Source organism: Pinus tabuliformis, chromosome 3_2 (genome assembly GCF_031772625.1).
Source record: "Pinus tabuliformis cultivar Carrire ecotype Pingquan chromosome 3_2, CPIR1, whole genome shotgun sequence".
In the NCBI taxonomy this organism is placed as follows: Eukaryota; Viridiplantae; Streptophyta; class Pinopsida; order Pinales; family Pinaceae; genus Pinus; species Pinus tabuliformis.
This window is the reverse complement of record NC_142302.1, coordinates 121,023,183-121,167,361: the sequence shown is the minus strand read 5'-3', so window position 1 is coordinate 121,167,361 and position 144,179 is coordinate 121,023,183. Positions and strand designations below refer to the sequence as shown.

The 144,179-nt window shown below is 38.6% G+C and overlaps 3 protein-coding genes across 6 annotated transcripts; 2 read left to right on the top strand and 1 right to left on the bottom strand.

Moving 5' to 3' along the window:
• Positions 1-48,321: 48,321 nt before the first annotated feature.
• On the bottom strand, positions 48,322-141,989 carry LOC149180107 (Sphingomyelin synthetase family protein). Of its 4 annotated transcripts, XM_089415900.1 has the most exons (6): positions 141,860-141,989; positions 141,653-141,756; positions 141,203-141,562; positions 101,734-102,128; positions 48,911-49,113; positions 48,322-48,819 (listed from the first exon to the last, which is right to left on the bottom strand). In XM_089415900.1, the coding sequence occupies exons 3-6, from the start codon at positions 141,505-141,507 to the stop codon at positions 48,427-48,429; spliced, it is 1,296 nt and encodes a 431-aa protein (XP_089272026.1). In that variant the 5' UTR covers positions 141,508-141,562; positions 141,653-141,756; positions 141,860-141,989; the 3' UTR covers positions 48,322-48,426. The 4 variants fall into 4 exon arrangements, with proteins under 4 accessions (XP_089272026.1, XP_089272024.1, XP_089272025.1 ...); XM_089415898.1 differs by having other exon boundaries at positions 141,203-141,756; XM_089415899.1 differs by having other exon boundaries at positions 141,653-141,946.
• On the top strand, positions 63,572-78,237 carry LOC149180109 (uncharacterized). The gene is made up of 5 exons (XM_089417954.1): positions 63,572-63,608; positions 63,942-64,036; positions 76,307-77,186; positions 77,301-77,442; positions 77,567-78,237. Exons 1-5 carry the CDS (start codon positions 63,572-63,574, stop codon positions 78,045-78,047), a joined length of 1,635 nt encoding a protein of 544 aa, XP_089274080.1. The 3' UTR covers positions 78,048-78,237.
• Positions 78,477-79,739, top strand: LOC149180108 (uncharacterized). Its single transcript, XM_089415901.1, has 2 exons — positions 78,477-78,777; positions 78,909-79,739. Exons 1-2 carry the CDS (start codon positions 78,650-78,652, stop codon positions 79,393-79,395), a joined length of 615 nt encoding a protein of 204 aa, XP_089272027.1. The 5' UTR covers positions 78,477-78,649; the 3' UTR covers positions 79,396-79,739.
• Positions 141,990-144,179: the final 2,190 nt, after the last annotated feature.

Genomic DNA, 144,179 nt, shown 5'->3' with positions numbered 1-144,179 from the left:
ATGATAATATTTATGAAATACGGTTGATAAAGAATAAGGGAAATGTTATTGTAGTCATGAATATGTCTAACTTTGATTCTAAAATGCATTTCCTCCTTGCCACTTCCTCTTATAAGTCCTTAGCTAACTCTCTCAATTCTATTACTAATTTTGTTACCAAAGTTATTAAATCATCTACTCTAGACTATGCCATTAAAAAACAACTCCTCCTTCACAAACCTCGAACCACTAGAATCTAAGATCAAACTTATAGTTAGAGCCATTAGTTAAAACCATTAGTTAGAGCCATTGGTGCGCCTACCCACACCGTATCTTGATTTCTTGCCCAAAATATTAGGCCCTTTCCTAGCCACATCTCATCCTTTATGAAAGATGCTTTTCAGTTTATCCAAAAAACGAGACACTTTCACCTTGATGAACAAGATATCAAGGTGAGTTTTGGCGTGGTCTCTTTGTTTACCAAAATCAAGGTCCCTCATGTTTTCAATCTTATCTCTAGTTTAGTTGACTTATATATCCGCAATCTCATCAACCTTTGCCTTTCCTGTAACTTCTTTTACTTCAAAAGGGATTTGTTACGAACAAATAGAGGGTACAATTATGGGGTCAGATCTATTCCGTATTGTCACGATTATATGCATGGAATATTTTAAAACTAAGGATTTAAACAACTACAATATAAAACCTAAATGTTGGTTTAGGTTTGTTGATGACAGCTCACTAATATGGCCCTATGGACTTCCAACATTAGAATCCTTCTTGGTCTACCTTAACTACAATCGCCCCCTAAGTCTAATTTACCATGGAAATTCAACTTGTTAATTCTATTCATTTTCTAGATGTTCTCGTCTCGTTCCAACCTAATGGAACCCTCTCTCACTAAGTCTCTAGCAAAAATATTCACACAGATAGGTAATTGTAGGTCAATTCTCACCATCACCCAGATGGAAAATATATTGTTCAACACTTTAGCCACTCGAGCCCTTCGAAAATCGCCCCCAAAATTCCTTGAAAAAGAGAAAGGCCACCTTACAAAATCCCTCCTAACCAATGGTCACTCCCTTCCACGGATCTAGAAATTTTTCTAAATTGCGAGCCATCCCAAGCCAAGAAACCAATCTTATACATCCATAGCCAAGATTTCCCTCCTCTACATCCAAGGTATCATCGTTCACATTTTTAATGTTTTATCAAAGAAGAATATAAAAGTGTTATTCGAGCCCCACATTACCCTTAAAAATTTGTTTAGATCCACCAAAGGCTAGGGGATTATCAAATTCCCTGTTTGTATGGAAAAAATTACATAGGTCAAACAAGAACATCTTTTAAAGCTCGACATAAAGAGCATATAACTAACAATTAACATAATTGAATCTCTAAATCAACAATCATAGAGATTCTCATAATTTGAAACACCTTATCAATTTTGATGATTTCAAAATTCTTGCCTCATCAAATCATAAGGGAAGCCCTTGAAATAGATAAATGCCCCAACAATTTTAATCATGAAGACAACTGCGAGTTAAGTCAATGCTGGAAACCTACCATCCAACATATTTCTTCATATCATATTACCTCTAATGCCTCTCATTAATGTTGAAATGTGGCAACAAGAATATTCCAATTTAATTTGTCCTTGAATTAAAATGTGAATTAAAATCAAATTTAGTCTTAACGGCTACTTGGAAATAACCAATTAAGTTATTTTGACTTAATTAGTTGGAGAAATTCAAGTTAGAAGTCTTTCTGAAGTCACACAAGATTTATCCCTTAAATTAAGGAGATAAGATTGAGTTATATTTGAGTTGTAATTACTGAGTTAAGTCCAGTTAAATTAGTTCCAAATTGTTTAAGGAACTAATAGAGAGTTAACAGTCAGTTGATGCATGCATGCACTCAACTAGTGTACTCTAGTTAACTAAATATTCTCTCATTAGAAACTCATGCATGTCTATTCTGAGAAAGGCCCAAATGAGATTAAAGAAAAGGACAATGTACTATCAGTTGCATGTGTTTTCTTATAAAGAAAACTCATGCATGCAGAAGGAATCATTCCTTGAGGATTGCGTAGTTCTGACAGGGTGTGAGATCAATTTTCCACTTGGTAAGAGGAAATCATCTCAGAGGAACAACGCAAGGAAATAGGAGCTTGGAGGGCAGAGAGGAAGGATGGAGAGAAGCCAGGATTGGATGTGAGCATCTGTGAGGATTGTATTGAGAGCTGGCGAGTTGTGAGAGCTAAGGCTTTGTATAATCTATATGTCTTTCCACCCTGTATGATAATACAGATGATGAGCCCCAATTTTGGTACAATTTGGGCTCATTTTTGGCCTATTTTGCTTGCTCAAACCATTCATTTTTATTGTTTGTGCATACACTTCTTAGTTTATTCATGTTTTTTGTAGGAGAAAGGATAGGCACTTTATCTACGTAGCTAATGCATTGTGATTCCAGGTTTTGGCATTAAAAGGGAGCAAAAGACAAAGAAAAGGTGGCAAGGAGACAACGAGTTGGCATTGCTGACGTAAGGAGAGGTTGTCCACGGTCTTGGGGGACATTCCTCGTGATCCTCACCAAGAACTCCGAGCCCCACTCCATCCTCCCTCCGAGCTTAATACACGGCCAGCTGTTCTACAGGAACAGCAGTTCAAAACTGCTCTACAGGAAACAGCATTTATGATCATCCTACAGGATCAGCAGTTAAACTATAGATTGAACAGCCGAGCTCCTAGAATCATGGATACTTGTTGGAGCATCGTTTTGTATAAGTATAGAGGCCTTAGCCTTGGTTAGGTTTTTGAAACTCTCGTATTACTATTGTAATTTTGGAGCACAGCTCAAGTTTCGTTCTCTTTTGTAAGCCAATTTGGCATGTTATCAGATTATGAATAAAGAAGGCCACTTTTGAGTTAGTTCTGAGTTTTCTCAAGGAGCTATAGCTCTCAGGTTAGGGCCCAACCTGAGAGCCATAGACCTCCTCAGTGTTGTAATGCATTTACCATTAGTTCCAGCACTTGAGTTTGTTTAGTTTCCTATGCAATTCGGATTTCCAGCTTGTTAGTTTAATTGTTTTCATTAGCATAGATAGGACTGGTATGATGCTTTGCTTTCAGTATTCAAGTTTGATAGGTTGGTAGAATAAATCTCTTGGAGCTCCAACAAAAACAGGTTGTAAAGGTTCACTGCCATCTCACTGTTTGGGATTGGGGTGTAGACCATGATCAGCCACCAAAAAGAACAGCAGTCGTTTCATCTCCACGCAAGCTGCCACATGAACGTTTGTATTGAAGATCCATTCATACATTCTCGACATTGATCCATACTGCACTCTCACGCATTAGTTTCATTTCTTGTTTTCCATTTCGGATTTATAGGTTTCATGGCATAATAGGTTAATGAATTTCTTGTTTTGATGCACAGGTCATTTGTTTCATTTACACTGCTCTTTCTCAAGCCACTTCCTTCGTCGTTTTCTCCATCCACCTGCAAGTTCTATTCACCTTCTATCTCACTCACTTCCCCTCCAGCTCTCTCATTTCACGTACAGCTCCATCTCCTTCACTCTCGTTGATTCCACCTTTCCAAAACATCAACCCATTGCATGCACCCTTCCTTCGTCTGACTTTCCATTCCCTGAGACATCATCAGGTCCATCTCCATCTCCCTTAGCCTCCCACACCACTCCAACACTCCATCAACTCCTAAAAACCTCCACGGCCAATCATCCTGTAGATGTGCACAGCCATCCTGTAGAAAACAGAGTATCCTGTAGGATCCCCTGCAGCCTCCCTGTAGGAGGCCACTCACTTCGTTTCCGAGCTTCTGAATGTGAGGGACCTCTGTGGATGGGTGCTAAGGATCCCTAGGGACCTTTCCTAGCCTCCCCAACCTGTCCCACACTTTCCTTCCTTCTACATCCCACCTGCACAATCAAACCCTAATTAGGCCAAGTTCACACTCATTCCACACACCTAAAGGAAAAACACAAAAACACATTTCTCATGATGCAAGTAGCTTAGACCCATGCATTTACACTTGTTAGAGGTAATGACAGCATTCATAAGAGTTGCATCCACATTCTTTGCATTATAGAGGATAGACTAGTTAAATTAGGGTTTCATAGATTCACATGCTTTAAATTGCTTTTGATTCAGTTTGTCAAGTAGAGTAGCCTTCCTTTGAGTTAGCTTTCGTCCATCATTGATAACGCTTCTTCTGTGAGCCTATAGAAGTTGGCTTAAGCCCTAGCGGACTTGTGCCAGCTGACCAAGTGACAGCTGCGACAAGGGCTAGTACTTGTGCATACAGCACCGTCGCTTCCAAGTTTGTACGAACTACCGGGTTGATAAAATTAAGAGACAGGAAGCCCCAGGAGTTGTAGCATTATTGCTACAATACTAGAGCTCACCATCTTTTTGGCACCGTTGCCGGGGAAGCGGCAGAGTATTGGTGATTGTTGCTATTCTTCTATTTTCTACTACAACCTTCTTCTAAGTAGTTTATTTCATTTCCATTATGCAATTTCATTTATGCAAAAGTAGATTAGCCTTTCTTGCTTTCCTAGATTAGTATTTCCCGCTTTCATAGATTAGCATTTCCTGCTTTCCTAGAATAGCCTTTCAATTCCGCATTTCAATTCTGCAAGCGTAGATTAGTGTTTCAATTTCGCAAGCGTAGCCTAGCATTTCATTCTTGCAATTTCATTTGAGCAAAATAGATTAGTCCTTTCCTGCTTTCATTTCAATTTCGCAAGATAGTTAGTTGCAGTTCAATCTATTTCATGCCTTGTAGGAGTAGAGATAAGTTAGAAAAATGATTGCACAACACCCCCACTGCTTCACACAGCCAACGTTCTTCTTCGATGGCTGTGATGAAAGAGCCCCTGGGTGGACATCAAGACATATCTGAAGAACCTATAGGGGAGAAGAAGAAGAAAACATTCCTCTGAAGCAAATGGCTACAAGTAGAGATGTTGGGAGCAACATCTTGTCCAAAGATGAATTTGAAAATCAGATCAAAGATTTCAAGAGTGATATGAGGCAGTTTCTTGCCATGCAACTGGATACCTTGCGGATCCAAAAGAAGCAAGAGGAAGCCAAGAGGGCTTTGGTCATTTTTTGTCCTAGATGCCCTAGAAAGCATCCTAGGAACAAATGTCCAATGCACCCTCTAGAAGTGTGTTTCATCTGTGAAGAATACCATCCTACAGATCAGTGCCCTTCCTTGCCCAGAATCAAAGCTACATATCAAAGAGCCAAGGGAGCCACTGAATCACTCTGTTATATGAATCCAAGGAGGCCACATGGACCCGTACCCTACCAGCAGGAACTACAAGGGACACCCGAGACCTATTATGACCCTTACCAAGCCACCTTCATGCCTTCTTGGGGTCCCCCTGCTCATCCTTCCTGGTCTACACCTCCTCCTTGGTCATATCCTCCTTGTTCCTTCACAGATCCATATTATGCCCAACCAGTTGCTCATTCGTTTCACTCTTATGCTCAGCCACAGCCTCAGTGGGATGCACCTTATCAGGAGTGGAGGCCCCAGTACAACTCTCATCCCGCTCATTTTCCTCCACCACCTGCTCATCCACAACCATCGCCTCCTCCTCCACCAAGGCAACCCCAAATGCCTACCCAACCACAATGCCATCCATCTCCATCTCAATTTCACACCTCCACTCAGCTACCCGTACCTCCATTTCCAAAACCATGCAATGGAGCAGCTCAACCCCATTGCAAATCTGAGGCACAACATGTGCAAATGATTCCTCGTGAGCTCAATGATGTTCACCAAAGCTCAGGAAAAGTAATGCAAAAAAGAGATCATCTTGAAAGCATTGAAGGACCAAAAGCAAAAGAAGATTCAAAAGAGGAGATCAAAGAACCATGGGCTGCACTTGATGAAGAAAAGAGATCAGAATCAGAGATCGAGAAAGCTTCCTCATGGTCACCATCAAATCCTCCATGTACTCAAGAGAAAGATCAGCAAAAAGAGGAAGATCAGAAGGTCATGATAGAAGGTGACATGAAGAATGATCCAAATCAGCAAGATGACCAAGGATATCAAAGCTATATTGAGATATGGTTTCAGAAGGTCACTAAGTTGCAGCAGCACTCTCCTCCTCAGCTATGTTTTGTACTCTCAAAGTCAGATCATTTTGTCTTTGAAAGTTGGATAGTTGTCCAAGCATGCATTTCGAGCCTTCACATCATTTTTTCTCTAATCTCGATGTGCACATGGCTCCATTGGAAGTATTCTTATACTTGAAAGGAATTTTGTTTTTCAAGTAGGGTAGGGTAGGAAAAAAAAAAACAAAAATGAAAAAAGAGAAAAATAAAAATCTAAGGTGAAAACCCCCTCGGAGGCGCCTTAGATTGGCTCATTGATTGAAAACCTCCATGAGGCGGTCAATGGGTTGGAAAGAAAAGAAAATAAAAGAGAAAAAGATCTTTGGGTGAAAACCTCCCTTGGAGGTGCCCAAGGCAGGCAATTAGGGTGAAAACCTCCATGAGGCGCCCTAGTTGTTTTTCAAAAAAAAAGAAAAAAGAAAGAAAAAAGGAAAAAGCAATCAGCACCATAAAAGCTTTGCACGCAGATGTTCTATGGAGGAGAAGAAGCCTCTCCACTCCAAGCCAGGGGCCTTCATCATGCTAGCAAAGGATGTCATCAGCACCTCCTCCAAGAACAGCAATGTTTTTTAAGGTATGTGCAATTATTATCATGCTTTGGATCTTCTACAGGAGGATACAGTTTTTCTACAGGAACAGACAGTCTTCCTACAGGAAGACGCGGATCTTCTACAGGAAAGTGCCAATTTTCTACAGGAAGCTCTGTGCTCTACAGGAAACTTCCTGTAGAAGGTTACGATGGCCGAAATGTGTTTCAAATGAAGATCTAGCGACTGAGGAGTGGATTGAATGCATGCATGCCAATGATGGCACCCCTGAACATTGCCATTATCATCCTCCACCATCCTCGTCGCCATGCAACCAAGATCCCTGCAGCAGCACAACAAAGTAATCAGTTCTCGTGAGAAAGCATCTGTCAAAGAAAAACTAGGCACCGAGAACCATACCACATCCACATTGATACATCAGAAGCACTGGGATCATGATCGAGAAGCCAGAACCGCCAGCATGCAGCATACACCCGAGGAGAAAGAACGGTGACAAGACCCCTCGCGGGGATCCTGTAACAGTTCAACCTGCTCAAGTGAAGACCGTTCACAGCACCGCCATCTGAGATCAAACACGGACGCATGAACGCAGAAGCATTCACTCCATCGCCAGCATCCTGTAACCACGAGCCTACAGGAATGTGCAGCCACATGCGGCAGGTAGATCCATCGCTCAAAAAACTGGAAATCATGTGCAGCCGCGCGCAGGTAAGTGTTCTAATCCTTCTCTCCATCAAACTGCATGATTATTACTTCGATTTGTTTTGCATGGCATAAAGGTGAATGGTTGAGCGGCCTAAAGGCCAGTGATTGGCCACGTCGGTTAGTAAAGGGATAGTCAGAGGACGAGGTGGCAGCCACGACGAAAGAAACACGCAGCAAGCACGTGAAGATCAGTCCCGTCAACCGAGAAGTGAAGTTTAACCGAAAAAGGCGGCGGCAGATCTGTGGGAATGAATGCGGCAACAAACGAATGTGCAGGCGGATGATGGGTGACGTCACCCAACGGTCCGGCGGGGACAGCTCACCCCCGCGCCACGAGCTGCGCCGATTCAAAATCTAATCGGCTCGATTAAGCGTGTATCTCCATCAACCTCACTTCAAAACTCGAGTAGATCCTCTGCTTACCTCTGCATGTTGATACGCCGAGCTCTCGGCTACCTGAACGCTGGTAAAGCACCTCTCGACCGCCAGCCAACTAAAGCTCTTCCCGAAGCCTGCGCACTGCTCCTACAGGAACAGTTTCTACAGGAACGCCGTCCTACAGGAAGCAGTTTCTACAGGAACGCGGCTCTACAGGAAGGTGAAGTCTTCACGTAAAAAAAAGGTGGCAGAAAAGAGGTAACCCTGCAACTCCTTCCGCAATTGTTTTTTAAAGGTGGCAAGGCCATTAGTCACAGTGTGGTCATAAAAAAATTGGATTGCCGTGCCTATACTATCGCTCCTACAGGATAGCTGTATAATCAACTGTGGTCTGAAAATTCATTGCATGTTTTGTCTTTAAGACCGAATTTCCTGTGTATCCACCACCTCTGGTATAAACCACTGTGTTCATCATGCCTGGCGGGTTTATCAGGCGAGAGCCCACTAATTCAAATGCATTAAGGAGAAACCCGGCAGTGGTTGAGCTCTTCACTAGAGCGCAATGGATGCCTTTCTGTGATAAACTACAGGGCTACGATGATGAAGTAGCCGAGGAATTTTTGCAGGCTCTGCAGCCTAAATCACAGACATTGGCCACGGTAACCTTCAAAGGTCTCAGCCTCGAACTCACCCCAGAGCATATCAGTCGGATTACAGAGCTGCCCATGGGTCTGTCGTGGGACAAAGAAGAGCGGAAGATGAGCCAGCAAGCAAAGAAGGATTTCTTCCCACCTGAGGAAGAATTCTCAGAGGATAAAAATGGGGTAAGAAGGACGAGCCTAACACCACCGTGGAATGAAGTCAGTTTGCAAATAATGAAGTATATTACGTGTGAAGGCTGGTTCAGTATAGTATATGCATATCATTTTCGGCTCCTCACTGAGTTAAGGCACGGAATTGACGATCCTGTAGACCAAAAACTAAGCATCCCTTATTATCTTCTACAGTCCCTCATGGAGTGTGCTACCAAACTAAGACAGGGCATCCCTGATCAGATAGCCCATCATGGGTTAATAAAATTGCTTGTGGAAGATGCCTTGCACTCATATAAAGTTCCCCTCTCCTGGGATTCGTTTAGGAATCTGACACGAGATGGAGACATTAAAATGCTGATCGAAGAGAGTGGCTCCTCCAGCACTGAAGACAAGGAAGAGGTGGCTGAGGAAGAAGAGGCTAAAGAAAAAGCTGACTCCCCCATCCTGTCAGCAAGAGAAATAAGGTCAAAAAGCAGAAGAGACAGAGTCGGGGAAAGCCACGTCAGCCCAATTACCTCTCCAGCACTCGCAAGCAAACAAAAGGATCAAACCACCGTAGAAAAAAAAGAAAAAGGGAAGACACCTACCGCTACAGGAAAGGAAAAGCAGGCTTCTACAGGAAGCCCAAAAGCAAAGACCAAGGCTTCTACAGGAAGCCCAAAAGCAAAGACCAAGGCTTCTACAGGAAGCCCGACACCAGCGTCTACAGGAAGCACAAGGGTGCAGGAACAGGCTTCTACAGGAAGCCATGCACAACCAAAATCTGAGAAGCAGAAGGTGGACGTTTTAGCCAGAGAGGCAGCGGCCGTATTAGCTGGCCTCAGTACGCCACCTAAGCCAAAGAGAAAAAGGAAGAGGGACCCTCCTCTCTACTTCAAAGCACGGAGGAGTGTTCGGATAAAAACAGGGAAACCACAGCAGCAGTCCAGCAGCCCAATTGTCATTGAGGACACCCCTGTTTCTCCCAAAGACAAATCCCCCTCAAAGGTCACAGTTACCTATGAAAAGGGCAGCCCGAAGAAGAGCACATGGCAAGACCGAGTGGACCTGTTGGACGAGAAAACCAGGCTACAGGAAGCTGAGAACGTCCTACAGGATACCTTAGCTCGACTACAGGAAACCAAACAGAAAGAAGAAGGAGGACCTTCATCACCCAGGGTGGATGAGGCAGAACCCCCTCAAGAAACAGCAAGAGAGCATATACCTGAACCTAGTCCTTCACCCAATCTGAATTCATATTACACTTTCTTGGAGGCAGGCAAGATCATCCCACAAAAATTCACCGTACCTCTATTCTTCGAATTGGAGAAAGAAAGAGTCCGCTCCCATACCTGGATGCAAATTGCCAAATCAAAGGGGGTGGGGGACATAGGCCCTCTACAAGATCAGCTCAGGGAGGTCAGAAGTGAGTTCACTATGGCTAAACATGTGGCTAGCTGCCAGCAGGCACTTCTACAGGAAGAAAACCAAAAGCTACGGTTGCAGCTGCAAGAACTCCAGGCAAAGGTAGGAATATCCTCCAAGGGCATCACATCTGAACAAGAAGGCAAGAAGGAGCTGACCACCAATATTGACGGACCAAAAACAGTTCTACAGGAAGAAGAACAGCAGTTAAGAATTGAGGTGCAAGCCTTAGAGGAGCAGCTGCAACAAAAGGGGACGCAATTGGCTTGCATGGCTAGTTGGGCCATGGAAGCCTTGCAGTGCAGACATCCTGCAAAGTCCTATGGGCTGTACTTAAAGGATCAGTGGCTACAATTCCAGATCAACACCCTAGCACAAAGAGGTATTGAGCAAATTCATGACCCACAGCAGTTTACTGAAGTATGCAACACTAGCTCAGCAGAGGATAAAGCTAAGCTAGCAGAATTTTATATCCACAATCTAATTCTGCCCAATGAGGTCTCTTGGGATCCCAATATCACCTTGGGCGATATGCAACTAATGGCTTTTGCATCATGGCTGAATCATGACGATCAGAGAGCCACTGAAGAGAAATCGGTCATGAACCGGGAAGTGAGTGAACCACTGTATATTCGGGCAGAACTAGAAGATCCGGTTGCCCTCACCTCAGCCCGCCAACAGTTATCCAATGATCCTGCAGCTTCCTTGAGATTTATAGACCAGCAAGCCCAAGCAATAGCCCATTTTGAAGACATGGACAGACTCTTGGGAGAAACTGCTGGCCATGCTTGTGCACGTAGATGGCATGCTTTAGCACATAGCTTGAAAATCAGGGAATACCATACCCCGACCAGAATGAGGGAAGCATTTGCAAGGGTGGACCTGTACAAGAAATCAGTGCAAAGACTTCAGGCCAGCTGGATTGGCCTCAAACTCAGCCCTCCATTGTTGCTAGGATTGGCTGAAGGAGGTACAGGAAAGGAAGAAAGGGCACAATGGGAAAAAGTGGAAAATACAGCAGGGTTTCATATCAACCATGAAGACATCACCACAGAAGCTTGGGATGTAAGGGGAGAAGTAAAGGCCATGAAGGATGAGGATCTTGACTAAGTTGCTCAAGGATGAGCAAATGGTTCAGCTGGGGGGTGATGATGAGCCCCAATTTTGGTACAATTTGGGCTCATTTTTGGCCTATTTTGCTTGCTCAAACCATTCATTTTTATTGTTTGTGCATACACTTCTTAGTTTATTCATGTTGTTTGTAGGAGAAAGGATAGGCACTTTATCTACGTAGCTAATGCATTGTGATTCCAGGTTTTGGCATTAAAAGGGAGCAAAAGACAACGAAAAGGTGGCAAGGAGACAACGAGTTGGCATTGCTGACGTAAGGAGAGGTTGTCCACGGTCTTGGGGGACATTCCTCGTGATCCTCACCAAGAACTCCGAGCCCCACTCCATCCTCCCTCCGAGCTTAATACACGGCCAGCTGTTCTACAGGAACAGCAGTTCAAAACTGCTCTACAGGAAACAGCATTTATGATCATCCTACAGGATCAGCAGTTAAACTATAGATTGAACAGCCGAGCTCCTAGAATCATGGATACTTGTTGGAGCATCGTTTTGTATAAGTATAGAGGCCTTAGCCTTGGTTAGGTTGTTGAAACTCTCGTATTACTATTGTAATTTTGGAGCACAGCTCAAGTTTCGTTCTCTTTTGTAAGCCAATTTGGCATGTTATCAGATTATGAATAAAGAAGGCCACTTTTGAGTTAGTTCTGAGTTTTCTCAAGGAGCTATAGCTCTCAGGTTAGGGCCCAACCTGAGAGCCATAGACCTCCTCAGTGTTGTAATGCATTTACCATTAGTTCCAGCACTTGAGTTTGTTTAGTTTCCTATGCAATTCGGATTTCCAGCTTGTTAGTTTAATTGTTTTCATTAGCATAGATAGGACTGGTATGATGCTTTGCTTTCAGTATTCAAGTTTGATAGGTTGGTAGAATAAATCTCTTGGAGCTCCAACAAAAACAGGTTGTAAAGGTTCACTGCCATCTCACTGTTTGGGATTGGGGTGTAGACCATGATCAGCCACCAAAAAGAACAGCAGTCGTTTCATCTCCACGCAAGCTGCCACATGAACGTTTGTATTGAAGATCCATTCATACATTCTCGACATTGATCCATACTGCACTCTCACGCATTAGTTTCATTTCTTGTTTTCCATTTCGGATTTATAGGTTTCATGGCATAATAGGTTAATGAATTTCTTGTTTTGATGCACAGGTCATTTGTTTCATTTACACTGCTCTTTCTCAAGCCACTTCCTTCGTCGTTTTCTCCATCCACCTGCAAGTTCTATTCACCTTCTATCTCACTCACTTCCCCTCCAACTCTCTCATTTCACGTACAACTCCATCTCCTTCACTCTCGTTGATTCCACCTTTCCAAAACATCAACCCATTGCATGCACCCTTCCTTCGTCTGACTTTCCATTCCCTGAGACATCATCAGGTCCATCTCCATCTCCCTTAGCCTCCCACACCACTCCAACACTCCATCAACTCCTAAAAACCTCCACGGCCAATCATCTTGTAGATGTGCACAGCCATCCTGTAGAAAAAAGAGTATCCTGTAGGATCCCCTGCAGCCTCCCTGTAGGAGGCCACTCACTTCGTTTCCGAGCTTCTGAATGTGAGGGACCTCTGTGGATGGGTGCTAAGGATCCCTAGGGACCTTTCCTAGCCTCCCCAACCTGTCCCACACTTTCCTTCCTTCTACATCCCACCTGCACAATCAAACCCTAATTAGGCCAAGTTCACACTCATTCCACACACCTAAAGGAAAAACACAAAAACAAATTTCTCATGATGCAAGTAGCTTAGACCCATGCATTTACACTTGTTAGAGGTAATGACAGCATTCATAAGAGTTGCATCCACATTCTTTGCATTATAGAGGATAGACTAGTTAAATTAGGGTTTCATAGATTCACATGCTTTAAATTGCTTTTGATTCAGTTTGTCAAGTAGAGTAGCCTTCCTTTGAGTTAGCTTTCGTCCATCATTGATAACACTTCTTCTGTGAGCCTATAGAAGTTGGCTTAAGCCCTAGCGGACTTGTGCCAGCTGACCAAGTGACAGCTGCGACAAGGGCTAGTACTTGTGCATACAGCACCGTCGCTTCCAAGTTTGTACGAACTACCGGGTTGATAAAATTAAGAGACAGGAAGCCCCAGGAGTGGTAGCATTATTGCTACAATACTGGAGCTCACCAACAGATAGTGGGGTTTTTAGCTGAGGCTTTCCCCAAAGTATTTTCATGTGTATTGTGCATTGATTCTTCTTCTTCTGGTTATATTGTTCAGCCCGATCTTTAAGCTGTTGAAAATTGATAGTAGAAGTAGGTTATAGTATTCTGCTTTGATTTATATTTCATTATCAGGTTAACCTACAAAAGATTTTCTACATGGTGTTAGATCTCAGACTTTTGTGATCCATACCGATAATTAGTATGTCTTCTAGATTAATCACATGTTATAGAATGGGTCAAAGTTTCGAACCAACTAATGTGGTTCATCTTTAGGACAAATGGTGAGAAAAACAGCGTTAACAAAATAATTTATTATTATAAACTAAAATTAAGATATAATTTAAAAATTTAACTAATTTTTTAATACTTTTTCCCTTAACTATTTCTTTACCCCCTAACAGCTAGTTTCAACGGCTAGTTCCTAATGGCTATCTCAAGACCTGGATGTTCTTTGCTATTTAATCTTTTGTTAAGACTATTTTTCTCACCATTTGTCCTTAAGATGAACCACATTAGTTGGTTCGAAACATCGACCCATTCTATAACATGTGATTAATCCGGAAGACATAATAATTTCTACATGGTATCAGAGCTGGATTTGTAGAAATTTTCTACATGGTATCTGTTATCACAAAATCTGACCCTCATAGGCTGCTAATCAAGTAGACTCTGAGTAACTCTTTCAAACCAATCTTTTGGTTGAGGCTTAGCCTCCTCAACCTGAGAGGGCTATCTCAATAGGTTTAAGATTTTTGATTAATGATTAGATGGCTAACTCTAGGAACAAACATGGACAATTGTATGACTAGTTGACTGGTTGAATCAAAGACTAACAAACATCTATTGGGCTATGGAGTCAAGATAGTCTTCAACAAAATAACATGATCAGAAAAACATGGAAGTCAAGGAACTTAGAGTTTAGGTTTATAAGTAAAACAATAACACAGTGAATCAACACAGTTTACAAGCATGTGAAGGAAGTTAGAGCATTTCCCAATGAATTATAAGTATCACAAGCTCATACCACTGCAAATAAGTAATTGAAAAAGGCCATAAGAACATCAAACACATAAACTCCTTGTGAATCTTGAGTAGTCAAATTGATCTGTATTAAGTTTGAAAAAACCACAGTTTCTTACAATAACACAACTTTCTTTTGTTAATAAAATTACTGACCATGAGGAATTTGATTCTCATGCTTTATATAGAGCTTTTACAACCTTGGATACTCTTATCCATCTTCAGGGGAATTCGAATTCCTAACATTGACACCTATCTGTTCATAAAACAAACTACTTAATTACAACTTGACAACTACCTGTCTTTAAGAGTTCTAATACAAATAGGAGTGAAAATCCTAGAACATGCTTTCAACAACCTTATCTATGACTTAAATAAATTATTTAATCAGTTGTTAATCCATGTCTTCGAGCTTTATGATGTTTCCAGTATTGTTGCAAACCTTGCTGAGTCATGACCTAATTGTCCTGAAAACAAGGAGACAGAGTTTCTCCCTTTAAAACCCTAAATCCTCTATGCTTATCTTCGAACAGTTTCATATAAGTGGCATGTGTTAGTAATCCATTTAAACTTCATTTGTCCACCTATGAAAGAAATGGAATCTCGAATAGATGAAAAAGAGAATGAAACATGTCTGTGCTACAAAATAGCATGTTTTCGTAACACAACTTTTATATCACTTATGGAATACTTCTTTGAACCATTTTGCATCACTGCCATCTGAAACTTCATCAATGATCCTCATATGTCTACCAGCAATCATCAAACTTGGAATTTGTCATAACTTACCTTCGAAATACATCTATAAGGCGCTAAATGGTCACCTTCAACAGTTTCGTAGCGCACTACGAAACTGCTGTGTATGCTCTCTTTTCAACACGGCCTTCAAAAATCTGCAGTTTGGGAATTTTCAAAATTTCATAAAGACTGATATGATCACCAAAAATAAAAACAGCTTACCCTTATAAGATGTTCTTCTTCACAGATGTTCTTCTTTTTTATGCCAAAACTGTTTTAAGATATATCCTTCACTGCCCTTTTTCATCACCTTGTTTCATTATTGTTGTAGCCTTTTTTCCAGATTTTGTTAACTGTATTTCTAGGTCTTCAATTTGTCTCTTCAATATCCTGTTAGTAGCTCTCAGCTGAGCATTAATCCTCCTTACAAATCTGGCTTCTTTGATTGCAGGAATAATCCAGGTAAAGTACTGAGTTTCACTGCTGACTATTTCTGGTTTGGAAACTTTTTCAACTTCCTAGAGAGCCTTTATCCTTTTGAAATCTATCTTCTCAGTAGCATGCCTTCTTTCTCTCACCCTTAGTCTAGCAATTTCATTATTAGCTTCTCTTAACCTTTCTTCCATTTCTTCGTAACTGGATTTTTCTGTTTGAGTGGAAAAAACTCTGTTTTTGTCACCTTCAGGTCTTGGTGATGAAAAGTCTATCAACTCTTCCTGAACAGTGGAGGCTTCTTCTGTTTTCCCTAACTCAATATTGGACTCTTGCATCTTTTTGGATTGCCTGGTTAAGGGATTTCTGGGCTTGAACACAAATGCTGTAACATCATCCTCAAATTCCAGTTTCTTAGAGGATTTCATCTTCTTCGACTTTCCTTTATCAAACTCTATGACATCTGCCTGCACCAAAGGGGATTCTGCAATATCAATGGCTTTTAAAATATCATTTAAATTACCCTTCAAGCTTGGACTTTCTCCCGAGATCACTAATTTACCCTTCTCCTTAGCAATTTGACTTCTAGTCAATCTCCTTTGAATTGGTTTGGTAGCTGACTGTTCTTGTGTCATTCCTTTAACCTCAGCTATCTTTTCCTTTGTAGATTTAGGAGTTTCAAGAATAACTACTGGTGTTTTGCTTACTTGCTCTTTCACCTGCTTCCTAGGTTTCAACTTAACAAATATTTTTGCCCTGGACATTACAGACTTGCTGGTTTCTGCTGATGGAGTTTCTTTAACCTTAGGGCTAATGCTTGAATCTTGATTTTCCACTCCAAAATCACATAAAAACAGAAATTAAGACCATTCTTTCTTGATCATTTTGAGTTCATGTAAAACCATCAGTTTAATTAGACCATGATCAAAAAGGGAAGTTTCATATCCTTGAGATTTCAATTGTACTTTATCTGCCATCTTAGCTACACTTCGATACAGGAAGTAAAGCAAATCTAAAGAAATCATACCAGTAAAATGCATCAGGAGTTTAAAATGATATGCATCAGGAGTTTAAAGCTATAAAGCTATTGGCCTTAATGTTTCTAACCTGTTTTATGACAATCTCTGAATGACCAAACACTTTCAAATATTGAACATTAAGGCCAATAGCTTTATATAGTCCTTGAACTAAGGCCTCATACTCAGCTATATTATTCGTGCATTCAAATTCAAACCTACATGATAACATAGTTTTTTCTCCCTAAGGGCTAACCAAAATACATCCTGCTCCCGAGCCTTCACTAGACTTAGACCCATCAAAATATAATGACCAAAATAAAGAATTATCAACAATTTTATTTACAGTTTCCTCAGTAACATTAAAACATCTTGACCTATCTGTTTGTGAAAAAATTTCGATCTGAGATGTGAAATTATTAACTGGGAAAGGAGATGGTTGGGCGGTGAAGTTGCCAAAGAATGATTCAGATAAACAATTCCCCAAGATATTATTATTAAATGATATTGGTTGATTCTCCTGTTCAAATTCTGTAACAGTATGGGTCATATGTTTCTCCCGATTGATTTTTATTTGATTTGGCTTTCCCTTGTAGGGTAGCCACATATGGGACCAATCGGTCGAAATATACCCATGGAGCTTCTCAGACCAATCCCTACTCAAGATTAAACCATAAAACTCAGGTATATCAGCGATTAAGATATCAATTCTTTGAACTACTCGTGGATCAGTCGATAACCTGATAGTCACAGAGTTAATTTCCCCTCAAACCTGGACTTTGGTTCTATCTAACTGCATAATGTGAATTGCGGACTTTTGGGGCTCAATGTTCAGTTTGGAACAAACTGAAGCTGGCATTATATTAGAGGATGCCCTTGAGTCAATCAAACAATTGTGTAGATTTCGATTATAGATCTCATAGGTTAAGAGGAAAGGAGGATTATGGGAATTTGATCTGTCTCCAATTAGAATCGTATCAGTAGCTTCAACCCTACCAGAAGGTGGTTGACCTGAATCATTTGCAGCTTTAGCACTAGGAAGAGGCGAAGAAGGAACTGCATTCAATTCCTTAAGAAGCAATTTCTGCTGATGTTTTAGTTTGCTAAGTTCAAACATGGTAATGTTTGCCTTAGTCTTCTTCATATCATCAACAATATTGTAATCCATTGAATCCGATACTACCAACGTTTTAGATGTGGAAGGTATATTTGAGGATGATGGTTGGTTTTGAGGTACTGTTGCAGCCGGCTTCTTTGTGGGTACCTTTTCCTTTGTAGTAGTAGCACCTGCACTCCTTTTCTTTGAACTTGCCTGGACAGGCTCAGGGGCACCTTTACTCCTAGTAGTCACAGGAAAAGCTTCTTGTTCATTTTCTGTATCGGAGTTAGGTAATATGAAGTCCCACATTCCATGGCATTCAACAACTTCCTCTTCTTCGAATTCATTAGATGGTGAAATTGTTTCATCTTCTTCTTCTTCTTCAGGATCTGAATCTGCATTAGATATAACATTAGGTGGTTTTGACTCAGTTTTCTTGAAATTTCTAAATGGCCTTTTTGTTGAGGTTTCCGCTACTTGCTTTTTGATTTCGACCATTTCATTTGACAAAGTCTTGAGGACCTTTTGTAGACCCTCCATATCATATGGATCTTTAGGAGTTTTCTTCTTTGAATCATCTTTAAAAGAAACTTTTTTGGATTTTCTATCTTCAAGAGCAGCTTTCTTTTCTAGAGCATTAATACGTTTCTCTACAGCAAGTGCTTCTTTCATGTTTTCAGCTAAAGTCGGTTTTTCGGCCCTGTCTACGAAGATAGCTATATTGGCAGGTAGGGCAGTTATATACCATTCGCTTCGGATCTGCTGACTTGGTTTGGAGGCCGTTGGAATCTTATTCAAGAGTTTATTAAATCACGAGTTGAATTCTTTAATCGGTTCCTTATGCTCTATCCTAAGATTGGAGAGATCATTGATTAATGTGGCTAAAGATCTATCATCGCCATACTTAGTAAGAAATTGTTCATGGCAAATGTTCCAACTGGTAATGGATCTAGAGGGTAGGGAAAAATACCAAGATCCCACTGATCCTTGCAAAGTATAAGGGAAAAGCCTAACGAAAACATCTTCCTCTGTTACTCCTTTCAGATTAACTGATATCATGAAGTTATTAATATGTTCTTCAGCTTGTGTTCCAGCATCTGGATTAAACTTGGGTAACCATTTTTTAGGAGAATCAGGCAATGAATGTAATGGTGCAGGCATATTGACCGCACCAGGACTATTCCATGGATCTTCCATTGAAACACCAGTAGTGGATGAGATTGCTGATTAAATTCCAGATGTTTGGGAAGGAATTGATATTGACGATTGAGCAGGTTGGGATGTTGAAGTTCCTAATCCCTGATGAACAACAATATGTAATGAGGGAGTGGATGGCTGACTTCGCACTGGGGAAGATGAGATGGAGGATGTGGATGAAAATGCTTCACTGTCAGATCCTTCAGTGTTCTTCTTTGCCCTTTTCCTTTTAGGCAAGGGCAATTCAGTAGGTTCGATACCAAGCTTTCCGCTCTGAAGTCTGGTGAGAGGATGAGGTAGATTGAATTGTGAAGTCTCACTGCCTTGAGATACTTCAGATTTCTGTGGTGATATCGAGAAGCCTTGAAGTTTATGGATAAGTAACTGAACTTCAAGAGACTCAGGACTTAATCGTTCTAGAGTATTGTGGGTTTGAGCAGTGGTAGTTGATTCCTCTTCTTCTCGCTTGGATACTGGAGAACCAGCATGCAATTGGGAAGTACAAGGTGATGTGGAGGGAGATTTACTCTCAGAATGGATTGCAGATTTTTGTTTGCTCGCCATTCATAGTTCATGCCCTCCTTCTAGTGCCAAAAATGTTGATGCCTCGAAAATCGTTGCATCAACATCGGGGGATAACCACCCGGTCCAGACCTTAATACAGCTCCTTTTCCATTTGGGATGGTGGCTCCGACTGGATATAATGGGACCAGTTTCCCAGTAATGAATAAAAAGGGGATGGATGAGTGATTGGTTTTCTAATAAGTGATAATGAATGGATGACTTAATCTAAAAGCGAAAATACAAATGACTATTCTATCCTGGGAAGCTTCTATTCTTAAGTGCAACGTTTGATGATCTCTGTTCATCAATAGGCATATAGATGACTCTATTCAATAAACATAGACATTCATTCATATAATAATTGCTTTGTTCAAATAGTTGAACAAAGTAATTAATAAAACATTGTTACACTTATCTTTTTATATTATTGATACATGTATGATTATAAGAAAAGCATGCTGTAAACATCCAATAGTGGAAAGTATAAAGAATGTTGTTAAAACACATGCATATATTCAATAATAGCAAGAATGATCAAATAAAAATTCACATAAAAAGAATGAATTCAGACATAGATAGTAGTACCATATGAGTTGCAAATCATTTCCAACATCAATCGCAATTCGAATTCCTTCTTCCGACTCAGAAATACTTTTAAATAAAGACAGCAGTGCACATCCACATAAAAGCTTCGTTATCAAAATTGGAATAATTGGCCCAGTCTTTATAAAAAATATATACCTGAAGTACAGTAGTGCAACTTCAGGTTTAAGTCATATACAAAAACTTACGACCCTTTCCAATGCATTGAAAGGGTCTATAAATACTTAATTAAACTAACTAACTACAAAATTAAAATGCTACTAAATTGGTACAACTTGATCTTGAATATCTCCCCCATAGCAATCTGGCAATCGGCAGCATGATTCATCACTCTGGTTGTTTTCCTTTCGACCTGAGTTGGCATATCGCTAGCATCGGTTCCACTTCTTGAGGGCGGCTGAGACGAGAATTGAGTTGAGCAGCATAGGTGGCATCATGTATATCGGGAATGATACACTCGATTGCATCTGTTAGGAACTTGAGGGCGGCTCTCTGGCTGTATGGTTTTACTAGGAACAACCAATAGGTGTCCCAAGTTAAACTGTTAATTCCTGTGATCAATCTCCCATTCTTTTCCAGCTCTTGATAACATGATTGCTCCAATGTTTTGGCCGATAGTAATTTCCCTGGTGTACACTGAGAGATCATATTAGATAAATAGAGAGTATCATTAATTAATTCAATCAAATTACTAGTGGATAATTTGCATCTAGAAACTGCTCTCTCTGACTTCATCAATTGGACTGCCACTCCATAAATAAAATTTCTTTATGGGATTCTAGGATTTTAGGAAAAGTTGTTGCCTGTCCCTCATTAGTGTCCTGCCAATTAAGAAAATTTGTCATGGTCTCATCGACCTGCTCGAAGTCTTGTCTAGCATCGACTAATTTATCGATTATTGATGTTGTTATGTCACACAGGGGTTCAACTTGAGTAATTTTATGACATAATAATTTTATTTTTGTTACCAGTGCCTTATTAATTTGTAGTGCTTCTGCTTTGAACTCGGCAGGCTGTGGAAGATTCTTGAACTTCTCTATTTGACCTGATAATTGAGCAATTTGCTCATCTTTTTTCTTTTTCATTTGTTCATTCATTGTTTTCAATTTTGCTAATGCCTCCGATAGTTCTTTCTGCTTTTGAATCACACTCGAATTGATCCTCTGTTTCTCTTCATGCAACTGCTTGTTCAATTGGTTATTTAACTGTTGCTGCGTGGACAATTGTTGTTCTAATTGTTCTGCTTTCTGTTGTGCCTCCGATAGCTGTGCTTGTAGCGAAGCGATTGCCTGGTCTTTTTCTTTTAACAAATTACTCACTTCCGATGCCTTGTCCATGGTGGCCGCCGAATAGGCTCCAGCATATTGGGACAATTTTGTTAGGTCATCAGAAGGATCAAACTCCTCCTTCCAAACTACGTTGGCTGTCACTGTTTGTTCAGGGAACAGGGAAGGTTGATCAATCCTTCTCCTTTTCTGTTGTCGCTTTACTACGGCCCTGTGCTTTGGGATGTAAAAGACATCCAATGGAGGTATATCCTCCACTTGCAAAATGATTTGATCCGAAGGATCTTTGGGAATTATTTCTATGTCTGTAGTAGGGGGTAGACCGCTAGTTCCTTCGCTTGGAACCTCTTTTGATGTTGTATCCTGTGTATGGGCCACTTTGGATGTATCGACTTCTCTTGAGCTTTCTAGATTGCTTATGATTGAATCGAATTGCTGCCATTCGTGGAGCAACCTTGGGTCAATCTGGGTATCGACATTCACATCCTTGCTGCTCTGCTCCTGCTACCTTTTCTGTTCCTCTTCACATATTCTTTCTTGTTCTTTCCTCTACGCTTCCTCTTGTTCTTTCCTCTGCGCTTCCTCCTGTTCTTTTATTTGGAGTTCCTCCTGCTCTCTTGTTTGGACTTCTCCAAAAATTTCTGATGTAGCAGGAGGTTCGTTGGTAAGTCGTTGTTCAGGCTCGCTTGACTATGTCATCGGGGCAGTGGCTAACAAATCTAGAGGCAGAGTTTGCAACCTCTGCTCTCTAAGTTTGTTAAATTCGACTAACCTGTCGTCGTGATATCTCATTTTAGCTATCGCTTGGATCTGAAATAATGACTCGGCCCAGGAGAATAGGTCCTCAAACTCATCTTCTTGATGTTCAAATTTAGTGAGTTTTGCATGTTCTAGTGCATTATAGACGACTTTGTTTGGATCAAATCGTCTATTAGGAAGGGTGGCGAGATTCAGTGTATTTATCTTTTCTGCTTCTTTCTCTGCATACTTGTAGTCATGCAGAGTGTAAACGCCACACCTTAGAGGAAACGGAGGCCAGACTTGCTTCTTTTTATTCCTCAGAGTCTTTGTAACTCCTTCGGATGTAAGCTGATATGCTATTTCTCGAGCCAATAGTTCATCGAGTATATACAACGGGAGGACGTGAGGCCTGGCATGACTGCCGAAAACTCTTACATATGTAAATTTCTCTTCCCCAAACCGGGTTCCTACGACTATCAAGTCAATCTGTGCTTGTGAGGAAATCTTAGGAGCAGGTTTGTCAAAAATTGCATAGTAAATGGGCAACATAAATCCATTGCAAACTTGATATAGGTGGTGTTTATAGTGGGCTTTCCACAACTTCTGGTGATAGATATGAATGGGCATGGGGTCTTGTGGAGTCCATCTCCACCCCAACATAGGAAATTCAGAGTTAAAACAGAGACTATCTAAGATATAGGCACTAAAGTAAAATGGAGGAATGAACCTTTCAGTAACACAGGATTTGTTTCTGAACTCAAGAATAGTTGTTGCTAACTTATCAGATAATATATTCCCCCAATCCATTATTTCGCTATTGCATGTTGCTTCCATTAAAGGTACCATCTCTATGGTGAAGTTTGAGGAATCATGCAACCCCCAAATCCTACACATCATCACTCCAGCATAACAATAAGGAGAACACAAGGAATCGACAGAGTACTTACCCGAGGACTCACGCTTGTGTTTCGTTGGGTTTTGTCTCCATTCCCGTATAGGTGCTGATTCAATCTCATTTTCATATCTGAACTTCTCCAGAAACACTTTGTTATACTTCTTCTCTGGCTTGGGCAAATGGTACATTTGTCTCAAATCATTGGGTCGAAATGAATCGAATATTCTCCCATCAATAGTGCAAAATGTTTTGTTTGTAATTGGAATTTCCTCAACTGCCCATCTTACCACATATTTGTATGGAAGAATTTGCTCTCGAGCCGCTATCCGGTGTAGGTAAGAATCGGCCAAATCCTTTAGGGTTGCCTCGGACTTCTGGGTCGAGTCTGCTGTAGCTTGTACTAATGTTTCCTGAGGCTCTTCGGCCTCAACCAGATTATAGATGCTCTGCCAAGTAGTATTACCGAGCCCAAGACATGTGGTGTCTGAGATTAATCCTTTTTTACTTGGTCCCGGATCGGCAGTGCGTTGTCTTGTTACTGCGGAAGCTGAAGCTGTTCCAGATTTCTTAGACTTCTTCCCCATTTGGCCTAAATTTGCTGCTTCGGAGGAGCTCTGCACAGGAGATAAAATGAACGTAATGCGGAGAATAGGTGGCGCAAACCAAATATGAAAGAGTTATATCAATCAATGAATAATGGAGGATTAACATAAGGTGGCCGCGGATACAATCTCTGAAGAGATTTTGGCATTACTGCTCCATTAATTGGCCGTTTAAACCTGCCAATCATTTAAATGCTCATCATATCATTTATTGGCCGAATAATTCGTTTAAGCGTGGCTTTTATGTTTTGGCAGTTAGGCATAAGTGAATCACTATCGGGAAGAGAAAGGCTTTTAATAATAATTAAACATAATATACCCAAGCCTTATCAATCCTTTTTGAAAGTCGCGCTTAGCTTTATCGCAATCGGAGATCGGAGGAATGCTTAAGCAGTTATATTGGTGTCCTTTCGGAATCCCCGATCGCCGATAGCGATATCGCCAATTCGCATCGAGAGTTTTAGAAGAGGGCTTTTAATTGCATGCATGTTACATTCCCCGATCGCCGATAGCGATATCGCATCGAAGCAAAGAGAGGGGCCTTTTGTTATGATTGCTTACCTTCCCGATATCCGATAGTTATTCGCGCTTGTCGCATCGGGGAAAACCAATGGGTCTTTTGTTATGCATCCTTTTTTATTGCGATATGCGATCTTGCGATCGCTTTATCGCAATAATAAAGAATTATTCATTTTTTATTATAAGACCGATTATATATTGTCTCAAAAGGTTTATAATGTTTTATTTCTTTTCGGACCTTTTGGGGAATATAAGTTGATACCAATTTAATCTAAAAGGGACCCATTTCATATTATAGTTTTGAAAGTAAAATTTTATGAAATGGGGGTTTGTTGTACAGCACAACAGAAGGATGAGTTAGCACTAGAGTGAGCCTTTGTTAACATGTGAACCACCAATTCGACTTACCTAATATAGAACTCACTAATTTTAACCATTTCAATTTCCTTTAAAAGGAGGAATGAAGGAACAATTTATTTATTGTTTTGGTGAGCATGAGATGGTGAGACCAAGTAATAAGAAGCATGAGTTTGTGTGTGTAGATTGTGAGAGGAAGAGTGTGCAAGAGAAGCTTTTGCGCATGTTGGTAGACGGCAGAAAAGATCAACAGTCTTGCAAGGGTTTCAATCTTAGAACAAGCAGGAAATCCATGTGTGCCTTTCACATTGAAACAGTTGTATTTTGTAAGAGATCAATTGCTCAGTTTCTCTATCAATAAAATTCTCAAACAAGAAGAGGGTTTTCCCAGATGGGTTCCCTAGAAATTTTTTTGTTTTTGAATTGTGTGATTGTGCTTTTATTTTTGTTCCTATTCCACTGAAAATATTAAGTAGAGAAATTTTGTGTTTTAGTGAAAAGAAACAAGTTTTCAAATTGTTTACTGTAGCATATTATAATTTCATGGATTTTCTACATGGTATCAAAGCATAATGGAAATCTTTGAAGTCCTCATGTACAATGACCATTGAAGGACTAATGAGTTGTAAGGATGCAGAGTTGTGGAACCCTAGTTCATAGGGTTGCAGATGGTCAAACCACTGATAAGAGGGTAGATCCATAAGACCAATGAGCAGTCTTCTTAGTGGAGCTAGAGGCCTACTAGTGGGGTAGATCAGTAAGCCAAAGATCAATGACACAAAAGGAGTTGTGATCATTGATAGTGGAAGATTGTGTAGCTAGAGATGTGTGCTTTATGAGGGAGCAGAAGTTGCAGTGATCAGCGAAGAGGAGGCAAAGTACCTGCCATATGTATTTCAAGAGCATCCTTCCACGTGACCGGGAACAACAAGAGTATCATCCACCTAAAGGAGAAGGACATGCATCTTCATATTGAGCTAGGAGATGATGGTCACTATGCAACTAGAGGAGTTAGTGTTTTCAGTTTTAAGAGGGAGTTGGGTAATCCTCGTCATCTCAAAGATGTTCTTTATGTTCAATGATTGAGGCATAATCATGTATCTACCCTTGAGGACAAGGGATGTGAAATCATCTTCAGTTGAGGTAAGGCATACTTTTTGCACTTAGATTCTGGATGTAAGAAGCATATAGGTGTGAGGGCGAAGAATATCTACCAGTTACAGGTAAAGACAGGTGCAATCTTGAGCAGCAAGGAGGGGAGAGCTCAGAGTAGAGAAGTGATGGTTGAGCAATGGTAGGATAGATATCTCAAGATGAAGCGTCAGCCAAAATCTCAATTTTAATCTAATCTAGTTGGCAGTTGGGTTGACCAACAAGATGACAAGGAGCATAGCCCAGGGCAAGTGGAGGCATTCACTTAGTCAAAGACTTCTAGTATAGGGAAATTTCAAGAAGTGGGTAGAGGATTTGGTTAAGGAACATGGCACATGGCACTTATGACTAAAGTGGTGGAATCATAGAGCATGGTGGGAAAGAATAAGTCTTAAAAGTAGGTTTCACATAAGAAAGCAGGGAACTCTTCTAGTGCAGAGGGAGCAGTTGTAGTAGCGAAAAAATTGGTAGTGTTGGGGACAGATCCAAGTGGACGAGGTTCTTCCAAGAACCCCTTCCTCACTAAGAGGGAGTGTTTAAAATAGTAGAGAGAATTTGATTCTTTGTTCTATGCCTTAATTCAAGGAGTCAAATTCGAGTTCCTGCTTATGCATGATTGAGTTCTTAAAATTTAGGAGTGTCCCTAAAAATTAGCACGAGTTAGGTTGTAGTTAACGGATGTGTTAAAATAGAAGGTCAAGTTATTTGTCTTCTAGTGTGAGTTGTATTGGGAATAGGACAAAGAGTTTGAGTTAGCCTCCTAAAATTTAGGAAGGATGTGTTAACGCTAGAAATGAGCCTTTGTTAGCTTATGAACCACCAGTTCGACTTACCTAATATAGAACTCACTAATTTGAACCGTTTGAATTTTCTTTAAAAGGAGGAAAAAATAAACAATTTATTCATTTTTTTGGTGAGCACGAGTTGGTGAGACTAAGCAATAGGAAGCACGAGTTTTTGTGTGGACCTTGTGAGAGGAAGAGTGTGCAAGAGAAGCTAATGCACAGGTTGTTACAGGGCAATAGAGATCAACACTCTTGCAAGGGTTTCAAGCTTAGAACAAGCAGGAAAGACAAGTGTGTCTTTTAGATTGAAACAATTGTATTTTGTAAGAGATCAATTGCTCAGTTTCTCTTTTCAATAAAATTCTCAACCAAGCTGAGGGTTTTTCCAGTTGGGTTCCCTAGACAATTTTGTGTTTTTAAATTGTGTGATTATGCCTTTAGTTTTGTTCCTATTATGTTCCATCTAATAGAGAAATTCAGTGTTTATGTGAGAAGAAATTTTATTTCAGATTTCTCATATTATCATATCATAATTTTGAGGTTTTTCTACATGATATGTCAACTAGCCCTTAAGGTCATCTCCCTACTCTAGGCCAACTTGTCACTTTTAATTGCAACTCCACACTTTGACACATAAAATTTATTTTCTCAACTTGTAGACCTCCTCTCTTGGTGCTTGAATTTGCCCCTTGCTCCTCTAAGGGTGATCTTCCATCTCCAAGGGTCAAGTCAACAAAATCATCTTTGGTTTCACACCCACAAGCTTGGGTGCAAAGCCCACATGTTGGGTTCTTAGCCCACAAAGCACTTTTGTGGTGCCAATTCCTCCACAACCTTAAACCCTAGGGTTTGGAGTACCTCCCAAGCTACTGATATCAACATGCTATCACCAATAAAGCACTGCCCAAATCCTCAGACACTACCACCCATTGAATTTATTCTCAACACATCGTGGAAACCCAAAGCTTCCAGCAATTATCATGTCACATTTTAATACACACACACACATAGAGAGATAGAGAGAGAGATCATATATCATTGTTATCTATGAGAAAACATCTCATTTTGAGATTATCTCAAACAGTTATTGTACAATATGTATTCTTTCACATTATATATTCTGGTATGCTATAATTTCAAAGGGGTTTTCCTTATCTGATAGAGATACCACATAGAAATGCAAACGGAAGAATTAAAACCTGTAATTCTTAATTTCAAGCAAATTAATGGGAATTTTACTTAACACCTCTAAATACTATTATTGCACGGATTTAACCTTCTGTGGCTAAATTCCACCCAAAAACTGCCAAATTCTAGCCTGTGATTATCTTTAAGCTCTACTAGGTATCCTTCCTGTGGTACTTTCTCTCAAATTTAGGGAATTTTTTTGTCATTCCACCATCATGCCTTTCATCAAACAAATGGTGGGTAACTAGTAACCTATAAAAAAATTCCTTCAAACCTGGCCCAATCAAGCCCAGTGTTGGAAACTAGGATCTGATACCACTTTGTAACGCCCCCAACCACCTGTCAAAAAACGCTACATGCTCAAAACCAACACTCATCAATATTTTATGGAAGCAAAAAAGATATAATTTCCATTATTAAGCCCTAACATTGAATTTATTAAGGGAAACAATTGTAAGATGGTATTATAATACACAACAAAATTAACCAGAGGTTGGCATTATTTACGCATAATAATACAAAACCGTGACTAGAATCCATTAAACCATGTATAATTAATGAGTAATTTATGTAGTGCTTCACCCATTATTATTTACATAGAATTAGGGTTTAAATGCATCATATTGAACTTATGCTTACATAATAATATATACACATAACTACCAGCCCCTGATTTAGGGTTTATTGCAAAACTAGCATATAAATTGTAGCATGGCACATACAATTCCATACACATGAACGCATAGTGGAAATACAAATAATTAGCCATATCAAGCACATACGTTGAAACTAGGGCTTCACCCATTATTATTTACACAGAATTAGAGTTTAAATGTAGCATATTGAACTTATGCTTACATATTAATATATACACATAACTACCAACACCTAATTTAGGGTTTATTTGAAAACTAGCATATAAATTGTAGCATAGCACATACAATTTCATACACATGAACACAGAGTGGAAATACAAATGATTAACCTTATCAAGCACATATGATGAAACTAGGGCTTCGAACATAAAACAAACATTCAACACAAATGAACATTATATGTATAAAAATAATGTCTAGCTACATGCTCTCCATATTCTGCCCGGCCATAGTCTGTGTGGTTCATGGATTTCAACCATGGGTCACCCCTGAGCTAAGGCTACAACTCCACAAGCAATGGTAAACCAACAATAATTGTACTTCCACGGCCAAGGTGTCAACCCAACAATCATGCTGCTCCATAGCTTGAGGCAGCCTCTAGGCCAACTGCCATGGTGCCAACTCAACAATAATGCTACTTCAGGGCTCTAGGAACCCTCCAAGCCATAAATCGATACAACTCCTAGCTAGTCTAGAACCCAAGCACACAGCTCCCTAGTTGGTTGCTCAAGACCAAAGTCCAAAACCATCATCCTCCTCCGAGTAATGATCATCAGATAATGAATATATCCCCCGATAATGATGCCTCCAAGAATATGTGTATATATATAGATATAGCTTCTCTCAACCAAGTGGCACACCCTGAAGCCACGTGGGCCCCAGGTGTTTTCATCACCAGCACCCATCATCCAACATCATTGCCCCATGTCACCATGGAGTTCCATGCCCCCCATACTCTTATCATGGAGTGGGCTCTGCAACCAACCAATTTTATATTATTTGTATTATAAATATGTACATTAGTTATGTCATATTACAATCCTATCACTCTGACCACATAACCAAAACCGGCATATATGACAACGCACATTGGCCCCAAAATATACAACATATCTATATGTGCACGCAAGCCACATAACATAACTGGCTCACTAGCCCAATACCTTGCACATATAATTACAACATTATAAGTAGGCAAGGTATTACAAAAATTTGGAGGGAATCTTAATAATTCCCTAGGAGGTTGACTCTTGACCCTAACAGGAAAAGAGACCAACACCCTCTTAGAGGGACACCTCATTTTAGTTGTGTATAAATACAAAACTCAAGCTCTCATCGATGTATTATCTCACCTTGTTATCTCCTTGATCTCTATTATGAATTGTTTTATCCCTAAGGACACATGTATCTTTGGCATTATCTTGTGTTTAACATTTCTTTCTTTTGTGTACTCATGCATTCCTTGCATAGCACACATGTACTTTAGAATATTTATTTCTAGTGCACTTATGTTTAAGTTACTACAAAATTCCAGTTCACTTTTAGTTCCATTTTATACCTTGATTTATTTGTGAATCTCAACATGGTATCAAAGAGAGTGTGAGCCTTACTCTCTAAAATATATTTGCTAGTGACATCATGATTTCTTACAATGTGGAACAAGGGTTTTTTAGATCATCATTTTCTAGGGTTTTAATGGATTATAATTTTCAATGGTTTTCTCTAAGGATTCTAGGAGAATAAAACCTAGTTCAAAGGTTTTATAGCTTCTAACAAATCCTTCTTGCAATACACATCTAGAAATTCATTATGCATATTTATCCTCTACTTCATAAGGATGCACTATCAATTCCAATGCTACCAAAGATATAACAAAACACCAACACCTTATCTCTGACTATCGACATCAACACAATAGCGAGAAAGTGGGTGATAACTCTGTTGGAAAATGTAATTAGTTTAGGTCTTCATTTAATGTATTTAAGTCATCTTGTAATGTACTTGTCAAAAGAATAAAGAAAATAATTTTTGTTATTATCATTAACTTATTAAAGCATGGGTTTCATGCTTGGGTCATCATGTTTTAGGTCAAAGTCCCCATTGAGGACTTCTAAGATTTATTCTGAGTCAATAGAGGCATTGTAATTTTAAAGAGACCCTTCTTGGGCTTTTGAATCATGTAAAAAGGTTAAGTATTAAGTCAAATATGGATTATGTTTTCTTCACACCAGGTCGGCCTTAAGATGATCAAGTCGGCCTCAAGGAGGGCTATTTGACCTCACCAAAGGACTATGAATGAAGCAGTTTGAATTTCATTTGAAACACTCACTCACAAGCAAGTTCAATATCTCTTGAAGCTGGAAAAAGTGTGAAATAGAAGGAGGAAAAGGAAGTGTGAGTTTGGTATAGGAGAAGGAAAAAGGGAAAATCGAAATTTTGGTTCTTCTATCCCTCTCTCTCGTGCCCTAGTTTGGAAGATTGAAGTTCACTTGTTGATGTTGTAGCCAGTTATCGTATGTTAATGTTGCCAGATCAAAGTATAGGTTGAAGTTGTTGTTGTTGGATGTTGTTGCCTCTAGAAGTTGTATTGGGCCTAGATCGAAGTTTCTAAGAGAAGATCGAAGTCTCCAAGGCAAGATAGAATTTGTTGGGTCGAAGAAAGTGTTGCCACTGTTGTTGTTGCTACTAGGTCAAGTAGGATCATTTGTAAGAAAAGAGGAAGGTTGACTTGGTGTGGAGAAAAGTTTGTGTCAAAGTCAAGAGTCTTGGAATATCTCCAGAAAACCATTGAAGGAATAATTACTGACTTGGTTTTCCCCTAGAGAGGGGTTTTTCCCTGGCTATGAGCCTATATCTGGTGTCCATTTTTTTATGTGCTATTGCTTTGGTAATTTCTTGATGAACTAAAAGCAAGAAGATATAAAGAAACCTAATAAGAAGTCAAGAACATCACAAGTAATTATCAAGTATAAGAAGATATTTCTTCCTTTCCGATTTTCTAACAAACTCAACCCTATTCGTCTAAAGAAGTGTTGAAGTTCTCATTAACACTACCAAATTTGGGGAAGTTGTTCATGTTCCAAGAGTGGGGCCCAATATTATCTCTATTTACCACATCAATCGCACCAATTCAAAGGTGGATTTCTCTCTAGATCAGTGGGTAATAAAAGGCAATGATAATGGTTTTTATGTGGTTTCCTTTGGGCATTGTGATGAATCCAACCATATGTACAAGATTGGGAAGCATATTTCTCTTTCAACATGAAGGCCTCTTTCTCCTTCAACACCCAAAAAAAAAAATTGTATGGTGACTTATGCTAACAACACTAGCAAGTTGTGACATCAACATTTGGGTTATCAATCTTTGGGTCCTTACAGCATTATTTGTTTGTATGTCATTGAATACCTTCCACATATTGAACCACCTAATGGTGTCTATGAAGGGTGTATACTAGGGGATCATTATCAAGAGACATTTCTTAATGAGAAACATAAGTATCAAACTCTTGTCGTGGATTATAGTGAAATAGGTGGACTCCTTACCACTATTTCTCTTGAGTGATGGGCTAAATACTTACTTTTACTAATTGTTTTTCCCATATACTTGGATATATATTAGACAATCAAATGATGGTGCTTTTTAAAAAATTAAGGATTCTAAACTATTAGTGAAAAATCAAGTCTCAACACTAGTCATGGAGAAATTTACACCAACAATACTTTCCAAACATTTATCAAAGATCACAAGATCCCTTGGCATGATACTATCTCACAAGCAGAGAAGGTACTTGTTCAAAAGGATAAATATAGTCTAGAAATAACTTCATTTATGCTTTAAGGCAAGAAAATGGAGCCAAAATTCTGGGGAGAAATAGAGATATATGCAACTCCCATCATCAATAGGATTTACATTCATGTAGTTTGAAGCTATGGCTCCATGTGACAAATGGTATGGCTCCATACCTTCAATTTTGCATTATAAATTTTTTAGGTAAGTGTGTGGACTTGCATTCCCAAGGAAAAGAAAAAAAATTGAAACTTAATAATCATTGTTGTATCATGATCAGTTATAGTGAAATTTCAAAGGCGTGTCATTTGTATGATCCTTCCACTCATTAGTAAATAGAACAAAAGGATGTGGCATTTGATAAATATTTCTCATAGTCCACAAGGATCTTTCCCATTGCATCTACAAATGTTTTGTAAACAATCACTATCCTTCCACTCATTAGTTAATAGAACAAAGGGATGTGGCATTTCATAAATATTTCTCGTAGTCCACAAGGATCCTTCCCACTGTATCTACAAATGTTTTGTAAACAATAACTATGGATCTCTCTGCTCCACACTCTATAGGTGTTTCCTCAGACACTTCTTTTATAGTAACAAGTTAAAGAGACATTGATGGTTAGAGTCTTGAAAACTCACCCAAATTTTATTCTTCTATAATGATTCTACTAGTGTTCTTTCAGTTCAATTCAAAAAAATGGGCAGCGTTAGTTTTTTAGTTTGTTTGTTTGTTTTTTTTTTTTTAGACATTAATGGTTAATCTTATTAACATTGATGGTTAAACTCTTCTATATAATTATTACATCTCTTAGTGTTCTCTAAGTGCAATTCAAAGTGGGGAGCTTTGGTTTGTTTTTTAATGTTTTAAATTTTTATATTATTATTTTGTTTGAGTAGTTTTTTTCCTTTTTAGTTCTTTCTAGTTAATTTGTTCTTTGTTTTTCTTTTAATTAATTTTATTTGTTTTTTAATAAATTAATAATAGTTTATTCATTTGTTTTTTAATAATTTATTTTTAAACTTTTTAAATATATTTTTTCTTTTAATTTTTTTAATTTTACAATGTTTTTTTATTTTATTTTTATTTTTTTAAATGATTTTTTATTTTAGTTTTTTTTTAAGGAAGGTGAAGAAAGAAGAGTGAATTTCTTAGCATGGATTTTTTTTTATTTAGTTTGCATGTGAGAGGGGGGAGAAAAACTAGGGTGAGCTTACGTTGAAGCTAGGCTACTTATTGGACGAAAGAACTATGATCAACCCACAATGGGATGTTTATCATCAAGCTTGTGCAAATCTTGGTCAACTTTGGCCACCCCTTGGGATAGTTTTATTTCCCCCAAAGTGACTTTTGTCCTCAACCCCTCACATAAAGCTTGAATGATATATATAGGGGTTGAGGACAAAAGTCACTTTGGGGAAATTAAAACTATCCCAAGGGGTGGCCAAATTCGACCAAGCTTTGCACAAGCTTGATGATAAACATCCCATTGTGGGTTGCTCATAGTTCTTTCATCAAATAAGTAGCCTAGCTTCTATATATATATATATATATATATATATATATTATGATTTTAAAAGTATTGTAATTTTAAGCTTGTTATTTTATAATGTTATTGGTAATACCTCTTTTTGCTTAATGGTTAATTTAAGATTTTGTTTGCAACAATGTCGATCAGTAAGGACATAGATTTCACACATTGTAATTTTAATCTTTAGGAAAAAGGGGGTACTATTAGTATTATTAATTTTCAGTTCAATGATTGATTTTAAAATTTTGATTGTGATTTTATTGGTTATTAAGATTTTGGTTTCGAACAAGTTTAATTTAAGTATAAAAAATAATAATACTACTTAACACACATAATATATATATATATATATATATATAAAAGAAAAGAAAAATCAGCGATACCAATAACACAAGTTTTTTATTTGAAAAATAATGATAATGATGATTAAGACCTTAATACCAAGATTTCAAAATTTTAACATTAATTTTTTTTAAAAGTACTACTAGTAACATCATTTTTTTAGAGTTGATTTTAAGGTTTGTATTATTGATATTATGGATTTTTAAGGCCATGGATGCCTAAATGTTGTAACTTTAACTCAAAAAAAGAGTGATTCTACAAGCACCACTTTTTGAAATTGGGTAAAAGCAATGAAATATGACCTTTGAAAAATGAGAACTCTTCACTCTAAAGAGTTCTCGTCAACTAGGTAACTATGTTTCAGTTCTAGACCAATGTCCTAGTGTTCTAAGAAGCAATGCATTGTGTTTTCAGTTCTAGACAAATGTCTTAGTGTTCTAAGAAGCAATGCATTGTGGTTCTATCTTCTATGGAGACTAAGTATGCCAATGTACTCCTAGTCGATAAGCTTCTTGTCTAGAAAAAATGATTCTTGATTAATGGGGTCTTCCTCAAAAGAGCCCCACCCTTGTTTGTAGTGGCAATTGAAGTACCATCAAACTTATTCATGGCCTTGTGGATCATAAAAATATAATATGTTCAACTTTGGATGCATTATTTCTATAATCTCTATGCTTGAAGGCATCTTTCTTTGTTATTGTTGTTAATCATCTTGAAAAGATATCCACCGAAAATCTTGTTGAAGTCTACCTTCATTAGTCCACAACATTGTATTGGTGTAGAAAACTCGTCATTTATAGGCAAGTTGTGATATAATGGCAATGGAAATCTCTATGTGGCCTATGTTCAACTTATTAGTGGCATTGTTGAAATTATTAGGGTAATATGTACATATGACCACATTGTCTATGACTACCAATTTAGATCTATCTTAACTTCGGATCTATTAAGCATTGAGAGGGATAAAATCCCTCGTTGTGCAAACCTCTATTTTAGTGCAAAACTTGAAGAAATGTTTGCACCTCGAGAAATTTGATCCCTCTCGGCGCTTAATAGATCTGGAGTTAAGATGGATTTAGGTTGGTTTGATTTGATATATATAAGTTGGTAGTTAAGAAAGTATACTTGAAGCTTTGTTGTTAGAATTTAAAACCCAATAAGCTTCTCTGCCATTTGATCTCCTAAATAAAACAAAATCTAAGAGACATATTGCAGTGAGTGATTTTTCATGTGGAGGTTAAAACAACGGTTGACACAGTCTAAATTGTTAAACACATACATAGCAGAAACATAATATTAAAGATAAGCATGAAAGTATATCTATTATTAACAAATGATATACATTTATAGTACATTCACATGACCTTTGGTTTCGTATTCCAAGGTCTCTTGGACTTCCTTAGACTATTCATCTTCCACACCAACCCTTAGAGGATTAGGTGTCTAACATTTCCCCCCTTAATCCGAAGGGTTATGTATGAGTCCAAGAAGACAGCTGTAATACAAAACGTCAAAAATGCATGGCAGCGCTAGGTTGAATGTGCCCTCTGAAATGTTGGTATAAGGGAGGTGGTTTAAGGATGACCAGCGACACTGGAACGCTTAGTGCAGTTCCCGAAACTCTTCCAGGTTTGGCAAGAAGTTGAGGTCTTCTGCTAGAAGAAGTGCTCCAAATGTTTTGAAGAGGGAAACCTTCAACCATGAAAGGGAGGTCTCACCCCGCATAAAAGGGAGAACCTCAACCTGAAAAGGGAGATCTCAACCTATGATGGTTTAAAGATGACCAACAACTCTGGAATGCTTAATGCAATTCCCAGAACTCTTCCAAAACTGGCAAGAAGCTGAAGTCTTCTGCTAGAGGAAGTGTCCCCAATTCTTTGAAGAGGTATCACCGACTGAAGACATTCTCACGGGCATCTTTGTTTTTGGCTACAACTCTGAATCTAGTATGGCAGGTTGTGGCTCAAGCTCGCTTGATGTGGCTTTGAAGCTTGTAGATGACCATCATTTTCCCCCCTATCATATACAACTTAGGTGAGAAGATGAAGAGATCTCAACTGTAAGACTTTTCAATATTCAATAACAAATCCTATTATATGAGTGAAATATTTTCTTGGTTGAAGCCCATTGCCAAGAAGCGATCCATCCAAGATGAGTCTTTGTTCTTGCAGGAGGTTTGTTTCTGAAGCATTTGTTTGAAGAATGACTAGTTTTATGACAGTGCTTACATGGATGAAGATCAAAACAGTGATCTTTGATATGGCCAACTCGGTCACAGTGTTGGCATTTCACAATCTTTTGTTGTTGCTGCGGAAGAGGAGCAGAATCTGGAACAGCTGAAGGTGAACTGTCATGAAGGAATCCACCACTATGAAATTGGATGGGCTTTGAGTAATCTGGAATACGAAAGGACACGTCCTTGTCATATCCAAGACCAGTTACGTGCTTGTTGTGGACAAGCTCTTCCCAAGGTCTGATGATTGGCTTAGGAAATGCAGTCAAAATTTCTTCTTTTGCATGCAAATCAGCTCTTGAATCGGCTTCAAGGATTTCTAGCCTCCAGCAAAGTATCAATTCCACCTGTTCAGCTTCCTGACCCGCTTAAAGGGTTTCGATCTTGGCTTCGAGCTTCTTGGGAAGTCACATGTGGACGAGAAAGTCGCAATCCATAGATCCTCTAATGTGGTAGCAAGGGCAACATTCATATAACTGGACGACGTATATACTAATATGATTCAAGGCAACCACAGTCATTGTATACAGTTGTGGTGTACATGCCAACACAATTTCACTGGTAATTTCACTGACACAGAGGAAGTATTATGGTGCGGAGTCAGGAGTATTAATTGTGCGGAAGGAGAGGCGTTAACCAAGAAACAATCATGGTAATGCAGTATTATGAACACAATAATACTGCATGACAATCACTCCATGTCAAGCAACACAATGTTCATCCAAAACGCAGTCAACACATTACCATTCAACGGAGAATAACATTCAATGCACAATATGTATCGAATATGTATGGCTACAATACATACTTACTTCACCCATGGCACTCACCACGGTCATCTCAGTCTTCCACGCAACACAAACTTTAAAGGTCGTTCAATTTTCTATCAAATGCAGAGCATAAGAAAATGAGTTACGACTGAATAATAAATACCTTTGACAGAGCGCTCAGGTGCAAAGTCCAGGAGGGTGCGTTTTTGCTATTTGAGGTAGTGGATAGAGAACCCAGCACAAATCTAGCTGAGAGAGGTCAGCCGGACAGTGTGAAGCATGAAATAGGCATGCACACAACAATTGTAGTTCTATCTGCAGGAATTCAGAACTGACATGCACAGAGAGGCCACAACACAAGTGGCTCAAATTGGAGCAAGGCAGGAGTACGCCCGCTCTAATACCATGTTAAACACATACATGGCAAAAACATAATATTAAAGATAAGCATGAGAGTATGTCTATTATTAACAAATGATATACATTTATAGTAATTCACATGACCTTTGGTTTCGTATTCCAAGGTCTCTTAGACTTCCTTAAACTATTCAGCTTCCACACCAACCCTTAGAGGATTAGGTGTCCAACATAAACTAAGCAACTGCAATAAATTTTAATGCGAACAAAACGGAATAACAATTGTAACTTGTTATGAACATCTAAGAGACAAACATATTCCAGAGAGTGATTTCATGTGGAGGTTAAAACAAGGATTGACACATATTCCAGTGAGTGATTTTTCATGTGGAGGTTAAAACAATGGTTGAGATAGTCTAAACTACTCCAATAAATTTTAATGCGAACAAAAAAATATAAACTATTTTTTTCGTGTTTCTCTTACACTCAAGAGTAACAAACATTGAAAATGAATAACATACAAAACAACCTGGAAAAATATAATAAATATAATTTTTTAAGGCTATGAAGGCTATGTAACAAAGTGAGCACCAAGTTTTACATTAGAATATTTGTTGTAGATATTAAGATTTATTTTAAAATATAATTTTTTAAGGCTATGAAGTTAGAATATTTGTTGTAGATATTAAGATTTATTTTGATCTAAATAAAAGATTTTATTGCAATGAGCGAATAATATCTTCAAAAAGTTTCATCTGTAAATTTACTATTTTATTTTGTTTTGTTTTTTAAATTCTTTTAATTTTTATTTAAATTTTATTTTTACTATTTTATCTCAATTTTATTTTAATTATTAATTATTTATTATTTATTTTACTTTGTTTCTTAAATTCTTTTATTTTTTATTTAAATTTTATTTTTAATGTAATTCCATGAAGAATACCATTGGAAAAACCATAGTTTGTGAAAACCTAGAGCCCAAAAACCTCCATCGATAACTTTACTATTTTATCTCAATTTTATTAAAATTATTAATTATTAATTTTACTTATTTTTTAACTTTTTTTAGTATTTTTAATTTTTTTATTTACTATTTTATCTCAATTTTATTAAAATTATTAATTTTGCTTATTTTTATTTTTTAATATTTTTAATTGTTTTATGTAATTTGACCATTGGGCAAGAATAGCATATTTTATCTCAAGTTTATTAAAATTATTAATTATTAATTTTACTTATTTTTTAATTTTTTTAGTATTTTTTAATTTTTTTATTTACTATTTTATCTCAATTTTATTAAAATTATTAATTTTACTTATTTTCATTTTTTTATGTAATTTGACCATTGGGTAAGAATACCATGAGCAAAACTATTGGTTGTTAACCTACATCCCAAAAAAATCTTATTTTGTTTTGTATTTTAAACTCTTTTAAATTTTATTAAAATGTTATTTAACTCTTTTAAATTTTATTCAAATGTTATTTTTTTTATGTAACCTGGAGCCTAAAACCTCATTCATAAATTTACTATTTTATCTCAATTTTATTAAAATTATTAATTATTATTATTATTATTATTTTATTTTATGTTTCAAATTTTATTTTAATTTTTTTAATGAAGAAAATCATTGGAAAAATCACCACTTGTGAAAATTATAGCCCAAATATATATTCACTATTTTATCTCAATTTTATTTTAATTATTAATTTTTATATTTATTTTAATTATTAATTTTTATATTTATTTATTTATTTTTAAATTTTATTTTTTATATAATTTTATCAAGTCAAAATATTTACATAACATAATATAACATATTGTATACTTTATGAACTTGTCATTTAAAAAATATTCACATATTTAACTTTTACATATCTAACATCTACTGCTTATAAATCTACCCATAATGAATTGTAGAATGCCTCTTACACAATTACTTATAATTAACAAAGTTATAAAGAGATAATGTTAAAGTTATAAATCTACCCATAGTGAATTGTAGAATGCCTCTTACACAATTACTTATAATTAACAAAGTTATAAAGGGATAATGCTAAAGTTATAAAGAGATAATGCTCAAATAAATGAAGTCTTAAAAGCAAATTGTTGTAACCCGTGAGGAACACCTTGCTCTCTTGTGTTTCATAACCATGAATGTCTTCAGTATAAAAAAACAAGTATTAAACACCTAGGAAACATTTGGAACTATTAGCTCGATGTTTCTTTAAAAAAAACAAAAGGTGTCAATAAAAGGGAGCAACACTTTAGAGATCTCATGGAGAAAGGAAAAAGAGGGGTTATAAGTGAGAAATATTTTGGTTTTATAAGGTGATTGTAAAAGTACATAAGGATGTTGGCATAAAACCGAAGCCTTTTAAATGGCACAATACCTTGGTCCTCAGAAGTTACAACCAATTTTGTCCCATAGCATTTAAGAGTCTATAGTGACATCTATGAAAAGTGATATAGGCCATCATCTACTCCTCGACTTCCCTATACTCAATGAATGCATAAGAACCAACTAGAAGCATTTTAAATGGCACAATACCTTGGTCCTCAGAAGTTACAACCAATTCTGTCCCATGGCATTTAAGAGTCTACAGTGACATCCATGAAAAGTGATATAGGCCATCATCTACTTCTCGACTTCCCTATACTCAATGAATGCATAAGAACCAACTAGAAGCCTTTTAAATGGCACAATACCTTGGTCCTCAAAAGTTACAACCAATTCTGTCCCATGGCATTTAAGAGTCTACAGTGACATCCATGAAAAGTGATATAGGCCATCATCTACTCCTCGACTTCCCTATACTCAATGAATGCATAAGAACCAACTAGCTTTGGTTTGGAAGCTCACACTTCCTCAGACCACGGACAAAAATAACCAGAAGTTAAAAAGTTTAGCGTAAATTAAAAAGTGAGCGTCGTAGTTTTATGATATTCAAGTTTTGTCTTGTGAAATGGTATATAGTAGAAGCTCAGATTAGCACACTATTAGCAAAAGTATAAAAGATTCAACAAGCATATGTCGTCTATGTTCATATATCTATTTTTCTTTTTTTTAACCACATGGTGAATCGGTAACTGCAAGGCCTAATCTACGGGAGACCCAGGATCAAACCTCATAGCTGCCACTATAACACCAAGAGCATAACCAACCACCTGCAAGTCAGGTATACTAAGTTCCTATGATTTTAGCAAGAGCAGACTCACAAGAAAAGGGAATCCGCCCCTCTAGCCGCCACCACAGCAGGTCATTGTACTCAATGAGATTTGAACTTCGGTCTCCCCGGGCTTCACCCATATGACTTACCCTCAAACCACATATCATTTTTTAATGGTATAATATTAATAATTTTTAACGCCGTTGTTTTCCCATTTCATTAAATTATTTCCAAGGTGATGCCTACAAAAACCAATACTTGATTCCGGAACATATCTCGCTTCCTTGTTTATGCGGCATAGGTTGGGCTGCTTCCTTGAAGGGGGGGCTGTTTATGTTTTGTCAATATTTTTGTGAATGTAAATGTTTAATGCAATGGAGTGCTCGAAGGACAACTACATATTCACATAGTTTAGGGTTATTCACATACTTTAGTGTTAGTATAAAATGTTAACGCGTAGCCTAATCGTTTTATGTTTTCTTTGGGTTAAAATTGGACGATACAATTGTGATCGTAACTTTTTGCTGTTTTAAAATGCATTTTGAATGTATAAATAAAATCAGCTTTTTGAAAAACCCCTAAGGTGCTTGGATTATACAGATTTCACAATTTACATTTACAATTTGCACAATTTTTTCCAAAATTTTAGGTAAAATTGACCCGAATATCCTGGATAAAAACAAAAAAAATAAAACATTTAAACTATGATAAATCTATCCCGAGATCAAAACAAAAAAAAAAACAAAACATTTAAACTATGATAAAGCTTAATTGTTAATTGTTAGATCAAGAAATGCAATCTATATAATTGTGTAAGCAAGTTACATAACGACGGAGACATTGTACAATTGCAGAGATAATCCTTACAACTTTTTTAATATTTAAATATCTGTTTAAATGAATACGTATGGCTCCCTCTTCTGATTTATGCACTCTTTTAACAATATCGAAGTTCTAGAGCTCTTCTACCAAAAAATGAGGGAGCGGAAGATAAGGGAAACATCAATAATGGAACAAGAAATGAGGGCAACAAGGTTTCAAGATAGGAACTCCCCACACAACATGAGAAATAATTTAGTGAATGCAAATCCATTCGAGACTCAGAAGTAATCCGTATGTTGAAAATTGTAGTGAATGAAGGTCTTCTGGGTTGTGCCTTAGCCAGAAAGACCACGAGTTGGTCCTTCTCTTAGCATGGTTCGAAATCACGAGATAGACTTCAGTTAATGTGTAGTGTTGGACATAAAGTTATGTGGAGTATTCTTCAGTTTAACTATAGGATTGGGTGGTTGGGTGGCAGTTATGACTGCAGATAGAATGAGTTGCAGATAGAATGAGTTGGAACTTCAGTCATTAATTGAAGGAAGGGTGAGTTGTGACTCCAGTGTTGATTGGAGAGAGCAAGCATTCACTCTTAGTTAACTTGTCAATCAACCACTCAAGGTATAAATTTGTACTAGCCTAATTTAGCATGGATCGAATCTATAGAGGAAGAACAAAGGCACAAGGATTTTATTCACAGTTGTGTGCACAAGTTTTGTGAGAACAATTCTTTGTTGTGGTGTGTATCCTTGAGGAGCAAGAGCGCACAAATTTTGGGAGCAGATTTGCGCTACAAAATAGGAGATTTTGTGCGCAAGGAAATAGGGTCAGGAAGTGCGCAAAGGATTAGGAGCAAGGATCAAGGGTTTGCAGGGTTAGTTCAAGCTAGTTTGGCAGGAGAACAATTGTGCTCTCAGAGAGACAGATTGCCTTCTAAGATTTTCAATTGCTCAAGCTCAATCAATAAAATACTACAATAAAGAAAGCGTGTTTTCCCATTTGGGTTTCTTAGGTAAACATGCATGTCAATTTGTGTGATAGTGTTTTTATCTCTGTGTTTCTATTACATTGCTTCTAAGTTGTTAAGAAATTTTGTATATTGGTGAAAGTAAACTAGATTTCAGCTATTCATCTAAGTAGTTGTAGAATTTCATGGAAAATTAACGTGGTATCAGAGCAAAGATCAGTAGAAAGACTAGCACCAAGTTGATCAATTAGTGAAGAGCGCAAATCCGTGTTTTGAAGAGCAGTTTTTTGGATAGAAGTATGGTGTTCCAAGGAATGAAGGCAGATAACTGTTTAGAGGGAGTCTCGAATTTCTATACATGGAAGGAGTCGATATATGTGGTGTTGGAAGATAATGGGGTGCTAGAGTTTGTGAAGCAACAAATAGTGCCACCTATAGATGCCCAACAGTTCTAGCATAACAAGAATGACACCAAGGCGAGGAGGATCATTTTTTAGGGGATCAAAGACTATATTGTTCCTCATCTTCATGAGAAGACAGTGTATGAGATGTTTAAAGCCATCTTAGATTTGTATCAAGGTTCCAGTGATCCCAGGAAGCTTGCTCTCAAGGAGAAGCTAAGAAGTATTTAGATGCACAAAGGAGAGCCCATCATCATGTATCTCTCTAAGTTCACTCAAGTTCGGGATGAGCTACATGGTGTGGGCGAGACAGTAGTAGAAAAAGACCTTGTGAGTCTTGCGCTTTTGGGACTCCATAAGCCTTGGTATAGTTTACAGAATGCAGTAAGTGGCAAAGAGAATATTCCCAGTTGGGAAAGGTTATGGAGTGACTGCATTCAAGAAGAGATCTGGAGAGGCACAAGAGGTGGTAGGGAAGCTCCAACAGAGGACGAGGAGAAATTTTCCCTGACAGGCGAAATTTGCCCTGACAGGAAAATGTAGTAGAGCCAAGGGCAAGAAGGGAAAATGCAAGCCTGAGACCAATCAGAAGGGCGAGAAGAAAAAGGATCTAAGCAAGATCAAGTGCTTCCATTGCCATGAGTTTGGGCACTACGCCACTAAGTGTCCTAAGAGGAAGAAGGGGTCCAATAAGGATCATGTGGTTGCAACAGCTGAGGTAGATGGATTTTCTTCTCAGTTCAAAAAAGATTTATCATTGTTAGCTTGCATGGCAAGCTCAATAGGCAGCATCATATGGTATATTGATTCAAGAGCATCCTTCCATATGACTGGGAACAAGGAGTATTTCAACGAACTAAAGGAGAATAACATGTAGTTTCATATTGAACTAAGAGATGATGGCAAGTACGCAACTAGGGGAGTCGGTATTGTCAGCTTTGAGAGGGAGTCTAGAAGCTCTCTCCATCTCAAAGATGTTCTCTATGTTCCAGGCTTGAAGAAGAACCTTGTTTCAGTAGCAACCCTAGAGGACAAGGGTTATGATGTCATCTTCAACAGAGATAGGTATGAGGATGAATAATCTCTACAGGGTGCAAGTTGAGACACGCACAGCCTTGAGCAGCAAGGAAAGAGGTGTGCAAAGCAAAGATGTAGGAGAAATTTGGCACAAGCACATGGGTACTTGCATCATGGGGCGTTGAAGATCCTTCAGCACATAGCCACGGGGCTACCACAGTACAGTCTTGACAAGAATGAAGTGTGCAAGGGTGCACACTTGGAAAGTATGCAACTAGGGGAGTCGGTATTGTCAGCTTTGAGAGGGAGTCTAGAAGCTCTCTCCATCTCAAAGATGTTCTCTATGTTCCAGGCTTGAAGAAGAACCTCGTTTCAGTAGCAACCCTAGAGGACAAGGGTTATGATGTCATCTTCAACAGAGATAGGTATGAGGATGAAGAATCTCTACAGGGTGCAAGTTGAGACACGCATAGCCTTGGGCAACAAGGAAAGAGGTGTGCAAAGCAAAGATGTAGGAGAAATTTGGCACAAGCACATGGGTACTTGCATCATGGGGCGTTGAAGATCCTTCAGCACATAGCCACGGGGCTACCACAGTACAGTCTTGACAAGAATGAAGTGTGCAAGGGTGCACACTTGGCAAGTATGCCAAGTCATCTTTCCAGGCCGAGACAACAAAACCAAAGGGATTTTGGAGCTGGTGCATTCAGATGTATGCGGGCCCTTCTCTTCTCCATCATTTATGAGATATAGGTATTATGTTACTTTCATAAATGATTATTCCTGGAAGACATGGATCTTCTTCATGAGGAAGAAGCAAGAGGTCTTCTCCAAGTTCATGGAGTTTAAGGCCTTAGTAGAAAACCAAACTAGGAAGAGGATCAAAGCATTGAGGGGTGACAACGGCAGGGAATATGTCTCCAATGCCTTCATAGATGAGTGTGCCAAGGAGGGCATTAGGAGAGAGTTGGCAACACCCCATAACCCTCAGCAGAATGGGGTGGTTGAGAGGAAGAACCGCAGCATAGTTGGAGCAGCCAAGGCCATGTAGCATGATCAAGGATTGCCTATGTTCTTCTAGGTAGAGGCATGCAACACTGCAGTATTTCTACAAAACAGGAGTCCACACAGGGTGCTTGGACGAGTTACACCAAAGGAGGCTTTCACAGGCAAGGAGCCTGATGTTTCACACTTTTGCATCTTTGGCACAAAAGTTTATAGCCATGTGTCCAAAGATAACAAGAAGAAGTTGGAGCCCACAGCTGAAAATGGTATTTTCGTGGATTATAATGAGACATCTCAGGCATATGGGGTAAGACATGAGTGTTGAGGAGGACATAACTTCAAGGGAGTCATTAGAGCGAGAAAAAGTTGGAGTATTTGAGGAAGAGCTACCCGCTCCCAAGGAGGAGCCTCAACCAGTATCACAGATTGAGTTCATCCAAGTGGCAAGAGGGTCACCCAATAGGATGATGAGGATGAGAGACTAGGACGAGAGAAAGCAGTTACTTAAAGAGATACTCCTAGCATAGGGAGGAAGAGAGTCAAGTGGGCTGACAAGTTGATTCAAGAGGCCCAAGAGCATGTTGAAGCTCTTAGCTCTATGTTCAAGAAGAGCAAGCAGCAACAGAGGTACACTAGGTATATGGCACTGATGACAGAGTTGTTGGACACAAAGCCTTCTTGTTATGTGGAGGCAGCCTCTTAGCAGGTTTAGCGGGATGCCATGGTGGAGGAATATCCTTCCATCATGAAGAACAATCGCTGGGAAATTGTGCCACAACCAGAGAGAAAATTAGTAGTAGGCTCGCATTAGGTGTACAAGGTGAAGCATGGAGCAGATGGGAGTGTGGAGAAGTACAAGGCCAGGTTTGTGGCCAAGGGCTTCTCACGGGTTGAGGGCATAGACTATGATGAGATTTTTGCCCCAATAGCACAATATTCATCCATCAAGACTATTATGGCACTAACAACACATGGGGTGGAAGATCTGCTAGATGGATGTGAAGAAAACATTCCTCAATGGAGTGGTTGAGGAGGAGATCTATATGGAGCAACGAGAGGGGTTTGAGTAGTTCAGCAGAGACGTGCATGTGTGTAGGTTGAAGAGAGCTCTATATGGGCTCAAGCAAGTTCCAAGAGCATGGTACACTCGTATTGACAGCGGCCTTCGAGGATTACGCTTCACTAAGAGTGAGGCAGATTCCAACCTGTACTACATCATGGTTGGAGGGTTTCCGCTCATTCTAGTGCTCTATGTTGACAATCTTATATTGACTGGAGCAAATAGCATGATTCAAGATTGCAAGGCAGACCCTGCAAGGGAGTTTGAGATGAAGAATATAGGGCTTATGCATTATTTCATTGGATTGGAGGTTTAGCAAGGTGATGGTGAGATCTTCTTGCAATAGCGCAAGTATACATTGGAGATTCTCAGGAGGTTTCATATGCAGGGTTGCAGGCCTATGGCCACGCCTCTAGTCACAAACTGGAGGAAGGTGGATGCTAGCAAAGCAAAGCGAGTAGATGCTACATTATATAGGTAGTTCATTGGTTCGTTGATGTAATTGGTCAACACATGGCCTGATATTTGTTTTGCAATAAACCAAGTCAATTCATGACGGAACCAACCATAGTTCCCTGGATTCCTATGAAGCATGTTTTGAGGTATCTTAGAGGCACAACAAATTATGGATTATGGTACAGACAGGGTGATGGAGTGAGGATTGAGGGCTTCACAAATGCAGATGAGTAGGGTGCTCCACAGATTGGAAGAGTACTCAGGTTGCGTCTTCAGCATTGGGTCAGCAATTGTTCCCTGGTTTAGCAGAAAGCAGAGATTAGTTGCACTCAATTCAACAAAGGTCGAGTACATGGTTGCCAATTTGGAAGCATGTGAAGATATCTAGATGAGGAAGTTGCTTATGGAACTTTTCAGGCATGGGATGGAGCCTATAGTGATACAATGTAACAATCAGAGTTGCATTAAGCTCTCTAAGAACCCAGTGTTTCATGATCGCTCCAAGCATATTGAGATCAAGTGTCATCATCTCAAGGATTGTGCACAAAAAGGAATAGTGAAGCTACCGTACATTCCAACAGAGGACCAGACAACATATATCTTGACCAACGCATTGGCAAGAGGTAGTTTCGTCTATATCAGAGATAAGTTGGGAGTTGTATAGAATCCCTTCCTTGCTAAGAGGGAGTGTTGAAAATTGTAGCGAGTGAAGGTCTTATGGGTTGTGCCTTAACCAAAAGGACCACGAGTTTGTCCTTCTCTTAGCATGGTTCGAAATCATGAGATAGACTTTAGTTCATGCATAGTGTTGGAGGTTCAATTATGTGGAGCCTTCTTTAGTTTAACTACAGGATTGGGTGGTAGTGACGAGTTCAGATAGGACAAGTTGGAACTTCAGTCATTAATTGAAGGAAGGACGAGTTGTGACTCCAATGTTGATTGGAGAGAGGAGTTCTCTTAGTTAACTTGTCAATCAACCACCGGAGTTCTAAATTTGTACTAGCCTAATTTAGCACGGATCAAATCTACAAAGGAAGGGCAAAGGCACAAGAATTTTATTCATTGTTGTGTGCACAAGTTTTGTGAAAACAATTCTTTGTTGTGGTGTGCGTATCCTTGAGGAGCAAGAGCACACAAGTTTTGGGAGCAGATTTGCGCTGCAAAATAGGAGGCCAAGTGTGCACAAAAAAAGGAGACTAGTGTGCTACAAAATAGGAGGCCAAGTGTGCACAAAAATAGGAGACTAGTGCACTACAAAATAGGAGATTTTGTGCGTAAGGAGATAGGCCTCGTGTGCAAGGAAATATGGCCAGGAAGTGCGCAAAGGATTAGGAGCATAGATCAAGGGTTTGCAGGGTGAGTTCAAGCTAGTTTAGCAAGAGAACAATTGTGTTCTCAGGGAGACAGATTGCCTTGTAAGAGATTCAATTGCTCAAGTTCAATCAATAAAATACTACAACAAGCGTGTCAATTTGTGTGATGTTAAGAATAAGTTGTTAAGAATTTTTGTATCTTGGTGAAAGTAAACTAGAATTCAGCTTTCAGTTATTCATCTAAGTAGTTGCAGAATTTCATGGAAAATTAACACCATATGTATTATATCAATGTCATTAATCAAATTACGTTCACATCTTAATGTTTGGGTGTTCCTTTATTGCTCCTTTTTTTCTTAAAGATAAAAGGTATAGCTGCTTATCTGAAATGCCACCATAGGCAGCGAAATGCCCAAGAAATGGTGTTTCTAAATTGTTTCCCTGTCTCAGCTGTTTCTTGCAAAATGGTAGTCTACAATACCGTTTCTGGTAACATAGACTTAGATTTCCTTCTTATAGAACTACCTTGAGTTGTAAATGTATTTTGAACTATCCAAGTGGAATAGAAGAATAAGATCATTGTTCTTCAATGTATTGACAGAAGGAAAGATTGAAAAATTCTCAGAAGGAAAGTATTTGCTAGGCTTTTTGACAGATTTTTGTAAGAACACCTACACAAATTAAGCATCACAACAATATCCCTTAGCATCACCCTAGGCCAAGCTGATACACGAAAGTTCTGGATTGATCAGATAGTGTTACAAATAATAATTTTAAAAAAAAAAATCCCTTACCCCTGAACAAGCACTAAGGGTCTTCTGACGTTTCATGATCCTTAAAAGATGAATATTCCTTATATTTATGTAATCAAGCTATGATATAAGATTTACGAACACTTCCAAGATTCCCTAAATTTTGTAACACAGAAATAGTAATTATGAGTTGATCAAACTAATCCAAACAACTTTGTCAAAAATTTCATTAAATGTCTAAATCCCAATTCAAGTGAAGAATAAGTTATTTTAGATAGCAAAATTCTAATCTTTCTCTGGAATGGTCATCCATCTGCAGTCCAAGTAAAGGCCAGAAGTCCAATGCCAAGGCAGAAAACAATTACAAAGGTAGCAAAACCCCAAAGTGCCCATTTCATAGGTTTTTTGTCCTGAATAGGATGATCAACCTGGCTTAGCAGCTCCCGCACCTTCTCAATATCAGCATCCTTGGCAGCTTGAACCAATCTGCCTTCAACATTGGCAAGCCGCTCCAACTTGAGCTTCTTAGATCGATCTTTTGCAGACCAAATAAAACTAGTGGTCCTCCATAGCAGAATACCCACATATATAGCTCCAACACAGTCAACACTGTAGTGATGTCTTTCACGGATTTCCCTTTGGGCACTATGTAAAACTAGAAACCATATTACTGCTGATGTCCAGCCTGGATAGGCTTCCTGGGAACCACAGTTGAATATCATGATAAGAAACCAGTAAGTGAAATTGCTAAATCTTCCTGATGGAATGTAGAAAAGATCAAAGACATACCGTCCAGGCCATTGCTGTAAGCACCGCAACAAGCATATGACCACTATAAACAAGATCATTGCAACCACCACCAGCTCTCTTCAGAGTGTTGAACCATGATGTTTCATCTGATGTTGATGAACTTGTAGGTCTCAAAATATTGACTAGAAATTTCATCCACCCCCAATCTGGTATTATTTCAGCTGGATATTCCTCAACAGGCACTGCCACATTATCCACTAAATAAGTTATTCACCAACGCAATACATAAATGTAATACAAACCAGAACAAAAACTCATTCGAAAGAGCTGCCAAACATCAAATTAGCAGGATCAATAGAAAAAGATAGAACAATAAACCATAATCACAAAATTAACAATAGATTGCATGCTGACACCACTTGAATGTTTTCCTTTCACAGTCTGTAACAAGCTTCACTCTCTTAAGAACATATTTTTCTTCTTGCCGAAGATGTAGCGAGGGAAGGTCTTCTGGCTTGTGCCTTAGCCAGTAAAGGCTTCGAATTGTCTTTCTCTAGCTTACATGTGAGATCATGAGTTAGACTTCAGTTGTGATGAGTTGATTTCCAGTTCACTGGAATGGTCATCAGTAGATTGCATGCGTAGTGTTAGAGCTTCAGTTCGTTGAAGTCTTCTTGAATTAGACTATAGGATGATGTGGCAGAAACAAGTCCAGTTAGGGCAAGTTAAGACTGCAATGACAAGTTCAGTTAGGACGAGTTAAGACTTCAAAGACAAGTGAAGACAGGACAAGTTAAGTCCTCAGTTAATTCAGTTCACAACTAGAGGAAAACAAGGAGTAAATCGAGCCAGTTAACTGAGAGCTACTCCAAGTGTAACTGAGACTTGCTCCAGTTAACTGGCAAAAGGAACTTGTTGCACTTATGTGAACACAAATTCGAACTTGGCATTCTTGCAAGAATCGAAGACCTATTAAGGTAAGAGAAAGACAAAGGCACAAATGATGATTCTGTGTTGATGGTATAGCGCATTGGTTGAGGATTGAAGATCAGGAATTTGAGGAGCAAGCCGAGACTAGTTTCAGCAGGAAACAATTGTGTGAGCAGGCAAGAGAGCAGTGATATAATATCCCCAATTTTGATTTTTCATTTGAAGGGATTAACGGAGTTTATTGGGGAGGTGCTAAGCATAGCACAATTTTGTAAGCTGGGCATTGGAGACATTTTTGGTGTATGGGACTTGGGAGAAATGGAAAATTACAGCTCTAATACAATGTGGGGGCCACAGAATAAGGAAATTCGACCCAATGGAGCAATTCGCGCTTCTTGGACGAGAGAGAAACAGAAAGGGTGCGAACTAGTGGAGGATGGGGGCAACCAAGAAGGAGAGGGCCAACAATTATAAATAGAGCATGGAAGCTCTCATTTGGATATCCTTTGATCATTTGATAATTCAATGTTAGTTCTCTTGAGTGTTGAGAAATCTAGGGGCAGCAAGTGTGGGTGATTTCTCTTAAACTGACAACTGCTTGTGAAGAATTTTTACTTTTCTTAATTAGGTTCTTCCTTAGCTTGATTAATAATGTGTCTTCTTCATCAAACAACTATCAAAACATAAAGAACAATGAGACAAAGGACACAAGATAGAGGCGATCAACCAGGGCCAAAACCACTCCAATCTTGAGAGGAAAACCCACAGAATTCTTCTTCCTATAGAATCTTCAATTGATGAATTCCAATACCTAGACCCTTGACCAAGAACCTCTCCAAGACCAAGTCATGATTCTTCCTTGAACAGCTCTTCTTCCTTCTGAGTCTACGTTGGTCAAACTGATTGCTATACCACAGAATTCGGCTTCTTTTCAAGTTTCGTCCTCTTTCTACAGGCCTGCAATTTTCGGCCTACCTGTAATCACAGAAATTCCGCACGTGTGAGCTGATTGGGGCAGATTGGTGAGGCTTCTCTCCTTCACTTGACCTAGACCCTTCTTCTTGTGAATTCAGCTAGCTTGAATACTCTTTTCTTGAACTTTATCTTGGTTTCTTCAAGGCTGCTGAAACCCCACTGCAAAAACCCTAGTTGCAGTCACACTTGTGAGTGGAAGGACCCAAAAACAATGCTAGAACAATTTGATCTTCTTCTCCTTTTCTTCTTTGCTTCAAGAGGCTTTCTTATTTCCTATTTGCACTTACTTCCTTTTCGTGGATGCTTCATTGATGCTCCTTCGAGTGAGGTCGAGTCCTCCTTTATATAGTTTTCACACCCACGCTTTTAGGCCGACTTCTTTTCATCCTAGGCCGACATATCATCTTGTGTAGGTTGATTGCTTCTTTAGAAGGCCAACTTGCTTGTAGCATTTGGACAAGGTCTTGGAGGGTCTTTTGACTCTAACATTGACTCAAATAAATTTCTTTCCAATATGTAACATGCCCCAAATGGGTCTTTCATACATGACAATGACCGAGAAGCTCTCAATGGGAGCTTGACCTAGAATAAATTTATTTTTCTCATTACATAAAATACATAAAATCATGATTATATGTCATTATGAAGGCTGAACCTAGTTACGTATTTCAACACTCCCTCTTAACTAGGGAGGTATTCATAATCCATACAAGGTACTTGGACATTCTAAATCAGAAGAATTCTCATAAGAAGAGTCAGATTGGTAACCCATTTGTATAGCATCATATCATACAGCATTGTCACATAGCAAGACCTTAACTAACAACGCTATCTCTCCACGAGATCAGAGCACAATGTTGGTGATACCAATGATTTATAGACACCTTCATCATTGCCTCTCAAGGAACATACCCCTTCACAGGGTATGTCCTTCTAGAACTATTCATATCTTGGATTCTCAGTCCTAAAAGAATATCGATCCTCTATGACTATTCTTATCTTGAATGCCCTACCACATCCTCAAAGAGTATCGGATAGCAGATGCTTACCCAATCCTCCATTCTTTCTTCCCGAGTAAAGACAAGAATGATGTGTCTATCTCTCCCTCTCAACTAGGTAGGATATACCCATTCCAATGAAGGAATGTATCCATTCCTATAAAAGGAATGTCCCCAAGCTCCCTCTTAACCAAGGACTTGTCTAAGCTCCCTCTTAGCTTAGGGACTTGCTTCCAAGTTTCTTTTGATTCAGAAACTTGCTTCCAAGCTCCCTCTTAACCAAGGACTTGTCTAAGCTCCCTCTTAGCTTAGGGACTTGCTTCCAAGTTTCTTTTGATTCAGAAACTTGCTTCCAAGCTCCCTCTTAACTAGGGACCTGTTCCCAACAGTTGCTCTTTATTCATTAGTGGAGATCATGGGACCTTCAGTTGCTTGTAGCGCTCCTAGCGCTCCTCCATTAGATGTCATGAATTTCATCTTTAACATTATGGAGCCTTCATCTTTGAGACTTCTTTTTAGGACATCGACCATCCATCATTTTCCTTCTTGAATCAAGGTAGTCATGTCATCCTTCCTTTTATCGGAGAGTGAACCATTAGATCATATCTGGCTCTTACTCATACAACTACCTTTTCCATATCATGTCTCCTTCAGGATCTTCAATCCCACCACATGATTACCAATTGTGGGTAGCTTCCACTACTCTTTTTTGGTAGCCCTATATCAAGCCATCCAGATATTGTTCAAAATTAAAAAATGAACATCATATCCAAGATTACCTTTTGTGATGGCCCTTCATCATGACATCTTGTTGTAACATCAACATCCTGCACACATATATAGTGACATATCTCCAAGATATTCATTTGTCAAGGCCCAAGGGTCTTCTTTCTTTTTAGACTTTTCCAAGGTCTTCATACCTTTCCCATGGAGATATCATAGTCAATTCTTCTTGTCATTGGATGTTGATTGCCTTCTCCACAGTTACATCTTTCACGATCTCTTTTTTTCTCTATTCACATGTTGCTTCCCAGGAACTTCCAATCATAGTTCCTTCATCTTTGTCAACCACCTCATATTCCATATGAGGACATATTATGCTGATTTCATCTAGTCAATATGTGAACCATGCCTTCAATGCATCTTTTCAACAGAAGAGAACCCTTTCTTTTGATCATACTCATGAGGTAGAGTATCTATCCTAGTTGATTGCAACTATATGATGGCATGACCTAACTTATCAAACATATGCATACATACCTTTTTTCTTCTTTTTGGTCATCTACACTTCCTTTGGAAGCTTCCTTGAATGAAATTTCGTCAATCATCTTGACCTACTTCACTTCTTTGTCATCATACCATCATCCCATGAACCCCATACAAGGTGGAATTCTCGGTGAGACACTTGCTTCTTCCAATAAAGATTCCAACAAAGGATCTTGATCATCCTCATCCTGCAAATGCTCCTTTTTTAATGATGTATGATGAGCTCTATACTAGATGACTTTATTTTACCCATAAGTGTTACTTATGATTCCTATGAGGTTTGCAAGAGCTACTTACTTCTAATTGTGAGTGTCATAGACTTCTACTTCAGCTATCTTTCAAGCTTCTTATGTTGATGCCATGCGCTCTTGCTTCAATGGTATGTAATAATGATGTCGTCTTCTAAACGATGCATCACGTTATAATGCTTTTCCTTTTTTACTGCCAAGGTGAAGCCCTTTTTCATCCTTCTCTCCATCTTGCTGGGATCCAAACATCCATAGTTATACAAGTTCCTTCTTCCATCATGTTTTCAAAGTTTTAGCCCATCCATCTTTACTTCTTGTACCTGCAATATTTATTGACAAGCACCCCAAGCAAAGTATATGATACCTAAAACATGATGCCAATATTTTTAGGGTTTTCATGTAACCAAGAGGTCAACCTAGGGCTTCTAAATTTCAAACCCTGGATTAGAATCTATTCCCTCTTTATGTCATGCTAGGGTTTATCCCTTTCCTAGATTTTTAACAAAGCCTAGAATCATATTTCCAACCCTAAAACATAAAATATACCATACATACCTTATGGTTACTTACCTTTGTTGAGATGACTTGCAATTTTGGATACCATCTTCATTGATGTGAGATATTCTTCATTGTACTCATTTGTTCCTTCATTCAAGTATATGATTGCCACAAAGCCCTTGATTACTGACCTTGGATCAATGTTTTTACAGCTTCACAAGTCTTCACGCAAAATTGATAGCTACAAGTGTAACAATGTCTCTAGTGATGGTACAGTTCCAACATTTGCTTGATGACTTGGACTGCTTCAGGTTTGCTTCCTTAGTCCTTTCAAATTTCAGAGAATATATATGAGGTTGGTGACTGCATCTTTTGTGCCACATGAACTCGGTCACCACAAGATTTGAACTTATGAATAGAGTAGAGTAATGGTGTCACAAGGACACATCTTGAAGATGAGATCTATGTTATCACAGAGATAGAGAGATCTCAGAATCTCATATCTGCAATTGATACTATAGGTTTGACTTCATGTAGTGGTGCAAATAATCTAGACATTTGTTTTCTTTGCTAGGAATTATGCTTTCAAAGGATCTTGATGATAGACTAGAAGATTTTGCCTGCAATTTTAACCTTCCCTCTAGCAATTTGAATGAGATTTTCGACCCTTTTTTTTGTTGCACGTGTGACAAGAATATGGTAAGGAATGACTATTTTTCTTTGCTTGGACAACAACTCTCTGTTCAAGATCATGGCTTGATTATCCATGCTTCGCTTATCCTTCTTGTTGTTGAGAAATCAATGTTAGTAGAGTTAGGGTTAGATTTCTCTTTCTTGATAATGACGTGTGAATTAAGTTGGCTTCTTTACTTCTTTGTTATATTATCTTTCATCAACCAACTACCAAATCATGTGTGTATGAAGATCACAAAAACACGAGACACAAGATGTAGGCACACTACCAGGGAAAAACCCCTTTCTAGGGGAAAACCTAGTAAAAATATCTTCCTTCAAAAGTTTTCTTGAGATAATCCAAGACTCTTCAACCTAGACACAGACCTCCTCCAACCACCAAGTTAGCCTCTCCTTTCAGCAACTTCGACCTTGCAACAGCAGCACTTTGACCAAGCAAATCCAGAATTTCGACCTTCCAGCAACAGAATCTTTGACCCAACACTTTCAAAATTTCGACCCTTCCAATAGTAAAACTTCGATCCAGCAACTGGCCCAGTAACTTCACATAACAGAGAGAAAGAGATAGCCCAAAACCTCCGACCTAGATCCCTCCATCACTTCTTCTTCTCTTCTTGGAATTTCGCACTTTTTTGCCTCCTTTACTTGGATATCGAACTTGTGAGACAGATGCCTCCAAATGAATTCGAACTGCTTGTATATATAGGCTTTAGGTGCAGTCGAATTGCCCAATTTGAGGCCGACTTGATCTCTTTGAGTCTAACTTGGTGTGGAGGTGTCAAATACCTTATTTGACTCAATAATAAACCTTTTTACATGATTCAAAAGCCCAAGAAGGGTCTCATAAAATGTACAATGACTCTAATGACTCAATATAAATCCTAGGAGTCCACAATGGGGACTTTGACTAATAAAAGATGACCCAAGCATGAAACCCATGCTTTAATAAGTCATTGTAGCAATAATAAAAAAAATATTTTTCATTCTTTTGATAAGTACATTACATAATGACTCAAATACATTTATGAAGACCGAACCTAGTTACATTCTTCAACACTCCCTCTTAACTAGGGAGGTATTCATAATAACATATACAAGTACAAGGAAGATCTCAAAAAATATCAACTATGAAGAGTTTAGACACCGCAATGGCATGGACTAGATTCTTGAATAGGGCAATCTATCCAGGTGGGACTAAGATGGACTAAATCTTTTAGCCTCTCTAGGTACCATCAAGCTTACTTGCTAACCATCAACCCAGGGATCCAGATGTGTATCTGAGATCAAAGTTCTATGACCAACGCCACCCTCCCTAATTCAGGATCTAGACATCAACAAGTAGTGTCGACCTGATGTCCTCCCAGGCAATGTGTCTCACACACAGCCTCAACAAATCTCTTCCAAACTTTTATCATCGTCAACAAGATCAGCGATATCTACTAAACCAAGCATGTTTCTAGGATATTCAAATTTCTTATTACGAAGATATTTTGTTAGTATATCAGCTCACTGATCGGTGGTCGAGACATACTGTAGCTTCATGATCCCATCCTGCACCAAGTTCCTATTGTAGTAGAACTTATTGTTGATATGCTTCGTCCTAACATGAAACACGGGATCTTCAGACATCTTGATGCAGCTTTAATTATCACAGTTTATCACAGTAGGACCCAGAGGTTTTTCAAACAAATCTATCAAAAGCTTCCTCAACCATACAGCCTCCTTTCCTACTTCACATGCAGCCACATACTCTGCTTCAGCACTACTCAAAGTAACAGGATCTTGCTTTCTACTAATCCATGAGACAATGGCAGATCCCAAACTAAAGCATCCACCTGTAGTGCATTTTCCATCGGTCTCACTGCCACCCCAATCAAAGTCTGTGAAGCCAAACAGCTTGATTTCCTTGCTTACGTCCCTACTTACTCCAATATGTCTTCCTTCCTTGATGTAGATTTTATATGCTTTTGAGGAGAGGTTATAGCCAACGAAGATCCCTTTCATGCTTGTAGAATCTAACTTCTATCGTTTTTCCTTTGGAACGTGGATATAGGCAAGATTCCCAAAGATTTGGAGATGGTCCACACTTGGCTTCTTCCCTGTGAATGCTTCCTCAAGTGTAATATTTTCAAGAATTCTATGAGGACTTCTATTTTGAATATATATTGTTGTCAATGCTACTTCTCCCCATAGAAATTTTGGTAAGTCTTGATCAAGGAGCATTGTTCGTATACCTTCTTCAATTGTCCTATTCTTTCTTTTGGCCACTCCATTTTGTTCAGGATAGTAGGGAACAATGAGCTCCCTCTTAATTCCTGCTTCTTTACAATATGCAATCAATTATTTAGAAGTGTATTCCCCACCATTGTCAGATCTCAAAGTCTTTATTTTCTTTCGGTTAGGGTTTCCACTTCAAATCTAAACTCCTTGAATTTCTCAAATACTTCATCTTTTTCTTGAGAAGGTAGAGCCATGTCTTTCTAGAGTGATCATCAATGAATGTTACATAGTAAAGATGACCTCCAAGTGATTTGTTAGACATAGGCCCACACACATCAGAATGAATGAGGTCTAATATTTATTTAGACCTTGTTTCACTATTTGTAAATGGTTTTCTTGTATGTTTACCCAAAGAACATCCTGTGCAAACTCCTTTACGATCTTCTTCGATATTGGGGATACCATGAACCAGTTAATTAAGAGTGATATGGCCATATCTTTTATGCCATAGCTCAATGGGAATGATTTCCATATGAACTAGAGCTTGAGGAGATGGCGTTATAACTCTATATAAGCTTCCTTCATGAACTCCAATAACCCTAGCTTTATCAATACTTGAATCTTTTCCCCAAACCAAAACCTTTCCGTAAATAAAAGCAACTCTATCCCCTTTATCTTCTAAGCAAGAAATTGAAAGCAAATTCTTTTTCAAACCTGGAACATATAGTATATTGTTGAGATGTAGCTTAGCTCCATGTTCCAGCTTCAAAGATGTTGATCATAGAACTCTACAAGAGAAGATGGTTCTTTTGATAGAGTGTGAAGTTGTTTACTCTCCCTATCACATGCCTTGATGCTCCGTTGTCAATAATACATGCATTATCATCATTAAGTGAACTTGTAAGTGCAGCTAAAAACCCTTAACTTTTGACCTTGTTGAATAAATAGTAGATCTTCTTGATCCAGCGTCCTGCAGTATTGAATCCCATTCTCATATAACTTATCATAGAGGAAGTAACCATTTCCTTCGAGCCAACAGAGTGATCTTCAATCTTCCTTGACCTTAGCTCTAATACCATGTTGAGAAATCAATGCTAGTAGAGTTAGGATTAGATTTCTCTTTCTTAATAATTACTTTTGAATTAAGTTGGCTTCTTTTACTTCTTCATTATATTATCTTTCATCAAGCAATTACCAAATTATGTGTGTATGAAGATAACAAAAACACGACACACAAGATGTAGGCACTCTGCCAGGGCAAAACCCCTATCTAGGGGAAAACCCAGTCAAAATCTCCTCCTTCAATAGTTTTCTTGAGATAATCCAAGACACTTCAACCTAGACACAGACCTCCTCCAACCACCAAGTCAGCCTCTCCTTCATGCAACTTCAACCCAGATCTTCGACCTTGCAGCAGCAGCACTTCGACCCAACAAATCCAGAACTTCGACCTTCCAACAAAAGAATCTTCAACCCAACACTTTCAGAATTTCGACCCTTCCAGCAGTAAAACTTCGATCCAGCAACTGGCTCAGTAACTTTGCACAAGAGAGAGAAAGAGATAGCCCAAAACCTTCGACCTTGATCCATCCAGCACTTCTTCTTCTCTTCTTGGAATTTCGCACTATTTCTGCCTCCTTTACTCGAATATCGAACTTGTGAGACAAACGCCTCCAAATGAATTCAAATTGCTTGTATATATAGGCTTTAGGTAAGATCGAATTGCCCAGTTTGAGGCCGACTTGGTGTGAAGGTGTCAAATACCTTATTTGACTCAAAAATAAACCTTTTTACATGATTCAAAAGCCCAAGAAGGGTCTCATAAAATGTACAATGACTCTAATGACTCAATAGAAATCCTAAGAGTCCGCAATGAGGACTTTGACTAATAAAAGATGACCGAAACATGAAACCCACACTTCATTAAGTCATTGTAGCAATAATAAAAAAATTATTTTTCATTCTTTTTATAAGTACATTACATAATGACTCAAATACATTTATGAAGACAGAAGATCGAACCTAGTTACATTCTTCAACACTTGTAGCTCCTCGATCTTCTTGTAGGTGAAATGATGCCCTATATGTATGCATGCCTTTATGGAATATAGCCCAGTCTTTTGTTCCACCTTGTAGTTAATTCGTCTTTTTGAAGGTTAGACTTCTTCGCTGCCTTTATAATGGATCTAGTAAAGGAATTGAGCCTAGAATTTGATCAAGTTTGCTTGGAGATGTTCTTGAACTCGACCCTTGAGTAGCTCTTCTTGAGGATTCAATGTTCTCCTTGATGTCTTGTCCTTTCTTTGATTCTTCTTTCAGTGCTTCAATCCTTGAATGTCATTTGCTAAGTTGCCTTTCCTTTCCTTGTCTTGTTACCTTAGCTCTGATACCATGGTTAGAAATCTCGGGGCAGCAAGTGTAGGTGATTTCTCCTAAAATGATAACTGCTTGTGAAGAATTTTTACTTTTCTCAATTAGGTTCTTCCTTAGCTTGATTAATAATGTGTTTTCTTCATCAAACAGCTATTAAAACATAAAGAACAATAAGACAAAGGATACAAGATATAGGTGATCATCCAGGGCCAAAAACTCTCCAATCTTGAGAGGAAAACCCACAAAATTCTTCTTCTTATAGGATCTTCAGTTCATGAATTCCAATACCTAGACCCTTGACCAAGAACCTCTCCACGACCAAGTCACAATTCTTCCTTGAACAACTCTTCTTCTTTCTGAGTCTACGCTAGTCAAACTGACTGTTATAGCACAGATTTCAACTTATTTTCAAATTTCGGCCTCTTACTACAAGCTTGCAATTTTCGGCCTACTTGTCATCACAAAAATTCCATGCGTGAGTTGATTGGGGCAGATTGGTGAGGCTCCTCTCCTTCGCTTGACCTCAACCCTTCTTGTGAATTCGGCTAGCTTGAATACTCTTTTCTTGAACTTTATCTTGGTTTCTTCAAGGTCTGTCGAAACCCCACTACAAAAACCCTAGTCACAGTCACATGTGTGAGTGGAAGGACCCAAAAAAATGCTAGAAGACTTCAACATTCTTCTCCTTTCTTCGTTGCTTCAAGAGGCTTTATTCTTTCCTATTCGCACTTCCTTCCTTTTCGTGGATGCTTCATTGATGCTTCTTCAAGTGAGGCTGAGTCCTCCTTTATATACTTTTCACACTCATGCTTTTAGGTCGACTTCTCTTCATCCTAGGCCGACATATCATCTTGTGTAGGTTGATTGCTTCTTTAGAAGGCCGACTTGCTTGTAGCATTTGGACAAGGTCTTGGAGGGTCTTTTGAATCTAACATTGACTCAAATAAATTTCTTTCCAATATGTAACATGCCCCAAATGGGTCTTTCATACATGATAATGACCTAGAAGCTCTCAATGGGTGCTTGACATAAACTAAATATATTTTTCTCATTACATCAAATACATGAAATCATGATTACATATGTCATTATGAAAGCCGAACCTAGTTACATATTTCAACATTGAGTTGCTTAGCCAAGACAACCCATGTTGTTTAGCACAAGGAATTTCCAAGCAGGAATTCCACCCTCATTTCAGAGAACTTCGAGTGTCTCCCTAGTGAGGCAAATTTGGGGAACTCAATTTAAAGTTTCCATTGGGCATATTTGCAGGTTATTTCAACTAGTGTGTGTTTCTTCTAGGGCATAGATGTGGTTCGAATTGCTTGTGGGGAGACTAGTTAAGGAGGAGCATAACACCAAATGATTTGCAAGCTTTTCCATTATTTTATCTAGACATTTTGTGGTGATTAGCAGGGTCGAGTTTGAGGGAATTATTGGGGCCTAAATTCTACATTTCTAGAAGTGTGCAGGGGTCCCCAGGCAGGCTTGCGCAAGGGTTGGAGGAATAGAGGTTGAGGAGAGATAAGGGTCGGAGATAAGAGGTATTTCTCATCAAAGAATTTAGCCAGAGTTGGGAGAGATTTCCAATGGTGGATTTGGGCTTAATTCAACAGTATCCATACTAGGCGTTTTCTAACCAAATTGGGCAATTCGCACTTGTTGGGGGTCACTGAGGGTTGGTGGATTTAGCCCAAACCCTTCATGGGTTTTTGTGGGTTTATTTAAAGGAGTCTCTAGCTAATTTTATAAATTTTTCGAGCGATATTCGGACTTGAAATCCTCATTCTTATAGCAGGGAGAATTGTTGGTTAGCTGGGAAATTTGCATCGCTTTGTGGATTCGATTTTGGCTTGGAGATAGGCCAAACCTTTTCTGGGTATTTCGGGTTTGAGGAGAGGACCTTGTGGTTGTAATTTCAAATCATTCCGGACATTATTTTGAGTAGAACGACTAGTTCCATTCAATAGTCAACAACAAAATTTTTGGGAAAATTCAAGCTACAAATTTGGGCCAATTCCAGCACTTGATCCTACACATTCTCACTTGGGTTTTGCGTTACTTGTTGTAGCAACCCAAGTTCTATGGATTTCATCCTATTGTACTTGATTTTCCATGCATAATTAATAAAAAGGTTCAGAACTATTTTCGAATTTTGTGGGTTTTTTAATTGTGCTCTTGTTCAGATTTTTATTGTTGTAGTTTAGTCCATGCATCTATTATTTGTTGTATTTTCCTGGTTTGGAAAAATACAGTGGTATCAGAGCATGATCTTGGTCAGTTGTGGGGTAGCCAATGATATCATGGAAGAGTTGGGCATGTATGCATAGTGACGGGTGAAACCATAGACAAACCCATGGCTCTAGGAAGATTCAGTATGCAGGAATTTCGGGGTCGAATTCGATGGAACAATGGGAGGTTGGCTCAGTTGAGGAAGTTGATGGACCAGATCCATCCTCATCCTTACAACAAAGACATTAGAGGTGCGCAAGCGATGGGGGTGTAGCCATTTACACCATGTGGGGAAAGTCGACAAAATCAGGGCATCAAACCTCCTCAAAAGGAGTGGACAAGACAGGGGTTGTTAGAGACCGAGACTAGGAGGCGCTTTTGTTGGTGGGGACCAGGCTTTAGATATCAGGGGCGTGAGGAGGAGGTTGAGCATGAGGAAGAGGACACGCAAGATTATGAGGAGCATGTAGATCTACCTAGTGTAACATAAGAGTCACCCTTGTTGGAGATCCCTCCAATAGCTTCTGTTGACACCTTGGTGGAGAGCGTAGAGCATACCATAGTAGGACCATCCGTTGATGTGGTATCCACTGATGAGGTGTCCAGGGTCGTGTCCTAGTTGTCAGGTGATAACGGCCCAAAACTGATTGATGAGGTGCCAGTAGGCATATCCATTGATGAAGTGTCAATAGGCAAAGAGGTACCCAGAGTTGTGCCCGAGTTTACAAATGTTAACTGCCCACAGTAGTTTCATCAGCTCCAAACTGGCCCTCTAGCATTGAGAAAGAAGGCCACAATAGTCCGAGAGACCATTTTGCAGCAAAACAAGGAGCTAGATGGCATGAGAGCAGTTTGTGTCGAGTCAGCAGCCAAGCTGACTCGTGTTGGGGAACGGTTGAATTCCCTAATGGTACAGCTAGAGGAGTACACATTGGAGTGGCGGAGTATCCCTCTTCAAGCATACATAGGTGGGTTGATAGCATTGTTAGGTTACCTCTACACAATAGAGAGAGAGGGGCAAAGTTACCTAGACAAATATCATGTGTTGATCAGGATTGTGAGATGAGGCAACATGAGTTGCGCAGGCTACAGCGCTCGCAGGTGGGAGTTGTTCCATGTATGGGAATTCGTGCATTCAATTCCTCTCTTAGGGTTGGATGGCGAGAGATTCTAAGTTGGTACCCAATGGAGTGGGCTAAGATTATGGAGATGGTAGTAAACTGGGGTGAACCTCAACAAGAGCTTCCAGACATTGGGGATACCGGAAGCCTAGCCTGGCATTGGGATCCAGGTGGGACAACCTATCATTTACCAGATATGTCGGTTGACTACGACATTTGTGGTATAGTTGACCTAGCAGTTGAGCGAACACATTCGCTAGGGGAGTTTCAGTCAGCACCAGTGGTCATTCAATTTATGGATAGACTCCTTGGGTTGTCTTGGTATGATGGTTGGACACGAGATCACAGGATGATCAGCATACTCTCGCAGGAGTTTGTTGGAGGAGGTGGCATTAGCTAATATCTGGCCACCAGACAGTGCCTTGTATGGGATCGAGGGTTCTCCCCAGTTATGTGGGGCACAATGGTCACGGAGGAGCAGTGCAGTGGTGGCATCACCACTAGTACATAGGGGACTTCACCTCTCGTGTCTCTCAGGGGGGATTTGGAGGTGAGGCCCATGCATCAGAGGGTATGGTGATGTGACAGTGGAGGTGGCGATATCGGTAGGGTGCAGGTTGACGCGTATTATCTCAATTTTAGATCATGGCATCTAGTGGCGTGTAGGAGTATACAACATTGAGCAGTGGTTTGCAGGTGAGCAAGGAGGTGCATGGTGGTGTGTCGCGGTGCATGGATTTACACAATGGAGTACAGGGAGTGACTCACACCACATTGGGTTTGTTAGTGGAGTGACGGATGCATCGGTGCATATGGGACGCCCGATGGTACAAGGTGACACAGTCGTAGGCAAGGTAATCTAGTGTTGTACAGGGACAGGTCGCAGTGTACAATGGCATGCTGAGGAGAATGAGGATACTTGGTGGTATGCAGTGGCATATGGTGCTGCACAACGAGGTCTTGGAGCATTGCCTCCAATGAGACTTATGGACAGGGACATCAGCTGTACCATGTTGATTTTTGTAGCTTGGGACGTACTCCAAGCCTTGAGGATCAAGGGTTTGGAGGAAGGAGCTCTACAAGTGGCTTTGTGGGCTTGAAACCCAAGCTTGGGGTTTTGCACCCATCAATTTTTGGGCCAAAACAATGACGAGATTACGTTACGCGATGGATGAGGATGATAGTAAGTGACAAGACGAATCCAACACATTCAGAATCGTCCAATTCCAAGTTGTCGTTGTTGAGATATTAATTTTTGAAGATATGATGGGTTAATTTGTCTAGTTGGGCAAGTCGGCTTGAGGTCAAAGTGGTGCCCAAACACAAATTTGTTGGAGCCACTTGATGCAAATAAATATAGGTCAAGTGTGAGGCATATTTTCACATCCTGAGGGAGCATTCACATCAACATACCTCTACGATTTAGTGTGGTTCTGAGGCAAGAGAAAGGAGACAAGGGAGTCGAGTTTTGGAGAGGATTTCTCTGCGTTTTGGTGTGGATTCCTCTGTGGAGAAGGTTGCATCTCTGAGGCAGCTAGGAAGGTGATTAAGGGCAGATTTGTGGGCAAAATTAAGGTGTCTCCCTTGCCAGATCAGACTGCAGCTAAAGAGGTAAGTTTGGGTGCAATTATGTGTTTGTTTAAGTGCGTAGTTTGTCACTGTTTGGGCCACAGGAAAGTGATGCTACAACAACAGATTGGTGTTGAAGAATTAAAGGGCACTAGTGTTTGTTAGGATTCTTCACTGCTTGATAACAATTTGTGAAGCACTTTTACAATATCTTAGCTTGATCTTCTTCTTATTATCAATGTGTGTGTTTCATCAAACTACTACCAAAAACATAAAGACAAGAGCACAAATATTGGCTCTCTACCAGGGCCAAAAACTCTCTCTCTTAGAGAGGAAAACCCTTTGGTAAGTTTCTCTTATTGAAACTTCTTATTGATCACTGCCAAACCCTAGACCCTTTACTAGGATGTTCTCCAAGAACAAGTCAAGTTCTCTCCACTTTTTTGCACTTTGTTCCCCGGCACATTGACTTCCTTCTTCCGGCACTTTGCTCCCTAGCACTTCGTCCTCCTTCTTTGTTTCTTGTCTAGAGATAGACCTTCCTTGAGTGAGCCTTCTAGATGAGATGTTCCTCTTCTATCCTTTGCTCAAGTAGACTTCTTCTTTTGTTGACCAAACGAGATCCTTCTTGAGATATGGGTGTATGACTGTACTGTTGTTCTGTTGCCCTAGTTTTCTCACGTGTGGAGGGTACCCTTAGTGAATTAGGGTCCTTTCACCTTCGCTAGAGAGAGACTTCTTCGCTTGACTTGGGAGGCCTTGTAGGCCTAATATCTAGCCCAAACACCAATGAATCTTGCACTAAAATGTTACTGTTGTTATATCCGCAATCTGTCCTCCTCCTCCTCGCACGTGTGACTGTTTCTAGCCCTAGAAACAGTCCCCTACACTTCGGTCTTCTTCCTCCTTTCTTTGCTTGTCTTAGAGACCCTTAGACTTGCCTTTTTCCTTTACTTTCTCGACTTCCAGCTTTGCTGATTTTAGAGCTTGTGTTATATACTTTATGAGGGAGTGGACAGCCTCTATATATAGATGATTGTCCCTCCTCTAGGCCGACATTAGGCCGAGATTAGGTCGACATTTTGTCTTCAAGCTTCATTTGGATGATGTTGCTGCATGGAGAGGACTTGGACTTTGCTTGGAGGTATTCCTTTGACCTTTATACTATTTTATACATAGTGTAACATGCCCTCAAAGGGTCTTACATAAATACATTGACTCTTGACTTCCTAGAAGCACTTAAACATGTGCTTGACCTAATTCAATGAGCAAGAAACTCATTGACAAATATCATAAAAATAATTTCTCTTTTCTTGAATAAATACAAAAGTCAAACTTACATTTATGAAGACCGAACCTAGTTACACTTCCTTCAACACTCCCTCTTAACTAGGGAGGTATTCATACAACATTACAAGGTGTTTGGCTATGTTTCAATCTTGAAGAATTCACATAAGAGAAACCGGATTTGCAATCCATCTGTTATAGCATCATAATAACCAACATTGTTTCCACAGCAAGGCCTTGACTGACAGCGCTATCTCTCAATAGATCAGAGCACAATGTTGGCGAGACCAATGACTTATAAACACCTTAGTCATTGTCTCTCAAGGTACATACCCACCCGGATGTTCACTAAGTATGACCTTCTAGGACTATTCTTGTCTTGGGTTCCCAACCCTCAAAGAATATCGGTCCTCTTGCCTACTCTTGTCTTGGATGCCCTACACATCCTCAAAGAGTATCGGATGCCAAATGATTACCCAGTCCTCCCATTCTTTCTTCCCAAGTGAAGACAAGAATGTTGTGTCTATCTTGTGTCTACATTTCCATTCATGGCCTTCATCTAGACTTACGGCTAGCAGTGCTGGTCTAGTGCATGACCCATGAAATGGAAAAACACAATTGTCACTCCTTTGTAATCAGGGATGATCCAAAACTCCCTCTTGATCAGGGACTTGTCAGAGCTCCCTCTTAACTAGGGACTCTTTCATTCATCAACAACTTTTCTTCGTGGGTCCTTCAACTGCTTGATCTCTTTCCTTTCTTTGATGTCATGAAGTCTTTTGTTCGAACTTCTTCTAGGTAGGGCACCATCCATCGATCACTTTCCTTCCTAGTTTGTCATGTCATTGCTTTCTTCGTGGAAAGTGGCTTTCTTGCCATATATCAATCTTTCTTGTCATCTAGCTACTCCTTTGTCATTTTTCTATGCTTCGAAATACTCTTCTCATGGATGCTTCGTTGTACTTGCTTGTTTACATGCTTCGACCTAGTAGCCCATTATGACTTCATCCTGATATTGCTTCAATATTAAATGGTGATTTTGTTGGATGGCTTCTTCATCATGACATCTTCGTGGAGTAGAATCAGTTATCTACATCTTTCATATCTCCAAGGCCTTCATAGGTTTCAAAGGTCCTTCTTTCCTTTGTCAGGGTTGTCCTGCCTTCTTTCGAGAGATATCTTCAATGGTTCTTTGTCAGATGGTGATTTTTTGTGATCATGGTGTTCCTCACATGCTTGATCTCTTTCTTCATTTGCTTCTTCTTAGATAGATTGGTCAACCATCTTATGCTCCTTGTGAGAGTATTTCTTCATTGCTTGCTTCTTGGACTAGTCAGCATTCCTTCTTGCTTCTTAGTCAGCAATCTTATACTCCTTATGTGAGCATATCCTTTTGTTGACCTTCATTGCAATGTAGTACATGCCTTCGAGCATGTCCTTGGTGAAAGAGATTCTTTCATATTTGATCATGTTATAGAATTATTCCCATGACTCAATAATATACACATGATAACATGACTAAACTTTGATGCATACACACCTCATCTTGATTCTCCTTTGATCATCTTAGCTTCATTAGGTTGTCCTTGGTGTGGCCCTTCTTGCTTCATCTTAACTTGCCTGCATATCATCCTTTTCTTGGATCCCATGAATGGGATTCCCAATGAGACATCTACTTTGGTTTATAAACCTTCTTTTGAAGATTCCATCATAGGATCTTAAAGACCCTTGCCTTGCAAATGTTTCTTTTCTTTTGATGATGGCGGTCTTCTAAGATTCTTAATCATGATCAATCTTCTTTCATCAAGGATGAAGTCTTATACTAGGTATGCTCCTTCTACATGAATATCTTGAGCTATATCTACCCTGCGCCTATATTCTAGAAGATATTTCCAACCATGCATTTTGTTCTCATTATAAATGCTACTCCTTCATGAGCATCTAGAACTCTCATGCTTCTAGATTCTAGAAGATGTTTCTAGCCATGCAATTTTTATTTTATTCCTACATGCTCCTATCCTACTCAAAACCTTGAAAGAAGACTTGAAGTAAAGAGTTTGACATAGTCATCTTCCTTCTTTTGCTTCTTTTCTTCTTCTTTCACCTCTTGAGACATGTGAGCTTCTTCCCTCTTTCTTTTGTTGTTGTTGTCCTTCTTAAGCTTAGGATAATTCCTTTTGTAGTGTCCATATTCTTGGCATCCATAGCATTGTATGTTGGACATGTCATTGTTGTTTGTTCTTCGTGGACCAAATTTGACAAATTTTCCCTTTCTCTTGGCCATGGTAGCAAATGCTTGCTCCTTTGATCCCACATCTTCCTTTGCTTTAAGTCTAGTTTCCTTTGTCTTGCATAGAGACCACATTTCACTAAGTGTGGTTGCTTCCTTCTTGGCATATATGCTTGATGTGAAGTTGCCCCAATCCTTAGGTAGAGCATTGAGTACTACAATTGTCATTTCTTTGTCAGACATGACTTCCCCAAGCTCTTGAAGTCAATCCCTCATCTCAGAGATCTTCATGAAATAGGGAGCTATTCCTTCCTTTGATATCTTCATCTTGTACAATTCATTTCTTAGAGATATCACTTCTCCGGCTGTGGATATCGAGAATAGCTCTACTAGCTTATCATAAATTTCTTTTGATGTTTCAAATTTGGAGACATAAGGAATGAGAGAGTCTTTGATTGATTCTATTAGAATCCTTTGAGCTGTTGTCTCATCCTTATTATACTTGGCTAAGGCTTGAGTTTGTTCCTTAGCAAGGATAGTGATATTCGCTTTGACATGTTCTAGGAGTTCATTTTCCTTGAGAAGTAAATTAGTCATCTTCTTCCATGCAAGAAAGTTATTGGTACCTATCAATTTGCTGCTTTCCTTGCAAAAAGATATTGATGTTTATTCAGAAGGGGACATATACTTGATAGATTTTTAGATGTAGTGGATTTGCTTTCTCCTTGAAGACTTGATGGCTTGCCTTCCTAGGATCTTGATGTTCTTCAAGTTCCCTTCTCCAAGTGGACTTGCTTCAAGTAGACTTGATTGATTGCTTGGCTTGTGGTGTAGGTCCCCTTTTGATCTACTCATCTTTGTAGGTGCCTTTGGGTAAGGCTCCTCTTCTCTTTGAGTAGATTTGGCTTGCTACTTCCACCTTTGTAGATGTCCTTCCTTGATGAGTGTTCTTGAGATGCCCTTTCCTTGATGTGTCACCTTAGCTTTGATACCATGTTGAAGAATTAAGGGCACTGGTGTTTGTTAGGATTCTTCACTGCTTGATAACAATTTGTGAAGCACTTTTACAATTATCTTAGCTTGATCTTCTTCTTATTATTAGTGTGTGTGTTTCATCAAACTGCTACCAAAAACATAAAGACAAGAACACAAATGTTGGCTCTCTGCCAGGGCCAAAGCCTCTCTCTCTTAGAGAGGAAAACCCTTTGGTAAGTTTCTCTTATTGAAGCTTCTTATTGATCACTGCCAAACCCTAGACCCTTGACTATGATGTCCTCCATACACAAGTCAAGTCCTCTCCTCTTTCTTGCCCTTTGTTCCCCGGCACATAGACTTCCTTCTTCCGGCACTTTGCTCCCCAGCACTTCGTCCTTCTTCTTTGTTTTTTGTCAAGAGATAGACCTTCCTTGAGTGAGCCTTCTAGATGAGATGTTCCTCTTCTATCCTTTGCTCAAGTAGACTTCTTCTTTTGCTGACCAAATGAGATCCTTCTTGAGTATTATTGTACTGTTGTTCTGCTGCCCTAGTTTTCTCACATGTGGAGGGTACCATTAGTGAATTAGGGTCCTTTCACCTTCGCTAGAGAGAGAGACTTCTTCCCTTGACTTGGGAGGCCTTGTAGGCCTAATATCTAGCCCAAACACTAATGAATCTTGCACTGAAATGTTCTTGTTGTTATATCCGCAATCTGTCCTCCTTTTCCTTGCACGTGTGACTGTTTCTAGCCCTAGAAACAGTCCCCTACACTTCGGTCTTCTTCCTCCTTTCTTTGCTTGTCTTGGAGACCCTTAGACTTGCCTTTTTCCTTTACTTTCTCGACTTCCACCTTCGTTGATTTTAGAGCTTGTGTTATATACTTTATGAGGGAGTGGACAGCCTCTATATATAGAGGATTGTCCCTCCTCTAGGCCGACATTCTGTCTTCAAGCCACTTGACCATATCTTCACTATTTTCTCTGTTTTGCTTCATTTGGATGACGTTGCTACATGGAGAGGACCTGAACTTTGCTTGGAGGTATTCCTTTGACCTTTATACTATTTTATGCATAGTGTAACATGCCCTCAAAGGGTCTTACATAAATACATTGACTCTTGACTTCCTAGAAGTACTTGAACCTGTGCTTGACCTAATTCAATGAGCAAGATACTCATTGACAAATATCATAAAAATAATTTCTCTTTTCTTGAATAAATACATAAGTCAAACTTATATTTATGAAGACCAAACCTAGTTACACTTCAACAGTTGGAGGCATAATTTGGAGGGTTGAGAGGCCTAGTATAGGCTCTCTACCCTAGCGGCAGATACTCCTAGGAACGGCGCAGTCAAACAGTGATGTCTTCCTTTATTTGTGGACAGTTATATTGTTGTTGTGGACAGTCAACTGTAGGGTGTCTTGTGGATACTCCATGCTTGCTCCCTCATGGCTGTAGGCATTCATATATTTTCGGTAGCCACGCTCCGCTGCTAGGATTTCTTTCCCTTTAAGAAGGAACTAAAGGGGTAGATTTAGGGCCGTAATAAATCTGTTGTTATAGAGTATTTTCTCAGTCTGAAATATGAATTGAGTCCTTGGGCTATGAATTCTCTGCCCTTGAAGTGTACTTTTCCGATGTATGTTTTTTTATCTTGGTTATGCAAAAATAAAATATATTTTATAATTAATATTTCATATTTTATCACAAAACTAAAATTTTACAGGAAACAGATATGAGAAATTTGAGGTGAAAATTTTATATTTTTTTAAATATGGTTTTGAAATTTTCACAATATAAAATTTTTTATCTTTATATTTTTATTTTATTTATACTGAATATTTAGATATCACATATGAAAAATAAATGTATATATCTCTAAAAGAAGAAATTGTATGCTTCAAAAATAATAGCCACTGAACAAAAAATTGGAAAAAAGATTATTACGACAAAAAAACATAATGTGATGAAATATATGATTTTGTCTGGATAAATCAAATAAACAAATTTATCATGAGTTTAGAATTGAATGGAATTAATCTAAATCATAATAACAATGTTTGACTTTCTTTAAATTCTAAATGTTAATAATAAAAATATTACATATTCAAAATATAAATTAGAATTTTAAGAAGATTTAATCTAATTATTAGATATTTTGATTTTTTTATTGAAATTTAATAAAAAAAATTAGTGGTATTATGATTTTCTATTGTTTAAAATATATTTTTGAATATATAAATAGATTCAACACCTGAAAAAATAATTAAAATTTTTTGAAATATAATTATAAATTCAATTTTTTTAATATAAAATTTCTATATATATGCCTATTCTAAATAGTTCATCAAACAAATTGATTTTGTATACATTATTATGTTTATATATATATATATATATATATATATATATATATATATATAATATTTATAATTTTTCCCATCTATTTTGTTTTTTTATTTTATATATATAATTTATAGTTTGTATTTGTAACAGAGGGGGAAAATCTATATGAACACAAAACTAAGGCAGGAGGAAAGAAAGTGAATGCACTTTGGAAAATTTAATGGAGGGAAAAATTTCCATAAAGATGTAACTAACGCATAAGGAATGACACTGAATTCGGTAACCTACATTCGATGGAAATTTTTTGTAAACAAATCTACATAACCCTAGGAGGAGGAAAGAACGGAAGGAAGCATCACAAGACACATTAAAGGCAGGTGGAGGGTCTTGAGGGATTTAAAACACACTCAAGATTATCCAGCATGGCCGCGGGCCAAACAGGCCCGTATAACTTGAGTTAAAAGTTAGCATTACCACGCGGGAGTTCCTAGGTCCTCCCAAATTTACATAACCCTAAGAGGAGGAAACTTTTACAACCTAGGAGGAAAGAACTGGAGATGTCTTCTTGATTGATGGAGGTATGTTAGTTGGATAGAAATCCTAGCTTTGGAGAATTTTGTGATCATCCTATGGCAAGTTCATCAATAGAAGTGCATAGGTCAAGAAGGCAGCAGCAGGGAGTTGCAGATGTCATCTTGATTGATTGGATGATATAGGATGTAGTGTCCTAGGAGAGGACAATTTGATGGAGTTTGTTAGCATCCAAGAGGAGGGATTCCTAGGTGTGAGGATGCCCTAACCAGGAGCAGATGCTACAGCAGCATTGGTCACCCGTGGTATGTTGGAGGGAAGCATGAGAGTGAACCAAGTGTGAACGAGGATTGGGCATTTATGGTTTGGTGGAGGACAGCGTGATAGTGCCCAAGTTGGAGCCCGGTGTGCACCATCTTCATGTACTTAGGTGGTTGCTACAGTGGCAGAAGTTGAGCTCAAGGTTTGATCAGCCAGAGGAGCAGTTGAGCAACCCTAGACTTGTGTGTGGAGAAGGACTTCTAGAGCAGATGATGGGTAGTCCTCCTAGCCCGCGTTCCTTGTGGGAGATGGACATCTCGCAGTGATATGTGGCAACCCTCCATGCCCTATGTTGGTCTTCATTGGAGCAGCGCAGGAAGACCACAGTGGGCTGAAGACCCTGAGTAGCTGAGGAGCAGCAGTGGGCAATTGTGAGTTGTTTACAAACGAAGTTGTGAACAACTCGACAGGAGTCTCGATGTGTTGTGCCCTTGATGGACTAAGGCACAACTAGTGAGCAGATTGGATAGCCAAGGTTCAATGACCAGATGGACTTGGACCATTGATAGAGGCAATACTGCAGATTGGGAGCCGAAGGACTGGGCAGGTACAGGGTACAACTAAGAAGAGTTGAGACAGCGTGTGACAGTTAGATGGTCAGAGTATCTTGTTGAGGGCAGATTGGTTGTTGATTGATTGACACTAAGCCCCAATTTTGAATTCTTGTACTAGTGGTTATTTGAGGGCCATTATCCCTGGTACGAGAGCCCTAGACTATTGTATTATTCAAGTTTGATTAATATAACGAAGTTGTGTTGAAAATTGTAAATAGTTGTCTATATTTTGCAGTGTTGCACACATCGCGATAAAATCGCGATAAAATCGGAAAATCGCGATTTTTTAAATTTGCCGATTCAAAGCGCGATTTTTATCGAAAAAATCGCCCATTTTTTTTATAGCGATTTTTATCGAAAAAATCGCGATTTTTTCGATAAAATCGCGATTTTTTCGGTTAAAATCGCGGGGGGCGCGGGCAGCGGGGTTTTATATGGAAAAAAACGATTTTTTTTTTATTCATTCAGCAGTCCGCCGCGGAGGAGAAGGAGAAGAAGGGAGGGAGAGGGTTGCCGTCGGTTGTGGGAGCGAATCGAAGCGATTTTAGGAGGAATCCAAGCCAAGATCGCCAATTTGTCCATAAACCAGGTATGTAGATTAATTTTTTTTTGTTTTGGTTCAATAAAAACTTTGTTTTTCATTGTTTTTAAAGAATTTTTGGAAATTTTTCATTGATTTGGGATGGGTTATTTGTTATGACTATGAGAACCAATTTTTGATTTTTATTTTCTCATTTTCTTTAAACATTGTTTATTTTTTTTTATTTTTCATTGTTTTTTGGCATTTGGTTGGGTGACTTGGGTTTAGAAATTGGGATTTTGGAAATAATTAGCTTGTAATTTTGCAAATGCTAAATTGTAATTTGTATTTACTATTATCATTTATGTAATCCTAAATTCCTATTTCCTAATCCTTATTTTTCCATAGGTTTGCAAATTCAAAATTCAAAAACAAACATGCCAAGGAAATTGGATCCTTTCTGGGAATATGGTGACCCTAAAACTCCGAATGATAGACAAAACTTGTATTGCAAGTTGTGTGGAAAGGAAATATTCGGGGGGGTGTACAGGTTGAAGTTCCACCTTGCACAAATCCCTGGACGTGATGTGGGGCCCTGTCTAAAGACAAATGCTGAAATTATCCAAAAAGCCATGAGAGCATTGGGAGAATTAGAGCACACTAGAGACGCCAAAGAAGAACTCAAAAGGCAACTAAAAAGGTCAGTTGAAGGAAGTGGGCCAAGTGGCACAGGTTCTACTGCAGCGTCAGTCAATCCGTTTGCTGCATCATCATATTTTGTTCCTCGAACCACACCTGGTTCACAACCAACTATCGGTTCAATGATGAAAAGAACTGAAAAAGAAAAAGCTGACAAGTTGATGACAAAATTTCTCCTCTGGAGTGATATTCCTTTCAGCATTATAAGGAATAATCCATTTTTCCAACCTACTCTTGATGCTGTTGCCAGTGTTGGCCCGGGGTACAAACTCCCTTCTCTTCATGATTTCAGAGGCCGGCTTCTTCAAGATGAAAAGCGTGACTGCACCCAAAGATTGGAGGATTTTAGGGCATCATGGGCACAAACAGGATGCACTGTTATGTCAGATGGTTGGACTGACCAAAAGGGGAGAACCCTTATAAACTTCTTGGTTAGTTGTCCCTTGGGGACTATGTTTATCAAATCTGTTGATGCAACTCATCAAATCAAAGATGCAAAAAATTTATGTGATTTGCTGGATGTGTTTATTTTGGAGGTGGGTGCAGAAAATGTTGTCCAAGTCATAACGGACAACGCTGCAAATTATGTTGCTGCTGGTAGAATGCTTATGGACAGGCATCCTACTTTATTTTGGACACCTTGTGCTGCCCATTGTATTGATTTGATGTTAGAGGACATAGGGAAAATTCCCTTTGTCAAAGAGGCTGTTGACTCATCAAAAACCATCACAAAATTTATTTACAATCACACATCTGTGCTTAGCTTGATGAGAAAATGCACCAACAACAAAGAGTTGGTGCGCCCCGCCATTACACGGTTTGCGACGAGTTTCATATCTCTTCAATCCCTCTTGAATTCTATGTGGGATTTGAAGAGAATGTTTGTTTCAGAGGAGTGGCGTTCTTCGCCAATGAGCCGCAAACCAGAAGGAGAGGCCGTCTGCAGACTTGTTTCATACCAAGAAGACTTCTGGGCGGGAGTGCAGGAGGTGTGCGCTGTCACTGAACCTTTGGTAAAGGTTCTTCGGTTGGTAGATGGTGAGAAGCCCGCAATGGGCTATTTGTATGAAGCCATGGACAGGGCCAAAGAAGCCATTCGGTCCTACTATGATGACAAGGGAGATGATGGGTTCCAGAGACAACTCCTTCTATGGAAGGTCATTGATGAGCGATGGAACAACACACTCCATCGTCCCATTCATGCTGCTGGGCTTTTCCTGAACCCTGCATTTTCTTATGCATGTGGGTTTAATTTTGATGTTGAGGTCGTGGAAGGATTATTAACCTGTGTCCAGAAGATGGTGAGATCTTCAGAAGAACGTATGGAGATCTCTAGACCAGTGTTGCACACATCGCAATTTAATCGCGATAAAATCGGAAAATCGCGATTTTTTCAAAATGACGATTCGAATCGCGATTTTTATCCAAAAAATCGGCGGAAATTTTTTTTAACGATTTTTATCGAAAAAATCGCGATTTTTTAAAAAATCGTCGCGATTTTTAAGGAAAAAATCGCCGGGCACGGGGGCAGCGGGCGTTTTATATGGAAATTCGATTTTTATTTTATTCATTCAGCAGTCCGCCGCGGAGGAGAAGGAGGAGAAGGAGAAGAAGGGAGGGAGAGGGTTGCCGTCGCTTGTGGGAGCCGATTTTAGGAGGAATCCAAGCCAAGATCGCGAATTTGTCCATAAACCAGGTATGTAGATTAATTTTTTTTTGTTTTGGTTCTCTAAAAACTTTGTTTTTCATTGTTTTTAAAGAATTTTTGGAAATTTTTCATTGATTTGGGATGGGTTATTTGTTATGACTATGAGAACCAATTTTTGTTTTTTATTTTCTCATTTTCTTTAAACATTGTTTATTTTTTTTTATTTTTCATTGTTTTTTGGGTTTAGAAATTGGGATTTTGGAAATAATTAGCTTGTAATTTTGCAAATGCTAAATTGTAATTTGTATTTACTATTTACTATTATCATTTATGTAATCCTAAATTCCTATTTCCTAATCCTTATTTTTCCATAGGTTTGCAAATTCAAAATTCAAAAACAAACATGCCAAGGAAATTGGATCCTTTCTGGGAATATGGTGACCCTAAAACTCCGAATGATAGACAAAACTTGATTTGCAAGTTGTGTGGAAAGGAAATATTCGGGGGGGTGTACAGGTTGAAGTTCCACCTTGCACAAATCCCTGGACGTGATGTGGGGCCCTGTCTAAAGACAAATGCTGAAATTATCCAAAAAGCCATGAGAGCATTGGGAGAATTAGAGCACACTAGAGACGCCAAAGAAGAACTCAAAAGGCAACTAAGAAGGTCAGTTGAAGGAAGTGGGCCAAGTGGCACAGGTTCTACTGCAGCGTCAGTCAATCCGTTTGCTGCATCATCATATTTTGTTCCTCGAACCACACCTGGTTCACAACCAACTATCGGTTCAATGATGAAAAGAACTGAAAAAGAAAAAGCTGACAAGTTGATGACAAAATTTCTCCTCTGGAGTGATATTCCTTTCAGCATTATAAGGAATAATCCATTTTTCCAACCTACTCTTGATGCTGTTGCCAGTGTTGGCCCGGGGTACAAACTCCCTTCTCTTCATGATTTCAGAGGCCGGCTTCTTCAAGATGAAAAGCGTGACTGCACCCAAAGATTGGAGGATTTTAGGGCATCATGGGCACAAACAGGATGCACTGTTATGTCAGATGGTTGGACTGACCAAAAGGGGAGAACCCTTATAAACTTCTTGGTTAGTTGTCCCTTGGGGACTATGTTTATCAAATCTGTTGATGCAACTCATCAAATCAAAGATGCAAAAAATTTATGTGATTTGCTGGATGTGTTTATTTTGGAGGTGGGTGCAGAAAATGTTGTCCAAGTCATAACGGACAACGCTGCAAATTATGTTGCTGCTGGTAGATTGCTTATGGACAGGCATCCTACTTTATTTTGGACACCTTGTGCTGCCCATTGTATTGATTTGATGTTAGAGGACATAGGGAAAATTCCCTTTGTCAAAGAGGCTGTTGACTCATCAAAAACCATCACAAAATTTATTTACAATCACACATCTGTGCTTAGCTTGATGAGAAAATGCACCAACAACAAAGAGTTGGTGCGCCCCGCCATTACACGGTTTGCGACGAGTTTCATATCTCTTCAATCCCTCTTGAATTCTATGTGGGATTTGAAGAGAATGTTTGTTTCAGAGGAGTGGCGTTCTTCGCCAATGAGCCGCAAACCAGAAGGAGAGGCCGTCTGCAGACTTGTTTCATACCAAGAAGACTTCTGGGCGGGAGTGCAGGAGGTGTGCGCTGTCACAGAACCTTTGGTAAAGGTTCTTCGGTTGGTAGATGGTGAGAAGCCCGCAATGGGCTATTTGTATGAAGCCATGGATAGGGCCAAAGAAGCCATTCGGTCCTACTATGATGACAAGGGAGATGATGGGTTCCAGAGACAACTCCTTCTATGGAAGGTCATTGATGAGCGATGGAACAACACACTCCATCGTCCCATTCATGCTGCTGGCCTTTTCCTGAACCCTGCATTTTCTTATGCATGTGGGTTTAATTTTGATGTTGAGGTCGTGGAAGGATTATTAACCTGTGTCCAGAAGATGGTGAAAACTCCAGAAGAACGTATGGAGGTCTCTAGACAAATTGAGCAATATAAGTTGTCAGGTGGCACATTTGGCTTTGAGATGGCTATCAATGATAGGACGGTTAAAATCCCAGGTATTTTTTAGTTTGTAGTATGTACTTTGTAACTTTGTTTCAAATTTCATTGTTTCTTCAAATTCCATTTTTTTCTTATGTTTATTTAAAATTTTCTTTGTAATTTTGTTGTAGACGCATGGTGGAAGATGTATGGTGGCAGAGTACCCCTTTTGCAAAATCTTGCCGTGCGCATCCTCAGCCAAACATGCAGCTCCTCGGGATGTGAGCGCAATTGGAGTGTATTTGAAAAAATACACAACAAGAAGCGCAATAGGTTAACACTTAAACATTTAAAATATTGCAAATTTCCAAATAAATTTTTGAATTCATTAAAGTTTTAAACAATATTTTTTTTATAATATTAATTATTAATTTATTATTTCATGAACTTTGTACAGGTTGGAGTCCCATAGACTTAATGACATGGTCTATGTCTACTACAATCTTCGATTGTGGGTGAAACAACTAGAGAAGACACCTGATACGGAAGCCATCTCATTGGATGGGATTGACACCACTGCTGAATGGAGGGTTGAGACCGAGAGGCCTCTCATGGATCCCACTGAGGATTGGTTAGTGCAGGATGAGGGGGAGGAGGAGGGGGAGGAGGAGGAGGAGGAGCAGGAGGAGGAGGAGTTGGAGGAGCAGGAGGAGGAGGTGACACCGCCTACCCGGGCTACCCGGGCTACCACTACCACCAGTAGAGGACGTGGTCTCCGTCCACCTCAGCCTCTTGTAGCTGCTACTACTAGTTCTTCAGCTTCTAGAGCACGTCAGACTCCACTGCCATTTCCACCACCACAGGCACCAGCTTCTACATCTAGAGGGAAAGAGAAAGCTGTGCCATATTCTCGCAAGAGGGGCAGAGGAAATCAATAGGATTAGACTTTCATTTTATTGTATATGACATTATGACATGATGAGATACATTATCATATTTTTTGTTGATATTTTGAGGCTGAGTTGGACTTGGGACTCAGGACTTACTATTCAGGACATGATTCAATGTTATGTGTGATTTTAGCGCTAGAAATGATATTGAACATCTTATATATTAGTTTTTTTATCATATTTATGTGTCAATGTATTTATTTTATGTTGTAGATGGTTTAGATATTAAAAAAATTGAAAAAAAATGAAAAAAAATGAATATTTTTGTGCCAAACGATTTTTTTCCGATTTTTTCCCGATTTTTTCCCGATTTTAACGATTTTTCCGATTTTTTCCCGGCGCCGATTAAATCCCGATCGCGATGTGTGCAACATTGCTCTAGACAAATTGAGCAATATAAGTTGTCAGGTGGCTTATTTGGCTTTGATATGGCTGTCATTGATAGGACGGTTAAAATGCCAGGTATTTTTTAGTTTGTAGTATGTACTTTGTAACTTTGTTTCAAATTTCATTGTTTCTTCAAATTCCATTTTTTTCTTATGTTTATTTAAAATTTTATTTGTAATTTTGTTGTAGACGCATGGTGGAAGATGTATGGTGGCAGAGTACCCCTTTTGCAAAATCTTGCCATACGCATCCTCAGCCAAACATGCAGCTCCTCGGGATGTGAGCGCAATTGGAGTGTATTTGAAAAAATACACAACAAGAAGCGCAATAGGTTAACACTTAAACATTTAAAATATTGCAAATTTCCAAATAAATTTTTGAATTCATTAAAGTTTTAAACAATATTTTTTTTATAATATTAATTATTAATTATTAATTTATTATTTCATGAACTTTGTACAGGTTGGAGTCCCATAGACTTAATGACATGGTCTATGTCTACTACAATCTTCGATTGTGGGTGAAACAACTAGAGAAGACACCTGATACGGAAGCCATCTCATTGGATGGGATTGACACCACTGCTGAATGGAGGGTTGAGACCGAGAGGCCTCTCATGGATCCCACTGAGGATTGGTTAGTGCAGGATGAGGGGGAGGAGGAGGGGGAGGAGGAGGAGGAGCAGGAGCAGGAGCAGGAGCAGGAGGAGGAGGAGTTGGAGGAGCAGGAGGAGGAGGTGACACCGCCTACCCGGGCTACCACTACCACCAGTAGAGGACGTGGTCTCCGTCCACCTCAGCCTCCTATAGCTGCTACTACTAGTTCTTCAGCTTCTAGAGCACGTCAGACTCCACTGCCATTTCCACCACCACAGGCACCAGCTTCTACATCTAGAGGGAAAGAGAAAGTTGTGCCATTTTCTCGCAAGAGGGGCAGAGGAAATCAATAGGATTAGACTTTCATTTTATTGTATATGACATTATGACATGATGAGATACATTATCATATTTTTTGTTGATATTTTGAGGCTGAGTTGGACTTGGGACTCAGGACTTACTATTCAGGACATGATTCAATGTTATGTGTGATTTTAGCGCTAGAAATGATATTAAACATCTTATATATTAGTTTTTTTATCATATTTATGTGTCAATGTATTTATTTTATGTTGTAGATGGTTTAGATATTAAAAAAATTGAAAAAAATTGAAAAAAAATGAATATTTTTGTGCCAAACGATTTTTTCCCGCTTTTTTCCGATTTTTTCCCGATTTTAACGATTTTTTCCGCTTTTTTCCCGGCGCCGATTAAATCCCGATCGCGATGTGTGCAACACTGATATTTTGTGCACTAGTAGATTTACTATTGTTTATATTTGGTTGTGCAAAATAGTTTCATTGTGATTCTTGGTTTGGTAGTGTCAGAGATTTAAGATTCTATCCCATACACCAAGGTCGTGGAAAAACAACATGGTATCAGAGCATATCTGAGCTACTTTGAGGGGCAGTGAATCAGAGTGTGCACTGGGAAGCAACTCAGAGAGAGTTGTGGGTGTCTAGATCATGGAGAGAAGGGTTCAACTGAAAACATGGAGATGTGGTCTTGATTGGATTGGCAACGAGATTGGCTGGGAGTTCTGGTGGATTGGTGGTGAGCCTGGTGAACAATAGTTTGTTGTAGGGCAAGTTGTTGATCATGGACTTCCTTTGACTTGCCATGGATGGTTGGGACAGCTCGAGGGTTTCTTTGGCTTGGACGAGATCAGGTTGATCGAGATGGCTTCATGTAATGGACTGGATATTAGCAAGCTAGTGTCTTCATCGAATCGTGATATTGCATATCCGAGATTGGATGGATTTGCATGTGTGGTATTTGATCCAGGAGGATGAGTGCTTGCAGGATTGAGCTAGTGGAGATCGTGTAGGATCAGAGGGAGTCTAGCCTCAGAGGGAGAAACCTTATGGAGGTTTGGAATCTTCAGGTTCATATGTGATGAGGCAGAGGCACTACCGAGATTGTCAGGTTCATTCTACAGGGTATGTTGTAGCGATGGATGACAGATGGGCTAGTGTCGTCGGTGTTGTTGATGGTTACTTCCTAGTCTTGGAAGTGCTTCCCTCGCTAAGAGGGAGTGTTGATTTTTGTAGCTTGGGAGGTACTCTAAGCCTTGTGGGCTTGAAACCCAAGCTTGAGGGTTTTGCACCCATTGATGTTTGGGCCAATATCGTGATGAGATTGCAACATGTGATGGATGAGGAAGATAGTAGATGATGAGACGAATCCAACGCATCAAGAATTGTCTGATTTCGAGTTGTCGTTGAAGAGATATTAATTTTTGAATGTTGGATGTGGGCTTGTTCAAGTCGGCCTAGTGTTAGTAGGTTGTTTGACAAGTTGGCAACCCTTTTAGGGTTGTTCATTGGAGCCCCATGCAAACCTATAAAACGAGGAGAAGCGTGAGGACATTTCAAACATCCAAGTGATCATCCATCAAAGAAATAGCTCTGAAATGGCCAGTGACTAAGGCAACAAGAACGAAGAGGCAAGGAAGCCGAGATAGAGAAGAAATATCTCAAAGTTTGGGTGTGGGTTCATTGGGAGAAAACAACGCAGGTTTGAGGCATCCTTGTGGAGGCTAAGAGGGCAGGTTAACGTGGTTTTCTCTTGTTTTCTGAGTGCAAGTTTCCTTGCAAGTTCAACCGCTGAAACAGAGGTATGTAGTGGGTTTTTTTTGTGCTAAATAGGGTGTGTATATCTCTGTAAAGGGATGCAGGTCATTAGTTGTTGCAACAGTGTGTAGGAGGGTTGATTGAGTGGGCCTAAAGGCCTAGGGAGGACCTTCTAACCCTGTCGCAGTTACCTAGGGGAGGCCGCAGCCAAAACAGGGGTATTCTCCATGTGACTGAGGGCTAGTTTGGTTGCTGGAATGACAGGCTTGTTGTAGGGTGTTGTAGGACGTCTTGTGAAGCTTTTCCAAGGCCCATAACAGTGGCCTACATGAGGGTAATTCGAACTCCTGAAAAGGTTATATGTACAAGCAGTTTGATTCATTTGGAAGACATCTCTCTCACAAGTTCGATATCCAAGAAGAGGAAGCAGAAAAAGTGCAAAGTTGCAGAAGGAGAATATTTGTTTGAGAAGGAAAATTGAAGTTTTTGGGGTGTCTCTCTCTCACTCGTGTGGATTTGTTGAGCTATTCACTAGAAGGTCGAAGTGTTGTTAGGTTGAAGTTCCACTGCAGATCGAAGTTCTGCTACTGGGTCGAAGTTCTGCTAGAGAGGTCGAAGTTTCTGTTAGAGAGGTCGAAGTTTCTGTTGGGTTAAAGTCTGTTGTTGCAAGATCAAAGTGTTAGGTCAAAGTTGTTGTTGGAAGGTTATCATCTGCAGAAGAAGGGAAGGGTTGACTTGGTGATTGGGGAAAGTTTGTGTCTAGGTCAAGGAGTCTTGATCATCTCATGAAACTATTAAAGGAAGAGTTGTTGACTGGGTTTTCCCCTAGATAGGGGTTTTTCCCTGGCTGTCCGCTTACATCTGGTGTCTATGATCTTCGAGTTATTGATGAACTAAAGTAAAAGAAGAACATAAGAAAGTTAATAAGAAAATAAGAATATCACAAGTAATTATCAACTTAAAGAAAATCTTTCTGCCTTTTTGATTTTCCAACATGTTTTCCCAGCAAGGTTAAGAAGAAGGAAAAAGGCAGCTTGAAGATCTATTGAAAGGAGAATAAGGAAATCTCAAGAAGTTGAATAAGGGTCATCAAAGGGGATCATATAAGCCTACTATCTTCAAGAACCATGTCTAACTCATTGAAGGGAGAAAATAAATCAGAAAGAGCCTCCAATTATAGGGCATGAAAAAATAGGATAGATCTCATCCTCAAGAAGAATAAAGTCTTGAATCTAATTAAAGGAAAAGTAAAGAAGCCTACAGATGAATCAAGTGGAGCAGAGAAAGCAAAGTTTAAAGAAACGGAAATATTGACCATGAGCCTAATAGTGGATGGAATAAAGGATAACCTCATCCCATATATATCCAACATAGATTCCGCTCAAGAGATTTGGAAGGATACTCCTACATTCGAGAATGCATGCAGTCAAGAAGAAGTCAAAATATCTTTAGTAAGCAACAAGGAGAGTGAAGAAGAGAAAATCTTGAATGCCTATTTCGCTCATCACAAGAATAAAGGAACCTTCAAGAAGTCCAAAGGGCCAAGGAAGAAGATAGACCTATCCAAGATTAAATGCTACAATTGTCACAAGATGGGTCACTATAGAAGTAATTGTCCTAAGAATCCAAGGAATAAAAGAAGAGATAGGGATCAAGCAAACATTGCCAATGAAGGTTCACCAAAGAAGAACAAGATGGAAGGATCCAAAGTTTTGAATTGTTTTCCTTTATGCTTTGATTTCTAGTACTTGTAGGTCTAACATGCCTTGGAAGAACAATTTTGAGTTGTTATAGGTATCCCTCAAGATTGGATTAAGAGGGAGCCCTCACCATTTTACCAAAGATAAGTATCTTACTCCTTGCATTATCCTTTTATATTTGATTTCCCTCTCTTATCTAGATGTGTTTGTATTAGATGCTAATAACATTTCTTTTTATATTTTCCTTGTTTAGGAAAGGCTTGTTGAATGCTCAAGGGTTATGGAGAAGACCTCACAAAGCATGATAGAAGTTCTATTGGAATTAATGTCCTACAAGGTTTGTCAAGAAAACAACTCAAAGGTATGTCTTAGACCATAAGCTTTGTTCTCTTTATGATAAAGGTATATTCATTCCTTTTAATAATTTGTTCTACATTACTAACATTGTTGTGTCTAGCTCCTTTGAATCATAAAGATTCTTGATAGGGTGATTAATCATTAGATAAATCTACCCTCATTAAAATCATCATTTTTGTGGAACCCTAAAAGGTTCTTTGTAAAACCCTAACCTAAGGGTGTGTCGATATTGTTGATGAAACCCTAGTCTTCTTAGGGTTATTGATGAAATCTGGAAAAATACTATTCTTTTGATGTTTGGGGTTTTGATGGTAATGTCATGTTTGGAGTTTTAGTATTGCTATGGAAACCCTAGTCCTTTAGGGTTGGATGATAATGTTTGTGTTGAAATCCTAGACCTTTAGAGTTTTTGGAAAATTAGGGTTTGTTGTGTTATGTATTGAAACCCTAAATCTTTAGGGTTTGGTAGGGTTTATAAGCAAGACCCTTATTTTAGCTAAGATGATGTCCTAGGAATGAAACCCTAGGTGTATGTTTGTCTGTATGATCGAAACCCTAGCCTAATTGGAATTATTATATGTCTAACTTTAATGTTTGGATATTTGTGTCTTGGGTTCGCCTGATATATGTTGTTATGATATGCTTGTGCATGACTATGAAATCCTAGATGTGTATATGTGCTAACCTAATTGTTGATGCTCATTGTTCTAGGGTTTGTAACTAAGCCCTAGTAGAAGTTTGATATTCTAGGATATGATTATGATGATAAAATCTAGGGTTTACAAAAGGTTGGTTATATTGTTGAAACCTTAGATTGTGTTGTGATTGGTTTTATTTGTTGACATCTAAGGCTGAGTGTCTCAAAGATGGAATCTACGGTTTGCATTAAATCCTAGTAGAAGTCTAACATATGAATTCTAAAGTTGTTGGATGCATTGTAGAACTATACTTGTTTGAATTGCTTCTAGGGTTTGCAATATATTATAGTAGAGTATGTCATATCTCTGGAAGAAATATTGAGGCCCTAGATATAATGAGGTTGATATCTTGATTGAGTTACTGATGTGATCTAGGGGTTATAACCTAACCCAAGCAAGAAGTTGAGGTTTAAAAGTATGTGTCTCTTACTGATTATGAACCTAACTAAGTGGATTATGAATCTATATATATATATATATATATATATATATAGATATATAGATATATATATTAGGTTTAATATATATATATATATAGATATAGATATATAATTCATATTCTATAATGAAAACATAAATACAATAATACATACATATTTGAATTAAATAATGAAATACATTGAGCCATACTCATCATCCTTACTAATACATACATGATTCATCCATAGACCACGAGATTCAATAATGAAATACTCTAATCCATATTCATTATTCATTATTCACCATTCTAGAATTTACATTGATTTAAAAATTAAATCCATCATTCTAGATTCTAAATTGATTTGAAATTTAAATTCATCATTCATCATTCTAGAATCTAATTACCACTCAGAAAAATAGACTATAATAGATATTACATGATTCATCCATAGACCATGAGATTCAATAATGAAATACTCTGATCCATATTCATTATTCATTATTCACCATTCTAGAATATTCAATATACATTGATTTAAAAATTAAATTCATCATTCTAGATTCTAAATTGATTTGAAATTTAAGTTCACCATTCATCATTCTAGAATCTAATTAGTACTAAGAAAAAACGACTATAATAGATATTGAAATCTAAAGTCTGGAGTAGTAAATTGATATAGCTAAAACTCAAAAACAGTGGAGTGATGAGTCTAAAGGTCACTTTAAAATGCATAGAAGGCTTGGTGCTCTTGATTAAATACTAATTCCATACCCTTGTACATGACAAAATGCAATGGAAACATTGCAATCCATCGAATCCTGAATTCCTGAAAAACTGTTAAGTTTGCTGGATTTTGAGTGAGATCTAAAATTCTACTTTCTCCATATGAAATCCAATGAGGTTGGAACCACTCTCAAACATCCTGAGTCATTTCATGGTAATGTTAAAAATTTAAGTAAAAGTGACATTCTCCTTTATCTTTCATTTCCTTTATCTCTCCTTTATCTTTCATTTCCTTTATCTTTCATTTTCATCGACATTCTCCTTTATCTTTCATTGCCTTTATCTCTCCTTTATCTTTCATTTTCATCCTTTTACTTTAAGAATTTAACATTACCATGAATTGCATAGCATTAGTAGGGAAATATGGTCAAATACTAGGTTTTCCCTGTCATAAATCATTGTTTACAAGCGAATTTAAGGAGGGACGCATAGCCCATTTTGAGGGGGGACGCCTGGGGAGTCGTGTCCCCAACATTGGGGAAACGTCCCCCACGCGTCTCCTCGCATCTCCCCAAAAGGGAGGCGTGGGGAAACGTTTCCCCATACGTCCCCCCATCCCAAGTGCGTGGGGTGCGAGGGGTGCGCTCACCCAACCCTGAGGGACGCGTCTCCGTGGAACACTGGAGTTAAATGAACCTGGCACTCTTTAATGAATATCAGTCCCCTCCAGTAGATGACTTTAATTGGTGAATGTGCTGCCCAGGTAGATTGATACTCATCCAATCTTGATGGATGGTACGCAGCCCTTGAGAGAATAACTGGCAGACTTGATACACAGAACTGGACCCACTGATTTGAAGGAAAATTTGTCCTTTGCATGCATTAAAAAATCAGACCTCTGCTTGCAAGGATAAAGGAGGTGCCAAACCCTCAAAATTAGTGACACCCTTCAGATATATAATTAATAATTTCTGATCAAAAATATGACTTGACTGATAGAGGAAATCTCTGTGCCAAGGTCCTGAAGATCCACAGAATTTGTCCTCTTAAAGTTAGCAAAGAATAGGTATCCAAGTGCAATAATTTTCTGAAGAACTCAGCCTAGCCTCTTGTGCCAAATTCTGGAGCTGATTATGAATAATAAGCTGAGCGAGTTTCCTCAAGGGAAGACCCGAACTCGACCCTTTAATGGGTACAATTACTTCGAGACAATTTGGCCTCAGCTCACTGAGCTATTCGACCCCTGCTACAGGAGTACAACTCGAACCTCCTTAATCTGAAGCAACAAATGGTACGGCCTCCTTATTTGTTAACAGTGACCTCTACTACAGGGAATAATTCGACCTCCTTGGACATGTGGAAACAAGATAACTCAACCTCTTTGTTTGATGATATAATGGGAGATGAATGAATGCACTCTTCTTCCTTGCTTCAGATTTGGAACTCGGCCCTTTCTCAAGACAAACTAGGCTCTCTGATTCTTGAGATGAAATGTATGCAATCTGTCCTTGAAGAGACTCCAAAAATTGATCACTAAACCCTTGTTATTCAGCCCAAACGATGGAGACAAACTCAGCCTCTTGGTGATGGTAAATCCCTGCAATAACCCCAATTGGAAGATCTGAAATAATCTTCCCCAAAAGCTAACAAGGGTGGCACTCGAAGTCTACCGAAATTAGCTATTGAGTTTTGCTTGAAAATCTTGAAATTGAAATGATAGGAATAGAATATTTTGCCAATGATTCCTCCCTCTTTTTATAATTACTCCCTCTAGCTTCTAGATTCACTTTTCTCATATTATTTTATTAGTGGGGGCCGCTTTCCACTAAATAACCTTTTGCCACCATTTTTAATAAAATAATATCATTCCACCTTTTCCTAATAAAATATTATTTTTCTACCATTCCTAATAAATTACTATTATGCCTCATTTTCCTAATAAAATAGTATTTTACCGTCTTTTCCTAATAAAATAATATTTTCTCCCTCCTCTCTCAAAATGATATTTCCCCTTTTTAATATTTCCAAGATTTTGCAAAACTCCTAAGTTATTTTTGCATGCACAAAAATTGGGAATATCACACAGGACAATTATTTTTATAATGTCCAAATTTATGACATCCATAACACTGAATTTTGGACAAGTCTTTCTTTCCTTGGATATTGGATCTTTCACTTGCATTCTTATTTTGAAAACCAAACTTCTTACCATTATTCTTTCTAGATTTTGCAGCAAAAGCTTGGGATTCTCCTTCGTCATGTCTTTGGATCTTTCCTTTAGCAATAAGTCTAGATTCCTCTTGGGTTCAATTGGTCCATAATTCTTCAAAGCTTGGAGTATCATAAATGCCAGCTGCAAATGAATCCCATAAATCTGGTAGGCCATTGAGAGCAGTATTGATTATTTCAGATTCAGAAATGACTTCACCCATACATTGCAGCTAATCTCTTATGTGAGCAATTTTCATGAAGTAGGAGGCCACAAGTTCACCTATTGACATTTTTACATCACGAAGTTGATTTCTTAAAGACATCTTTTGACCAATGTTGTTATTTGAAAACAAGTTGACAAGAGTATCATGCACTTCCTTTGATGTAACTAGTTTTGAAACAAATGGAATCAAATGATCCTTAAGTGATTCAAATAAGATTCTTTGAGCCTTGACTTCACCCTTTCTAAAGCTTGCTTTCACATCATCATCGTCATCATCAACTGGTTTAGGTACTTTTCCTTGGACATATTGCAACACTTCATGTTCTTCTAGGACAAGGTCAATCCTCTTCTTCCATGTGTTGAAGTTAGAGGCTCCATCAAGTTTGTTGCCCTCCTTGCTTATAGGAGCCCTTTGCTCAGAGATCTTGGACATAGGAATAAGATATTCCAGCAAAAGAGAGATTGATCCAACAAGTCGTAATCTTCAACTTTCTTCCTTCACCAAGGCTCTAATACCATGTTGAGAAAACAAGTACAATGTATATAAGTACTATTTCTGAAATAATAATAATTATTTGTGAATTATTAGGGCTTCTTTTAATCTTTCTTATTCATCAAATAATTACACTTCAGAAATTCAACTAATAGCAATGACAAAAAAGTAGAGATCACATTGCAAAATATACCACAGATTGCTGTACTAATTTGGATCTTTCTCACACAATATACCACAGACCTGTGTACTAATTTGGATCTCTGTCACACAATATACCACAGACCTCTGTACTAGTTCGAATCTCTGTCACACCAGTCCCCACAAATTCGTCCTACTGCACAGGTGATCTATTGCAGATTTTGGACCTCTAATAAAGAATCGAGCATAGAACAGATTGCCACTGAGTTTGGTTCATGCACAGGATAAAAGTCACTTCAAGAGACTTCACAGAGATACTTTTTATCCAAAAGACTTCTTTGACCTACTTCTTTTCTTGATTCGTATATCCAGAACTTTCTTGTATATGCTCAGACGAGTGAAGCCTTTGAGGAGGATGAATAACACTTATTTATAGCCATTCATGAGGTCGAATGGGTGTGTATATTAGCTAAGTTGACTTGTAGAAGATAGAGGGCCGACTTGCACACTTGGGAGCCAAAACCAAATTTTAAAAATTTAAATTTTTGTTCTTTTGACAAATACAAAATCTTGATTTTCTTATGAACAAATACATCAATATGAATACCAACCATAGCTACAAATCCAACAGAAATCAGTCCAATAAAAAGTCCAAACCAGTAAAAAGAATGATGCCAAATGAAGATGAACACTCAGCTCAAAAACTCCAAATCAATGAACTGAAGGGTGTCGGACAAATGGAGCATGGGGGGCTCATTAAATAGTAACAGGAGGAGTCTAGGGTTCACTTTAGGTTTTTAAGTTTTGGAGATTGAAATTATGGTCCCACGCACCAACATATGTATCTTTATAGAACCAGCCATCAAGCATTTAAGTCTGATTCCATGCAGAACTAGCCATTTCTAGTTTGGGAGGGTGATTTGGACTGGTGAGCCTTCTAAATCAATCGATTTTGGAAAAAATGATTCAGTTCTTAAAACATTGATTCCAACACATGTTTCCAAGGTGTTGGACATAGCCTTGTTTTGTTTTATTTTCAACCACAAGGGAATACCTCATGGTATTGATGAGATGCTAGCATGGTTGCATTGACTATATGACTTTACCTAGCAAATGTATCTTCCTATGTTAAAGTAGGGTAGGAAGAATAAGCTTGATTCACAAGCATTAGATTTTATAATTATGTTCCATTCGGCATTTTGGCTTATGCCTTTTTGTAAGCCAATTTTGAAAAAATTGTAGCTTGAACATGAACCCTGGATTGGTATGTAGGGTTGCAAGATGAGAGTGTGAACCTATCCTGCTACATGTTCTATAGATTATTTCAAGGGTGCATCTATTCTATAGATTATTTTATATTATATGGTTGGACCAAGGTCTTCTTGGAGAGTGCTCTAGTTATGGTTGTAGACACTTGGGCATCTTTTTCAACATCTTAAAGAAGACTAATACCTTGACTTGGCATATATTCATATTTTATTGAAGTGGTTATTAAAGGCGAACCTTGAAGGGCATTCCAAAGGAAAGAGAAGACAAGTTGCTAGAGGAGCTTGCTCGCATGGTAAAAGTGTATTAATCCAAGGCATTTTGTATACGAGGATGACAAGTGGCATCAAGAATTCAGTCAAGGACTCAATCCTGCATATTTTATTATTTTGGGAATATTTGTCTTGAAAGGCTCATAATCTAAAAAATTTATTGTTTTTCTTGAAGAGAATGGTGGCTGATGGATCTAAAAACTACTAAATTATTATTTTATTTGTAAGAGAGATAGATCTAGATCTCTATCAAATGAAGCTCTCTCCATTATAAGTACTAAGGATATGGATGGATTAATCAGAGATACTATATGAGCGTAGTTGAACATCTAATTGGGAAAATGAAAGTTTCACGATTTCTTTCGTATTGTGAGCTTCATCATTTCATCCATATTGATGTTTGTTTATTGCTGAAAATCATCAAAATTCTGCTGCAATAAAGGGCTTCATATTAAGGAAATCTACCATTTGAACAAGGCCTTTGGTTGAGGTGTTTCCTATCCATTTCCCTTGCTGATTTTTACTGTTAGGTTAAATAATTTGCTGCCTTCATTTCAGTGAAAAGTAGGAAATTTTTAGTGTGTAGTACAATAACCCCTTTGTTGTCATGCATCAGTATTAAGAACAGCTTTGTAAGAACCCTCAAATAATTTTCTTCAATCTGGAAATACCATTCATAGGCTGATTTTAGCATGTTGTAACAGTGCTATCATCCTGCCCCCATTAATAATTTCAAACCCTCTAAAGGTTGCCTCCTCACTCCATTTGCTCTAATTGGATAGGCACTAATCTCACGCCTCCATCCCATTCTATTGCTAAAGTTTATCATGTTTTACTTAGGGAAACTCTCTTGCACTGGAGAACAGCCAATGCAAAGTGAGAGAGGATGTTGTTGAGGTGGCAATGGACAACCCTCTTCGTTCCCCTAAGGTTGAACTTATGGTTTAGGGCTTTCCCACTAAAAGTGCAAGTTAGGAGGTAACATGTAGTAAGGCAGCAATTGTTGAAAATGTAACCAGTGCCGGTCTTCATAATGTAATAAAATGTAATTTTTATCATTGATATATTTATTATATTCCTTATTATTATTTTATTTTTTATCAAAGCATGTTCTTCATGCTTAATGCTTATATAGTCAAAAGAGCCAAAAAGAACTTATTATGAGTCAAAAAGAAAAATGTATGAGTCAAGTCCCATTTGGACTTTTGCAAGAAAAGAAATTATATTTTATTTTTGAGTCAAAAAGTCAACACAAGACCAAGTCGGCCTATGTGGCAGCTATTCGACCCTCCTGGACAGCTATATATAAGAGTCAACTCAACCTCTTGGATTCATTCATTCACTCAACACATCATCCATCAATTTTTGTGCCTAAACAAGAAGATAAACAGCGGAAGTCAAAGGAGAGAGAGAAGAGTTTCTGCCCTAGTTCTGCTCACACGTGCGAAGTTTTTGCGGTTTTCTAAGGCTATTACAGGCCGAAATTCGGCCTCTACTGTAGAGCCAAAATCACTACCCCTTTTTAAGTTAACTTACATTCTTTTATGTTAGGATGATTTATATTTTAAAATTTAACCTATATCCGCATTTTTTATTTTTTATTTTTTATTTTTATTTTTTATTTTTTTGTCTTTTACAGGAGCCACAAATTAAACAAAAGCCACAACTCCAAATCTTAATAGAAGCCACAAATTAAACACAAGTCCAAAACAGCAACAATGTCGAGGGAGAAGGACTTTGCTTGGGCTTATTGCAACAAGATTCTCGAAGACCCCAAGCTCCTCTATAAATTTTTCAAATCAAAATTTAGTGGAGGCATTTAGAGATTCATGTACCACCTTGCACAGATACCCGGCCTTGAGATAGGTCTCTGCAACAAGGTTGACCAAGATGTCAAACACCAAGCAATCTTGGCCCTTTATATGTTGAGTCAGCATAACGCCAAGAAAGCAAAGCAAAATATACAAATATGAACTTAGAGTCAGCCGTTGTTCTTCCAATACCCTCTTGTCATCTACCTCTGTTGAATCCTCAATGTCGGGCCCAAGTTTCCCACACATGCCTCAAAGTCCAAGTCAAACTCAAGGCCAAATGAATCCTCCTGCATTCAACACTGGAGGTGGAAACATAAACACTTTTTTTGCTCCCCGCACAAAACCCGGTTCCCAACCTACCTTGGATGCCACTGGTTGGAAAAAAAGTGTCCATAGTCAGGCAAGGAAGGCCATTGCTAACTTTTGGTACTATTCTGACATACCTTTCTACTGTGCCAGAAGTCCTTATTGGCAAGCTATGATTGATGCAGTTGCTCTTGCAGGTCCAAGGTTCAAAGCCCCTTCATCAGAGAGCCTTGAGACAAATTTGTTGTTAGAGAGTGTCGAAGATGCCATGCTTGTGCTATCTGAGTTTCGTTTATCATGGGTAGAAACAAGGTGCACCATCATGAGTGATGGATGGACAAATCAGAGGAATAAAACTTTAATAAATTTCCTTGTATCTTGTCCAGCAGGCACAATGTTTCTCAAATCAGTGGATGCCTCAAACAAGGTTAAGACTGTTGAGAAATCGATGTTAGTATAATTAGGGTTAGATTTCTCTTTCTCGATAATTACTTGTGAATTATGTTGGCTTCTTTTACTTATTTTTTATATTATCTTTCATCAAGCAATTACCAAATTATCTGTGCATGGAGATCACAAAAACACAAGAAACAAGATGTAGGCACTCTACTAGGGAAAACCCCCTATCTAGGGGAAAACCCAGTCAAAATCTCTTCCTTCAATAGTTTTTCTTGACACTCTTCAACCTAGACACAGACGTCCTCCACACCAAGCCATCCTTTCCTTCTTCGATCCAACCTTTGAACTAGTAGCAGCAACACTTCGACCCAAGCAACTTCAACTTGGCAGCTTCTGGAATCAACTGGCAGCAGCAACAGCTTCGACTTTAACAAAGAGACTTCGATCTCCTAAATTAGCCCACACGAGAGAGAGAGGGAGACATCCCAAAACTTCACTTTTGTCCTTCCCTTCCTTCTTGACCAAACTCGCACTCCTTTTAGCCTCCTTCTTCACCTTCGCACTTTTCCCAGCGCTTTCTTGGATATCGAACTTGTCTGAGAGAGTGAGTCCATATGAATTCGATCTGCCTCAATATATAGGTTTTTGGTGAGGTCGAATTGCTCAAAGACTGACTTGATCTACTTGAGGCGAACTTGGTGTGGAGGTTACATAATTCATCTTTGACTCAAAAATAATTCTTTTTACATCATTCGAAAGCCCAAGAAGGGTCTCATAAAATATACAATGACTCTAATGACTCATTATTAATCCTAGGAGTCCACAATGGGGACTTTGACTAATAAAATGATGACCCAAGCATGAAACCCATGCTTTAATAAGTCATTGTAACAATAATAAAAATTCTTTTGACAAATACATTTTACTAAGACCGAACCTAGTTACATTTTCGACACTCCCTCTTAACTAGGGAGGTATTCATAAGGATGATCTCAAAGTATATGAACTATGAAGAGTTTAGGCACTGCAATGCCATGGACTAGATTCCTGACTAGGCCAATCTATCCAAGGTTTGTCAACAGTTTAGGCACCACAATGCCACAGACTAGATTCCTGACCAGGGCAATCTATCCGAGTGGGACTAAGATGGACTAAAGCTTTCAGCCTCTCTAGGTACCATTAGGCTTACTTGCTAACCATCAACCCAGGGATCTAGGTGCGTATCTGAGGTCAAATCTCCATGACCAATGCCACCCTCCCTACTTCAGGAACTAGACATCAACACATAGTGTTGGCCAAATGTCCTCCCAAGCAATGTGTCTCACACACAAGGCCTCAACAAATCTCTTCCAAACTTTTATCATCATCAACAAGATCAGCAATATCAACTAAACCAAGCATGCTTCTAAGATATTCAAACTTCTTATTAGGAAGAGACTTTGTTAGTATATCAGCTACCTGATCGTCTGTCGAGACATACTGTAGCTTCACGATCCCATCCTACACCAAGTTCCTAATGTAGTGGAACTTATTGTTGATATGCTTCGTCCTAGCATGAAACACAGGATCTCCAGACATCTTGATACAACTTCGATTATCACAATTAATCACAGTAGGATCCAGAGGCTTCTCAAACAAATCTGTCAGAAGCTTCCTCAACCATACAGCCTCCTTTCCTACTTCACATGCAACCATGTACTCTGCTTCAGCACTACTCAAAGCAACGAGATCTTGCTTTCTACTCATCCATGAGATCATGGCAGATCCCAAACTAAAGCATCCACCAGTAGTGCTTCTTCCATCAGTTTCACTACCACCCCAATCAGAATTTGTTAAGCCAATCGGCTTGACTTCCTTTCTATTGTACTTTAGGCAATGATGTATCGTGCCACGAAGATATCTCAATATACGCTTGGCAACTATCCAGTGATCATGACGAGGCTCCAATTGAAACTAACTAAGGATGTTCACAGCAAAGCATATATCCGACCTAGTATTTACCAGATACATCAAAGAACCCACCAATCGGCGATAGGAGGTAGGATCCACGAGACTTGAGTCAGAGCTCCTCAACTTCTTGAGATTGCTGATCATAATAGTCGTGGGCTTGGAATCCAATATCCCAAATTTCTGCAACAACATGATGATATACTTTCCTTGCCCCAAATATATCTCCCCGGGATTTTGCCATACTTCCAGACCTAGGTAATAGTGCATCAATCCTAGATCCTTCATCTCAAATTCAACTACCAGCATCTTCTTGCATTCTTGTATTCTTTTCTCCACACCTGTAATGAATAGATCATCCACATATAATAGAATAAGGACTGGCTCACTATTCACAACCTTGACGTAGAGATTCAAATCAATAGAACTCTTCATGAACCCAATTCTTAGAAGGTATGCGTCCATTCTTGCATACCATCCCCTAAGAGCTTGCATCAAACCATATAGGGCCTTCTTGAGTCTACAGACATGAGTATCTTTGTCATTTACCTCAAAGCCTTCGGGTTGCTCAATGTATACTTCCTCATCGACGGTCCCATTTAGAAATGTTGTCTTCACGTCCATTTGATGGATATTCCATCCCATTGTAGCAGCCAATGAAACCAAAGATTTAATGGTAGTATACCTTGCAGTGGGTGCAAAGGTTTCTTCATAATCAATGCCTTCTTTTTGAGAGAAACCCCTTGCAACAAATTTGGCCTTGTATTTATCTATACTTCCATCAATAGCATGTTTGATATTGTAGATCCATTTAGAGGTAACAACCGATTTGTCACTAGGTCTAGGAACGATTTCCCAAACCCCATTATTCATGATGGATTGATATTCTTCCTGCATAGCTTTCTTCCATACTTCTTGATGAGCAGCTTCTTCAAATGTAGATGGTTTGGCTTCAATTAGTCTTGTCATATATGCAGCATATCCAGAATATCTCTTCGGCCTTTTTCTTTCTCTAAAGGTTCCTTTCGCAGCGCCATGTCCTTCAGCATCTTCAAGAGTAGCTTTTAACCAATTTGGCCTCTTCCTTGCATTCGGTATGATCACAGGTTGAATAGGCTCACTTGGTCCTTCTTCTTCTTCTTGAATTGTAGAAGGATTGTCGGGTTGTACTTCTTCTTCTTCAAATATAGGTAGATCTTCGTCATCGAAATCAATAAGAATATCCTTGGATATTTTGTAGGCTTGATTTTCATCAAATATAACATCCCTGCTTACTTCAATGTGTCTCCCTTCCTTGATGTAGATTCTATATGCCTTTGAGGAGAGACTATAGCCAACGAAAATCCCTTTGATGCTTGTAGAATCTAACTTCTTTCGTTTGTCATTTGGAATGTGGATGTAGGCAGGACTCCCAAAGATTCGAAGATGGTCCACACTTGGCTTCTTCCTTGTGAATGCTTCCTCAGTTGTCATATTTTCAAGAATTCTATGAGGACTTCTATTTTGAATATATATGGTTGTCATTGTTGCTTCTCCCCATAGAAATTTTGGTAAGTCTTAATCAAGGAGCATTGTTCATACACCTTCTTCAATTGTCCTATTCTTTCTTTCGGCCACTCCATTTTGTTCGAGATAGTAGAGAACAATAAGCTCCCTCTTAATTCCTGCTTCTTTACAATATGTAACCAATTCTTTAGAAGTGTATTCCCCACCATTGTCGGATCTCAAAGTCTTTATTTTCCTTTCGGTGAGGGTTTCCACTTCACATCTAAACTCCTTGAATTTCTCAGATACTTCATCTTTTTTCTTGAGAAGGTAGAGCCATGTCTTTCTAGAGTCATCATCAATAAATGTTACATAGTAAAAATGACGTCCAAGTGATTTTTTAGAGATGGGCCCACACAAATCGGAATGTATGAGGTCTAATATTTCTTTAGACCTTGTTTCACTATTTGAAAATGGTTTTCCTGTATGTTTTCCCAAAGAGCATCCTGTGCAAACTCCTTCACGATCTTCTTTGATATTGGGGATGGCATGACCTAGATGTTTAAGAGTGGGAATGACCTTGTAGTGAAGATGACCATATCTTCTATGCCATCGCTCAATGGGAATGATTTCCATATGAACTAGGGCTTGAGGAGGTGGTGTAATGACTCTATTCAAGCTTCCTTCACGAACTCCAATAACCCTACCTTTATCAATGCTTGAATCTTTTCCCCAAACCAAGACCTTTCCATCAACAAAAGCAACTCTATCCCCTTTATCTTCTAAGCAAGAAATTGAAAGAAAATTCTTTTTCAAACCTGGAACATATAGTATGTTGTTGAGATGTAGTTTTGCTCCATTCTCTAGCTTCAAAGATGTTGATCCTAGGCCTCTAACAACATAGCTTTTGTTGTCTCCCAATTCCACTGCATGAGAAGATGGTTCCTTTGATAGAGTTTGAAGTTGTTTACTTTCCCCTATCATATGTTGTGATGTTCCACTGTCAATGATCCATGCATTATCATCATTAAATTATCCTGTAAGTGCAGCTAAGAACCCTTGACTTTTGGCTAAGTAGTAGACAATCTTCTTTATCCATCTTCCTGTAGAATTGAATCCCATTCTTATCATAGAGGGAGTAATAATTTCCTTCAAGCCAACGAAGTGATCTTCAATCTTCTTCGACCTTAGCTCTAATACCATGTTGAGAAATCAATGCTAGTAGACTTACAGTTAGATTTCCCTTTCTTGATAATTACTTGTGAATTATGTTGGCTTCTTTTACTTATTTGTTATATTATCTTTCATCAAGCAATTACCAAATTATGTGTGCATGAAGATCACAAAAACACAAGACACGAGATGTAGGCACTCTGCCAGGGCAAAAACCGTATATAGGGGAAAACCCAATCAAAATATATTCCTTCAATAATTTTTCTTGAGACTCTTCAAACTAGACGCAGACTTCCTCCATGCCAAACCAGCCTTTCCTTCTTCGATCCAACCTTCGACCTAGTAGCAGCAACACTTCGACCCCAGCAACTTCGACTTGGCAGCTTCCGGCATCAACTGGCAGCAGCAACAGCTTCGAATTTGACAAAGAGACTTCAATCTCCTAAATTAGCCCACATGAGAAAGAGAGAGAGATATCCCAAAACTTTGATTTTGTCCTTCCCTTCCTTCTTGACCAAACTCGCACTCCTTTTAGCCTCCTTCTTCACCTTCGCACTTTTCCCAGCTCTTTCTTGGATATTGAACTCGTGTGAGAGAGTGAGTCCAAATGAATTCAATCTGTTTCAATATATAGGCTTTTGGTGAGGTCGAATTGCTCAGTTGAGGCTGGCTTGATCTCCTTGAGGCCGACTTGGTGTGGAGGTTACATAATTCATCTTTGACTCAAAAATAATTTGATTTACATCGTTTGAAAGCCCAAGAAGGGTCACATTTAATATACAATCACTCTCATGACTCATTATTAATCCTAAGAGTCCACAATGGAGACTTTAACTAATAAAATGATGACCCAAGCATGAAACCCATGCTTTAATAAGTCATTGTAACAATAATAATAAAAAATTGAAAAATACATTTTATGAAGAACGAACCTAGTTACATTTTTCAACAAAGACTACCCAACTTATTTGTGAAATGATGAAGTCGTTCAAGAAGTGGGAGAAGAACATGTACAAATTGTCACCAACAATGCAGCTAATTATATGGTTGCTGGTAGACTTTTTGAGATTAGGCACCCAACTATTTTCTGGACCTCTTGTGCTTCCCATTGCATAGGTTTAATGCTTGAGGACATTGGTAAACTTCCTTGGATACATGAGGGGTTGGAGAAGGAAAAATCCATAACCAAATACCTATACAACCACACTATTGACCTAAACACAATGAGAAAATACACTTAAGGTAATGAAATTGTTCAACCTGCAGTGACCAGATTTGCAACAAATTTCATATATTTGTAATTTGTTGTTGAGAAAAAGATAAATCTGAAGAGGATGTTCTTAGGACCTGAGTGTATGGCATTTAAACATTCCAAGGCCCTTGAAGGCATTGAAATTGTTGCACTTGTGTTTAATGAGGATTTCTGGAAAGATGTCGAACAGATTATTGCTCTGATGGATTATTCTCTTGTTAGAGTTCTTAGGTACTTCAAGTCTTTTAACTTTTTCATTCTTAAAATTTCATTTCAAGATTCATTTTATTTTCAAAGTTTCATATTTCATCGAATTTGAAAGCTTAAACTTTTAGGATGGTTGATGGTGACAAACCCGCTATGGATTACATTTACGAGGCGATGGATCTCGGAAAGGAGGCCTCAAAAGAAGATATGGAGATGAGGAGGCCAAGTATATGCCTCTTTGGGACATTATTGATGCACATTGGCATAGGCAATTGCATTCCCCCTTATATGTTGTTGGGTTCTTCTTAAACCCACAATATTTTTAAAATAAGAGCAAATTTAACGAGGATGGGGAGGTTGGCAAAAGACTTATGACATGCATTGAAAGGTGCTTCCCTGATCCAGAAGTTCAAAGTCGTGTCTTGCCCAACTACAGGATTATAGGGCGCCAGCCAAATTATTTGCCTATACCAGTGCTATATGAGAAAGGACTAAGATGTTGCCAAGTACCCTTTGAGGCTTGAAGGCTTCATCAATTCATTAAATTTGTTTAAACTTTATTTTGTATGTTAAATGTTTTATTATATTTTGTTTTCTTTTTAGTATTTACTATTTATCATCTTTGATATGTACCTAGTACTTACTACTCACGAACAGTTGCCACTTGCTAGGTCTTTGTTGGCAAAACTATGGTAGTGATACACCAAATTTGAAGAGATTCACCATTTGAATCTTAAACCAATCATGTAGTGCTTCAGGTTGTGAGCACAACTAGAGCATTTTTGAGAAAATACATTCTAAGAAGCGCAACTGATTGGCACAAAAGCGCTTAAATGACCTTGTATTTGTCCATTACAATCTGCGACTTTGCAACAAGCAAATAATAGGTGAGAGTTGAGACACTAAGCCTTGAGGAACAAAAGGCTTGGCATAGTCATGCGTAATTGCATTTGAATTTGAAGGTTTCATAATTTGATTTGCACTTTAAAGTTCAAACTTTAATTCACATTTCCATGTCTCATGATAATGACAGGTTTGGATCATTCACCAATCGACCTTGAAGAGATAGATCTGCAAACTACAAATGCAGCAGATTGGGTCCAATCAGAGGAGGCTCCTCTTTTAAGCCTAGATGACTTGGAGAATTTTGAGAGTCAAGCAAGCGAAGGAGTGGGAGGAATCGCTTCTAGTTCTCACTCTTAGAGTCTTAGTTACTGTTTTTTTATTGATTAGTATGCAGTATTTTGTAAACTTTTAGAAGCAGATGCTTCTGGTTCTATGTAGTCACTGGTTAGGAGTCAAGACTCAGTACTTTGGATCATGTTTGGACTCATAACATATATGAGATACTTATTCATTCATGATATTTTGGACATCTATTGATATTACGCATTGTTTGGACATGGCTTTATTGAATATCAATGAAAATTATTTTTTTAATTCAATATATGTGTATATCTTTATTTATTGAATTCACCGATTTTTTCCCAATCTGATTAGAAGTCTTTGTTCTTTTGCTTCGCCGATTTACTGTCAATTCCAAGTCTAGTAACATTGCTTTGAAATTTTATATAATTGCTTGATTAAGAGAACATAAAATTAATAAGAAGACAGCTATCATTCAAAAGTAATTATCAAGAAAGAGGAATCAAGCATTAAACTATCTAGCACTTGGTTTCTCAACAGCAACATGGACCCTTCCTAAGAAGCCCATAATGAGTATAATGACAATATCAGAATTGAAAAAGTTTGTGCACCAACAATTCTGTGCCTTTTAAGTTGTGTGCCTCAATCAAATTAGTGTTGAGTCTGTGCAAGAATCACAGCTAGTAGGATGTTCATACAGGACTTCATAATTTCAAGAAGGGCATCCATACCAAGTCCATACAACAAAGCATATGTGTTGTAGGTTATGATTTATCCATTCTACAAGACATCATCTTATATTGAAAACCTTTAATGTAAGCTCATACAGCAGGGCCTTCATGCTACAGGATTTTGTCAAGGACTGCACAACAAGATGTCCATATGGAAAAAATTTCACTACAGCATGTCATCAAGGACATCATCCAAGACCATAGCACATATAGCAGAGTATCCATATTGAAAGGCCTCTGTACTATTGACATTTGTCTCTCCCGATGTTGATGTCATTTCTGCCATGCATTTCATTCCTTTTCTGCTAATGCCATTTTGTATCATCAAGGTAATCCATTTCAAGCTGGTAGCATCATCCTTTGCCACATAGGTCATCTTTATTCTTTTTGAACTACTTTTCTACACATGGGCTATCCATTACATCCATGAACCTGCCAAGCCATGGAGAAGTGGTATAATAAGCATGGATTTGTATTTAAGTTTTGAACCTAGTATAAAATTAAAAATTAAAAAATCATATGCTAATGTAATCCCAAGTTGTTTCGCTTCATGATTCTTCCATGACAACATCAATACTATAGCCTGTGCAAGCTATTAAGTTTTGAACCTAGTATAAAATTAAAAATTAAAAAATCATGTGCTAATGTAATCCCAAGTTGTTTTGCTTCATGCTTCTTCCATGACAACATCAATACTATAGCCTGTGCAAGCTATTCCTTGAAAAACTATTTTCTGTAACTTCAGTCTTTCCCAACGAAATTTACTGTGCCACTGAAAAAGATACTCAGTGCAGTTTCACCTCCATGTGATTAGGTAGTGAGCAAAGCCTCAACTCAAAACTGTAACTTGTAAAAACTTATTTATTGATCAGAAAGCCTCTTGTCCACATCTTCTGCTGGCAGTTGACCTGCCATTCATCTGGAAATTCCTGGGAAGATGGGGAGGTTCTCCCCAAAGCTATCTTTTGGGAAAAAATGAGAGTCATAGGATTATATGCTATATCTCTTTTGGCACTCACCATGTACTCATTCTTTTTTTGCGGTTCTCCAAAAGATGCTTTAGCACTCCTAATGCTCACTCATCTTTGTACTTTTTATAGTCCCCTTGGCTAATTATTGCCACTAGTGGACATTATATAATATATTTAAAGTAAAACATGCATCATGCTTCCTTCTTCATGGAGGTAAAAATGGAACAGTTTAGCTAATGGATAAAACAACTGTTATTTACTGTACCATCTCAAATGCTGTCAAATCTCAACAGACATAATAGTTTGAAGCGTCACTTCATTTAAGACGCATTCACTTCCAGAATGATCCACAGAACCATTTTTAATAGAATCACTTGGGTCTGTGAAGATTTTCAGATATTAATCGTTGCTGGAAATGATTAGTACATTGTGTTTTTCAATGTACTATAAGACTGCATGTTTCATGTCAAAAAAGAAAAAAGATTTTAGGATGGTATGAGAAAAAGACTGAATCAATTTACAACTTTCAATGCATTCATAAGTTTAGAGCTCTGTTATAGATCCTCAGAACTGATATACATTATTATATTTTTGTATTTCTGCTAGAGATGCAGTCTTCAAGGAAATGACATGAAAACATCCTATGCAACATTACTATTGGCAAATCGTGTACATTTACTCACCATTAACCATATCACGCTGAAGAAGCTGACGAATCATATTAGGATCAGAAGAATATGGCATATAATATTTCTGTGCCCAAGGATGAGGATGATTAGGAATATCAAATCGAGCAGAAGCACACCATGGCCGTGCAGATGGAAGGATTGTCGCTACAAATGTCATAACCCTGAGAAGTCGACCAACAGCCATGGTAAACATATACCTGGCTCCAAGCCCCAGTCCAGGAGCTTTAACACAGTCAAACAAAACAGAGAATGCTAACATCAGGAACAACATCAAGTAGTGGTGTAGACCAATAAGGGGAGCCCTTAACACTTGTACAATTGTCAATGGAAGCTTCTCATTCAAGGCCAAAAATAACCACTGTCCTGTGTCAGGAAGAGGAGGTGCTGTCCTGATCAATAGAAGGATCATGATTGGTAAGTTAAAATTTAAAAGAGATTCAACTAATAAAAATAAATAAAATTAAAGACTAACAATTAAATGATGCAAGAAAAGAAAAAATAATAATTAAACCTTCTTCAAAGATTGTTTGCTTTCTCTTACAGGAAATCAAATATTAATGTGCACCAGTGTACAAGAAACTTTCAGAAGCCCCTCTCATTTCAAGTAAAAGGATAAAATCAAATATTAAATTATTCATTTTTGAGGGAAGTAAGAGAGGAACATGTTGATTGGGTCTAGCTCGAGTGATAGAGAGGAGTTGTTCTCCTCTCCAACCGAGTTCAAACCCACTTGTCATATGTTCGCTCTTCATGGATGGATTGTTGGTTGGGGCTCTTAAAGAAATAACTGATGATTGGAGCTGGCAAGGTACCAGCAATTTCATTCTTGACTGCAGACTGGAGAATGGAAGCATGCAACATGGAAAAAAGAGACTATGTGAGGAATAGGAAGAAAGAGAAAGTTTCTCAAGAAAGATATTTTAAATTTGCAGAATTGAGAACACGTAATAAGTTATTTCTTGTAAATGCCCAAAATGAGGAAAAAACAGGCAATGCCAACTGCATTTAGACAGCCGTTGATTGCACAAGAACCAAATAAACCTAAAGACATGTATTCTTTGTTTTTAGGGTATCATCTTTTAGCTTGTTGGAATTTACAAATTTTCTTACAAGACTGAAGCTTGTATATTGATATGTGAGAGTTTTAAGTACACAAATATAGAAGTTTCAGCACTACATACCCGCTGTATCCAATTTTAGCAAGCAGGTTATGACATGGGGCAACATATCTTTATCACTAGCTAGTAAGCTAACTGCCCTTGACAGAATTCTAGCTGGTTGGCCACGTCATGTATTTCCTCTTGCATTTTCCCTTTGATATCAGGCTACAAAAAGTGAGATCCTTCACAGATTCCTATAGAGAAAACAAGTAGGAAAAAAAAGGGCTCCCACTAATACCATAGGATGTATAGACTCTCACTACAGAGAACAAGGGATTGAGTTTTGCTTGATCACAAGCACTGTAGAAATTTCAAATCTGCCCAATCTGCAAATTTCACCTCACTTCAATACGGTCAGATTTATCACATAGAATTTTCAGCCTTATGGCTGAACTTAAATATTAAGAAATATACCTACAAATATCTCAAATCTGTCCACCACTAGTCTAGGCAAGTTCAAGTAGATAAACATCAGAAAATACTTCCAACACTAGACCAATGCAACAGCCCTTGGGGCATGATCTAATCAAGTATGCAGATCTGAAACTACATTAATTAACAGTTCAAACATAACAGCACATTTCAGATCTAATGTTTCAACGAAGGTATGCCAAATCGCTCGCCATCTCAGCTTTGCAGTCCAGATGATTCAGCATATCAAAACAGCCAAGAAATTTGCTCAAAACAGATGAAAATGAGATCTGAAAATCAGAATTGCAATAAGAGAATTTAGGACAGCAAAGGTACTACTACCTATTATCACAATTTGAAGATAAAGTACAATACCTCAACTTTGTTAAATCTGGTATATCAAATCATTCTATGTTATCTCAAGCCAAGACTTCTCCAAAGGCTCCTAAACCGTAGCTACGGCATCCCCAATGACTGCAAACCCTAACCAGCAACAAAAATGACTAGCAAGGCAACCCCCCAAGCTATACTAGCCTCTCCAAGAGCTCAACAACAAAATAGCACCAACCATCCAGACTTGCATCTCACAAGCTTTACTCTTCACTAGCATCACACTAGCCCAAGGAACCCTAGTACATGCCTCTCACAACTTAAGCAATATCCTTGTTCCAAGTGTAAATAATTGTTCCTGAATCTTCCGAGATCCTCCAATAGCTACCATCACACCAGCTATCACATCTCAAAAATACAATACAAGATAGTTGTTAGTAACAAAGAACTATCTAGGGCACTACATGCTAATCACTATCAAACCCTAGCTTCACTTTATTCTCCAAAATCTACATCAACCCAAATGAAGAATCACAAAACGAGAGATCACAACCTCTCTATGCTTTATCCTCCGTATTGTTGTTATTAATAATGAAGTGATGTGGTCCCCCTCCCTTTTATAACCTTTTACAGAGTAAGAAAAAAAGTGAGTTGCAAGTAAACTAAAACCCTACCCTAATCCTAGACTAAGTCCACGAATGGAAAATGGGCCCTGTTAACCCCTAAATTTGCCCCTTCTGGATTTAAAGGGTTAAGGACCAGTTCATTTCATTAGGTTGGAGGTTCAAAGATAGCTATGGATTCAGGTTGAGGGTTGGTTCCCAAGGAGACTAGTTATAGGATTGATTCAATGATAGCTCAACACATTTTTACACAGATTGGAGATTGTTGCTATTTTTAGCAAGTTCCCTCATAATTCCAGGGATTCTGCAACAGTACCAATCACATATTTGGAGTTCTTATTAACTCTGGATTCCAGTAAGGCATTCCCGGATGACATATATGGAACTTTCTATTTTTAGCAGGCTTGCCCAAGGAATCGCATGTCAAAGATAATGGTATATTTAGAATCCTTGTGAGATTCTGAGTCTGATGACCTCCTTACAAGCGACATGTGAGCACTGTCTATTTTTAGTAGTGTTTGCATGTCGATTTTGATCACAGATGTGGATTTCTTACTGGAAGACAAATCCAATGAATATAATTTCATGAGATTCTGAGGAATTTATATTTTTAGCAGTGAGCACATGTCAGGGCTGATTACAAATTCAGGTTCCACACTACATTATGAGTCCAATGATGGTGTTTTCATCCAAATTTGAGACAATTATATTTTTAGCAGTCGGCACATGCCAGCAATGATTACATATTCAAACTCTCTGAGTCTTTCCTGAGTTTTGAGTTTGATGGTGGTGGTTTCATCCAATTCTGAGAACTTTCTATTTTAGAAATCTTGGCATGGCAGTGCTAACAGCATATCCGAGTTCCCCATCGTATTCTGAAAGACTGAAACTAATGAGTGTAAAATTATGGACTTACAGACATTTATATTTTTAGTGGTGCTTATTTATAGGCATGCCATATATGGCAGGGTCCCGCTACCTATTCTGGGCATTTGATACAGGTTCCTATTTATTAGGGGGATTTATATTTTTGGAATGTCTATTTTTAGTAGTATGAGATGGCTATGTGATGGATTGACACATGGCAATAATTGAGAGTGCACAGGTGGCGAGGATTTTGGATGAGTCATGAGTGACATGGAAAAGGATGAGTTGACATAGCAATTGAGAAATTTTATTTTTCACTTTCCTTATGCTTTTCTGTTCCTATTTTCCCTCCTCTTTAATTCATATTTTCCCTCCCATCTTTCCTCTCACTCATCCCCCTAAATCTTCTCCCATTTTCTCTCACCTTTTTCCCTATTTTTCCTCCTAAATCTCTCCCCTTTTTCCCTCCACAAAGAGGAAACTAATTCGACCCCTACATTTATCCTAAATCTAATTGTTAAAAAAGAGTAGAGCAAAATTAGCCAAGTCGAATTGGCTTAATTAATCTCAGAGTTATTTTTGTTTCATGCCAACTCATAGTTACTTCAGTTCAACTCAAGCAAGGGCCACTTAACTCAATTTCTTCTCCAGTCATAGCTCAGTCAATTCAACCATGTGCAGTAATAGTCAATAATGGAGAATTTGACCTCTCCTTCTCTTGGGCACAAATTGCAAAGAGGAAAAACTATATATTGGGTGGAAGGCCAACCTTTCAACTCGAATTGTCTTGAGCAAGAGCAAGCAGCATACTTTCTTCTCTCCATATTTCCTCTCTCTCTCTCTCTTCTAGCTCTTATTACTTTGTATTTGGGTATCATTGTATTCAAGTTCTGTGATAGTCATCTTGGTGCAGCCAACCTTTTGGCTCTTGCGGAATAAAATTCAGTTTTGATCCACTCACTCTGGTTTGTTTGATTCAATGTTATCTTGTGCAAATTATTAAGAGTTTTCAGCTATTTATTTGGGCAATTAGCCACTTAGATATCTTTCTTCATGCATCATTTTTCCATATAAGAGGCTGATTTGCAAAGGACTATTTCACACTTTAAATTTAAGGATTTTATTCACTCACTTATTTGGTCACTGACATGCTGTTTTCTGAAAGTTTTATTGCAGATTTACAGGTTAGAACAGCAGGTACAAACAATAAGGACACCTCCTGAGGTTGGCAAGCACCAACCCAAATAGAGAAGAAGATTTGCTAGTGACACTTGGGGCAGATTTTTATATATGTGCACTGATTTTTACCATTGGTTTTTAAAGTATCAGTTTAAAGAGTGTAAAAATTACTGCTAACAGGTCTGCAAGTAGAGCACTCTTCATGACCCAAGTAGGTAGGCACACGCCTTCACATGCCAACTCACTCACTACACATATTTTTATGCAACATTTCATATTGTTAAGCACCTACAAGTGCCAACACACCCACTACACATTTTTATGTAAAAAGGGCACCCTCCTAGTCCAAGTAACAAAATCGATGAAAAGTGAACTACAAAACAAAACACCATCAATGAGTTTCTCTCACAAGAAGCACTCTCCCTCCAAGAAAAGTGCTCTTTACACACTAAGTATTCATAAAACTAAAGGAGAATGGAGAAACAAGTTTAAAGCAACCAAAACTAGCAAGTGTTCTGCAACAAATGAAGCTACTCCTACATCTCAAACTTCCCCTCTACTAAGGACTTCAGCATTGTGTTGACCAACTATGAATATGAAGGAACATAACAATGGGCCAATGTTCCCTTCTATACTCTGAAGTCTCTTTAAAATATTCAAGATATACATAACGTTACTCCTCATATTGTATGAGGTTTCACATTGTGATTTTCATCACATTGATGGAGTTTGTAATCGGTACCCTTGGAGCTTTTTGGATGTGTTACACCTTGTATTATATGAAATTCCGCATTGTGATTTTCATCACATAGGTGGAGATTTGATGTTGGTGCCATGTCGCTTTTGGACTAACTTAGGAACTAGTTCATCTTGATGGAGCCCATTCTATTCATTACATTGGACCATTTGATGGAGGTCTTTAGTTGAAGGAACTTTACTTCTCTATGGTTGGAAGGTGATTGTGCTTGTTGCTTGGTCGTTTTCTCACGTGTGCTTAACTTCTTTGTCTTGATGAATGTGGAGCAAACTATCTCATTAGGGTGGTTTGGTATACATGCTTATCTTAGATATGAATGATGATTCTAGCCCCTAAAGGGAGATAATGTTGGTTAAGAGATACATGTTTCATAAAAAAATGAGCCTTCCTAGTGACTTTTGTGGGATGATGTGATATTGTTTGTTGTCACTAGGAGGGGGTGTTCTACATGGTCTTCATGGTGTTCGATGTGTGATGACCCGATGGGAGCGACACTTGATTATTGGATGGGGCTGGCATTTCTTTACGTCCCTTTCTCTTATGATGTTGCTATGGTGGGATGATTCATGTTCCAATTGTGGCAATTTCCTAGGTGATTTAAATTTAAAATGTCACATTTGCTACACATCACATACACGGCTATATGTTTCATGATGGTAGTACCCTCATTGACATGTTATTTCCTAAATTTGAGTTAGAAAGGGGGTATTATGTTATGAGTTGATGGTGATCTAATCCTTTTCCTAAGGTAAGTTGGTGATTTTGATGTAATAATACCTTGGTGGTGGTGCACACTAGGTTGGATTGTATGTTTTGTTGTTATCATGGAGAAGTTTACCTAGGGAGAACATCTTTATTTACAAGATACAACACTTTATCAAAGTTCACCCCTAATCAACACGCATGCTCATGGTGATTTAATATGTTGGTGACCAATTGGGAGGAGGACTACGGTTATATTTGAGGATTAACCTTTGTGCACATGTTGAGGTTGACTTAACTATTCAATGGTTAAATTAATCTATTTTATCCAAATCAAGGTTAATAGCTTGAGCATCATACTTTATATGCTTCCTTTTCACACTTGGAGTGGTTATTTAGACTTGGTTTTGTTGGAAAATGTAACTAGGTTCAATCTTCATAATTATCATTGTACTTGTGTCATTGTATATTTCATGTAAAAGAAAAAGAATAAAAACTATTATTATTATTATTATTTTATTAGTCAAGCATGTTCTTCATGCTTCTAGGGTTTATTGAGTCAAAAGAAAAATTTTCATGAGCCAATTTATTGTACTTGAGTCAAGTCCCATTTGTACTTTTGGAAGAAAAAGGGAAAAGAATTTTCAAAGATGTAATTTGAGTCAAAGTCACCTCAAGAAGCCAAGTCGGCCCTGCCCTAGAAGGACATCTATTTGAACACCATCTAAACAGTATAAATAGAGGACGAATTGAGCTCATTTGATGACAAGAATTTCACGTGATCTGAGCATCATTCTTCTGAAACAGAGCAAAGAAGAGAAAAGTCAAGGAAAGAAAGGAAGGCCAAAATTTGAAGTTTGCAAGTCAAGGAAACACTCTCTTAAGTTCACACTTATGTTATGATACGTTTCTTGTTGAAGTTTGTGTTGTTGTTAACGAATTTGTTGTTATGGGGAAGGAGGGCTTGACTTGGTGTCTTGAGGGTTGGGGTCTTGTCATGGTCATGGGTCTTGGATATTTCACTTTGATCTGATTCTATAAGAAGAGAATTTTTTGGGTTTTCCCCTTATGGGGTTTTGGCCCTAGGTTGGAGAGCCTAATTTCTTGCGTTCTTTTGTTTCTTTGTGATCTTCATGTACATTTTGGTAATTGTTTGATGAAGAAGAACAGAAGAAAATAATAATAAGGCAACAAACTATCATAAGTAATTATCATGAAAGAGAAATCTATCCTAATATGCAAGCAACATGATTTCTCAACATGGAATCAGAGCTAAGGTTAAAAGTTGGCAGTTTGAAGATCACAATTATGTTGGCATCCTGGAAGAAGACTCATCATCATTATAGCAGGCATCACTCCATTTAAAGAAGATCATTATCATCCGAAACCTATACTCTTTGTTTAAGATCCGAGCTCAAGAAAAGGGTTGACATATGCACTCGCTCTAGTATGCTCTTGGTCTAGTATGAAAAGAAGGACGGAACTCTGGAAAACATTATGTGCAAAATATCCAAAAGGACTCTATGGAAATCCTATGTTGAAAATTAGCGAGTAAAGGTTTGTTTGACTTGTGCCTTAGTCAAGAATACCACAACGAGTTCTTCTTTTGCATGCTCGAGTTCTTAAAAATTAGGACGAGTTATGAAGCAGTTTACTATTTGACTTATGCATGGGAGTGGAAGGCTCAGTTTGGTGTCTTCTAGTGCGAGTTATCTTTGGAAAAGGACAAGCGAGTGAGTCTCAAGTTCTAAATTGAGGCAGGACGAGTTACATGAGTTAGTTAGACTCAGTTAACTCATCAATCACTAGTTTGAGTTCCAAAAATAGAACTTGCTAGATTTAGCTAATTCGAAGTGCTTATAAGGAGGACGAAGGCACACTTGTATCATTATTCTTGAGCACGAGTTTGTGTGTGGAGCTTGTGAGAGAAAGAATGAGCCAAGGAGAGGCTTGTGCGAGTTTGATAGAAGGCAATTTTTCCTTGTGGAATGCGCTAGAATTTAGGAGGTAATTCCTAAGAAATAAGATCTCCTCGTGCGCTAGAAAATAGGAGCTAATTCTTGGATCGGCACAAGGAATTCATAGCTCATCCAGGAAAGGAAAGCAGGCAAGAGGAGCAAGGGTTCTCGCAAGGGTTTCAAGCTTGGTACAAGCAGGGAAGACAAGAGTGTTTTCTATTGAAACATGACTGTATTGTAAGAGATCTATTGCTCAAAATTTCTATCAATAAAATTCTCAAACAAGCAGAGGGTTTTCCCAGTTGGGTTCCCTAGAAAAATATTGTGTTTTGTTATTGTGAGACTGTGTTTTATTTTTGTTCTATTCCGTTGCAAATAAGTAGAGAAATTTTGTGTCTTTAGGAGTAGAAACTAGTTTTCAGAATTGTTCATTGAAGCAATTGCAAAATTTCAAGGAAATTCTACACCCTAATCCAAAGATCCAATCTTGTGATTCGAACTGTATATTCGCAAATGTCTAAGGTTATGCTACAAGAGATCTACATTGACCTCGAAGGTCGAGACTGTGGATATCTGAATTATTTGTGGATAAACACTATAATTCAAGCCTACTCAATGATATCTAACGACTACAATTACTATACTAAGACATCTGAGCCTCTTACATCACTTCTACAGTCTTCATCAATTTACGATGGCAAAGTGATCCAAAACTGTGACTTCTATGATGACATCCAAATCGTTTTATGGCACTAACATTCGAGTCTTTGTGGCATGATTATTATGCTAGTACAAATTCTAAAGGCTCAAATTGATACAACATAGTCCTCGCTCAAGTGGAGGTTTATGTGTTCCCTAAAACGAAGTATCATGCGAAGATTTGAGGTTGCATTTCATTGGATTGGTGTGAAGAGACTTCGATGGCAATAACGCTCTGTGGCTCGCATTTCTTATACTCTGTGGTTTGTATTACTCATGCTCTGAAGCTCGCACTGTACCTATGGTTCGAATACGTTTTTTGTGGATCGCTTTTCATATCTACGACTCTTATTATGGCTTGCACTTATCACAAATGGCTCACACCTCTCTGTAGCACGCTACATATATCTCCGAGCTCACTATATATATATATATATATATATATATATATATATATATATATATAAGATCGTATTCATATTACAATGGCTCGAATTCACTATATATCTTTGAAACCGCATTCATATTACAGTGGCTCGAACTCGCTATAGACCTCTAAACTTGCATCACATATAACAATGACTTAGTGTGGCTTGTATTGCATACATTACAATGTGTCATATTCTCTTCTCTGTGGCTTGTATATATTACAGTGGTTCTTCACTAAACTTTATGGCTCATATACAAAACTTTGGGGCTCGAATTATACGGTGTGGCATCGCTAATCTCAGTGTGGCATCGCATATGTCTCTATGTGGCATCACAAATCTTTGTGTGAGGGTTGTATCATTGTATTGTGGTTCGCTTCTATCACCTGTGGCCTGCATATCTTGTTTATGGCTTGCATATCTTGTTTATGATTACACAAGGACTCTATGACTAGTAGAACAACAACTTTTTGGCTCATTACACTTGAGGTTCGCTCTATATCCCTGTGGCTCACACAGTGACACTATGTCTCACATTACAATGATACTATGACTCTTAGTATTCATATGGTCTGCGTATGTTCTACAACTTTCAATCCTCATGTGTGAAACAATACTCCTGTCAATAGTGACCTTGATATGGATATGACTGAAACCTAATGACAATGAGACATGACAAGTGATTATATAACTTTTGATGGGAAAACCACTATATATATGGCAGCTTGGCCTCACTTTGTATACAATTCGGTCAAGCATTTGAAATCAAAAAGAAGTGCGAAGAAGGGACAAGAAGGAAGCCTCTCATCCAACGAAGGAAAGAGAAAAGCAAGTCGAAGTATTTTGGGTCTGTTTAGGGAAAATACCTTCACACGTGCGAGGAAAAGGAGTGCCACTACTGCAGAAAAATGCTAAAGTCTTCACTGTTGTACTAGAAGCCAAATCAAGAAGAAAACAAGTTAGTTCATCAAGCTGAGTTAAAGGAGAAAGTCATTCAGTCCAAGCGAAGGAGATTAAGGGGTCACTTCCCTAATATATCTCACTCATGTTACAACTAGGGTTTATATGGAGGCCAAAAAAGTTGCAGGTTTGATCTAATAAGTCAAGATCTGAAAGGATAGTCGAGGAGGGAGAGACAACAATTTGACTAACGTTGACTAAAGGAAGAGGAGGAAGCCTTGTGACTTGGTCTTGGAGAGGTAAATAGGTCAAGGGTCTTGGTCTTGGTATTCGTCAATTGAAGTCTCTATTAGAAGAAGAATTTGTTTGGGTTTTCCTCTCAAGTTGGAGAGGTTTGGGCGCTGGCTGATTGTCTATATTTTGTGTCTCTTGTCTCTTTATTGGTTATGCTTTGGTAGTTGTTTGATGAAGAAGAATACTATAATAATCTAACTAAAGAGAAGATCCTAATATAAAGTAAGAAAAAGCATTCACAAGCAGTTATCATTAGAAGAGAAAATTACCTAATTTCTATGCCCTAGATTTCTCAATAGACGCAATTCGATGAAGAGATGTGATCTTCGCAAGCTACTCCGTGAAAACTGCCTTGGCCTTGACAAAACCATCCAACAGTGCTTTAATGTATGTGCACAGTGCAGGGTACATATCAACAAAGAATCAATGAGTTACGTAAGGGTAGGTTTCGATGTGAGTTACATAGAGGTAGTTTACAGGAGTTACGGTGTCAATGTGAATCAGGCATGGGCAAGTTATTGGGTTCTTGTAATGATAAACCATTTCAAATAATAAAATTTATTATATTTTAGATTATAAATTTATACATATTAGAAATGGGTTAAGAACTAATGGGTTCAGGTTCTTATAAAGTTTATTAATTTGGTATATACTATATATTATAAATTAATAAATTTGCATTTATAATATATAAATTTATTAATATATTATATAGTTATCTATGGATATAAATTATAAAGTAATATTTTATATAACTTTATAAGTGTTATATATTTTAAAAATTTGAAATATGTATATAATCGAACTTAATGGCGAACCTTATCCGCACTTCATCACTAAATTCGAATTTGAATCGAATTTTATCATTGTCGAACTCGAAATCAAACTAGAACCATGTGACATTGACTACTACGCACTAGGAAAACTCGGCCCTCCAGCAACTCGGCCTCCTCCAGATCAAATTGATCTCCCTCCAACAACTCGGCCCTAGAATCTCCTCCACTCGGCCTCCTGGATTCACCCTCAATCCACTCATGCTTCCCCTTCTCTGCACTTCAATCCACTAAACGATTCGCACTTAGAGATAATTTCTCTCTCTTTGTAATGACTCACTCACTTGAGTTTTGTGTGTCTTCACCTCTTTGCTAGGCCTCCTTTATAATTTTCATTGAGCCCAAATCCCCAACCCTAGTCTCCCTTCTAGAATCATCTTGGAGATCAATTGTTGAGATTACTTCCAAGTCACTTAAATAATTAAATTATTTATCTTTAGAAAATGATTTAACAATCCACAATAATTAATTGACTTTAATTATTGTACTTTTCCTAAGTTAGTCTTAGGAAATAAGATATAAATCACTTACTCCACCAACCAAGCATCTAGAAGAGTCAAATAATGTCTTCCACATGCTAAGACACCAAGTGACCAAACCTGTGTAGAAGACCTCCCGAAGCTACCACTAGCTTCAACAAAACCCTAGGGTAAACTTGATGGAGAAGAAGAACAAAAGAGGATGTCTTGCCTTGGAAGACTTGTTGGAGTGATTCTTGCATGTTATAGTCCCTTGGTTGAACAAGGTTTCCATTGTTTCTCCTAGCTAAGGTTTTGGAGAGCCAGTGCTTTGTATTGGCCCTTAGAGAAAGCTATGGTATATACATGAACATCATCTTGAGCATATAATTAAATTTTCAACTATCCAAAACTTGTGTAACTTCCAGATATGATTTTCAGCCATATATGTTCTTCATGCATTGTTATTTACAGCTCTATATGTCTTGATCATTTGACATAAGTATAAGGACAATTTGTTGAATGAGTTGACATCATCATTGAAGAATCCAGGGGTTGGTTTTCGGCTGCTATATTTGTTGTTTCACTGCTGTTATAACTGCTGCAAGAGTGAATAATCAAATCTGGTTTATGTGGGATAAGTTGCCCTAAAGGGCTAAATCTTATCCAGATAGTTTGGTATCTTTTCTCCTTGGATTGCATAGGGCTGTCAGAAAGTGAAATATTGTATATTTTCCATTGCCGTCTTATACTCTATTTCATAACATCCGTAAGACTAAAAATTCACAGGGTTGAGATTCAGCAAAACTCTAGTCAAAGAGATGAAATTTCTGTTTTGCATTAATTGCCATTTACCATTCATCTGGAAACTTCAACGCTGATGCCATGTGGCCCGACTATGAATGCCTTGGTAAACAAAACATATTACTACATATAAATTGGACTGACCTGGTCACTTGAAAAAATTCTCTCTATTGTTGACGATTCTATTTCACATAACTCAAACCAGAACTGATTGTCAAATAAGGCATATGCAAGCATTCAGTTAGACTGGTAAATAAATAGCACAAGATCCACAATGGCATTAAAGCCTTTCACATTAATCCCCATATGACATTTTCTAATAGTTCAGACTGAAAATAGTGATTGGCCTTTGTCACTGATCAATGTTCTAACTTCTACCTTCCACATCAACAGACAAACTGTTTGTAGGCTAAATAATGCTCTGAAATTTTGCAATGTGAACCAAACACCTCTATAGCAGATACAGAAAATGAAAGCACATATAAACATTTGAAAACAAATTCATACGAAAATGTTTGAGACCCAACGTTGCTTTACAGTTACAGCTTGAACACATACACAAATATAGCAGCATGAACAAAACTAAGCAAATATTATTATGATCCCCAAAAAAACAGTTGAAATTTAGATTTCATGGATAGAAGATCATCATAATCAATTCAATGGCTTCATTTGCATTACTGTTCCTTGTACAAAACCAAATTGCATAACCTATCTATGCCTCAATTCAAGGCACAATCCTAACCCTAACCCTAGCAAGAATAACCATAGCTAGCTAATCAGTCTGAGTTAGTGAACTACAGTCAGTAATCAACAGTTATAATTTAATAATGATATAAAAAGTTTGGACGAGTATTACAATGCTTTCATCACTGTGGCTCATTTGTCTCGCATATAATACTAGGATAGATCCATCTTCAGGTTTAACTCCAAATCTACCAAGCACCGAGGGGGATCAAATCTTTCAAGATGCAAACCTCTTTTTGAGTGCAAAACTTGAGGAAAAGTTTGCACCTCGAGAGATTTGATTCCTCTCAATGTTTGGTAGATCCAGAGTTAAAATGGATGTATGCTACTTCTTAATAATATTATTTATATTTATATAAATTTCACATCTATCTATATAGAAATATTCTTATTTTTATTTTATTAAAGCCTTGATTATATATATATATATATATGTGTGTGTTTTTTTTTTTTGTTAATTTAGTTTTTTATGTGATATGCATGCATTGATGATATATATATATATATATAACTTAGAAAAAAAGTTTACTGTGAATATTGAATTTTTATAGGTTTATTAATTAAATTTAAGTATGAAGTTCTGAAATATAATGGTTATAAATATGAATCATTATTTTAATTTATATGGTCAAATGAATCTTAATTTGTCGCTATTGTTTATATTTTATATATATTCACATTTCTATATTTAAAAATAATTTTAGTTTTAATTACACATTTATTAATTTTTTATATGTTTATTAAGTTCTAAAATATCATGGTTACCAATATGAACTGTAATCCACCAAAAGTGGGTACTCCTAGGAGAATTTTTTTCCTAATTATCTTCTTCCAGCCGGTTGCCCCTGATAGCCACCTTGTAGTCGATGTGATATGCCATTTTATCTCCGCCACCTACATCAGCCATATGTTTCCTCGCCCATTTGCCAAAAGCACATGTTAGAAGGTGGGCAATCTGATCCAAAAGGTATGTTATTTATTATGCAATCAGGTGCTTATGTTTGTTTTTCATTTGGGCATTTGGCAAAGATTATGGGGTGACTTGGGAGAAGAAAGGGTTTTGACTGTGGTTTTGTTGGGTTTTGACTGTGGTTTTGTTCCCTCGCATTAAATGGGAGGTTAATCTTTCAATCCTGGTCCAATGGGACGTCCCCTAATGGCCCATGGCTTTAGGAAGGGTACTACTTGGAAACCCTGATTGAGATAGTGTGGTCCCATTTTCCCATTCCATACTTGTCACTTCCCTTCGTACATTACGAGCCCTATGCTCCACCTCCCATATCTGGGTCCACTGGGTTCTAGCACACCCCCTCCCCTTGCCCACATATTTGGGTCGGGCATGGAAATTTTGCCCTGGGAGGTTGATGCAGCTAAAAGAAAAGTAAAAAGCATATCATGGCCACAAGCAAGAAACAAAAGAAAAAGAAGATTATAAAATGCAAAAGATGGTCGAGACATTAACATTAGCACGTGGGCAAAAGCCAAGCATGAGCTCTACCCCTTATCATTATGGCCATCACCCAGTTCCTAGGGCCAGCGTTGCCCTGCGACATCATGAAAAGAACTCTTGCATGTCCCAACCCTTCGTGGGTGATGAACTGCACCACCTTTAAGTGGGCGATCCACTACTACGCATCATTCATAGCACGCTCCCATTTCCTAGAGCTTCGAGCAGTAATACAAAGAAAAATCAAGAAAAGGCAAAAGGCAATAAGAGGGGTGGAAAAATAAAGGTTGGGGTAACTCATGCATCCACAATTTCTCCCTCCTCACATTTGTATGCCAAAATGTGGATTTCCTCGTCATTGTTGATATTTTCATCTTGAAAAATAAATGGAAATTTAAAATTTTTATTTTGCCTCCAAATTTATTAGGTCGAATGGGCCCCTAAGAGACACCCATTCGACCCCCACTTGAAGGCTATATCAAGGAGATCATTTGGACACATCAACTTGGTCTCATGCATCTTTGATCTAACGAAATTACAAGAGGGCTGAAATTGTAGGAAGAGGTTGAAATTATAGGGAGGGTCGTAATTTCAGGGACCTAGATTTTGACATGGCACTTCATCATGATTTTGGTTATTGGATTGGTTTTTATTCTACTATTGTTATTTATGATATATAAATGAATCTGGAAACTCTCTCTCTCTCACATAAGGAAGAACTTTTCTAGGCTTTCCCCTTGTGGATTTTGCCCTGGATATGTGCCTAATTTTTATGTCTCGTGTCTCTTTGTTTCATGTTACTTTACTGCTCTTTCATGTTTATTAGTTGATGTTTTTCTTTTGTATAATTGCCTAAATGATATTGAAGTTAATGCTATGTGAAACTAATGTTTAATTGATCATTGAACTAGTTATCAGGTGAAGAAACACCTAATTCTAGCACGTGCCATAGAAAATCAACATGGTATCAAAGCCTGGGTTCAATGAGCAGTTGAAATAATTCGAAGCATTTATGGTTATCCTTCTATGGCTGAACCGAGTTCCCTTGAAAGGTTTAAATTCTAAGACTTTGCGGAATCCCTGTACTGTAAGCCAAATCAAATGATCCATGAGGAAGACCTGTTGAGAAGCACTGTGAGAAGAAATCTGAAATCCTAAGTAATGTAATAGTCCAAGCCTCAGAAGTTATGAACCTTGTAAAAAGGACTGAAGCTTCTAACTATTGAAAAAGGCTCGATTTCCTGTTGTATGCAATTCTAGGCTCTTTATCTCCATTTTATATAGAAGAAATTTTGTGACATCTCTTTTGCATCTCATCTCTGTGGCATCTAATGCGAGCCTTTGTGGCCTCTTTATTTAATCTCTGTAACACCCGTATGCAAGCCCTATGACTCCCATTCTTTGTGGTATCTAAAGCAAGTGTTGAAGAGCCTACTTATCACAGTGATAAGCGACACTCTTATAAATCCAGACTCTTAACTCTGTTTTGTGTGCTACCTATCTTTGTTGTTCAAGCATTTGGAGGCTCCTAATCTATTGAAGTCCGAGCTATAATCTGTGGAGTTTATCCCAGTCATGTGTCTAGACCTAGCATAAATTTAGTCTGAATCCTTGAAGCCTGTTCGATATCCCTGTTGAATAAATATATGATGATGATTATGACCATGATCCTAACACATCTCTGTGGATTTGACAAAATTTTATAGATTGATTGGACTTCTTATGGATTGGACAAAATTCTGAGCATATAAGCAATGCTCTATCTTTGTGGATTGAACAACTCTCTGTGATGCTAAGTCCTTAATTCAAAAAGCCTTAATCTATGTTGATGTGAAGAAGAGAAGACGAATCTCTAAAGACTATTCTCTGTTAATACAAAGAAATCCAACATTTATGATGAGAAAAGACTAAGCTTTGTCAGTGACCTTGATCTCCATGATGAAAGAAAATCAGTTATGTGAAGAAGTCAAGTCCCTAATGCAAAGACAGACCTTAATCTCTGTGACAAGGAAGCTATGTGATATGAAGATCCCTGATCTCTGTGAGGTTAATCTCTATTTAATGCAGAAAAATCCTGTAAGTATACTCTCCGTTCTAAAGCAAAGAAGCTTGTGACGTTATTGATGCAAGATTGAGGGAGTGACTCCATTCTTATGGTAGTGATGAGAAATGACGACAGTGACCTTGTCCTATAGTGTTGACAATGATATTCAAGACATTAATATATATGGCAGAGTAAACTTGATATGTCAAATATGACGATGACAGTTGTGACAGTATACAGTGCCTTATGTCATGATGAATGGCAGTCAATTTGATATAGTTTTATAACCCTGTGTATGGTTGTGACCTTGATGGCGGTAAGAAGTCCCTATCGATAACAAAAGACAATGTCTCTTTGTAAGTTTGCTCAAGAAATTGTACCTCATATGTATTAGTATCCAAAGCTAAAGAAGTCAACATTATAGCATATCTCTGTAAGTAGAGGTATTATCTCCCACCATAAATGATTGAAGTATACAGTTTTACATCAAATGATTACTTGCCATGAAATTTGCAAAGAAGCTCTTGAAAAATGAAAGCCATGGAAAGGTGAGACTGTGAATAGAAGAAGTCATTGCTAAATCTCTGTTACTTGACAAGAAGGATTTCTTAGATTGTAAACCCTATCATGACAAAAGGACTAAAGGAGGAAGCCTAGGGCTTATGGAATCAAAGATTGTTTGTTGCTATTGAAAGAAATAACCCTAGATAGAATTGTGTTAATTTTAGGCAACAATGGTATGTTTTATACTTTAGAGCAATTTTACTTCAATTTCTTTGAGCCCAATATCAATTTCAGTTTAGCAATCACATAAACATGTAAGTAAAATGCTGATAGAACATAAACATAAACAGTGGAAGACAAGCCAAGACAAGAGTACACAAGATGTTGCATCAGCCAAGGACAAACCCCAATGTGGGGAAACCCTCAATCAAATCTTCTTTTAGTCTTCAATAGTTCAGCAGAGACAGATAGTACAATTTACAAACTCTGATAATTTATAACAGCAGCAAAAGAGCCCTAACCAGAAAAGTCAACACTGGTCAACAGGGAAGATTTGACCCTCAGATTCAGTCAACTTTAGTCAACTTCGGCCTCTAAACAGCAAGATGAAACAGCGCTCAAAACAGTTGAATTTTGCCCAATCTAAGTCTGGTCAAACAGTCAACCTGTGGTCAGCCCTAACCACAGTCAACACTGGTCAAAACTCCTTGATTTTCATGCCCAGAATTGTGGCCTGCTTAGAAAGAGATTCCTCACCCAAACCAAAGTCAAAACAGGTCAACGCATCAAGTCAACACAATCAAACAGCCTCCCAGCAGCTCAGTCAATGTTGGTCAACACAGCAAACAAAAACCCTAGTTCACACACGTGGAGAGAGAAAAGACTGCCTTGGATAGTGTGCCCAATCACCAGAGGAGAGAGAGATATGTGTGATGAGATGATGATCAAAATGACTTGAGGTCTCCTTTTTATATGCAACGTTGAGGATGAATTGAGGGCTTGTGTGCGTGTTTTGCTTGTTGGCCGACCTTGATAATTTGTCCATAATATAAATAAATCCATATCTTCATTTGTACATGTAAGAATCAAATGAACTTTAGATCAATCCTACACCTCTTCAAGAGAGGAATCTAATAAAAATATCAGTTGTCATAAATAAGATGACCCATGTGGAGTTTGGCCCAAGTTGCCAGTTTTAACACTCCCTCTCAACTAGGGACAGTTCCACCTGCTAATCCTTCTGCCAATATCTACCATCTCTGCCATCCATGCACTACTCTGCTCTGCTGAACTATGAAGAAGAAGAAGTGATCAAGAATGTATCATACCATTCTCTACTGACACGAAGTCAATCCCAATCAAAAGAGAGTGTCTCATACCTCTCTTAACCCGAAGTCAGTTCCCATTGATCCCAGAGCAATATCAATCATCCTAACATAGAGAGTACGATAGTACACGACGCGTCCATCGGTAGACTATGGTCCCTATCTTCATTTCCCTACTCATTGGTCAGATGAGAGGTACTTCCCATGAGTCCCAGACTACATGGGTAGGATGTCTCGGCAGGAGAAGGATGAACCACTCGTCCTACTCACATGTCGCCAAGGGGTATCACAGGGGAAGGATGAACCACTCACCCTATACACAACAAACCACTAAGGGAAGGTTGAACCACTCACCCTACGACAGCTCACCGCTCCAAGAAGTACCCCAAGCCCCTCGGAGCTCCCAGAGCTCAATGTCCATCTCATACAGGACCCTCATAAGAGGGACTCTCCACAACTCCAAGTCATTCTCAGAAGACCATATCGGCGACCTGCTCATCAGTCCCAATGTGATGGAGCCTTATTGCTCCTCGTTGTACCATATCCCGGATAAAGTGGTACCTGATATCTATATGCTTGGAGCGATCATGAAACACGGGATTCTCTAATAATCGGATCCCACTCTGGTTGTCGCAGAAGATCACGGTGGTATCCAACACATGTCCAAACAGCTCACTGAAGAGCTTCCTCAACCAGACAACTTCACAGGAGGCCATACTAGCAGCTATGTATTCGACCTCAGCGGTGCTCAAGGCAATCAATTTCTGCTTCCTGCTCATCCAGGATATCGAAGCAGAACCCAAAGAAAAATAGCATCCAAAAGTGCTCTTGCGATCCACCACACTGCCAGCCCAATCAGCATCAGAATAACCATGCAGCCTCACATTTCTGGCAGTGTATCTCAGTCCATGAGTGATTGTGCCCCGAAGATATCTCAAAAGATTCTTGGCAGCAATCCAATGTATATGATGAGGCTCAACCATGTATTGGCTCAATGTGTTAACTGCAAAACATATGTCCGGACGGGAGTTCACCAAGAACATCAATGCTCCTATGAGTTGACGATACTCAAAAGCATTTCCCAATTCAGGTCCAGCAGCACTACCACATAACTTCTTAAAGTTAAGTTCTATCAGAGTATTCACAGGCTTGGAGTCCACCATCCCAAATCTTTCCAATATCTTCACAACATATTTTCCTTCAGAGAGGAAAATTTCACCTGCCTTTTGCCAGACCTCCAACCCTAGGAAATAGTGCATCGGTCCTAGGTCCTTTATCTCAAATTCAGAAGCCAACTCCCTCTTACATTTGTGAATGAGAGGGTCTGCACTTGTCAAAAAGAGGTCGTCCACATAAAGTACCAGAATGAGAGGTTTATTATTTTCAACCTTAAAGTAAAGATTCCGATCGACTTCACTTCTAGCGAATCCCAGCTTTATCAGATAGCTATCAATCCTCTCATACCAAGCCCGAGGTGCTTGCTTCAATCCATAGAGAGATTTCTTCAACTTGCATACATGAGATTCCTGATCATGAACTTTAAACCCCTCGGGTTGTTCCACATAGCCTTCCTCTTTGATTGAACCATGCAAGAAGGCGGTCTTGACATCAACCTGATGTAGGTTCCATCCTTGTGAGGCAGTAAGGACTATGGTCGAGCGGATGGTGGTGTATCAGGCAATAGGTGCAAATATCTCATCGTAATCTACACCTTCCTTTTGAGAGAAGCCTTGAGCAACAAAGCGAGTCTTGAAAATTTTTGCACTTCCATCAGCTCCATGCCTGATTTTGTAGAGCCACTTAAAGTGACAACCAATTTGTCCTAGGGTCTAGGGACCACATCCTAGACATCATTCTTCATAATTGACTCGTATTCTTCATTCATAGCATCCTTCCATACTTGTTGCTTCACGGCTTCTTCGAATGATGAAGGCTCATTTTGAATGATAGTGCTCATGGCAGTCAAATATCCTTGGAACCTGTTCGGCTTCTTGCTTTCACGGAAAGTCCCCCTTGGTGCAATGTGCCTCTCAGCATCTTCGAGAGTCTCCCTAAGCCATGAGGGTCTCCTCTTAGAGGAATAAGGCTCATGAGGGAGTGGATCAATAGGATCCATAGGTTCATCAACATCAGGCATCATTTCGTCCTCTTTTTCACCCTGCTTTCCTGTGTCAGCTTCTTTGTCCTTCCTTAGAGCAGGAAGGTTGTTAATCTTCCTAAGGGCCATATCTTAGTCGAAGGTGACATCATGACTTATCTCAACTTCCTTTTGACCAGCCACATAAATTTTATATCCCTTAGAATTTTCACTATAGCCCACAAAGATTCCTTTCTTCCCAGATGCACCCAATTTGCTTCTTTTCTCTTTCGGCACATGAAAATATATGGGGCTTCCAAAAATTCTAAAATGAGAGACATCGGGTTTCTTACCAATGAACATTTCTTCGGGAGTCTTGGAGTCCAATGCTTGATGAGGGCATTGGTTTTGAACATACACGGCGGTATTTGCAGCTTCACCCCATAGAAACTTCGGAAGGCCTTGATCATGAAGCATGGCATGGACAACTTCTACAATAGAGTGATTCTTCCTTTCAGCCACACCATTCTGCTCAGGAGTGTATGGCGTTGTAGTCTCCCTCTTAATGCCAGCTTCTCTGCAATAATATTGGAATTCATTGGATTCATACTCGGTCCCATTATCAGTCCTCAATATCTTGATTTTCTTCCCGGATTGGTTTTCGATCAAGGCTTTGAAATGTCAGAACCAAGTGAACACTTCATCCTTCTTCAAGAAGTAGATCCAAGCCTTGCGAGAATAATCATCCACAAAGGTGAGATAGTATAAGTATCCTCCGAAGGAGTTTACAGGCATCATACCAGATATGTCGAAGTGGATCAATTGCAATATGTTTGTGGTCTTGCTATTACTTGAGGGGAATGGTCCCCTTGTAAGTTTTCCTTCGGCACATCCTGGACATACACCTTCATGCTCTACTTTGAACTCGGGCATACCTGTCACCATCTGTCTCACATCGGGTAGGGCCTTATAATGAAGATGGGCGAACCTCCGGTGCCATAGTTCAGATTGTAGAGATGTGTCGCAAGACATGGGAGCATTGTAGAGATGTGTCGCAAGACATGGCTCCCAATGGACTTCCTCCAACTTGATACAAACTGTCAACCCTGAACCCAAGAGTAAAAGCATCCTTGAAATTTCTTTTCCAAACACATACCTTTCCATTGATAAAAGCCACCTTGAATCCTTTATCTTCCATTGCTGAAATGGACACCAGGTTCTTCTTGAGATCGGGTACATATAGTACTTCTTGCAAATGAATAGTGTTACCTTGATTCAATTGAAGGGTAACATTCCCTACTCCCTTCACGGGATAGGTGGCATCGTCTCCAAGGATGATCTCCAAGTTTGTCTCATTTTCTATCAGATTAGAGAGGGCTTCTTTGTATCCGATGAAGTGCCTTGAGGCACCACTATCAATCAGCCAATTTCCCAAAGTGTTCGGAGGAGAGGCAATGGAGAGGGCCAATATAAGATAGTACTCTTTTTGCTTATTGTTAACAACATTGGATTCATCATACCTGGAGTTCCTTGATTTCTTGGAGGGTCGACCATTTCCTTGATGTCCCGCATTCCTTTTTCCTTTGCCATTGGACCTGCCATTCCTTTGATCGTTGTTGTTGTTGTTGAAGTTGCCCCTGGAGTTAATATGATAATCATCATCTTGAGGTGTATCCCTTTTATTAGGACACTCCCTTGCATAGTGGCCAAACTTATTGCAAACAAAGCACCTGCCCTTCCTTCCTCCCTTAGATCCAGGCTTTCCATGGAAATGACCTTTAGACCCTACATTATTCCTCCTTTTGGCATGAGCGGAGAATGCAGTGGAGTTGCTTCTATTAGAAGGCATTCTTGCTCCACCATTCTTATTTCTTCTTGAATGCATCTCGACACCAATTCTTCAAACCCTGGAATTCAATCATTGTTGAGTATAATGGTTCTAAATATATACCACTCAAGTGGGAGTCCTCCAAGGGTGGTGAGAGTAAGTTCCCTGTCAAGAATGACTTCTCCAATCGAGAGTAGATCATTCTTGATCTCAGTGATCCTCAAGAAATAGGATTGAATGTCCTCGCCCTTACCCTTCTTAATATCTTTCAACTTATTCTTGAGAAAGAGAATTTGATTAGCATTACTAACCTTGAACATGCCGACCAACCTGTCGTATATCTCCTTGGAGGTCTTCAATTCAGAGATATAGGCCACCAGATGCTTGTCAATGGAATCCCTGATAATCTTCTTCGCTTTGACTTCAACCTTATTGTACTTGGTCTTCGCAGCAGCCGGTGCATTTGAAGGAGGCTCAGGGATTTTACCCTGCACATAATCCATCACTTCCTTCTCTTCCAAGGTCAAATCAAGAGACATCTTCCATCCATGATAGTCAGATTTATCATGGAGCTTGTCTTCAGCTGGGAAGTAGGATGAGGAACCCATTGAGTCTTTTGTCCTTGTCCAACTGTCTTTGGTGATTGCTCTTTCACTCTTGCTTGGGCTTTGTCTTCACCTCAGCTCTGATACCATGTTAATTTTAGGCAACAATGGTATGTTCTATGCTTTAGAGCAATTTTACTTCAATTTCTTTATGAGCCCAATATCAATTTCAGTTTAGCAATCACATAAACATGTAAGTAAAATGTTGATAGAACATAAACATAAACAGTAGAAGATAAGCCAAAACAAGAGGACACAAGATGTGGCACCAGCTAGGGACAAACCCCAATGTGGGGAAACCCTTGATCAAATCTTCTTTTAGTCTTCAATAGTTCAGCAAAGAGAGATAGTACAATTTACAAATTCTGATAATTTATAACAGCAACAAAAGAGCCCTAACCAGAAAAGTCAACGTTGGTCAACAGGGCAGATTTGACCCTCAAAGATTCGGTCAACTTCGGCCTCCAAACAACAAGATGAAACAGCCCTCAAAACATTTGAATTCTGCCCAATCAAAGTCTGGTCAAATAGTCAACTTGCAGTCAGCCCTAACCACAGTCAACGCCGGTCAAAACTCCTCGATTTTCGTGCCCATAATTGTGCCCTGCTTAGAAAGAGATTCCTCACCCAAACCAAAGTCAAAACAGGTCAACACATCAAGTCAACGCAGTCAAACAGCCTCCCAATAGCTCGATCAACGCTGGTCAACACAGCGAACAAAAACCCTAGTCCACATGTGTGGAGAGAGAGAAGACTGCCTCGGATAGTGTGCCCAATCACCAGAGGAAAGAGAGATATGTGTGATGAGATGATGATCAAAATGACTGGAGGTCTCCTTTTTTATATGCACCGTTGAGGATGAATTGGGGGCTTGTGTGCCTGTTTTGCTCACTGGTCGACCTTGACAATTTGTCCATAATATAAATAAATTCATATCTTCATTTGTACATGTCAGAATCGGATGATCTTTAGATAAATCCTACACCTCTCTCCGAGAGAGGAATCTAACAAAATATCAGTTGAACTTGTCATAAATAAGATGACCCATGTGAACTTTGGCCCTAGTTGCCAATTTTAACAAATTGATAGCATGATGAAAAAAGGCAATAACATATATATATATGTTGAGAATCAACGACTTTGTAAATCTGTTAAAAAAAAAAAAAGAATAAAATAGAATAGAATAGAATAGAATAAAATAAATATATATATATATATTAGGGTTTGATACTATAACCCTAGCTATTTGAATTGCAAATCCTTGCCAAAAGTTGTTAACCCTACCTCGATATAAATGGTTGAGAAAAATGTTGAGCTTATGAATTGATTGCTAAAAGATATTATATCTTGATGTTGACGTTGATTTGCAAGTTGTATTCTAAAAGGACTCAAGACCAAAAGGGAGTTATCTTGATCTCAAAAGATAAGTATCTTGTGTTTCTTTTGTTATTTCAATTAATACTGACATTAGATTGTCTAAGATTTGTAAAACCCTAGGATGGGTTTGGAGAAGAAAATCTAAGTCTAATGAACCTAACCCTTATTTATTGTTGATGATATTGAGTACTCCATGATTATATAGATAATACGAACCTCCTGATGATTTGTCCTTCTTGTTGAAGTTGATTCTTTAATAATGACATGAACAAGTTTACCCCCTTGATAGCATGGACCATTATGATGATGATATATTTCTTGTTGGTGATGATGTTAACTCCTTGTTAGATTATTTTGATAAGATTTATATATGACTCCTTGTTGTTGAATGATGTGTATGTCATGACGTTGACGATGTGTACTCCTTGTTGACAATGATATATGACCCATTGATGATGTGGATGATGTGATTGAACTCCTTGATGATGAACTCTGATGCAAGAGCATCGACCCATCCTCTGAAAAAAATTAGCAAGAACGACTTCTAGAAGGCGAAAATGAGAAAAACACGTCAAAAGGCAAGGGATTTGTTAAAAAGCTTGAAAAATCATATCTGTGAGGGATCTTAGGGATTATGTTGAGAGCTTTGTGAAAAAGATCATGTTGAGAGCTTTGTGGAGAGGATCATGTTGAGAGCTTTATGGAGAAGATCATGGATTTTGAAATGATCCACAATATTGTAATTTCCTCTATAAATTGTAGCCTTTAGGCATTGAAAATAGGTTGCCATTAGAATGAAGATCTGGCTAGCCAAGGCGCCAATAGATGTTATGTAATAGTTTAGTGGGTTTAATTAATGAATTTGATTTCTACTTCATGTAATTCTATGTGTGCATGGCGATGTAATGCATTGATGGCTTGATGCATAGATCCGTTAACTTTGTTTGATGAATTAATATTACATGTAGACCATAGGGTTCTTCAGTTTGCAGTGCAAGCAAGGATGAGTTGAGCTTGTGGGCCCATAACCCACAGGTCCTAGGATTGGGACCATAAGAAAACTTGAAATGATAGACCCACATAAATCATTTGCATCAAACTCCTTGATATTATGAACACCTTGATGATGTGGATATGAACTCTTTGGTGATAATGTGGACTCATGGTGTGGATTCGTTAATGATATAGACTTCCTGATGATGTGGATGTGAACTCTTTATTGATGTTGATGTAATCTCCTTGAAGACATGGATAATATGATTAGACTCCTTGATGGTGATTTGAACTCCTTGATGCTGACTCAATGCTCATTGATGATGTTGACGATGATGATGATGAGCACTCATTGATGATGTTGATGATGTTGATTATGATGATAATGATGATGTGGACTCACTGATAATGTTGTGCTATAGTAGCTACAACCACCCTCCAAAATTTTGGCTTGCATGCAAATTTCGGAGCCTACCTTGGATCTTGTGATCGATCATCCTTGGTCACTTGTTGGTAAGTTGATGATTTCAAGCTCCCCTCCTTGATCTTAAGAGTTGTCCATGTTCTCATCTTTATGCAGCATGTGTCATCTTTGGGCATAGGGTTGTTGTTTGTCATGCAAAGGGAATGTTGTTTTGCTTCAAGGGAATTGTGTGCATATGAGTGGTTGTCATCACATAGACATGTTTCACACTCACTTCACGCACTCTTGTCACGAAGGTTGTTGCATCAAGCAAAGTATGTCTTACACACTCTGGATGGTCTACATTGTGTCACTAAGTATCCGTGTGCAAACACAATCGAGTCCTATCACTGTTCACATTTGTGTCACTGATCTCACACTTAGCCATTTCCCGAACAACCTAGCCTCATCCAGCTTCCCGGAACTATGCACTTTGCTTCTGCAACTATCAAGCTTCCTCCCTTGCCTGCTGAAACCCCGCAGTGCGCAGAGACCCCAACATCCCTTGGCATCTAAAACTGCGCAGTGGTTCCCTCCAGTGTCCTTCCTCCAACCAGAACCCACTGTCTTCAGAAACTGCGCAGTGTTGTCCCTCAGCTGCCCAACTAGCACTGCTCTCCAGAAATGCGCAGAGCAATCCGGCTGCACTGCACTCAAAAATTATGCAGAGGCGTCCTCCCAAGACCCTCGTCCCGCAGCAGTGTCATGTGCCTCAAAAGTGCGCAGTGTTGTCCACGATGCGCTATCTGTCTTGCATTCAGGAACTGCGCAAATGGGTCTCCCATTGCCTCATCCCGGCAGTAGTCACTTCCCGCTAAAATCGTGTTGGTCCATCCCTCAATGACTATAGGAAAAGGTGACACGCTGAGACCACTCCCAAGGAGTTGAGGAGAAGGACCAAGAGACCAAGCAATGGAAGAGATCAGGACCACATGCAAACTTTGTCAGCTGCATGATCATCTCGAGGGTAAGTATGGTAAGTAAAGAACACCTTTCGAAGTACACCTCTTAGTTGAGTTCGCAAGACTGCTTGCCATTGTCATATCATCCTGTCCTCAGTAACATGCATGTGCGCAAACACAAAAGTCATTTCATGTGTTTCCTCTACATGTCTTGCTTCATTTTCGCTTGTTTGACCAATTGTCGTCTTTGGCATGTTCACTGCTATGTCATGCTTGCGACCTCGTTCTGGTGATGTTGAAGGTTTGTGTTTGAGTTGTGTTTGCTATGTAAACATCTATCGCACTCACACACGATGTTCTAAGCATTGTCGCGCAAGTGTCGTCATGGTCATCCGAAGTGTCGCACTTGTCGCTTTCATCAATAGGCAAACCCGCAGTCAGTCACACTGGGTATATGTTGTCTTGTTGGTTCGAGATGTCTTGTCGTCAAGTCATGTTGAGTGTGTGTTCGCAAGGTCATCTATACATGAGTTCACTTGCTCACACACTTAACCATTTTGTTGAAGATATGTCGATTGAACCACCCTCCATCAGCGGGACCTCCGCTGAGCTGCACTGCGCAGTCTTAGCCCTCAGTGACCAAGTATTGTTGCCCATAATTGCGCAAAGCTTGAGGATGCCTCCCAAGCAGTGTGCACTACCCAATCCTGGAATCAACCTGGCTGACTATCACCCAAAACAGCGTAGAAGTTGCCCAAGAAGGCATCTCAATCTATGTTGCCCGCAAGCCAGTCCATCAAGCCTCCCACTAGTCAACTGAAGAGTTTGACCGGGCAGTGACCCCACCCTTCACTCCTCCCAAAAATTGCGCAGAAGTTGTCAGCATGTCTGCCTCTGCTAACTGAAGAAATTGCACAAACATGAGGAACAGGCACCCACTGCCTGTCACTGCATTGTCTTTGAAAATTGTGCAGTTCTATCAACCAGTCCCCCTGCCAGCCAACCTATTGCAACTTGCTCCTCCTAAAAATTGCTCAGTTTTCTTTGACTGTCCACCAGCTGCCCAGGATCTCGCTCAACCCACAAACTGTGCAAACATGTCCTGCATGACTGCCTCCCAGTTCTGCGCAGTTTTGGCCAGCAAGCTCCCGCAACCCGCTCCCAACCTCCCCTGAAAATCTGCGCAGTTTTCACTACCAGTGTCCTCTACTGCCCACATTGCCTTCTTGGGAAAAATTGCGCACTTCTGCCTCCCAGCTAAGCCAGATCCCGCAGAATGTCACTGTTGTTCTAGACTACTCATCCCAGCCTCCCAATGACCTCTGCGCAATTTTTCTTAACAGTGCCCCAGAGCCTCGCATCCTAGCCTGACATGTGCTCTGCGCTGTTTCAGAGCTTTGTCCTCTCTCCTGGTCACCTGCACCCGGAAACGAAAGACAATGCATCATGGTAGACTAGGGGATTTCTGGATTTGATGTTGTCTCGTCATGAGTGATTGCAAAAACACGTACATGGATGAAACAAAGCACGACGACGAACGGGATGAAAAAGGAGCGCATGCTAGAAGACTTGCTCGCAGTTGGATGAACACACGAAGCATACCAAGTAGCAAGCGAAGGAGACACATGCGCATGCATGAACTATCAAGCGAACACCAAGACCATTAAAGACTCTGCACACTTTATCATACGGAGGTGAAGCTATGGTACACCACGGGCACACTCATCACTCAGCAACACAGCAACTCGACACGAACAGCACAGCCAGCATGTGCATACCAACAGTATCATGTCGAGTTGTGTCATGAGTCGCCTTGGCCACATCACTACTTTGGGTCATAACTGTGTAATCAATGTAATGTAACGTGGAAGTCCAAGAGACCCACGGATGAAGTCAAAGAGTCATGTAAGTCGAACAGTCATGAGGGAAGTCGAATAGTCACAAGGGTCAGTTTCACCCTTGGCTATATATACCCCTCATTTGTACATGCAAAGGACTTTTCACCTTGGCTCCTCCCACATAGCCTCGAGAGTCTGTAATATTTTCTTTGAGGAGCAAGCAGTAGCTCCAACGCTCCGCTATCGGGGTTAATGATGTAATGGTGTACGGATGTGTCTTGGAATTTTTGCTTAATTCAGAAGCTTGTTAACATGCCAGCACGTTTTCACACATGTATTGTATTCATTTGTAAGACTATTCTTTGGATGTTTGTAATGCATGTTGCTTTAACCTGTATTAAGACAGTTGAACTATTTCGGTTGTTTTAGTGCATATGTTGTTGGAAATGTGTTGTATCAGTTGTTAATATTGTCTCGCCCGTGTGGACTATTCCGTCGGACACTCGACAAACTCATTCTTATAAACTTGTTATAACGACCATCGCACTCGTGTGGACTATTCCGCTGGGTGTTGTACGTGCTATCTGTTCACTTTGTGTTTGTGACTGCCGCATCCATGTGGACTACTCCGCTGGAAGCTACGCATGTCCTGTTGTGTTGTGTGTCTCTAACAGAGTTAGGACTATTCCCTTTCGACTTGAGACTCACTTTCACCCTCTCCCTCTACAGTGAAAGAACCTTAACACAAGCGACATTAAGCACTCACCTAGCACGCGAACCTCGTTGTTCGAAGACTAAGTAAACCACTCTCATGTGCTGACAGGCAAGAGCTAAGGCATATATTTAAGATAATGGCAACCGGACCATCATACCGAATGGGACTCCTACACCAAACAGTGTGACGTCTAGTTGGGACTTCATACCGGGGAGATCCCCTAAACGTTGGCGGGTCCAGCACCATCAACATGTTGATAATGATAATGACGACTCGTTGATAACATGGACTCGTTGATGATGACTTGGACTAGACTCCATTAGTGATGATGATGATGATGTGGACACACTATTGATGATATTGATGATAATGATTTTGACAAGATCAGCCTATTTGGAGCACATTTCCATGAAAGTGGCTTGAAGTTTTGAAGACCGATGTTGATCTAGATATGCTAAAGATGAGCTCGTATGAAGAGGACTTGTGTAATAGGGAGTTGCTTTTGAGGCATGAGCTTGGAGATATATTTAACACCATGGATTGTGAATGATTTGAAGAAGTTGCAAGCCTCTGATGTTGACTTGGTTGATTCTCTAATTGATCTATCTGTTGATGTTTGTTTCTGCTGAAGCCTATTGTTATATGTTGGATTCGATTATGGTTTGTTGGATTCTACTATGGCTACTGATGCTCGCTTTTGTCAGAAGCCACTTATTAGTTGTTGGACTCTACTATGGTTGTCGATGATTGCTTCTGTTAGAAGCCATCACTGAAGTCTATTATTGTCTGTTGATAGCTAATGATGTTTGCTTCTGAGAGAAGCCCCGTTTGAAGTTGAATGAACAATTGAATGTCGTTGTTTGCTAAAATGTTTGTTAAAGTACTAAGATCCACCATGACTACATTTCTAATGTTGAACTGGTTGTTGATGTGAAGAAACTAGAATGACTGAGAATCTCCTTGAGAAGGGAGCATTGATTACATCATCATATTATGGAATCTCTTATAGGTTGTGTGTTGTGAGAGCTTGTGGTCTGGGAGATGTATTGTTGATTCCTCCTGTAGGTTGTAGGTTGTGTGTCGTGGTCCGGGAGATGTATTGTTGATTCCTCCTGTAGGTTGTAGGTTGTGTGTCGTGGTCTGGGAGATGTATTGTTGATTCCTCCTGTAGGTTGTGTGTCATGAGACTTTGGAGATGTATTGTTGATTCCTCCTGTAGGCTGTGTGTCATGAGACCTTGTGGTTCGAGACATGTATTGTTGATTCCTCCTGTAGGTTATGTGTCATGAGACCTTGTGGTCTGGGAGATGTATTGTTGATTCCTCTTGTGGGTTGAATGCCATGAGACCTTGTGGTCTAGGACATGTATTGTTGATTCATGTATTGTTGATTCCTATGGGATGTGTGCCATGAGACCTTGTGGTCCGGGAGATGTATTGTTGATTCCTCCTATAGGTTGTGTGTCGTGAGACCTTGTGGTCCGGGAGATGTATTGTTGATTCCTCCTATAGGTTGTGCCGTGAGACCTTGTGGTCCAGGAGATGTATTGTTGATTCCTCCTGTAGGCTATGTGTCATGAGACTTTATGGTCTGGGAGATGTATTGTTGGTTCCTCCCTTAGGCTATGTGCTATGAGACCTCGTGGTCGAGGAGATGATTTGAGATGGATGCTATGTATCTTTCCTTATGATGAGACTGATGATCTCTCCCTTAGGTTGTGGGTTGTGAGACCTATGATTGGTCGGGGAGATTGATCCTGATAGAGAAAGAGAGAGATTTGTATTTGTGATCTCTTCCTTAGGTCGTGGGTTGAGACCTATGATTGGTCAGGAATGTTGATCTTGAGAGATAAAATGAAAAGTACCTCCGTGGCTAAGAGGGAGTGTTGAAAAATATGGTAGCCATGGTCGGCATTTTCATCTTAAAAAATAAATGGAAATTTGAATTTTTAAATTTGCTTCCAAATTTATTAGGTCGATTGGGCCCCTAAGAGACGCCCATTCGAACCCCCACTTGAAGGCTCTAGAAAGGAGATCATTTTTCTCATTAGGACACATCAACTTGGTCTCATGCATCTCTAATTCAGCGAAATTACAAGAGGGCCGAAAATTTAGGAAGAGGTTGAAATTTTAGGATGAGGCCGAAATTTCAAGAGGAGGCCGAAATTCGAGGGAGGGCTGAAATTTCAAGGACCTGGATTTTGACATGGCACTTCATCATGATTTTGGTTACTAGTTTGGTTTTTATTCTACTATTGTTATTTATGATGTATAGATTAATCTGGAAACTCTCTCTCTCATAAGGAAGAACTTTTTTGGGTTTTCCCCTTGTGGGTTTTGCTCTGGCTGTGTACCTAATTTATGTGTCTTGTGTCTCTTTGTTTCATGGTTACTTTACTACTCTTTCATGTTTATCAGTTGATGTTTTTCTTTTGTATAACTGCCTAAATTATATTGAATTTAATGTTATGTGAAACTAATGTTTAATTGATCATTGAAGTAGTTATCAGGTGAAGAAAAACCTAATTCTAGCAAGTGCCCTAGAAAATCAATAGCATATGGCCTTGAGATCCCTTGTCCCCTTCGTTCAATCATTATTCACATGACACCTATTGATTGAGGGATGTACCAGGGACCCGTCTTTCCCCTTAGGGACTGGGAACACCTAATACGATCACCCATTAGCCACTCCTACCTAGGGAGGTAACACTATTAGATTATCAAAGCCCCAAATTTGGAAGGGAAGCCCCATATGAAGGGTCAATTTTCCCTTGATAAGCAAGCTTGGTCCATTTAGATACATTAATCATTATTAGACCTAATGGTGAAGATGCAACACTGGGCATTATGTGTAATTGGTAAATGGCTCTAATCAGGGGTTGGGCAACTTTGTAGAAATTCCTTGTAGATTCAAACTGCAGATTGTAATATGCTAAAACAATTGACTTGAATCTACTCTACTCATCAGCGGAAACAATAATTGATCGATGAAATCACGAAGTAGAAAAAGGAAGAATTCAATCACACATAACACAATAATTTTATGGGGAAAGCCACAGCTAAAAACCCCTGCTATCTGTATATTGCATTAATCAAAAAATTTGAGAAGATTACAATGCTTTGATCAAGCCCGAGCAAACTCTATAGTGTCACAACCTATCTCACTGCTTCACAAACAAGCTCTAGCCAATACTTAGCCAAATTTGTTGTCTGCCAAGCTCTTATTTCCTTGCGTAGCTTCCTACGGAATTAGCCTGTATTTAATTGGGAAATTCCTCGTCCATAACTGCACAATCCATCAATATGCCTTTCTCTGATTGCATGCACCATCGATTTAATTTAGATAATTTTACAACTGATAGTACATTGTCCCTCAACTGAGTCTTTCTCTGATCTAACATGCATGAGTTATTTATGAGTGAATCTTCAATTTATAGGTTGAGCAGTGTTGGTTACACCCCACTACTGCAAGTTACACCCCACTACTAGATCTCCCACTAATTCCTCCATTAGTTGGAACTAGTTTAACCGAATTTAACTCAGTTAAACTGAATTAAATAATTACAACTCAAAATAACTCAACTTGGGCCCCTGAAATTTAGGAACTACTCTACATGACTCTAGATAGACTCCCAACTCGAATTAACTGAGTCAACTAAATCAAATTAACTTAGTTAACTACTACAAGTTGCTATGAGAATTAGAATTACAATTTAATTCCTAATTTAATTCAAGGACAAATTAAATTAGGAACCTATAGCACCCCCAGCAGTCTGCATTTTGCCCCACATTATTCATGAGATGATGCGCTTGGACTAGCATGCCCTAGTCAGCTTTGCAATGTACATGTGGTTTGGCAGTTGATCCGAGGCCCATATGAGGTTTGTCTCACCCTTTGAGACATGGGAGGACTAGGACCATCCTCAAAACCCTCAAAATTGGTACAAAATCATGTTATTTTATCACCAAGAGACCCATGCGATCCATATTGTGCCCCAAACACAAAACAGGGGTCTACACGATTATTTGCATGGAGATCTGGGGGGCAACCCCTGGATCATGATTTTAGGAGCCCTCTACACTCAATGTGGCACTAGAGGGGCCCAACGTCAGCCCTCTAAATGCCCATGCAAGCATGACATCAGCATTTCCGCTAGCATTTGTGGAAATAAAGTTAAGTTTGTAAAAGCTACTAGGTCAGCTTGTGACCTATGCCTTTACTTGCACATTATTTTATTAGTAGAGGTGCTTGTAGGCTAAAATAGGTTATGTTAGAACACATATATATTGGAGAGACCTCATTTGATCTCTCATCATCATCATACTTGGAATTTCAGCCTCATAGAGGATCTCACACTTGCTCTTTTGTGGACTATATTGGATCTTGGATGCACTTTGACATTTGGAGCTTATTCTTGGATATTTCTTGGAGCTATTCTTTGAACAATGGAAGGAATTCTTGCATGTTGTCTTGTAAGTGCTCTTTATTATTGAATATCTATTTTTCTATGTCTAATATATGGAATTATTGATTCTAGGTCATGGTAAAATTGTGCCCTAATTTGATGAAAATTAATTAAATTGCTACCTAGATGAATATTGCATACATTACTCATATATAACATGTATTGAATAGTCCTAGTGGTGAACTCATGGTAGCTCTCCAATAAAAATCCATTTTTCATTGAGTGGGTAAATGCTTGAAATTTGCTTGCTAGAGCATCAAATTTCTTTCTACTTGAAAACAAGTTTAGCTAACCTAAATCATCCTTGACTTTGTATGCCCAAAGGACAACGCACTAGTCCAATTTGTTGGTGATCAATCTCATATCTTATCCATCTTTTCTCACTCTTAAATTCGGCCCTTTCAAGGCTATGGCTAGAAACTAGGGCTTAGGGCGAAATTCTAGGGAAGAGGTACTTTGGTGGTTTATGAGCCTAAACATGAAGTAAATAGGGTTGGTCACAAAATCTATCAATTTGGTGGGCATCCACTTCAATATATCCATCAATTCTCTTGCCCTAGGTGTTTTCTCTAAGAGGGAAACCCTAGTTTTTCTTCCCTCAACTTAAGGACTTTCTTGAAGGTTTCATGAGCCTTGGCTTAGCTAATATACATTGTAAGAAACCTTTTCTCCTTGCCTTGACCTTGAGTTACTCCAACACTCATCAAATCAATCAAACCCTAGGTCTTGTGCCTCCATTTCTAGGTATCTTCATAGAAAGTGAATTGCTTCCTTGTGAAGCCTTGAACCAAAATTGTGTCTTTCTAGAAGACCTCCTAGCGAGATTATTTAATACTTTAACCTTAGAATACCTATTATAAGTGATCCCTTTCCTATCGGGACTCATCCCATTGGTGAAAGTTCGTAAAGAGCAGGGGTTTTGGCTGTGGTGACAGTGGGCCACTACCCCATTGTTGCTAATAGGTCTAGTTTATACCTTGTAGGGTTTCCCTCTCCAAGGCCTGCTAGATTTTGCTGCAACATGAACCATTATTATTTAAATTTATTTAATGTGATATGCATGTTATGATTTTTTCCTAGAAAAAATTGTTTGTAATTTTATTGATAAAAACAAAATTACAATACATCAAATTGAATTGAATTGATTTATTATTATTACTTTTATTTTGTTAATTTTAGGATAACAATGGTGTTTCTATGCTTAGAGCAATTTTACTTCAATTTTCTTTATTAGCCCAATATCATATCCAGTATAGCAATCACATCAACATGATAGTAAAATGCAGATAAAACATAAACAATAACAGTAGAAGACAAGCCAACACAAGAGGACACAAGATATAGCACCAGCCAAGCACAAACCCCAATGTGCGGAAACCCTTCATCAATTTTTCTTATAATTCTTCAAAAGTTCAGCAAAGAGAGACAATACAATTTACAATATTCACTTGCCCAATCTGATCAATCAAAACAGCAGAAACGGAAAGCCCTAACCAGAAAGTCAACATTGGTCAACAGGACTTAAATTGACCTCCAAAACAGCTCAGTCAACCTTGGTCAACTCAGCCTCCAACAGCAAGATAATGCAGCCCAAAACAGTCTGAAATTAACCAATCAAACCTGGTCAACGCAGCAACCAGAACTAGGGCAGTCAACGCAGGGGTCAAACTGCCTTGGTTTTTGTGCCCAGAACAGCGGCCTGCCCAAACAGAAATCTCCCTCACAAAACCAAAGTCAAACAGGGTCAATGCTGGTCAAAGTCAGCCTCCTGAAATTTCAGCTTCCTGAAATTTCGGTCAAATCTGGTCAACGCAGGTTTCATGAGACTTGGCTTAGCTAATATACATTGTAAGAAACCTTTTTCTCCTTGCCTTGACCTTGAGTTACCCCAACACTCATCAAATCCATCAAACCCTAGGTCTTGTGCTTCCATTTCTAGGTAATTTCATAGAAAGTGAATTGCTTCCTTGTGAAGCCTTGAACCAAAATTGTGTCTTTCTAGAAGACCTCCTAGCGAGATTATTTAATACTTTAACCTCACAATACCTATTATAAGTGATCCCTTTCCTATCGGGACTCATCCCATTGGTGAAAGTTCGTAAAGAGCAGGGGGTTTTGGCTGTTGTGACAGTGGGTCATTACCCCATTGTTGCTAATAGGTCTAGTTTATACCTTGTAGGGTTTCCCTCTCCAAGGCCTGCTAGATTTTGCTGCAACATGAACCATTATTATTTAAATTTATTTAATGTGATATGCATGTTATGATTTTTTCCTAGAAAAAATTGTTTGTAATTTTATTGATAAAAACAAAATTACAATACATCAAATTGAATTGAATTGATTTATTATTATTACTTTTATTTTGTTAATTTTAGGATAACAATGGTGTTTCTATGCTTAGAGCAATTTTACTTCAATTTTCTTTATTAGCCCAATATCATATCCAGTATAGCAATCACATCAACATGATAGTAAAATGCAGATAAAACATAAACAATAACAGTAGAAGACAAGCCAACACAAGAGGACACAAGATATAGCACCAGCCAAGGACAAACCCCAATGTGCGGAAACCCTTCATCAATTTTTCTTATAATTCTTCAAAAGTTCAGCAAAGAGAGACAATACAATTTACAATATTCACTTGCCCAATCTGATCAATCAAAACAGCAGAAACGGAAAGCCCTAACCAGAAAGTCAACATTGGTCAACAGGACTGAAATTGACCTCCAAAACAGCTCAGTCAACCTTGGTCAACTCAGCCTCCAACAGCAAGATAATGCAGCCCAAAACAGTCTGAAATTAACCAATCAAACCTGGTCAACGCAGCAACCAGAACTAGGGCAGTCAACGCAGGGGTCAAACTGCCTTGGTTTTTGTGCCCAGAACAGCGGCCTGCCCAAACAGAAATCTCCCTCACAAAACCAAAGTCAAACAGGGTCAATGCTGGTCAAAGTCAGCCTCCTGAAATTTCAGCTTCCTGAAATTTCGGTCAAATCTGGTCAACGCAGCAGCTAGAAAAGACAGTTCCTTTCGCACGTGTGGAGAGAGAGAGGCCCAGAAATACGTACCCAATCGAGACGAGAGAGAAAGATGAATGAGATGAGATGCCAAAATGAGGAGGAGGCACCTTGTATTTATATGCAACAATGAAGGCTGGAGGAGGCTAATTTGATAGCTGGCCGACCTTGACAATTTGCCCATAATCAAAATATATCCATAACTTCATTTGTACATGTCATAATGAGATGATCTTTAGATCAATCCTACAGCTCTCGGAAAGAGGAATCCAAGAAAAATATCAGCTGCCTCATAAGAGCTGTCCAAAGTGATGTTTGGCCCTAGTTGCCAAATTTAACATATTTTTTATTACTTTTTTGACCGGGCCGACATTTCAATGTTTATACTCATTTACAACCACTACAACATCTCCCCCATACTGGCCTATAGAGCGCATCTCAGCACAACAACGAAAATTTTTTATCACAGATGCAAATTCATTGTAATCTAAAAAGAGCGTAGTAGGTTATTTTGTTTGTACATTATACCACCTTTAGCATCTCTATAAATTTCCTTGGGACCCCTTTTAAATGTAAAACTCACTTGTCCAAAGTGGTGCAATGTTATCAGATGTCTCATTTGAGAAACAGGACTCTCTGTCACTAAGTTTTATACAGATCTGCAAAAACTTTCATATAACTTTTGCTGCTGCGTACATTGTGTATGTATAGCAAAAGAGTGGGACTTCAACTATTATGCACTTGCACATGTGCGCATTTTTGAACTGTTGCAAAATGTCATATGAAGCATATTCTTCAAGCATTCCCTAGAGGAAGCCACAAATCCTAAATATTTAGGCCCTGTACTACCATGTTGGATGGAGCATTGTCTACAAGAGGAAAAGTTAATCATCGCAATCCATTTTATTATACAGATCTTTACAAAGGACATAAGTAATTGGAATGCCTGTTAGAAATGGAAGAAATCTGCTAAACCATAGCTTCAGAAATCAATCGTCCAAAGGTTTAACCTCTTTTTTTATTTTGAGCTGGCAAAACTCAGAGCTCAACTGACTCTATGCTTATATAAAGAGAATATCTTATCACATATGCAAACTCGTTACAATCTAGAAAAAGCATTGCAGGTTATTTTTTTTTACATTATACAACCTTTAGCCTCTCTTTAGAGTTTCTTGGAACCCCCTTTTTAATGTATAACGCACTTGTCCAGAGTGGTGCAATGCTATAAGATATCTTAATTTGAGAAACAGGACTGTCTGTTGCTAACCTTTATACAGGTCTGCAAAAACTTTCATATTCCTTTTGCTGCTGGGTATTGTGTAGCATAAGGGTGTATGAAACTTTCAACTTTTATGCACTTGTACATGTGTCCGTTTTTTAAATGTTGCTAAGTATCTTATGGAAGATGTTTTTCAAGCATTGCCTATAGGAGATCACGTTTCCTAAATATATAGGCCTTGTACTGCTGTGTTGGATGGAGCATTGCCTACAAGAGGAAAAACTAATCATGGCAATTCATTTTAATCTACAGATCTTCAGGAAAGAATATAAGTAATTGGAAGGCCTCTTGAAAATGGAAGAAATCTGCTAAATCATAGCTTCTGAAATCAATCATCCAAATGTTTGGTTTCTTTTCTTTTCTTTTCTGAGTTGTTGAAGCTCAGGGATCAAATGTAACTCTGTGCTAGACACTCAAATTCTCAAAATGGCTTGGAAGGTCCACACCCTCTGCAAAGGCACACAAAGCTTGGATAGATTTCTGGCTTGTATAATGAATTATATTTCTGACCGATTACAAAAGCCCTCACATAGAAAATGCTAAAATCCTTTCGAGTCGAGATTCTTGTATCCTTAGTTAGGTCAAGGTGAAAAGTCCTCTCATGTCAACAGCATCTTGAGAATTGAGCATCAAAAGCAATCGGCAGCACCATCCTTGCACTATGTTGAAGTTTTTGGCCAACAAGATCATCACTGTCTTCTTAGAAAATTTTAACCACTATGCTACTAGATGAGCAGGCAGTTTACAATCTAATTTTTATTTTTTTGACAGTGCTTCCTTTAAATTCAATAGAAGCATTATAACTGGCCCGAAGAGATCAGGCACAACAAGCACCCCACTTCTGCAGGCAAAACAAGGCAAACCATCAATACAAACACTTCCATTTGGCTGAGCTGTTTCAACAGAGGGTACTATTAATCAAATGTACTAGGAACTTGCCACTGGCCGCAACCACCTATTCAAGTCTCGGGTGGCGGGGGGCAGGCGCCGTGTGGTTAGGGGGTGTTGGATTAAAGCTTGGTGGGGAGACCCAACATGCTACCGCTGAAACACAACCTCTGTGATGTTTGCAATTTCAATTGCTTCTGAAAGCTTGTAAAAGCTTAGATTATATTATACTTGCTACTAGACTTTGCGTTTGCCATTTTGAAATGATCAAACCCCCCTGGATCCAATTGTAATGCATTGAAATAAAAGTTCTAAGCTTTTAAGAACTAAACACTATAATCCCTGTCGTATTGACTAAGCATCAAAGTTTGGAATCGAACAATTGACCACTAACAACGTATCAGGCACTGTCTGATCTCTGATCTACTTCATGCACTGTTTATTGCTCCCAAAATAACACTTTAGAGTAAATATATTTCAAATATTTGTGCAGCAAAAGTGAAGAACTGAGAGGGCATAATAATAGAGAAATACTGACAGTACCTGTGCCAGTCGAGGCCAAGGACAGCAGTGACGAACTGTACAGAGATGGCCTCCACAGCCAAGGCCGAGAGCATGAATAGCAACGATCCGACGAAAGGTAGTGCGCTCCGGAGCTCGGTTGACCAGTGGGGATAGAAGGGTGCTCGGCAAATAGCTGCAAGCGCGAGAACAGACCATAGTATGGGTTGAAGAAGAGCGTGCCATGACGGTGCTATTCTTCTTAAGTAGTCCACGCCCACATAACAAATGGCTGCTACTCCAAGACCCCCTCTCAATATTGAGAACCCAAGCCCAGATCTGGCCATTGAGTGTCAACAAGATGTGAGGAACCCAAGTCAAGTCAGGTCAACTGCAATTGCCCTGGAAAGACTATCATCAGTTGTGAGGTTTATAGAGCAAATGCGCTTCTGATGACACTTGGAATTTGATGAATACCGTGCCTTAGCCTACCTTTCATTGTCGCTAATGGTTACACAGAAATTTGAGCGTCCATATTTCATATCTATAAATCTGTCTCTGTGACGACACAACCTCAATTACACCGTTATTTCCCTCTGCATCAGGTAGACACAAAGGACAAGTTTTGAGGGTAAAATTTCCTTTTGGTAAAAATTATTTAAAAGGTGCCACAGACTTTCGTAGAAATCATGGTTTTACCTCGATTATGGTTTGACCCTCCCGAGGGGGTTTAGGGTGTCTTCGAATGAACTTAAATCCGTCAAAAATGGAAACCAGAGTAGATTCGTCAAAACCGTCATTCCGGTAGTAGTGATGATAAAATGTGGAACAGAGTAGATCGATCAAAACAGTGGGTGTTTAGCAAATATGCATTTGGTTATAACGGCAAAATATTATTTTAGGCTTTAATATTTGGGCTAATTTTCTTGTTCAAAAAAAAAAAATGGTTAATTTTCATTTTTTCTAAAATTGTTTTACTCAGATTTTATAGTGTAAAATTATTTTATTTTAAAAATAGTGAAAATTTAAGTATAGATTATATAAAATTATTAAAATTTTGAATATTTTTACATTAATATCACTAAACATTTTACAAATTGTATATCATTTTAGTAGTGAGATTGGCTAAAAATTCTAAACTTTAAGATAAGAAATATCAATCTTGTTGGATCGTTGAACAGGATTGAGGCTTTATGTAGCAACAAGAAGGACTACACAATTTCCCACATTGCTAGGAAAAAAAAACTGGAGGGCAAATGCTTTATCAAAACAGGGCCCATCATCTCCACAGGGTATCTGGAGGATGCAGATAATGGTGGACAACATCTCTCATCACATCCAAGGCTTTTGCATGCTGGGTACATAATTTTCTATATATTGAAGTCTATCCGGTATGTTTTCTCTGTTTTCCCAATATTCTGACTTCCTTTTTGAATATCTCGATATATTTTTGTCTCATGGCACTGATTTTTGAACTATCTTTTGTGCTTTTAGCAATCATCTCTTCATATGAACTATATGTACCTATACAAAAAAAATTGTCTTGAATCTTTCCTCATTATGTGGCTTTGATCCACATATGTTCTGCCATATCTGGTGGTTCCCATATATATATTGTTGTACATTTGTTTCTTTGATGAATATAACATAATATATAGCTTTTTTCATGCTAAAAAAAAAGTTTCCATTCTTGAAATTTTCCCTGAAAATTTTTATTTCCAAATTTTGCAATAATTTTTATGTGATTTGAATCCACTTATGGTTTTTATAAGATTCTAATCCACTTGATGGTTAAAGATTAAGATGGGGTTGAGGATTCAAATTAGTATAATTTTGTCTTTAGTCATAATTTTTTGAGTGTATAAATTATTGTGGATTTATTTATGATTAAGATGGGGTTGAGGATTTAATTAGTATAATTTTGCCTTTAATCATAGTTTTTTAATTGTATAAATTATTGTGGATTTATTTATAATTTTGTCTTTAGTCATAAATTTTTGAGTGTATAAATTATTGTGGATTTATTTATGATTAAGATGGGGTTGAGGATTCAAATTAGTATAATTTTGTCTATAGCCATAATTTGTTGAGCGTATAAATTATTGTGGATTTATTTATGTTTATAAAGGTATACATATTTTATTTTATTTTTTTAGATTCATTTTAAAATTTATGAAGATGAAGTATTTGTTTTTAACTATTATGACTTATCTTATCAACATTTAAAATGTTTTTTTTGTTGGTTAATAATGCATTTTTAAATATCTATCCCCTTGTATTAAGAAATAGAAAGCATATATCCATATTATAGAATCTCTCCATATATGACATTGAATTTTCTTGTTATTAATATTTTTTAATTATAACATGTCAACTTTATATTAAACATTAAATAAGTTATATATTACATTCATACTTTCAATTAGAAAGCATTTATTAAAAAAAAAAAACCTATTTATATATATATATATATATATATATATATATATAACTATAACTAACGTGTATATTAAAATATTTTATTGGACCGAGAGGCACTTTACAACGCAAAATGAGTGTAAATATTTACATATCGGCTTAATATGGGAGAGATGTTCTAGTGTTAGTAAATGAGTATAAACATTTAAATGTCGACTCAATATGGAAGAGATGTTGTAGTGTTTGTAAAATGAAGTATTAGACCAAAAAATATTAATAATAAAACATAATGTTGACTCAATTAAAAAAAAAATAAAAATAAAAAACCCAAATCCAGGTGGACAAGTAACGAGCGAAGGTAATGATGACCTCCATGACAGTCCGATTTAGAACATTTATGGCAAAGGGATGGCGACGCATCCCACCTGCCATTACCATGCGCCCCACGCAATGCATGAGCTAGGGTGGTTGGATGACAGGGAATATAAATTCAATGTTGAATTGGGAAGTGGAGCTAAGTCTTATCTCATCGATGGATGAACAAATTATCATTTGCATTACTAAGAGAGGAGAGGAGGCTTGTGGTGATGGAATGGGAAAT

Coding starts and splice junctions, on each gene's coding strand:
- LOC149180108 (XM_089415901.1), top strand. CDS start 78,650: ATGTATGGTGGCAGAGTACCCCTTTTGCAAAATCTTGCCATACGCATC. Junction 78,778..78,908: donor CACAACAAGAAGCGCAATAG/GTTAACACTTAA, acceptor AACTTTGTACAG/GTTGGAGTCCCATAGACTTA.
- LOC149180109 (XM_089417954.1), top strand. CDS start 63,572: ATGACGAGATTACGTTACGCGATGGATGAGGATGATA. Junction 63,609..63,941: donor CGCGATGGATGAGGATGATA/GTAAGTGACAAG, acceptor TCTGTGGAGAAG/GTTGCATCTCTGAGGCAGCT. Junction 77,443..77,566: donor CACAACAAGAAGCGCAATAG/GTTAACACTTAA, acceptor AACTTTGTACAG/GTTGGAGTCCCATAGACTTA.
- LOC149180107 (XM_089415898.1), bottom strand. CDS start 141,507: ATGGCCAGATCTGGGCTTGGGTTCTCAATATTGAGAGGGGGTCTTGGA. Junction 102,129..141,202: donor CTTGGCCTCGACTGGCACAG/GTACTGTCAGTA, acceptor TCTATTGATCAG/GACAGCACCTCCTCTTCCTG. Junction 48,820..48,910: donor TTACAGCAATGGCCTGGACG/GTATGTCTTTGA, acceptor TGTGGTTCCCAG/GAAGCCTATCCAGGCTGGAC.